The sequence below is a fragment of the Ovis aries genome, chromosome 9 (assembly GCF_016772045.2).
Source record: "Ovis aries strain OAR_USU_Benz2616 breed Rambouillet chromosome 9, ARS-UI_Ramb_v3.0, whole genome shotgun sequence".
Lineage (NCBI taxonomy): Eukaryota > Metazoa > Chordata > Mammalia > Artiodactyla > Bovidae > Ovis > Ovis aries.
In genome coordinates, this window is record NC_056062.1 from 29,436,059 (window position 1) to 29,550,031 (window position 113,973).

Consider the following 113,973-nt stretch of genomic DNA (forward strand, 5'->3'; position numbering starts at 1 on the left):
AGATAAAGAGTAAAAACACTACCAGTCAGCCTAAGAAACATAAGCTTCATTTGTTTTCATAGCTTCATGATGTTTTCTTCCATGTTGTTGTTCAGTCACTAAGTCGTGTCCGACTCTTCGTGACTCCAAGAACAGCAGCACGCCAGGCTTCCCTGTCCTTCACTATTTCCTGGAGTTTGTTCAAACTAAAGTCCATTGAGTCAGTGATGCCATCCAACCATTTCATCCTCTGTCACCCTCTTTTCCTGCCCTCAATCTTTCCCAGCATCAGGGTCTTTTCCAGTGAATCAGCTCTTCACATCAGGTGACCAAAGTATTGGAGCTTCAGCTTCAGTCCTTCCAATGAATATTCAGGGACTGACTGATTTGATCTCCTTAGTGTCCAAGGGACTCTCAAGAGTCTTCTCCAACACCACAGTTCAAAAGCATCAATGCTTTGTTGCTCAGCTTTCTCTACAGTCCAACTCTCACATCTGTACACGGCTAATGGAAAAATCTTTGACTATATAGACTTTTGTTGGCAAAATGATGTCTCTGCTTTTTAATATGCTGTCTAGGTTGGTCATAGCTTTTCTTCCAAGGAACAAGTATCTTTTAATTTCATGGCTACACTCACTATATGCAGTGATTTGGGATTGCCTTCCACAGAGTGTGAAACAAATTGATTTTTTTATTTTTGAAAATTTCCAAGATGCCTAGAAGTGTAATAGCTGGCAACATCATTTAAGTTACAGAGCTAAGAGGTTGGCAAAATGAAAGGATCATCACTTTAAAGTGACATTTTTAAAGGATGAGCTAAATATCATTTTTTGTTTCACCCTGAGGTAATCATGTAAAGCAACTCGGCTTTTCCTTCAATACTTGCTAAAGGGTCCAGGTACATACTTTATTCTGGCATAATTCCTGTAAGGGTTGATGTTATTCAGAACTGACCAAAATAATTATTTCCTGTAATGAGGTAATTATGTAATCAAGTTCAGCAACACTTCTTTGTAATTCTGTTTACTTAAAAATGACTAATGCTTTAGGTATTTAAGAAGTGAATCTTGTGCTCCAGGTTTTGAAATAAAAGTCCTTATGACATGTAAGTTCTCCTGACATTTAATAGCATCAGGAATAAGCAGGTTGACTATTAACTGAATTGTTTATCTGGAAATATAACCACTGTCAGATTATAGGGAACTATGAAATGGATGTCACAGTGTCTAGAATTTGGCACTGGAGATTCCTGTAAATAAGTACAGTGAGTTAAAGTGATTTACTCCAAAATTATAAAGCAATTATCCTCCAATTAAAAATAAATTTAAGAAAAACAATGAAGTGACTTACTTAAAGCCAACATTACTTATATATTTAAATATATTTATTTAAATATATAAGTAGTATATATAGATATATATTTAAATATATATTTAAATATATTTATTTACTTATTGACTTATTTGGGCTTCCCTGGTGGCTCAGTGGTAAAGAATCTGCCTGCCAATGTAGAAAACGCAGGACCCCTGGGTCAGGAAGATCCTCTGGGGAAGGAAATGGCAACCCACTCAGTATTCTGGCCTGGAGAATTCCACGGACAGAGGGGCCTGGCATGCTGCAGTCCATGGGGCTGCAGAGAGTCAGACATGACTGAGCAACTGAACAGCAAGAGCAGCATTTATTTATTTATCTATTTGGCCGCCTTGGGTTTAGTCGCAGTGCACAGGATCTTCACTGCGGCGAGCGGGTCTTCCCGTGCAGGGCATGGGCTCTCTAGCTGTGGCTTGTGGGCTTAGTTGCCTCATGTCACATGGGCTCTTAGTTCCCCAACCAGGGATCAAACCCACATCCCTTGCATTGCAAAGTGGATTCTTAACCACTGGACCACCAGGGAAGTCCCAAAGCCAACATTGCTTCTGATCACGACTCCACCTACAGCAAAAGGAGTACGTCAATGAGTTGGCGCCCTAGGATTCTCTGGTTTTACCATGCTCCTCATAACCCAGAAGTAGCTGATCTTCTGGAAGGTAGAATAAATGGCCTGTTGAAGGCAGGCACAGCACCAGCTGAGAGACACCACCTGGTGATGCTGCCCTCCTGTCCTAAAGAATGCTGTAAGCCATGACGGTGCTGCCAGAATTCCCGGATCTAGGCACCAAAGGATACGTGTGAAGCACGTTATCACCCTGGTCGCTACACCCAATGGTCCCCTCTCCAAATGTTTGCCTCCCTTCTCTGTGATTTGAATCAAACCCTTTTTGGCTTCAAGCAGCAAGTATGATTTCTGTTATCTGCAACTGAAGCCTGACTGGTATGCTTACTGAATCAACACCTCTCAGAGAGGGCTCTGAACATCAGCCTTTTGTGTGTGTGTGCATTTGGGATCTTCCCAGACTAAGGATTGAACTGTTGTCCCTTGCATTGGCAGACAGATATTTAACCACTGAACCACCAGGGAAGAACAAAATAACTCTTTCTTAAGTGAAGCAATGAAAGTCCAGAGAGGTTAAGTGAATTCCTCAAGGTCACACAGCAAGTGACTAACAAAAGCACAATTATAATGGGGACTAAAGACTCAAACCTGATTTTTCCTGTATTCTGAGTGCAGGCAGAATCTAGGTCTCCTCTGTACCTGGCCCCAAGGAGGTCACACGCAGCTCTGTACCCCATGGGCCTTGAGTGGAAATGACTCATATATCACCCATGTTTCTAGAAATGGTGTCTGTCAGAACAGTGTGACTTTATTAACATTTTTACCGTCAATTTCTTTCCAACGTTCTTCCCAGAAATTGCTCTAAAACTCCAGGTCCCCATGGAAACCATTGGAAAGACTGCCTATTGACTCTACGTGTGATGCTGCTATGACTGCTCCCTTGATAACAAACGGATGCTATTAAAAGCCTGGCTCAAATGGAAGCCTGCTATAGCTCATGGCGGGAGCCACATTATCTTTGGACTGACAGAGTGAAAAGAAATAACCCTCTGATGCTAGGCTACGTGGTCAAGGGTAGAGGAGAGAAGGAAAAAGTAATGCCTTCCCCAACTGTCACGAGCAGATACACAGGACGAGGTGCTTTCAATATATGCTTACAAGAGGAGGCTAGAGTGAAGAACCCACCAAGGTGTGAGAGTGACGCCGATTAAGTCAACTCACAATAATCTTTGCTATCTGCCATTTGTAATGTCCTTTCTAGACCGAAAAGTGAAAGAGTAGTGGAGTGGAGGCTTGAGAGACTGAAAAAGAAAAAAGGACAATACCATCTAAATAAGAATTATATACCTTCCCTAAACGGTACAGTACTGTTTATAAAAGGACAGTACAATCTGAAAATGGAACAGAACCTGGTCAAAAGGAAGAATGCAAAGAGCAAGAATTTAGCAGCAATTTTCTGGCATTACCCTTACCCAGAGATGGGGGGAGGGGGAACGTGACCTTCCAGACCCCTGAGGTAGCAGGGATTGCTCCTTCATTAAATGTTCCAGGCATGTTTGTTGGGCACCTACACAGTGGCAGACAACATGCTAGGCAAAGCAGAGAGAGCTCACAGTCTAGTGACGGGAGATAAAAACAGACTTTACACAAAATAAATGCAGCAAATCACTTCAGTTAAGTGATAACTGCTGAGAAGGGAGAAGTGGCGAAGCAGTCTGATACTGACTGGGGCAGGCAGCTTCTGACACGTGACCAGGAAAGGATTAGCTGAACTGTCAGGGAGCCGACAGCCAAGGGAAAATATGAAGGGGCAGAAGAGGGGTCAAATTAGAGCAAACAGCATGTGAGGTCCCTAAGGAAGGAATGAGTTCCTCCTTCTTAGGCACAGGAAACTCACCAGTGAGGCACGACAGGAAACGGCCAGGAGCACGGGTGCTGGAATCACAGAGGCAGCCATGTCCAGACCCTGCAGGGCACTGTGGGCCAGAGTAAGAACACTGGATTTTATCTTTTCCCCTTTTTGTAAGCACTGATTGTTTTTTTAAGCATGCTCACCTATTTATTTCTGCTTGGCTCTGCTGGTCTTCATTGCTGTGAACAGGCTTTCTCTAGTTGCACCAGCGGAAGCTACTCTCTAGTTGCTGCGTGGGGGCTTCTCTTGTTGTGGAGCACAGGCTCTAGAGAGCAAGACTTCAGTAGTTGTGACGAACGGGTTTAGCTGCTCCGTGGCATGTGGGATCTTCCAAGACCAGGGATCAAGCCTGTGTCCCCTGCATTGGCAGGCGGATTCTTAACAACTGGGCCACCAGGGAAGTCCTGGATTTTATCTTAAGTAGTGTTGAATCTAGTGTGAAGTTTTGGTAGTGGCAGCTGTTTTGAAACAAGGAAGTGAGATCATCTGTTTATATGTTTAAAAGATCACTCTGGCTGCTTTGTGGAGAAAACACTGAAAGGTGGGAAGGGGACAAAGGGAAAAAGCAGGGAGTCTATTAGGGGTGGTGCCTAGACTTCTCTATGACCTGGATGAAAAACAGCTAGCACTCTACCCTTGGGTTCCCCATCTATGGATTTCAATCTGCGTTTTCCATCGGTGGTTGGTTGAGTCCATTGATGTGAAACCCAGAGTTACCGAGGGCCAGCTGTATTGCACCATTTTATATAAGGAATTTGAATATCTGTGGGGCTTGGTATTCATGGGAGTCCTGGAACCAATCCCCCATGGGTATCAAAGGATGACTATCCCTCTGGGGTATCCAGCTTTCTTTCCTCCAGTCGATGCTGAGGAAGGCGGTATGAACTGATGGATGGATCTAGTCAAGAACACAGACGTGTTCGCCCTGAGTGAGGCCGGTGGGCCTGGAGGACAGGTCTCTGATGTCCCTAGAGGTCTCTCTGGAGGGCTAGAAGTGGTCAATTTGTTCATCATGAAGGAAGACTTGGATGACGGCCATGATCAGGGCAGATGGCCACATGCCCCTTGACCCACGTCCTCCTTCAGGACAGCCCCTCTTCTCTATTCCTTTCATCAGGCCACTCTGCGTCCTGCCTCCCTTTCTCTCCTAAGCCCGTTTCAAGGAGGATTTCATCCCCACTGCTCCTCTGAACTTGCTCTGAAGACATTTGCCAAGGCCAGTGGTCATCTCAGTCCTCAGCTTGCTCAATTGATCTAATTACTCAATTATTCTCCTCTGAGCTTTCCTATCTTCTCCCTCTCCCTACCCCGACCAGCCCCTCCTTCCATCCTCTTTCTGGAGTCTCTTCATCTCCTGACCTCTAAGTGTAAAAGCTCCCAGGGCTAGGGCCCCCACGTCTTCAGTCTACACTCATTCAGTCAATGATCTCATTGAGTCCTGTGCCTTTAAATACTATTAACTGAGGTCTCCCCAATTTATATTCACAGTCTGAACCTCTCCCCTGAATGCCTTTATCCAACTATTTGACATCTCTTCTTAGACATCTAACCAGCATCTCAAATTTAAGATGCCCAAAATAAAACTCTTAATCCTCTTCAACACTCCTCCTCCCCAAGATTTCTCCACCTACCATCTTCCCCAACTCGGTAAATAGAAGCCATTCTTCCACACACAGTGTGTGTCCACTGTCCGTCTTCTCTACCAGAATGTGGGCTCTGTGAGTGCAGGAGCTTGTTTTCTTCACTGCTCAATCACCAGGACAGGAATGCTGTTCGGCACATAGTAAGAGCTACTTGCTGAATGGATGAAACACTTCCTCAAGGAAGCCTCCCAGTCCCCTTTAACTGCCGGGAGCCAGTGTGAGGAATCCCGCCCATGACAAGGTCATGAGGAAGGAAGCTGACATACGCAAGGCGTGCTCAGACTTCAGGGACCCTCTGGAAATTCCTAAGCATGTACCCCAACAAAAATCTGCCGGCTTTTGTGCTCTGCTTTTCCACTCTTCTGACATTTTCTGGAAAAAGTCAATTCAGGGCTTTAGTCTTCTTTATTTGAAAGAGTGTTTCAATCCAAAAAACCCTCTGATGGCTTTCTAGCCTGCCTGCAGGACTCTTACAGCTGCGCATGTGATTGTTTGAGGCCTCCTGACCGCAGGAGGCACAGGAAGCTTAAAACATCCTAAGAATGTAGGAGCTTCCGAGGAGTCAAAATCTTTAGAATAGGACTGATTAAAAGTTTCATTTGTTGAGTCAATGCTTGCTGCCAAATTTTCATATCCTTTATTTTTAGATACAGTTGGTATATAGAAATGCAAGTAGTAGACCTGGTATTAGCAACATTAGATCTTTAAGTACCTTCTTTGTTATATCCCACTGCACCTTCGTTCTATAGAGATGTAACTTTAATGCTTTAAGGAGATGTAGATTAAAGAAAAACACTTCAGGGGAAACAAAATTAACATTCATTAAGGAAGAGAGCCAAAAAGTGTTAACAAGCCTCTTGGCCAGAAGATAATGTAAATCACCTGAGACCTTTTGTATACAAAATGATGTATAGAAAGAGTCTGAGCTGCGAACGCTACATAATTTTGTGTTACCCATTGATCTCCATGTTTTATCAAAAGTATAAAAGGCCTTCTGAACAATAAAGGAGGGGGCCAGTTTCTCGGACCAGCTTCTTGGACCAGTTTCTGGAACTAGTCTCTCGGCCTGGTTTCTTGGGACTCTGGCTCCCCCCGTGTCTTTTTCTCTCTCTTTTTTCTTCTTTCCCTTTCCCTCTCTCTGCTCTTTACTTTAACTTCAGGCTGAATCTCCACCTGGGGCGCGGAGGCTCGCCAGGTCTACTTACTTGCCCTGGCTGTTAAGACCCGCACGAAAGGGAGCTTAAGGCGAGGCACCCTTAGATATTCAAGCGGGCGCCGGTGGCCCAACGTAGATGGTGCAAATTCCTTGTCTGGAATTTTATTGGTCTTCCGCGTAAACCAAGCTATTCAGCCCTCTTTCTCCACTTAATCTTCCTACTACGCTATAGTTTCTTAATCTAATCTTATATCAATCAATAAACAAGTCTTTCCACGCCAACGCCGTCCACCCTTCGAATTCCCTGGATCCACCGGGGCTGGACCCCGGCATTTAACCAGATAATTTCCCCCATTACACGTTCTCATGGGGCTTCCCAAGTGGCTCGATGGTAAAGAGCCCACCTGCCAAGCAAGAGTTGCAGGGTCAATCCCTGAGTCCTTGGGAAGATCCTCTGGAGGAGGAAATGGCAACCCACTCTTAGTATTTTTGCCTGGGTAATCCCATGACAAAGGAATCTGGCGGGCTACAGTCAATGGGGTCGCAAGGAGCCTGACACGACTGAGCACGCACGCACGCACGCACGCTCACATGTGCTCTCAGAACTGTTACTTCTTGACAGCACTCACAGCTGCAATTGCTCAGTCATTTGATTGCTGCTACTCTCCATCATGAGTCTATAAGCTACAGGAGAGCAAAAGCTACTCTGGTTTCAGTTACCAGCATCTATCCTGGGGCCTGAGGTTATAGAGTAAGCCCTCAATAGGTAAAAACAATAATATTGGTGTTTTTTTAATATTTACTTTACTTGGCTGTGCTGAGCCTTAACTGCAGCACACAGGATCTTCACCCTTTGTGGCAAGATGCAGGATCTTTAGTTGCAGTGTGAGAACTCTTAGTTGCAGCATGTGGGACCTAGTTCCCTGACCAGGGATTGAACCCAAGCCCCCTGCATTGGGAGCTCAGGGTCTTAGCCACTGGACCACCAAGTAAGTCCCTAGAGATTCTTAAATGAATAAACAGATAATATAGGCTAGGAGTTCTCTCTCCAGAAAAATACACTCATATACACACTCAGTGTGTGTTAGGACTCCAGGCTAGGGACCCTTTGCCTTAGTACATTCAGGCTGCTGTAACAAAATGCCACAGACTAGGTAGTTAATAAGCCTCAGTAATCTACTGCTCACGGTTCTAGAGGCTGCAAGTCCAGCGTGGTTGGCTTCTCATTGTATCCTCACATGGCAGAAGGGGCTAGGGCACTTTAGGGGATTTCTTTGATAAGGCCACTAATCCCTTCATGAGGGCCCCACATTCCTAATCTTTTAAAAAAATATTTATTTGGCTGTGCCGGGTCTTAGCTGCAACACAGCCTTTGATCTTCGCCACAGCATATGGAATCTATGGTTGCAGCATGTGGAATCTTTTACTTGAGGCACTCAGGATGTTTCGTTGCGGCATGTGGGATCTAATTCCCCGACGAGAGAGCGAACCCAGGCTCCCTGCTTTGGGAGCACAAAATCTTAGCCACTGCACCACCAGGGAAGTCCTCCCTACCCCCTACTAATCTCTGATCTCCCTCACACACACAGACAACATGCCACCTCCTAATACCATCCCCTCTGGGGGTCAAGATTATACCATATGAATTCAGGGAGTGGGTTGGAGGAGATACAGATATTCAGGCCATAGCATCCTGGCTGAATTCCAACAGGCTAAAGCTACTATGCCATTCACCAGGGTGAAATACAGGGATATTGTTCCTTCTCTACGTCTGTTTGGTCAAGGCACACAGGGAAGTATTGATAGATATTCTGACGAAATATTCTCATTAGTCGGGGTATTTCTGAACACTCTTCTCAGAAATGGCACAAACAATCTCGTCCAAACAGGATCGGGAGGGAAAACAGGGGGACAAAAGGCAAAAGAATAGGCCGAGATAATCCCTCCCGCAGAGCATTCCCGTCATTTCTCTGCCAAGAGAAAAAAACAGTAGCAACAGTTGTCTCACAACCAAATTCAACCTCATCGACCAGCTGCGGCTGCTTTATGTGGACAATTACATACCATTTCATTGATTTTATAACAAGCAGCGCTAGTGGAAAAACACTGAGAGAACCTCATAAATGTATATTCATTCACGCAGCAAATGCTCATGGAGCATCTATTGTGTGCCACACGCTGAAAGACAAACAGTATGGGGGGACTACTTAGCACTTTCTGTCCACACTGAGTATCAGAGGCTGATCTGGAATAGTTATAATACAGCCTCAACACCACACTGCAGTTATAACTAGACAGCTTCTTTCACTCGGTGTCCTATGAAGGCGACAAAAGGATTTGCTTAGAGAAATTGTCATCAGCCTCCAGAATGAGTAGTACAGAATCAGCTCAGTTGGTAAAGAATCTACCTGCAATGCGGGAGACCTGGGTTCGATCCCTGGGTTGGGAAGATCCCCTAGAGAAGGGAAAGGCTACCCACTCCAATATTCTGGCCTGGAGAATTCCAAGGACTTTATACTCCATGGGGTCGCAAAGAGTTGGGTACAACTGAGCAATTTCAAATTTCAAATATTCACTTTCAAATACTGTATACCTGTAACCGAGCCCCACAGAGCAGAGGCAGCAGTGCTAACATGAGTCTCCAGCCCTCGCCCACTGAAGAGCTGACAGTAACCCCCAACCAGGGGAACCAAGTAAATGATTCTGCTCCAGCCTGGATTTGTTTTTCTGGCCCTAGGGATGCTCACATGTTTCCAAATTTTCTGGTTCTGTAACATCTGTACTAGAATAATCACTTCTTCCTTCAAGATCCTATTAAGTAACTACAGAAAAGTTCTTTATTTTGGCTTACACACAATGTTTGTTCGAAGTGAAATCTCTACGTGCCAAGTCTTTACCAAAAGATTGCTATACAACAGGCTCCTCCAAGGTTCGCCCTCTGCTTTACAAGCGAATGCGAGTGAGGTAGTAAGAAACATACTAAAAAAGGACAGAGGTTCTGTCCCTTGAACCTGAGCATTCTCCATATGTCTTCTCTTATAGGGCAGTTCTGTCTTACTCATCATGGTCTAACTTTGCAAACGGTAGGCATGTAATACACCCTGGGTGGGTGGATGGATGGATGGAAGAAGAGGGATGGAACCTGCTACCTCGTAACTTCTAACTCTGTCTCCAAAATGTATTCAAGGCAAATGACTGAGACTTCCTCTTCCCTGAATGGTTAATTATGTCTCAGGCTTCTAACCATCAGTGACTACAAACCTGTCACTTTTTTAGTAATCCCAAATCTTGATGATTTAGGCACATATCCACCATCACTAGGTCCATCTTTTTAATAACCATTCTCCACAGAATTTCTGTGCATTGTCAAGGGTTCTTGCTATTATAAACTGAACGTATGCAAGCCCCTCACTAGCTCATCAATCCTATGTAAGGTCATTTTCTACTTCCAAGTCCTGAAGAGGTGGAGACACCCTTGGCCGCCTCACTCTCACAAGGACCCCCGCTCCCCGCCGGCACCCACTGACCCCACTCCCTTCCACCTGGTTCACTGCAGCTATGCCCCACCTAACACGGCTCCCAAAATCCATCACTGACCTAGAGTCAACCGTTGACTGACCAGCCTGAACCACTGACCAAGGCTTCACTGACGAGGCAGAGACAACCACTGACTCACACATGGAGAACACAGACTTTCCCCTCTGTCTACTGAGGTGGAATTAAACACCCTGAGTTCTGAAGGAGACACTGAGGCCACCGCTGACAATTCTCTTCACACAGAGAACTCTGAAGTAGATTATGACTATGAAGATTATAGTCATAGATTATATCTTCATAGATTATATCTATGAAGTAGATTATGATGTCACTGCTGATTTTTCCAAAGAACCCATGACTGAATCCCAGGAGGAGCCCGACATCTTCATGGGAAGAAACAAGCCCAGCTCAGTGTTTGTTGTGGTTTTTTTTTTTTTTTTCAGAAAATGAAGCAGATTCTCCATTAGCTGTGACCATCACTCTGCTAACCCCAACTTTCTACAGAGATTCTGAGCCTCTAAACAAACCTGCTGTGCTGTGCTTAGTCACTCAGTCGTGTCCGACTCTTTGCAACCCCATGGACTGTAGCCCACCAGGCTTCTCTGTCCCTTGGGGATTCTCCAGATAAGAATATTGGAGTGGGTTGCCATGCCCTCCTCCAGGGGATCTTCCCAATCCAGGAATCGAACCCAGGTCTCCCACACTGCAGGCTGATCCTTTTCCATCTGAGCCACTAGGGAAGCCCAAGAATCCTGGAGTGGGTAACCTATCCTTTCTCCAGGAGGAACTACCCAGCCCAGGAATCGAACTGGGGTCTCCTGCATTGCAGGGGAGTTCTTTACCAGCTGAGCTACCAGGGAAGCCTGTGAACAAGCCTACCACTCCTTAATAGGAGCTTGAATAATCACAAAAACGAGTAGAGAGACATTCAGTATGAGGACAAACAGAAAAGCAGGAATTGTACCCAGACAGAAAAGGGGCCTCTTATGCCCCCTTTAATGTGGGCTCAGTAGATGTCCATTTGAACTGAAGAGCAACTCCCCAAAAAGGCCTGATGAAACGGAGTTTCACAGAAAATAAGAGCTACAGCCTCAGGCTTTATCATCTTCTATTCTGTTGCTCTGAGTCAACCGCTCAAATCCCAGCCTGTCAGGCCACTGGCCCTCCACTGTTCTCCTTTGAAGCCCAAGACCAGCCACTTTCAAGGTTCCCCAGGGCTGAACTGGGCCCCTGGTGACACAGTTCATTCCCTTCACTCCCAGAGGACAGGGCTCTGACGCGGGTGGGAGTGGGCTGAGGGCGCGCTGCATGAAGGGGAGCACACCCGCGCTGCCCGTGCCACCCGTGGTCCCTCTAGCCACCAGGCCTCATTGCCCAGTCCGGTCCACTCAGCCAGCTGTCTTCCTCACTCTAGGTGACCTTCTCTCAGGAACCTGTTTTCCTCTCCTCTAGCTAGGACAGCTCAGAGGCCTCCTAGTCCATCAGACAAGCCTGTACATTCCCTAACTGTAAATAAAGACAAGATTCACTTGGCTTCCTTCCCACAAGGCTCTCGAACCTCATGCAAAACAAAAGGCATGGATGGACAGCAGTGTTCCTGAACATTCTGTGAAGGGCAATAATCCCACAAACACTGTAAGACACTGAAGGGGCAGTTTGTGTGAGAACACCATGGACCTAACTCCACCTGGAATATCAGTCTTATTTCCAACCCCGTAGAAATACCCTGACAAGCCTTGAATGGGCTCTGTATTAATTATCAGGGGTGGTGGCTAAACTGCAGAATCAAGGTGCACCAGTAACTCTGTGACTTAAAAAAATACGTAAGTGTGTCTCTTAAGGAAACGCTCTACAATACACTTTTCAGGCAGGCCTGCAGCTCAGCTCCATGGGGTCATTCAGGAATCCGGCTGATGGTGGTTTTGCCATCTTCAGTGGGTGGCTTCCAAAGTCATTCTAGTCACCATCATATGGAGAGGGTAATAGGCAGGAAGGCCAGGGGTCTCCAAACACAGGAAACAGGCTGCAAGTGTTAGACATTTTTTATCTGAAACAAACAAGTGTTAGATTTTTTTCCCTTTCGCTATACAAACTTAAGAGGTTTCTCTTAAAATTCTGTGTTGCCATAACGATTATCTGGCTCCACCAGAATTTAACTTTTCTCAAACCTTGAGCTAACCAATGCGCTTTTCTTATGGAAATGTTTGTCTTAAGCTATGTTAATGTACTATGTATTTACCCTAGACTGTGTCTTCAAGTCAGTTCTGAATAAGACTCAGAATCAACTTGACAAGCCAGTATTTTTTACTCATACATTGGTCCTAATCTATGTTAATGAAAATACATATTGCTTGGAAATCTGCCATTCTTCAAGATTCATGTCAATCGTTTTATGGCCTGGGATGACTCACCTGGTGCTAATGTTATCTCAGTGCATGTTGTGGGTGAGGGGCCTGGTGCCATTCTCTGAGTTTTGAGACATTTCCTTTCTCTACTTAGCAGACTGCTTAGTAGGTATATAACATCCAGCTAAAGGCTAACAGAGGGGCACTCTTTCTGCCCCCTTGTGATGTCTATGTCAGAAGTTTTCTCTATCTCTTTTATACTTTAATAAAACTTTATTACACAAAAGCTCTGAGCAATCAAGTCTCACTGGCCCTGGACTGAATTCTCCTCTGGGGGCCAAGAATCTTGGCCTCTTTCGTGGTTTAGCAACAACCTTTCAATATCGTGCAGTAGGCAAGGGGGGAGAGATGTGAAGGAGGGGACTGACAATGTTTCACAAGTTATCCCTCTAAGTGGCATGCACCCCCTCCCCTTAGATCCCAACGGTGAGAACCTGGTCACATGGCAACACCTAGCCGCAAAGGGCACTGGGAAATGTAGTCTCTGGCAGAACCACCACAATGCCAGCTACAACTCCATGACTCTAGACCAGGAGACAGCAAACTAGAGCCTAATGGTCAAATCCTCCAGCCCCCAGATTTTACAGTTTTATGGAGCACAGCCACACCCACTCATTTACACACTGTCTACGGCTGCTTGGCTGCTTACCTGCTACGAAGGCCAAGCCTCAGCTGAGCAGTTAGTTATAGATGAGACCTTACAGCCTGCAAAACCTAAAACAGTTACTATTTGGCCCTTTATATTAATAAAAAACATTTGCATCCCCTTTTCTAGAAAAAAAAGAATGGATTCAGTCGGACAATTAGCGGGCTACACTTTCAAAATTTATGTCAAAAACTGCTACAAAGATGCATGGCCAAAAATACTCCTTGAACTTTTTTCTTTGGTTGTACCAAGAGACTAAAACAACTTCAGGACTCTTAAATTATGAACCATGCACACCATAGACTACAACATATCCTTTAAAAAGAATGAGGAAGTTCAATTTGTACTGACTGGAAAATATCCAAATATATTAACTTTTAAAAGTAAGATGTAGAAGGGTACTTTTAGAATGTTACCATTTGTGGAAGAAAACAAAAACCAGAACTAATACATAATAATAGTAATACTTAATAATTAATACATTAAACATATATGCTTACATGGGCACTAAAAAATTCCTGCAAGGATATAAAAGAAACAGAAAACACGTTACTTCTGGGTAGGGAAATTAGAAGGGAAACTTACGGTGAGAATGGAAGGGAAGGGTACTTTCTATCATATACCTTTTCCCTCTCTTTTGGATTTGTACAATGTGCATGTACCAGCTATTTTAAAATAATTATTCGGCAGTGAAAAGAAATGAAGCACTGATACACCCTACAACATGACCAAGTCTTGAAACCATGATGCTCAGTGAAAGAAGCCAGTCCCCAAAGGCCACACAGTATCTTATTTCATGTATGTGAAATATCCAGAATAGGCAAATCCACGAAGACAAAAAAAATAGTAGATTAGTGGCTGCCTGCGGGGGAGGGAGGGGAAATGGAGAGTGACAGCTACAGGGTGTAGGGATCCTTTCAGGAGTAAGGAAAATTTTCTGAAATTGACAGACAACGCTGAATAAATTAAAAGCCATCAGACTGTATACTTGAAAAGCATGAATTGCGTATTATTTGAATTCCATCTCAAAAAAGCTACTGAGGGGCTTCCGGGGTGGCTCAGTGGTAAAGAATCTGCCTGCCAATGCAGGAGACTTGGGTTCGATCCCTGCATCGGGAAGATAACCTGGAGAAGGAAATAGCAACCCACTCTAGTATTCTTGTCTGGAGAATTCCATGGACAGAAGACCCTGGCAGGCTACAGTTCATGGGGTCATAAAAGTCAAATACAACTTAGCAACTAAACAACAATTAAAAATGAAACCGAGAAAAACCAGAGTTCGTCTTTACTTCCACTGCTAATGAGCCCTTTTACTGACAGACACAATCATTTGCAAAAGCCATGGTAATATCCACAATCAGCTATAGTCAGTTCTACTGACCTGGGAGCCATTTTATATCATGTAATTGCTTCCCTGTCAAGATTCTCAGAGATGCCTTATTTCTCTTATTTTCAGAGTCAATTACAAATTCTACTTGAGTCCCCTGCATTTCTTGAAAGCTCCTCTTTCCACACAGCATTTATCAGTAATTTATTCAGTTCTCTCACACGCTAAGGATAAAGAAAAGCGAATCTGACCGCAGAGAAAAGTAAAAGCACAAAGAGACAATGGTAACAGTTTCCTGATAAAATCAACCGTTCTGAAGAAAAATCTTGCAAGGGAAGCTACCAGTCAGTTAGAAGTGACAGCACTCCTACTCACACAGGCTGAAGAGGAAAAGGAACCTTCTGGTCTGTGTACCTGTTAAGTTCAAAGGCTGGGGCTGGCTTGAAGCACAGGAAGATGCAGGGACTGAGAAATGCCCCTGGGGCGCCTGCTCTGCAAGGCAGCAGTGAGCAGGAGGGTCCTTCTTCTACTGCAGTCAGAATGCTCCCAGCAGCCCCAAACTCCCAGGGCCCTGGCCCAATAGTCCTGAAGGAGCAAGAACTTCTCTCTCTGAATGCCAGCACAGCAGTTCCAGAGAACCCTGGGACAGGTCACTCTCAAGACTTGTGCAGGGGTGGGGTCCACGCCTGGTCCAGCTTAGGCAACATGCCTTTATCTATGGCCATGGGGACTCTATGAAATATGCGAAGAAGTTTCTCAAAAGGTACTGAAGGAGTGGTAGGTAGAAAAAAACAAGAGTCCTTACTTCCTCCAGCAAGTCATGACAATGGCCACTGGATATGTTGACAAAACCTTGCTCACCACACTGGTTAGAAGTAGGGGGTTTTCAATTTCAAGGCAAGGTGGCTGGGAAGTTCAAACTTAACACACACAGATAGTCTGACGGGTCTTCACCAGACATAATTTTGAATACCATATTGGAAACCTGCTCACTAATTGGCAAGGGGAAAAAAATCTACAGAGATGCAATTTATAAATCAGATCACAATCCTTTGTTCCCTCTGAATGTTTCTGCTCAAGGCAAGTATTTCTGGGGTCCAATTTGCCAAAACTTATCTCCTTTATTGTAGTCACGTACTTTTTAAATGACCATCTGAAACGCAACAAAGTCATCCAAGTATAGGGTCTATACTGAACTCTAAATTACAAACATAATTTAGGCTGTATTGGTATGCCTCTTACCAGAGCTGATTCACTTTCTCTCAGCATCTTCCAGGTCAGCTGAAGCAGCTGGATACGTGGTATTTCCTGAGACTGATTCTCGAGGAAATGACTGCAAGCATCCCTCCAAAGCACAAGGCAGGGGATGTGAATGGAAGTTTCTTAGTAAGCAGAAAACACACCTAAGAGCGAAAGCTTGCACAGCCCTATTGTAAGAAATGTGCTCCTTTTTACAACAGAACCATGGAGTATGTGAATGAGAACTATCGCTATATGCTGCTTTAACGCCAAACATCTTTTATTTGGAATTAGATGATGAAAGCCAAAGTTCCAGACACATCTTCAAGAAGGAAGACTGATCAATGCACTCTGAAGGACGTTCCTGTCTACAACTTAGACAGTCTTGGGTATCCCAGATTATCAAGAGGGACACAAAATCTTCCAAACAAAATTAATTTAAGTCAATTTTATTTAAAAACATATAAATAGGCCAAAGAACCCTTAAGCCTGAGAGGGCTGCAAACTTTTCTAAGAACATAATGGTCCCAAAAGACTAACATTTATTGCTGATTCAGCTCACAATGGCAGCCCTCTTCAAGCAGCAGCACAGTTACTAGCAAACATTTTACGGGCCTCTTTTATGAGCATCAGAGATACACAAAGCAATGGGCCACGGCCCTGCCCTCAGGGAGCTTACAGTGGAGCTGGAGAGACATGATACATCCAAAAGAGATACAAAGTCCACATATCAATATCATAACAAAAAGCAATTACTGGCCTAAGTCTTCATAGGTTTTAACAAATGAACAGTAGGTATATCTGAGCAACTACATCAAGTTTCAACCTGACATATCAAAAAAATGGTTTCTATTTATTCTTTTCAATTCAACTGAATTAAAAGGGGAAAGCATAATTCCAAGCCAAATGTACCATAATGTTTGCTGTCTCAGATGAAGGGGTAGATTGTTCAGATTCTAGGGTTTCTCTACGGCACCACATCCAGAGATCAAGTTCAGTAGTTCTGGCTGCTAAACCGATGTACAAACTCAGACAGCGAGTAGACGGCTCCCCAACCGACCTCAGGATCCATGCTGATAAAATCATTCAGGTTCATCTTGGAATCTACAAAATATATGAAAGAAATGTCCACTGCAGGCACAATTCCGGTTTAACAGCCCCAAAGACCAACAGTAGGGAAAATTATTCAAAGGTTTCATAAGGGATCAATATCATTCTGTGGTATTCTTATCTCAAATGTATAACCTCAACTGAATCATGAAAAACATCACACAAACCCAAACTGAGGGACACTATACACAGTCACTGATCAGTATCCTTCGAAAGGGTTGTTGTTTAGTTGCTAAGTTGTGTTTGACTCTTTCGTGACCCCATGGACTTTGGCCCACCAGGCTCCTGTGGACATGGGACTTCCCAGGCAAGAATACTGGAGTGGGAAGTTGCCATATCACGAGGGGATCTTTCCAACCCAGAGATCAAACCCACATCTTCTGCACTGGAAGAAAGATTCTTTACCGCTGAGCCACCAGGGAAGCCCCTTCAAAAGGGCAAAAGTATAAAAGTAAAAGAAAAAAGAAATTGTCACAGATGAAGGAATGTGAGGAGACATGACAACTACATGTAATATCCTGGGTTGGATTCTGGACCAGAGAAAAGAAATTGGGGTAAAAGTCACAAGCTATAAATAAGGTCTGTAAGTGAACAGTACTGTGCTGATATTTTTGCACTGATTTATTATTTTCTTGCTTTAGATAATTACGCCACGGTTTTCTCAGATACCCTGGAATTTGAGTAAAAGGTACAAAGGAACTTTCCGCGCTGTTTTACCCAATTCTCTAGCAATCTGAAGTCATGTCCAAATAAAAAGTTAGATGAAACATGCACAGATAAACTGCTGATCTACTGGATAAAACGGCCAATTTACAGAAAAATTCAGAAGACAGAAGAGATACAATCTGCAAAACCAGACCTTTTCTCCCAGATTCATTGCTTCAACAAATAAATTACAAGGAAAAAAAGAGCTGGACTAGGAATCTCCTCATATTAAAAAAAGACTCCACAGAGACGTAACAACCAAGCACAGGGTAGGGGTTTTATTTGGATAATAATTCAAATAAATGTACCATAGGAAAAAGATTACAACTTTATGAGACAACTGTGAATCTAAACACTGACTAGAGAGAGAAATGCTGATTTTAAAGAACTGTTAAATTTTTTAGCTGTAATAAAGACACTGTGGTCATACTTTAAATACACTAATCCTTATATTTTAGAGATTCATACTGAAATATTTAGAGTTGAAAGTACCTAATATCTGGAATTCACTTCAACATAATACAAGAAGGGGGAAAGTGGATAGGCTATCAGCCATGAGCTGATAACTGTTGAAAGTCTCATTTTCTGTCTAGTTTTGTTTACGATTTAAATTTTCCATACCATACATTTTTTAAAAGTATGTACACATTTCTTCTTGTCCTCATTAAAGAATAGTTATAGAACTATACTCCTATCAAAAACCGTCAGGAAAGCGGACAAAGTATATTCAGCAGCTCTTTCCACAAGCCAGACAATGGGCAACACGACCGACTGTCAGAAAGCAGAAACAAGGGAGGGAGCCCTAGGACCCTCCAGTTCACTGCCCAGGGAGAATTTCCAGGTCACAGCACAGAAGGAGCAACACGAACAGCTTGGGGGTTCTGCCCGTGGGAAGACAGAGACCTGAGTCCAGCAGGGCACAGTGGCTATGTGCTGGGGACAGAGTGTGGAAGAGGACGAAACTACGCAGACAGTGCTCTGGACTTCTGCAGAGGCAACTCAGCCTCTACCCCCAAGTCTGCCTAAGGACTGAACTCATGAAGCCAGGAAAGAAGCCCAGAAAGCAGCTGATCTTAAAACTCCCAGAACTTCCATAGTCCCCACCAGCCAAGGGGGAGAGAACCCATAACACATGGGCATTTAGCAGAACCCTCAAAAGGGTTACACCTGAGTAGCGGAGCTAAATGAGGGCAGGGTGAAAGGCTGCTGAGAATCTGCACTGCACGCTCAGTTGCTTCAGTTGTGTCCAACTCTGTGCGACCCCACGGACTGGAGCCCACCAGGCTCCTCTGTCCACGGGATTCTCCAGTCAAGAATACTGGAGTGGGTTGCCATTTCCTCCTCCAGGGGATCTTCTCGACCCTGGGATGGAACCCACGCCTCTTATGTCTCCTGCATTGGCAGGCGGGTTCTTTACTACTAATCCCACCTGGGAAGCCCATACTGAAAGAGCAAGCCTTAACTGTAAGCTAGAACCAAATCCAATATTGTTTTTAAAAGTACCTCAAGATCTAGCAACTAACAATGTAAAAGTCACAAAGTCCAGCACCCGACCAAATAACATGAATCACACAAAGAAACAGGAAAACGCGACTCAACATCAGGAACAAAATCCATCAACGAAAACAGACTGAAATGACAGAGAGAATGCAACCAGCAGACAAGGATCAGCTATTATAAACACACTCTGTATATTCAAAAGGGTAGAGGAGAACGTGGGCACAACAGAGAGAAATGGGAGATATTAAATCAGCCCCAAGTGGAATTTTTAGAGATAAAAAAAATAAAATATGTAAAATGAAAAAAAAATGCACTGGATGGGATTAATAGCAACTTAATGCAGCAGAAAAGATAAATGAATTTATAGACAAAATAATTATTCAAAATGAAACATAGAAAAAGTCTGAAAAAAAGTGATCATTGACTTATGAGAATAAGAACGAGGCATCTAACATATGCGTAGGTGAAAGACAAGAATTTTTTTTAAAGGGGGAGATAGAGGTGGTGGTCAAAGGAAACATTTGAAGAAATAATGGCCAAATGTTTCCAAATTTGATGAAAACTATAAATCTACCAATCTAAGAATCTGAACAAACCTCATGTGGACTAAATCTAAAGAAAACTACAGTCCATCATAATTAAATTGCTGAAAATGGGAAATAAAGAGAAAAAAATCTTAAAAGGCAGCCAGGGAAGGGGGGAAAGATACACTACATTTAGAGAAACAAATATAAGAACAGTTTCCTTGATCAGAAACTAAGCAAGCAGAAAACAAGAGACACCTTTAAAAAACTGAAAGAAAAAACATGTAAAACTAGCGTATATTATCTAATAAATATATCTTTTCAAAAATGAAGACACTTGGGATACAGAACACTAGAAACAGTCTTACAACAAAAAAGCTAGATCATCACCAAAACCAGGACTTCTGTTGATGTGATCAGACAGCCAGGGATGAATAATGACCAAGTAATCCAAAATAAAGGAAAGACAGGCGCCTCCCAGGAAAGAAGGAGTAAAAGTTCTTGCTTACCTGAGGTAGATGTACTTACCTGACTTACTCCATGTAAGTCAGATAAAATCTTTACCAAATGGCTAAAGGAAACCTCAAGTTCTGAAATACAGTGGTATTCATTTTCTAGGACTTTTTAATGCAATTAAATAAAAAATGATTATTATCTGCAGGCATTCAACACCAGCGTTTAAAAATAAAATTAAAAAATTTTTAAAGATCAATATATAACAAATCAGCATTTGCCAGTATCTCCCTAAGAGGCACTGTAACATTTCTATTTACATATAACACTGGTCCTCCAGCTAGGTTCAGAATAGCCAGTGTCACTATAACACACCACATGAGAACAGGAAAATGAAAGGACAGAGAGGCAGCAAAGGGCTTAGAAAGAGAAAGGGACAGTCATGGCGTACCCTATAGTTCAGTCCAAGACTTGGGAAAGGTCCTTAAAAACTGAGCCATTAAAGGCTAGTGCTGAAACTGAGCTTTAGGGCAAGGCTGCAAGACTGTGAATCTTGGTTTCCTTCTTATCGGAGATGGGCAAAAAAAAGGAGAGGGTAGTTTCCTTCATTTAAAATACACTAAACGCTGAATTTAAAAGAGTGGGCCTGCAGACTCATGGCCACCAAAATTATTCAATGTTGGGGCCAAAATATAATGTGCAATGAATGAAATGTGATAAATTTTAAGCCCCTAAGGGCCAATCCCATAACCAAACGCAGTAAGGCTGCTATGAAAGTTACCTAAAACAGGCTTTAATTGCAAGTTTGATGTCTTCTTGAACCTCTTCTTCTTTTTAAACTTTTTTTTTTAAATAAAGCAATATTAATTAGCTAAAAGTAAATCCCCCCTTATCCTAACTTCAAACACATTCCTTTGATAAATGGGGCTTCCCTGGTGGCTCAGCTGGTGAAGAATCCACCTGCATGCAGACCTGGGTTCGATCCCTAGGTCAGGAAGATCCCCTGGAGAGGGGAACGGCTACCCAATCCAATATTCTGGCCTGGAGAATTCCACGGACTGTATAGTCCATTGGGTTGCAAAGAGGCAGACATGACTGAGCTAAAAGTAATTCCCCCTTATCCTAGCTTTAAACACATTCCTTTGATAAATGGGGCTTCCCTGGTAGCTCAGCTGGTAAAGAACCCACCTGCAGTGTAGAAGACCCCAGTTCCATTCCTGGGTCAGTTCAACTGATAAATAGAGGGCTTGAATTAATGGACTGACCACACAAGAGAACATGGCCACATGGTTAAATTACTACATGAGAAACCAGTATGTTTACCCCACACTTCAGAGCAGTTTCCTTTGAGTTCTAACCTCAAGTTCAGGAGGCCCCCAGTGAGCTAGTTACACAGGGACAAAAAAGAGACATCCCCTCCCCTGCTCTTGAGCTCAGGGAGGTAACAGACCTGCCACCCACCAGCTGTGCCTGGGGGCCAGGCAGAGGGTTGGACCTTCATGGACTTGTGTTCATGTCTGCCAAGTGAAGAGGAGATGAACGTGAGATAGGAGGGGGCTGGCACAAAACAGCACCTCCTGGGAAGCAGTCACCAAAACCCAAAGGAACAAGTCAAAGAGGACGGGGGCTGACACGGTTTACTGAAGGCTTACTGAAGGCTCAGCTCCTGCGGCAGTGCTCCTATGTGGAAGAGACACAGGGAGCCACAGAGGCACTGTCCGGACCACACCCAGTAGGGTGTGTGAGATGAAAACAAGACCCACGAAGCCCTCTCTTGACCTAAGCTAGCCCAGTTCTGATGCTGAGCCTGGGAACCAGGTTGGTGGACCCGAAGCAATGCCAATATGAACTTTAAAAATCATGAGAGCTTTCCACAGAGAGCTGCAAAATCAGAGATGGAATCTTCCTTCAGTGTTCACTCCCTTCAAATATACCAAATACACTTTTTTACTTTCTTCCCTGCTGAACTCTGAACTCTAATGTTCTGTTTTTCTGGCCTCCTTTACAGCCTGCAGAGCATCTTGACTCAGACAGCATCATCCTCATCAGAGGATGGTTTTTACCAATTAATGGCAACCTTGTGAATTACTTCCCACCATAAATTCACCCAGGTGAATGCTAGACAACAGTAATATGATGAAGAACCCTTGATCTACTTAAGTCTCGAGAAATTATTAACTGGACTGATGCCTAAAAGCACATAAATGAGATGAGTGGGACAATAAAACTAGCTAGCTCTCACTGCCTTTCTAACGCAGATTTTATTACAGAGATTTCACAGGTCTCAAAGAGGCACCAGGGAATTCCCTTCACCATAACATAAAACCCCACCACGGGGAGGCTCTACAAGTCCCACGGTAAAGTGGCACAAACACACAGTTCTCCCCAAGTCTGGTGGACCAGAGACAGGGACAGCCGATATTCCGGCAACCGGGTTGTGGTTTGGCTCCCTGAAGCCTTTCCTCTCCCAGGAAACCTTCCAATCCTGCTCTCTGAGCCTCCATTTCTGAGTCTGATAAATACACACAACTACACTCCCTCTCACCTCCTAACCACTCTGGGAGTCTTACCCAAAGGACAGTGCACTTCCTGTCCTTGGTTAAGGGAACTCCCTCATCAGCACACTGATGGGAAACCCCTCTGAGAGGGCGTCCCTGGCTCACCTCCAGTCTCGATGCAGGGATACGACGGGGGAGGCTCTCTCCAGTTCCCACTGGAGTCTTTCATGTGAGATCGGTCAGAAGCAAAGTTCTTCAGATATGAGTCTGCACGGATCACTCTAAATTTCCTGCACGTAAACCAACATTCCTTTATGTAACAGTTGACACTCTACCTCAATTCTTACAGAGACTCATTTTCTATGACATGCACAAAACTAGGCACACATTTTTGTACTATTAGTGACAGGCAGATAGTTTAGGCGCTAAGTCGTGTCTGACTCTTGCGACCCCGTGGGCTGTAGCCCAGCAGGTTCCTCTGTCCATGGAATTCTCCAGGCAAGAATGCTGGAGTCAGTTGCCATTTCCTTCTACACTATTAGGGATACACAAACAGATATGTGGCTTTAACACCTGTTAAAGATACCATGAGAAATGATCAGCTGACATTCCAAACTACAAAGGCGTGGAAATCTATCCAGTTGCCTTTCCTTTCTCAATGAATATATCAAGGGCCAAGGGCATAATTTTCAGGTGTTGGTATCATGAAAGTGTTAGTCACTCAGTCGTGCTGGACACTTTGTGACCCCATCGACTGTAGCCCGCCAGGCTCCTTTGTCCATGGGATTCCCCAGATAAGAATACTGGAGTGGGTCGCCACTGCCTTCTCCAGGGGATCGTCCTGACCTGAGGGTTGAACCTGGGTCTCCTGCACTGTGGGAAGATTCTTCACCATCTAAGTACCAGGGAAGCCTATCATACTCCTCTCAATTTTGGCGTCATGTGGCATCCAGCTCCCCCACCCCACCCCACCCCACCATCCACACACCCAAAAATAAGAGTATGAAAGACATTCCAAAACTGACTTGAAGAAAATGTTTTGGATTTCGTCACACAAAGTTTTAAAGACTGCCAGCCTTTCATACGATGGACAACCTTCAAAACTTCAAAATATTTTGAATCTGCTGTGTAGTACATGACTCTCAAATATCAACTCAATGGTAAAGCCAAGACAAGCAACCTTTGCAAAACCAACACAGAAACAAGCACGCAAACAGAGTAACTGTATAATCGTCAAAGTCTAACTTCAGACGAGTAGGTAAACCCACCCTGAGTTTCCTCACCTTCTGAACTGTGGATGGATGTCCTCATCAGACTTAAAGGCATCTTCCACGTATGTGTCAAAGGGGCAGGGGAACGGCAGGACAGTGTCAAGGTCATAAATGAAGCTCTGTCCTCCGCTTGAAACATGAAGCAAGACAACGTGGTAATCCTAGACGTAAAAGTTGCTGTAGTTAACCAGGTTACCTTATGATGGAGTATTCCAAGGTTATAGTTATAATGCCTATCTACCAGCAAAAACATACAAGGCTAATACAGCCCTCCTTAAAATAACAAAGCAAACAGAAAACCCTGAAAACAGACCAGATGTCCAGTGACAGGGAACAGTTACATAAACAGTGGAAATGTTCATGTATATTAACTGTATACCTTCAACCCAGCAATTTTACCATTAGGAATTCATCTTAGAGAAACACTGCCATATGCAGGTAAAGGTATATATTCCAAGAAAATCTCTGCAGTGCTGTTTTTAACTGTGAAGATTCAGAAACAATCAGAAGTCCACCAAGAGGGGAAAGGCTAACAAACCACAAGGCAGCCGTAAGATGGGGTACTGTGCAAAAGACTTAGGTAAACTTTTGTGGAAATTGGATTAACTCCGTGTTACACAGTTGGATGGAAAAAGCAAATTGCAGATTATGTATTATACATTATTATTTAAATTGATGTGTATATAAAGACAGATGTCTGTGTTCAGAAGTACACATGCATGCATATGAGTACAGAGAAAAAGTCTATAAGGTATCCTCCAAACCATTAACAAAGCAGAACAGCCTGCGGTCAGCCTGGAGAGGGAAAGAAGGACTTTAAAATGTTGTTGGGACTTCTCTGGTGGCCCAGTGACTAAGACTCTGAGCTCCCAATGCAGAGGGCCTGGGTTCAATCCCTGGTCAGGGACTGGATCCCACATACCACAACTGAGAGTTCTCATGTTGCAATGAAGATGAAAGATCCCTCATGCTGCAACTAAGACCCAGCGTAGCTAAAGAAATAAATTTTTTTAATGTTGTTGCTACTGATTTTCAATCAGCCATGCCCTTATCCGTAGCCATTAAGGAAAAAGGACACCAAAAGCTTCTCCCGCACAGCTGGGTCCCAGCATGCATGTGAATTCTCACTCTCACCCCCAGACACAGGGTGCTGCTCAAGCCAGCTAAGAGCTAGAATGGATGTCAGGAAAATTTATCAATGGACACGAGGGCAGTCTGATGCTTAGAATGCCTCGGAAGAAAAACGCTCACAGAGAAAACAGCATTGTGAGATTAAAATGTCCAATCACATTAGTACAATGTTAGGAATACCATACATTTCTAGTACTTCGGAGCTTACAAAGCACTTTCTCAAATGATGTTTCATTTGACCCTGTGAGGTAGGGGAAGACAATTAACTGAGACTGGAGACACTGCGCCATCAGAGCCCAAAGTGCTATCTTTGGCTCCAATTCTATCTTAGGAAAGCAGAATCAGCGTCAGAAATGAACGCTTCTCTCCTGTCCTCCCCTTAATGCATCCAGCCCTCTCCTATAACAGTCCGAGACTTTGGCCCCCTGGGCCTCTTCACGTTATTCCACTCCACCTGTGCTGCGTCTCCACCGCTCTCCCCCAGTTCATCACTGCCGCTCCAGCTCAAATGCTTTCCCCACCCAGGAGTCCATCTTCGATCTTCTCCCATCCCTGCCAGCAGCAGTCTCTGCCATATCCCAAATCGGGTTCTCTCCTGACATCTACTTCATGTTATGTTTTTTTTAATACATACTCCCAATTACTTGTGGGAAACTGTGCTATTAAAATACAGATACAGAGATGAGAAAGATAGGTCCAAATATTCAAGAAGTTCCTGGAGAAGCGAGTGGGAAACCCAAGTCAGTGGTGGCAGAAGAGTGAGAGAATGAGGGAAGACAGGAGGCGGGAGAGCCTGCGGGTTAGGGCATATGAGGCGGAATCACCCAGTTCAACTTCAGCCACGCCACCACCGGCCTCTGTTTCCTCTTCTGTATAATGGGGATAACTGTAGTGTTTGAAAGTGAAAGTTGTTCAGTCTTTGTGTCCAACTCTTTGGGACTCCATGGACTGTAGCCCGCCAGGCTCTTCTGTCCATAGGGATTCTCCAGGCCAGAATACTGGAGTGGGTAGCCATTCCCTTTTCCAGGGGATCTTCCCAACCCAGGGATCAAACTGGGGTCTCCTGCATTGCAGGTGGATTCTTTACCAGCTGAGCCACAAGGGAAGCCCAACTGTAGCAGTTTACCTCATAGTATTACTCACACTGTTACTGAGAGAATTAATGAGATTATTATGTAAATACTCAGCCTTCTTAAAAACCAACCAACGTGGCGAGGGGGGCCCCCACAAGGGGGATGGCAACCCAACTAATAAGGGGAGTTTCACTGAGGAAAGGCTGCATCTTGCCTAAAGAGGAGAGCATTCCAGAAAGAGGAATGCTTGTGGAATGGCATAAACAGAGACTTCCTGGGCAGTCCAGTGCTTAGGACTCTGCTCTTCTACTGCAGGGATCACAGGTTTGATCCCTGGTTGGGGAACTAAGATCCTGCAGGTTGCACGGCACAGCCAAAAAAATTAAAAAAAAAAAAAAAAGAAAAGGCATAAACAAGGAATATCCTTCTGGCTAGCTCAGGTCTATGTTCCTACATAGCAGATGGCCAGTGAACTCAAGGGAAAGCAGGCCACCTCCATGAGGAGAGGCAGAGATGGGGACCAAGGAGACTCGAGAAGTAGCTTCCCTCTCTGAGCCAGGTGAAGAGAGCTTGTCCAAAGGCCTGGGAAAGACACCGCAGGCTAGAGGCAGGAGCGCCCACTTAGAAAGTGACCTCTTCCTCGGGGGTTGGTCTCCACCGACTGAGGGAGGCTCACCCACTGCCTACAACAGAACAGCAACGAGGCACAGATCAACTGTATTCCACACACGAAGTCTGTGGGGAGACTCCCTGAAACAGGATTTTCCACCGGGAGCTGCCATGAGCTGCTGTGTAAAGAGGGCACAATCACAGATCCTTTCCCTGAAGACCGGCAGCTGAGCGCTTCAGCAATGGGCATGATGCTAGGGCAGATGGACAGTCCACAGCTGCGGTTCTATCGCTCTGTTAACAAAAATCGCTAACACTTTTAGAGCACTGGTGCAGATACAAGGGTGATGCTTCAAAAATGCATCATCTCCCTGAGGCCCCCGGTGACCAGAGGAGGATACCCAGGAAAGACGGTAACTAAGCCGTCCAGCTCACACAGCCCAGCAGAAGGGGGACTTGGGCTTAACCCCAAAGTGCCTCACTCAGCCTGCGCTCCCAACCCAACGCTGCTGGATTCGGGCTTCAGAGCAGCAAGTCTCCCGCTGGTGAAGGAAGCTAGAGTGTGAGCTCCATGAAGCCAAGCGTTTTAGTCTATTCTGTGCCTCGTATATAACAGGCATTCAATACATATATGTTATATAAATGAATGAAGCCAATTCAAATGATGTCTTATCCTAAATATGCATTGGAAACTTGATGTTTGTTACATTATCATGAATGGAGTTTTTCTTTTATCTCCATGTTTCTTAGCACAAACAGTTCCATTCTTCGGGGCAGCAGGTTAAGGTGACATATGGATGTGTGCTGGAAAGGCCCCCATCTGCCACCTATCAGCCAGGTAACCCTGAGGTAGTCACTTTGCCTTTCTGGGCTTGTTTCTTCACCTGAAAAATGAAGGGGTTGGAATAGATCTGTGTTTTTGAAATGCCAGTCATGCTAAGAATTTTGCTAAGAACACAAATTCCTGAACCTTTAGATCAACTAGATTAGAAACCTTTTTTTTTTTTTTTTTTTTTTGCCACATCAGGCAACAAGCAGGATCTTAATTCCTCAACCAGGGATTGAACCTAGGCTCTTGGCAGTGAAAGCCCTGAGTCCTAAACACTGGAATTCCCACAAACCTGTATTTTTCACACAGTCTCTGGATAACTCTACTGTGCAGATGGACCAGATGCTGCTGAAGTTCCTTCCAGTGCTAAACAGACAAGCGTCTAGACAACAATTGTATCTGCTACATCAGCCATTTAAAATCACTTCTATAATAATTTCAAAATTAAAAGAAAACATGCCTGTCAGTGCTTCTGCCTTAGACCAAATAACATCTGTCATCCAAAGGTCAAATTATTAATAACTATCATAGTCTTTCTCTACTGCCCCATCATTTCTGCTTTACCAAAACACAAAGACCGCTCCTGGATTACAAGTACTGCTGTATCAGAGCCTGTCTGTGCTGACCATCTTACCCAGATGACAGGTCCATCTCCGGGTCTTGCCTGCTGCTTCCAGATAGGTATCTACAAATACAATACACTTCCTGAGTCAAACTTTACAGAGCAAACACCACTCAATTCTTTCAGGCAATACACACATGGAAAATAAAATATTTCAAAACAACAAACAAGTCAGGTGGAAGATGAACAGATAAGAAATTCAAATCTTTCCAAGGGTCCTTAATAATGAAGGAGCAATAATTCATTGTTAAGATGTTCTCTGGAGAGTAGAAAGAGACCCAAACTAGGGATCGGAAGTCCTGGCAGGTTCACCTCTTGCTCTCCCACTTAATTATTCATGGGGCCTTCCCAAGTCTCTATTTCCTCATCTACAAAACGGAAACAGCTGTATGAACCCTGACTACTTCACAAGGTATCCATTGGGATCAAACAACATGATGTTCACAAAAGTGCTTTACAAAATACGAAGAGCTTACTTTTTTTTTTTAATACTTTATAGAAGTTTACTGTAGTTCCATAAAACACAGGAATGAAACTTTTCCTTCAAACCTAAGCATATATGCTTCTAGTCTAAGCATTTAAAAAATCTCTCACTTCATACCTAAAGAAAGTATAAACATACCATCACATATTTATTTCCCTACCTGCAAGTTAGGAACTAAACTCTTAACTACATCCTCATAGGGAAAAAATTTCATTCAAAAACAAACTTTGAACTGTTGCTGTATTTTATAAAGCACATTTTAGAACAAGCTAAACCCATCCTCTATTTAGCTTCGAATGTCATCCTGAATTTGTGTTCTTTCTGCATCACTCCCCAACTTACCATCTTCCTCTCATTAGATATGAAGACAGCATAACACTCTTCTAAAGGATACTGGTCGTGGTTTTTGATGTATTCGCAGAGCTTCCAAATATTTTCTTCACTGGAATAAAATAATTGTTTAAGCAATATAATTAAGCAAGAACATTCAGTTCTTGAGTGAACACTCAGTTCACTCAAATTTGAACAAAAGACCAATTATTACATTAAAAAAAAAAGTTGGTAGAGACCTTAAACACCACCTCCTCCAAAAACTGGCTAACAATTGTGCCTCCTCTGAAACATCCCCAGCAACAGCTGTTACCAACCCGAACTGTGCACGGACCCCTCTGCGGACACAGAGCTCACTACCTCTGTCAGCAGTGTTAACATGAGGCATTCTAACTGCTCAAATGCTCCATCGATATTCTAAAAGTTCTGAGTCCAGGGACTTGAATTCCAGTTTAGCCACTTACAAGGTAATAAGTTTTGGACACCTGACCTCTCTTGAGTGTCTGCTTTTCTCCTCTGTAAAGTGGGCATAATCATATCATCGATACTCAATAAATCCTAACATTGGTTGGCTGCTCCCCTTTGGAAATGGCAGGATGGGTATTGTGTAGGAGGGCTCCTGATTGGAAAAGATCAGGACGGTTATGGGATATGTCCAGGAATTATTCTGGAGGGAGCCTCTGGTGAATGCTATTCCCCAAGCCCCTCTAGTATGAAGGAGGTCCTGACTTTTAGAAAGCTCTTCCTCATGCTAAACTGAAATCCATCTTTCTTATACTGCTGCCCTAGATGAATCTCTCTTTTATGTGAGAGGCCTTCAGCTATTACGCAGCAATGGTAAGAACCACCAAAGTAAAGCAACGCCCAGTGCCTCAAACCAAGCCACACTGGCAGTCACACTCCAGCATGGGCAAGCCCCAGCACTCCTGGCAGTATTCACAGCCCAAGCTTTGGGTTCCTGTCTTCTTCTAATGGGGCACACAGCACCTTTGCTCAAAACGAGCTACGCCAATATTCCGCTCACACAAGTGACTCAAATTTGTCAAAACCTGAATCCCAGCCACCTACACCATGCGACCTGGAAACGGCACTGAGGACAGGCACAATTCTGTGGAGAGACACACGCTTCACTCAGCCTTGCCCTTGTCCACCTATCTCAACACTTCATGCAACCAGACTTAAAGTACCGAAGTTAACTGTTTATATTTTTCTCCCATGATTTTGTTTTCCCCTAGAATATCTAAGAAATCTTATGGGGGGAAAAATGGTGGCAGAGATACCAACAGGAGAATGCTAATAATTCTATGGGATGTGCAGCACAGAGTAATAATATTCGAACTGTTTCAATATAACATATAACATGCAGTAGCTAAAATTTTTTTAACCTGGACGTTCTCAGAGAGTTTTGAGAAGACATTTGTCTTTCTAATCTAGAGACATTCAGGAGCATTGACTATCAACAACAGCCTTTGATATACAAATCACTGTGCTAAGAGCTTGGAGTTCAGAACAATAAATCAGAGTTGCAGACGATGAGACTGAGATGAGCCATACACATCCATAAATAATTGAGTACCGCTGCTGCTGCTGCTGCTGAAGACCATAAAAGATGCATAGAGCAAGCACAGAGGAGGGAGTCATTCACTTTGAGGGATACAGGATGATGGAGGAACTAGGTCAGCAGGTTCTCCTTGTGTGTTTCCCTTTCCCCTCTCAAGAATGGAGAGTTAACCCCAGAAGTTCTCGAATCCATATGTACCATGAGTACTACTGGTTGGCTAAATACCCATGTAGCTTGGACATACTTCGCTTATTACTTTTCAAATATGAGTGAATATTACACAGAGAAAAAAATTAAACCTAAGAGTTACTGAATTTGCAGTCCCTTTTAATCAACAATTTTGTCTTCAAGAGTACAACTAATATGAAGGAGGATTCATGAAATTTTTCATGCTAATTAAAAAAAAAAGAGGGCCTCATCCTTGGAAATGCTGGGAGTCATCACTGGAATAGAAAGTGCCACAGATTAGGTGTGAGTCCTGCAACTCATTTAATTGGTTTAAAAAAATGGGGGGGGGCGGTGATAACAATAATGCCCCAGGCTGTCAGCTGAGTATCTGGGTAGCAGAGATGCTAACAAAGCAGTACGGGGACTGGGATTCTGCAGGGGTGACTGGTGATGAGCTGATAGAGAGGCATGCAGATGGGGAGGATCCCTGGGACACAAGCGCTTAACAATTATTGGAAAAATCCGAAATGATTACAACAGAATCAAAAACGCTTTGCAGGAGACTTCCCTGGTAGTCCAATGGCTAAGACTCTGTGCTTCCAAAGTAAGGGGCCTGGGTTTCAGCCCTGGCCAGGGAACTAAATCACACATGCCGCAACTAAAGATCCCGCATGCTGCAACCAAGACCTGGTGCAGCCAAATAAATAATTAAGAAATGCTTTGCAAACTGCACAAAACACAAATATTGGCTACCACTATTATCATTAAGCTTAAAAGCTAAGTGACATCTGACAGAAGCTAACAGAAGTCAAGAGGAGGCATTTATTCCAAGTTCGAAGAATCCGCAGGAGCAAACATAGAAAGGTGCACCAGCCTGATGCGTTCGGACAGGATAGAGCACTTGTTCTCCATCAGAGGTAATTTTGCCCCCTAAGGAACATTTGGCAATAGCTGGTGACATTTGGGATTCTGACAGATTGGGGGAGGATGGGCATCTAAAGGGTAGAGCCTGCCCTACGAAGAACAGATGCCCAAACAAAGAATCTCCATGCTCAAAATGTCAACAGAGGCAAGGCTGAGAAACCCTTGGGCAGAGCAGAGAAGCCAGGTTCACGAAGAGGTCGCAGGAACAGATGGTGACCAGATCTTTAGAGTGCTTGCTATACACAGGAGATAGACTTTATTGTCTAGGCCTGAGCTCCTGAAATTGGACCAATGGGCCAGACTCAGACTTCTCTACTGTGCAGCTCACACATCCAGGCTCTCTGGGGTTGGACTCTAAGATCTGCATATTCTATAAGCTCCAGGTGGTTCTCTGGTACATTCAAATTTAGACTGGCTTTGAGCAGTATGAAGCCAGCCAAAAATTAAAGGCTTAATGGGCTATGGGAAAGCTAGGCAGAGATGCCTGTTAGGAAGGACCAGAACAGGCCCCACCGGCCAGACCCAAGGAGGGACAGACCTATGTTTGAAGAGACCAGGAGGAGATGATCAACTGAACAGATATTCATCTCCTAGTATTCTTCCACTGAATCACTGCCCTCCTATTATGTCGGCCTCTCTGTCATTCCTCAAATATTCATGCCTGCTTCCTTCTAAGAGTTCTGTACCTGCAGTCCCCCTGCCTGGAGGGATCTCCTGCCAACATCCACAAAGCTCCTGCCCTCTTTCTTCAGCTCTCTGTTCAAATGTCATTTTTTTCTGTTCAAATGTAATTTTATCAACATCTTTAAGTATCCTAATAATATGGTGAGTCACCATCTCTTATCTTGTTCTATTTTTCTCACAGAACTTAACACACCCAAGTGTGGTTAAACTTGCTTTTGTCTGCTTTTCCCCAACAAAAATGTAAGAACTATGAAATCTTATCAGGGAATATGTCTACGTTGTTCACTGCAGTATCCCTAGTGTCTAGGATTCTGCTTCACATCCTCCATAAATATTTACTGAATAAATGAATAAAACAATGAATGGATCTCAGAGACAAGAACTAAGAGGACTGAGGTGAGAGGAGGGGCAGAAATGAAGTGTAGAAGTACCTACCCCAGAGGTTCCAAGTTCAGCACCACCACTTGCCAGATAAAGTCAAAGTCACTCAGTCCTGTCCGACTTTTTACGACCCTACCGTCCATGGGATTCTCCAGGCCAGAATACTGGAGTGGGTAGCCTCTCTCTTCTCCAGGGGATCTTCCCAACTCAGGGATCGAACCCAGGTCTCCTGCATTACAGGTGGATTCTTTGCCACCTGAGCCACAAGGAAAGCCCTTGCTAGATGTGTGACCTTGGGCAAACTAAAGGCCTCCCTGTGGCTTAGTATTTTCATTAATAAAGGAAATGAGAAAAAGGATAATAATAGAACTATCTCCTAAGCCTGAAAGTACTTGGCACTGAGCCTGACATGCAGTCAGAGCTGAACAAACTCCAGCTCTTCCTAGCACTGATTTGGTGACCAGCTGAAGGAGGAAAGGCAGTTTCAGAGGACCCTGATGTTTCTTGTGCAGGACTGGAAGTCTCCATTCAAGCAAAGGAATGGTAGGCGTGGCAGTGATAAGGCCGAAGATTAAGAGTTGTGATTCCACCACAGAAGTGGCCTAGGAAAGGGGCAGTGTGCGGACTCTGTGTTCCCAATCTGCATTCCTTCACTCACAAGCTATGTTGTTGTTGACTCACTAAGTCGCTGACTACAGCCAGGCCTCCCTGTCCTTCACAAGTTATGCGGCCGTAGGCAAATTTCTTGCAACCCTCTGTGCTTCGACGTGCTCACCCTTAAAACGGGAGTTTTAACAGTACCTTCCTCCTAATGTAAATGTGGGGAGAAATGAATTCGTTTACTGAAACGTCTGGGAACAATGCTCGGCATATACTGAGTACCACGTGTAAACGTAATCACTATTATAATAAAGACGTGGTGGTCTTTAAGCTCCTAGTTCCTGGTACAACGGAGCCTGAGTTGGAATCTTGGCTGCCTTTAATGAGTGACCTTGGAAATGTTTTTTGCAAAATCTCTGTGTTTTCATTCTCTTCCAAAATTAAAATGACCTTCACATCAGTGCGAAACCACTTTGGGCTTTAATTTAGTACAATAATTTTCAAAGGCTCTCTACCCTCCACCCTCCGCCTCCAACTCCCCTTTCAGGCGCCCCCAAGCACTGAGATCCCCTGAGAAAGGTCCAGGAGAAAAAGGCCAGGCAGAAGTAAACCACCTGACCCTTCCTGGCGGATACTACCCCCCTCCCCCAACACCCTCCGAATGCCCACACTCCACTCAAGACTCTAGGGCTGCCATTCCGGCTCCCTTCGCCCCTCAAACCGGAAAACCCTCCAGCCAGGCCCAGAGCGCCCCCGGGGAGGGGCTGAGAAGAGGCGGAGCCCGGCTGCGTCTCCACCGCCGAGTGGGCTGGGGAGACGCCGGGGGCTACCCCCGCGCCCCCTCACCAGTAGCAGCTGTTGTAGACACAGGCGTCCCGCGGGGGGCTGGCCGGCTGGTAGTGGGCGGCTGCGGCGACCGGGGCGTCCCCTTCCATGGCTGGCCTGGGTACCGGCCAGAGGCGTACGGTCCGGACCGGCCCCACCGGCGGGCTTCGGAGGAGGAGCCGGAGCACCACACGCAGCGCTGGTTCGCTGGGCGGACAGGGAGGAGCCCGAGGCTGCGGGTGGCGCCCCCGGGTGATGGGGCTTGAGGCAGGGTGGGCGGAGCCCGACCGGCGGAAAGCGCAGATCCCGCGCAGAAGCTCGAGATGCCGGTGGCAGGTTCCTGGAGGGTGGAGCTGGGAATGAAGAGAGTTGTCAGTGGCTTGACTCGGGCGGCCCTGGATTGGCTGGGCAGGTTCTGGTGGACGGGGCGTGGGCGGGGCGAGCGATGCAAAGTCCCGGCGCGGAAAGAGGTGGGCGGAGCTCGAGGCTCTCGGTAGCAGTGCCGTTGAGGGTGGAGTCTGAGAGACAGGGGCGGATCCTGGGTGGGTGAGCGGCTTGAGTCCATAGTGGGCGGAGCCAGGGACGTGGAGGATCTTGTGGTTCCCGGTTTGCGAAACCCCTCCAGGTGGGTGGGGTCGGGGGCCAGGGGCGGGGCCACGAGGCAAGTGGTCCTAGAGCAGCAGTGTGCCAAGAGTGCTGGAGGCTTGGGAACAGCGTGGTTTCGATCAGCGTGGGAAAAAAAAGAGGTCACCGGCTGGCCTCTTGAGAGGGAAGTCAAGGGAGGGCTTGGAGTTGGTAAACGGTGCTTCGTGAGTCTCGGAGGAGTCTGACACCTTCTAACCCCTTGCCAGCTGCGGCCAATGAGATTGGGAAGACTCCACGTGTGCAAGTGAAATAAGAGGATCTTTTGTGTGAAAAAGGTTTATTTTTGAGAGGGGCGATGGGACGCGGGGAGCGAAGAGGATGATGGAATGATGGAGGGAGGTTCATTCCAAATATACTGACTCAAAAAGGTATATTGATTCTTTCATACAGTAAGTAAGAACAGTTTTGAAAGCCCTTTTAGTATTAATCATGTATTTATTTGCCAGCAGTCTGGAAGGAAAGACACCAGATTGTTAAGTGTTTATCACTGGTGAATGAATGGCCTGGAGGACTTTCACTTTAGGTTTGTATCCTTCTGAATGTTTATATTTGCAAGGGACACATACAGCTGATCGGGTATTTTCCATTCTGAAAACCGAAATTGTTAGATTGGATTATAGACCATATACATATATATATATATATATATATATAGACACAGTCTGATTCTCCCAGTCTCATGAGTTCTAAAGCCCAAAAGTCCTCAAGACTTTTAATATAAGCCGTGTCAGTTATCGATGTATTACCTCTCAGGTCCAAATACATACTTCAACATAGACTCTATAATAAATAATGGAATTCCTTAAAGCATTTATCCTTTAAAATGAGCGGTGTTAAACCTTCTCTATTAAGTGCACTGAAAGAAGAAGCTTCCTGTGGTTTCTGGGAACCAACCAGGGTCAGGAGTGTGGTCTCAAAAACATCCTATAGGGTCTACAACAGCCACAGCCCCAAAATTGGTCCTTCTGTGACCTTACAGCTCTAGCCTTGCAATAACCTTTATGCAGCCCTCTTGACACAGAAACTAGAGCCCTGCGAGGACTGCAGGCAACCACCTAGCAAACCTTTCAGGGGGGCAGGGTGACACATTGAGCAGTCCTTCTGCTTCCATCTCTCCAATCCCCCAGCGTCTTAAAGGTCTTCTGTCCCTGCTGGTTCCCAGATTCCCATGGCTCCCCTCAAGGCTGGTTAGTGATCATGTTCCTCCATCCTCTTCTCTGTTGTTTGCCCAGCTACCCTGGACTGCTTCCAACCTGCTAAATGAGCAAATGTCTCTGCTATCTGGTAGCCAACCATCCTTTCTCCAACGTGATCCAGACCCCTCTCAAATTTGAGGATGCTCCCTCAGCCCGATACCATAGTTTTCCTTTTATCTCACATTTCACTTTTATCTTAGTTAATTCTTGACAGTCACAATCCTCTTTAACCTACCATGTGGTTTCTTCTGATTGGACCTAGACTGCTGCAGGATTCTGAAGCCAAACTAGTAGGTTCCATTACTTACTAGTTGTATGACCTTGGGCAAAGTTACTTTACCTCTCCGTGGCTCAGTGTCTTCATCTAAAATGAAGTTAATGACAATAACACCTACCTCAGAGGGTTGTTATGAGGATTGATTGAATTTATGTATATAAAGTAGAATGAACATGTACTGACACATGATGATGTGCTTAGTCGCTCAGTCGTGTCCCACTTTTTGCAATCCCATGAAGTGCAGCCCACCAGGCTTTTCCCGTCCATGGGGATTCTCCAGGCAAGAATACTGGAGTGGGTTGCCATGCCCTCCTCCAGGGATCTTCCCAACCCAGGGATCGAACCCAGGTCTCCCGTGTTGCAGGCTGATTCTTTACCGTCTGAGCCACCAGGGAAGCCCAACACATAATGATAAATGGTAGCAGTCATTTGTGGTATAGTTTCACTCCATTATCTCCAGTATATCCTAATTTCCATCACTGAGTGTCTTATTACTCAGATAAACCTTTGCAGAAGATACATGTTCAGTTCAGTTCAGTTCAGTTGCTCAGCTGTGTCCAACTCTTTGTGACCCATGAACCGCAGCACTCCAGGCCTCCTTGTCCATCACCAATTCCTAGAGTCTACCCAAACCCATGTCCACTGACTCGGTGATGCCATCCAACCATCTCATCCTCTGTCATCCCCTTCTTCTCCTGCCCTCAATCTTTCCCAGCATCAGGGTCTTTTCCAATGAGTCAACCCTTCGCATCAGGTGGCCAAAGTATTGGAGTTTCAGCTTTAGCATCAATCCTTCCAATGAACACCCAGGACTGATCTCCTTCAGGATGGACTGGTTGGATCTCCTTGCAGTCCAAGGGACTCTCAAGAGTCTTCTCCAACACCACAGTTCAAAAGCATCAATTCTTCGACGCTCAACTTTCTTCACAGTCCAAATCTCAAATCCATACGTGACCACAGGAAAAACCATAGCCTTGACTAGACAGACCTTTGTTGGCAAAGTAATGTCTCTGCTTTTGAATATGCTATCTAGGTTGGTCATAACTTTCCTTCCAAGGAGTAAGTGTCTTTTAATTTCATGGATGCAATCACAATCTGCAGTGATTTTGGAGCCCCCAAAAATAAAGTCTGACACTGTTTCCACTGTTTCCCCATCTATTTCCCATGAAGTGATGGGACCATATGCCATGATCTTCATTTTCTGAATGTTGAACTTTAAGCCAACTTTTTCACTCTCCACTTTCACTTTCATCAAGAGGCTTTTTAGTTCCTCTTCACTTTCTGCCATAAGGGTGGTGTCATCTGCATATCTGAAGTTATTGATATTTCTCCCGGCAATCTTGATTCCAGCTTGTGCTTCTTCCAGCCCAGTTTTTCTCATGATGTGCTCTGCATATAAGTTAAATAAGCAGGGTGACAGTATACAGCCTTGACGTACTCCTTTTCCTGTTTGGAACCAGTCTGTTGTTCCATGTCCAGTTCTAACTGTTGCTTCCTGACCTGCATACAGGTTTCTCAGGAGGTAGGTCAGGTGGTCTGGTATTCCCATCTCTTTCAGAATTTTCCACAGTTTATTGTGGTCCACACAGTCAAAGACTTTGGCATAGTCAATAAAGCAGAAGTAGACGTTTTTCTGGAACTCTCTTGCTTTTTTGATGATCCAGCAGATGTTGGCAATTTGATCTCTGGTTCCTCTGCCTTTTCTAAAACCAGCTTGAACATCTGGAAATTCACGGTTCCCGTATTGCTGAAGCCTATCTAACATGCGCTCTCTCACTTTCCTTATTTTCAGCTTTTCCCAAAGAAAGTTCATTGCTGCCTTCCAATTCTGCACAGCTTTTTTTTTTTTTCTGTTTTGCCACATTTTAGTCATATGTCTTTAATACTATTATCATGTGAAGTAACTTGACCTGTCTCAGCCTCTGCCATGAGCAGCACCATGACATGGTCTTATCTTGAGACCTTACAAAATAATAGCTCCAGAGTCAGACAGACCAACTCAAATCCTTTCTCGGCTAACTGTCCTGTACGACCTTGGACAATTCACCAGTCTTCCTGTGTGTCAATTTTTTTTGTAAAATGAGAGTAATACAAGTAGGTGTCTACCTAACAAAGCTGTCATGAGCATTAAGTACACTAATCTGTGCAAAAAGCATAGTGCCTGGCACAACAGAGAAGTCCCCCATGTAGTAAACAACTACCAGGTTTTGCAACTATGATTATCATTATTATACTTCTTTGTGAACAAAGTGTAAGCACTGTGAATGGGATAAATCCCTATAGAATTAACGGCTGTTTTGCTAAGATACAAGTGAGGTTACTGTCACAAACCCAAAAATGTGGTTTAGGGGAGATACAAATGCATTTCTTATATTACACCCTGGATGTTTACATTCCAGAGCTGATAGACTGTCTCCACAGTGTCTGTACCCAGGCGCCTGAGATCTGGATGGAAGGCCATATCTAGAATGTTGCACAGTTGAAAAAAATTGCTTCAGTCGTGCTTGACTCTTAGCGACCCTATAGATTGTAGGGGGTTCTCTGTTCAGGGGGTTCTCCAGGCAAGAATACTGGAGTGGGTTGCCATGCCCGCCTCCAGGGGATCTTCCTAACCCAAGGATCAAACCCACATCACCTTTGTCTCCTGCATTGCAGGCAGATTCTTTACAGCTGAGCCTAGTTGGAGAATGCTCACCACCAACTCTGCTGCAATTGCATTCTGGCCAGCAAAATCAGGAAAAAGGAGTAACAGAAGGTTTAAGAACAAAAATCCACAAAATGGTACATATCACTTCTGCTCACATTCCACTGTCTAAAAGATAATCACAAGGTCACATACACATGCAAGGGAGATTAGGAAATGTAGGGTTGATTCTGGGCAGCACAGGTAATAACAGTATCTCAAGCAAAAGGAAGGATGGATACTGAGAGTGTCAGAAGTCTCTGCTATAATGTGCTTTCTTTAAGCTACTAAACCTTTTCTTAAAAACAGGAATTAATCTTTAAATTGGAAAAAAAATAGATCATGTTTTTAAAACACACACAATTTCATGGTAAAGTCTATTAAAAAGAGTATGGTTTCAGAGGAGTTAGGAAGTACATAGACCAGATTCTGACCTGCAAACCCTAGTGATGTGGATGTGGAAGAAAAGAAAGATGCACTCAGACAAGGCAATACCCAATAAAATCAGGATGTTAAAGGGCAAGGGTTTGGAGGAGGAACTCATAAAAAAGGAAAATACAAAAGAGGGCCACAGATGTGAAAGGGGAGATTCAGGAATGCAGTCAGATTTAAGAACAAAAGGGGCTTTTATTTTTTGTTAGGGGAGGAGGTATGTTAATGCTCAGTATTAAGAGCTAGAAGAAAAAGAAAGAGAATCTCATTGCTTGAGACCAAATGATATGATGTGATCAGACAACTGAAAAATAAACAGAAATACCCAGTGTCTATTTTGCTAGCATTTTCTCTATCAAAAAAAAAAAAAAAAAGAATCCTCAAGCTGTAAAGAATAAAGAAAATAGCTGTAAGAGGAAATTAAAGCCCAGATAACTGTTAATCAGCTCTACCACAATACAAAATAAAAAGTCTGAAAAAAAATTAAAAATAATAAAGCAAGATAGGTGCAGTGGTAGAAATCACCAAGTTGCCTTAAAGGGGTCAAAAAATCTTTAGACTCAGATGAGTTACATTCCAGCATACTTAAAGTGCTTTAGTTTATGACCCCAAAGCCTTTCTTATGGATCTTTGAGAAAGTATGTTGGAAAAGATGACATAAGACTAAATATGAATAGTTGCTGTCTTCAGTTTCATAAAAGGAAAAAATATATATATGTATTCCAGACACTACACCCTGATGAACTTGATGTCTATTCCCAGGATGATTTGTGACCATGAAAAAAACAATGGTTATTATTTAGAGGACTCTACTGATCTGCCAAACCCACTTCATGCCAAATGGACCTCATTTCATGTTGTTGGAAGAATTAATTGATCATTAGAAGAGTATTATAGCACAAACAGAATATAATTTGATTCCAGCACAGCAGCTGTCCTCATTGTATTAGTCATGACTCAGTCAGTTAAAAGTCAAGGCAGGGAGGCTGTTTATTAGTCTGTTGAACAGGAAGGACACCAAAGTGGCTCTCACAGTTGAAAGATGAGCTGCAGAAACCAGGCTGTCAAGGGACCAGAAGTGGCACTCACTTCCCCCAGGCCTTCTTGCTCCCCATCTCTGCTCAGTGCTTGGCTTCATCATGAGGTGACCTCACTTCTTGCTATAGGAGGATGACCACTGCTGCTGCTTCTGCTGCTGCTGCGTCGCTTCAGTGGTGTCTGACTCTGTGCAACCCCACAGATGGCCTCCTACCAGGCTCCTCTGTCCCTGCAATTCTCCAGGCAAGAACACTGGAGTGGGTTGCCATTTCCTTCTCCAATCAGCCCCCTATTCATATTTTCCAAGCTTGGCAACCCTAGCAGAAAGAGAAAACTTCTTTTTCCTTATGGCAATCACACAGAGTGACTTGTATGTTTATTTTTCACATTTCTGTACCGCATGAATTTTTCACATGGGATACTTTCTAATAAACTTTTTAATACTTTTCTAAAAAATCAAAGTTATCAACATCAATAAAAAAAGCTACATGGACAGACTTGTTTACTTAGCTCTTCCCCTTGTTGAGTCGCTCAGTCATGTCTGACTCTGACCCCATGGACTGTGACCCACCAGGCACCTCTGTCCGTTGGATTCTCCGGGCAAGAATACTGGAGTGGGTTGCCATTTCCTTCTTCAGGGGATCTTCCCGACCCAGGAACTGAACCCGCATTTCTGCATCGGCAGGCAGATTCTTTATCACTGAGCCACCTGTGCAGCCCCAACTTTCCCCCTACTGTTGTATATTTATTTTTTTCAGATCTTACTCTTACAAATAAAGCTGCAGTCAACATCTTTGCACGTAAACCTTCGTCCTCACCTCTGATTATTTATGTTTGGAAGGAGTCCTAGAAGTAGAATGCCTGGACTAACAGCTTTAAATATTTTCCAGGTCCCTTAATATACGTGGCTATGTTACTTTTAAGAAACAAGCCTCTAAAAAAAAAGAAAGAAACAAGCCTCTACCTCAATATCACATTGAGTATGTTTATGTTTATTAAAAAAATAAAAATATAGGCAAAAAATGGCATTCCTATTGTCATTTATTTTGCATTTATCTGATTACAACTTTCCCAGGTGGGATAATTTTAACATAAAGCAATAAATGCTAAGGCAGCCATGTGCTATGTGAACTCTGGGTGGGGGTGTAGCACCTCATCATTGAGGGTGGGGAGTTGGGCTGGGTTGGAATGCCATACTATTATTATTACCAATCTTACTTAGAATGGGGTGGGAAAGAGGCAATGTACCAGGACCCATGCTCATGCCTCAGGGCTGTGTACCACACCTTTCATGGGCAAATTGAGAAACAAGTGTGTTCAGGGGAGGCTGATAAAGACAGAATGTCTGAAAACCACATCCTAGAATCATGACGTGTCTTTCTGGCTCACTTCCACATCCTCTCTCCTGGCCCTCCCTCCTCCACATCTGATAGGGGTGTCTGTCTCATGCTGTGCCCCTTACAGGAAACCACTGGTGAAAGTCCCTTTTCTGACCTGAAGCCTCTATACGAGAGTTCTTTTTTAAAAAACAATTTTGGCCACGCCACAAGGCATGTGAGATTTTAGTCCCCCGACCAGGGATTGAACCTGTACCCCTGGCATTGGAAGCACAAGGTCTTAACCACTGGACTACCAGGAAAGTCCCCAGAAACCATCTCTGGCTGACTTAAACAGGAAATCAAATTTACTAGAAGAATGGGGAGGAGAGTGGGGTGGGCTTGGAGAAGCACAGCCAGTTCAAATTGATAAAATGCTCCAAGGATCCAAGAATGGTGGTGATGAAGAATCTCTGTCCCTGCATCTTTGGGTCACTTCTTCAAGATGTGATGAATGTCTCAGGTAGGAGCGGCTTAGTAATGGAGATGAGGTAACATGCCTGAGCCCTGGAGGCCAAGTCAACAGGGAAATGAAGTATCCATCCCTGTGGGATCCCCATCGAAGGTGGTGGGCCCTGCCTTGCCCAAACCCACCCAAAGAGAAAATCTCTCATGTAGGAGAAATGTTTAAATTTGGAGTAGCTGAAAAATGGACAATGTCAACTGCGACCCACCCCCACCTCCACGTGATTAACGATTTTCTCCTCTTTTGTGGGAAATCACTGAAATTAGCTATCAAATTTAAGTAAGGTCAGATTTATAACATTGAGAGAAATCCCTCTTCAAACTGATGTTTACTTTCTGTTACTAAAGAACAGAAAGGGTCCCACCTATGACCTCATCTCAAATGAGATAATGGAATTATGATTAGCTCTGACTTCAGCTCTCTTTTCTGGCTCATGTGAGCTAAGAACACTGACTCTCTTTAGGAAGTCGGGGCAGGGGAGGAGAGGAAAGAACCTGAGTTTCTGCTGCTCCCCTCTTTCCCTAAAGACATTCCTATCAATCATAGCTAAGACTTAGGCAAAAGAAAGAAATATGATTTACTAAACACCAGTTCCAAGGAATCCACCTGCAACGCAAGAGATGCGGTTCTATCCTTGGGTGGGGAAGATCCCCTGGAGTAGGAAGTGGCAACCCACTCCAGTGTTCTTGCCTGGGAAAATTCCATGGACACGAGTCTGGCAGGCTACAGTCTATGGGGTCACAAGAGCTGGACTAGATAGCCACTCAGCAACAACAAAAACCAATTCCAGACCAATTCTGTTTCCCAAGGCTGCTGTAACAAATTACCACAAATCACGCAGCTTACACACACACACACACACACACACACACACACACACACACACACACACACACACACACGGACACATTTATTCTCTCACAGTTCAGGAGCCCAGAAGCCTGAAATCAAGGTGTCAGCACCACTCGTTCTGTCCTCAGGCTCTTAGAGAATGCTCCGTACTTCTCTCTGAGCTTCTGGTGGTTGCTGGCAGTCCTTGGTGTTCCTTGGCTTACAGAGGCATTACTCCAATTTCTGTCTCCATCTTCACATCACCTTCTTCTCTATGAGTCTGTGTGTCAAACCTTCCTTTCCTTTCTATTAGGACACCAGACTTGGATTTAGGGTCCACCATATATCCAGGATGATCTCATTTCAAGATCCTAATTACATCTGCAAAAGCCTTATTTCAAATTAGGTCATGTTTTCAGATCCCAGAGTTTAGGACTTGGATGTATCTTGTTGGGGTACACAGATTACCCACTACATCAACTAAAGGCTGAAGCAAGTGTGATATTTCTTAATGTTGAACAGAGTAAACCATTTGGCTGCCTCTGTCTCTTGGTGTTCTGAAATTTTTATTTCATTGCTTATTTAAAACAAAATTAAAACCTAAAATGACAACTATAACTTCTGTGGAGGTCAATTTGGGAGTATCAGACGAAATCATAAATGTGTATGTTTTTGAGGTGGAAGTTCTTTTTATAAATGCTTATTGAGGTATAAGGGCTTCCCTGGTGACTCAGTGGTAAAGAACCTATCTGCCAATGCAGGAGACACAGGTTAGATCCCTGGTCCAGAAAGATCCCCAAAGAAGGAAATGGCACCCTACTCCAGTATTCTTGCTTGGGAAATCCCTTGGACTAAGGAGCCTGGCAGACTACAGTCCATGGGGTTGCAAGAGTCAGACACGACTTAGCAACTCTTAACAACAATCAAGGTACAGTAATGCATAAAGAAAAGGGAACAGACTAGGCTGATTTAAATATTGTTCTTTTTTGCTTTCATTTATATTGGGTAAACAATCATCTGAAAGCTTTTTTTTTCCTGTTGTAAAAGTAATACATATTTAGTGCAAAAAAAATCAGAAAAATTGATAAAAGTACAAAGAAACTACACAACCACCATAATATTGCCATTCAGAAACTAACCATTAATATTTTGTTGTAGTTTCTTTTTTTTCCAATGCAAATATATGTATATACACATATCCATTTTTTAAAACAAAGATGGAATTGTATGATATGTAAGTCTTTGTACTTTCTTAACAAGTTACAATGCATTATGCACGACTTTCCATGTAATTAACACAGGTGCATCATAATTTTAACAAATGTTTATTTATTTGGCTGTACCAAGTCTTAGTTATGGCATACAGGATCTTTAGCTGTGGCATGTGGGATCTAGTTCCCTAACAAAGGACAGTCTCAGCCATTGGACCACCAGGGCAGTCCTGCATTGTAATTCTTACTGACTGTACAGCAGTCTTCCTAAGGATCCTCTGAGGGACATTCAAGTTGTTCACTGCTTTTTGACATTATAAATTATGCTGTGGTATATATCACAGTGCATACATTTCTAAAAACTCTTAAAAGGTTAAATTTTAAGTGCAGAATAATAATTTCCGTATCTTAGGTGTGAATGGAAAGAAATTTCAGATATTCCCTCCAAACTTGCTTTAGCCATAGCTTTCTCTAAGTACAGCTTCATCTTGCCATTAGTTCAAGCAAACAAGCAACCAAATACAGGGTAATCTTCTACTCCTCTCTTTCCCTCATGCCTAAATCCAATTAATGAGCAAATTCAGTTGGCTCTTTCTTCCAAACATGCCTAGTATTTGACCATGTCTCATTACCTCCGGGGCTCTCATTCTGGTCTGTGTCACTTCATCTGTTGCCTGGATAATCCTGGTGCCCTCCTAACTATAATTGCCAGATTTAGCAAAAAACAAAAACAGGACACCCAGTTAAAACTCAGTTTCATATTAACAATTCTTTTAAACATAAGTTTGTCCCCAGTATTGTATTCTCAAGGCAGCAGGGAAAGGGATTCTAGGTCCGAATAGGTCACTCCTCTGTTCAAACCCTGTGATGTCTTTTCATCTCACTTGTAATAAAAAGCAAAAAACCTTTGAGGCCTTGCAGGATCTGCTTCTAGCAGTATTTTGCTCTTTGATCTCACTGGCCAGCTGTCCCCCGCTCCCTTCTGCTTGCATCTCTCTCCTCCCAGATATACATAACTTCCTTTAGATCTCTGCTTAAACTTCATGAAACCCTCTCTGAAAGTGAAGTCACTCAGTCGTGTCCCACTCTTTGCGACCCCGTGGACTGTAGCCCACCAGGCTCCTCTGTCCACGGGATTCTCCAGGCAATCCAGGCAAGAATACTGGAGTGGGTTGCCATTTCGTTCTCCAGGGGATCGGACCCAGGGATCGGACCCAGGTCTCCTGCATTGCAGGCAGACGCTTTAACCTCTGAGCCACCAGGGAAGCCCTCTCTAGTCGTTATTTAAAATCTTACGCTTCCCTTCACCTTCCCTACTTCACATTTCTCTGTAACACTTACTACCTTGTAACAAACATATCATGTATTTAGTCTTCCTTCTTTCATCAGAATTTAAGTTCCACGAGGGCATTTTTGCTTTTTGTTCACAGCTGCATTCCGAGTGCTTAGAATACTGCCTGGCACGTAATAGATGCTCAATTAATATTTAATACCTGTCGAGTTAAGGAAACGCAGACATCCAAATCAATAAATAGCTTTTGTTTCTGTTTCGCTAGGACTCCGCTCACATTCTGATCATTCGGAACGCTGCTGTTATCAAAGTAGTCGTGTAACTGCTTTATTTTCAGAGAAGTTATTTTCTTCTGGAATAGTAGTAAACATTTATATGTAAGGCATAATAAAATCTTAGAACCTTAGGTGTTAAAAATTAGAGTTAATTTACAGATTAGGAGATTTAAGAGCAGGCAGGGCGAATCTTTTGCTCAAGATCGCGGAAAAGGGTGGCGCTGGGTTATAGAACATGCCTTTAACTATAATACTCTACACCCTCGCTTCTAACTGTCTCCCTCTTAAACTCGTTTGGGTTATCAGTAAGAGTCCTTAAGAAGCAAAGTCAAAACCTGTCAAAAGTCAAGTGCATTCTCCCGCCCCAGTCAAGGACTCCGTATTTTCTATTTGAATCCCGCGTGGCGGGAAGCTGAGGGCTGGTGTCGGGAGGGGGGGGGGAGGGGCCACCAGGCCCCGCCAGCCAATCAGAAAGGTCGGGAGCCTCCCTTCCCGCCCCCACCCCCGCCGGCGTCCACGCGCCAAAATTCCAAACAGGACGTCGCGCCGCTACCCGTAGTGTCCCTCCGCCGAGCTCAGCGAGCCGGAATTAGCTAAGAAAAAGGAGTAAGCAGTCTCCTGTCACTGTCGCCTCGGGTCCCTGATACCGTCGGTGTGGGTTCTGCTCAAATTCGGCCCAAAGCCCTCCGCGCTACGGAGAGGAAAGTTTCGAGCCCGCCGTGGTAGGGTGGCGGCGTGGGAGGGACTGGCGGCGGAGGGATTCCGGGCGCGCGCGCTTCGGCCGGCGGCGCGGCGCTAGTGGCGCCAGAATTCGGAGCGCGGAAGCGCCTGAGCGGCTGTTTCCCAAACTCTGCTGCGTCTCCCGCCGCGGACGGCAGGGCGAGAAGGGAGAGAAGATGGTGGTCCTTCGCAGCAGCCTAGAGCTGCAGAGCCACCCCGCCGCTTCGGCCACGGACTCTCTGGACCTGTCCAGCGAATTCCTGAGTTTGGAGCAGATCGGCCGGAGGCGGCTCCGCTCGGCCGGCGCCACTGAGCAGTCCGCCGTGACGGCGGCCGCCGCGGGCGTGAGTACCGGCCTGGGCGGGCCCCTGGGGCCGGGCTTGGGGGACTGCCCGCTGCCCACTGCCCGGCAGGGCCTTGCGAGATGGGGGCGGACGGTGGGATCCGAGTGACAGTTGGCTGGGGGTGGGGCAGAGGAGAGGGGGTGTAGGTTGGGAGAAGTATTTGTCGAGGACGCGTAAAATGGAAGGCTTCTCAGGATCGGAGCCCGAAGAGGGGTGTGAGTCTGGTGGAGAGAAGAGCTGACTGTTGAGAGGGTGTGTTAACCTGGTTTGACTCAAGAGGAAACCGGAGGTCTCCGCAGCCGAAGTGCAGTTCGGGGCCCCACCTGGGTTAGCGGCTTGCCCCGCCCCCCACCTCGCACACCTCCGGAACCGATGGCCCAGGCTGCCGCCCCGGGTTCGCAGCGATCGCGAGCCACGCGCGTTTACCGAGCGCTTACTTGTGTGCATAACGAGTGTCTTAGGAGCCGCGAGTGGATAGAAAGATTGTGACTCAGGTTCCCTGACCTGGCGTTTACGATCCAGAGAAGTTCGGTAATCCTAACGCCGTGAATAACACCGGGTTGCATAACGTGGAGGGATGGAGGGCGACGTTTCATTTACGTCTTCTTTACTTAAGCCTCATAACAGCACCATGAGAATGGATAGTTACGTATCTTACCGATGAGAAAAAAGGACTCGGGAAGTGGTAGATCGAAAGTTGGAACTTGGATCTTCCGCTTCCACAACCCGTTCCCTTTCCCTTATTTTCATGTTAACAGCTATAAACAAGGTCTGTAGGTTTCCATGGAGGTGGAGCGGTATAGTCGTCTTGAAAGAAGTTCTTCTAGGTCTGATGTACAGATGGGATGTTTGATTGGTAGGTTTAATTAAGTCGGAGGGAGAGAGTCCCTCCACCTTCCCTCCGCCACCCCCAGCTGCTGAGAGAGACAGATGGAGGAGACCGCGTTCACAAAATGTTACAGTAATTGAGGAAGCAACAGTACATAGCAAAGTTAAGGCAGCAGAAAGTAGTCTAGTTCTGTTGAAGCGAAGGGTATGCATGGGGGTGGGAAAAACAGGACGGGAGATAGGGTTAGAACTGGTAAGTCAGACTAAAGCTGAGGGGAGGTGTGTATGGTGGGAGAGAGTGAAAAACATAGGTAAGGGAGAGATCGGGATATGAAATTGTCAGAATCTCTTGTCGAGGCCTCATCAGAATTACTTCTTAACCGAGGGGAATGAAAGAGCCCATTCAGTCTCTTGTGATTCTGAATTGAAAAAACAATTAATTTCCTGACTTTCAGGATCTGTTTCCCAGTCACAGGCTGAAGTTGTTGGAGATCTAGGGAGGCTGGACACTTCTTCAATTAACTCTGTCACTTATTAACCTTTATTCAGAAGAACTAATTAATTTCAGTAAATATTGAGTGTTTATTATCTTCAGGACAGTGCCAGTTCCTGTGACCGTAATGATGTATAGAGTAGACTTCCCCTGGTGGCTCAGACGGTAAAGCGTCTGCCTACAACGTGGAAGACCTGGGTTCGATCCCTGGGTCAGGAAGATCCTCTGGAGGAGGAAATGGAGACCCACTCCAGTATTGCCTGGAAAATCGCATGGACAGAGGAGCCTGGTAGACTACAGTCCATGGGGTTGCAAAGACTTATTAACCTTTGTTCAGAAGAACTAATTAATTTCAGTAAATACTGAGTGTTTATTATCTTCAGGACAGTGCCAGTTCCTGTGACCGAAATGATGTATTGAGTAGTGGTTAAGTAATATTGGCACTTAAAACAACTGTTGGTTCTTCCTGTGATAAACTATAATGGAAAAGAATATAAAAAAGGATGTGTATGTTTATGTGTAACTGAGTCACTTTGCTTTGTAGCAGTAATTAACACAGTGCTGTAAATCAAGTATACTTAAGCAATTAAGAAATTAATTAAAAAAAAAAACTGTTCTGAACATCAGCTTACCAATATCAGCAGGTTTCTGTACTTTTTGAAAGGGGGTGAAACCCACCACATGGATAATGAGAATTAAATGTGATCATGCACGTAAGGCGATTACGTGGACACTTGGCTGGTATATAGGACTCAGTTATTGTCAACTGTTAAGACCTCAGTCAACTTTAATGGGCACTTTTTTTTTCCTTGAAGTTTCTGAGGCTGAAAACCTTAGAGTCATCCTTTACTCTTCTGTCAGTTCCTATTAGCAAATTCTGTTGGCTTCACTTTCAAAATATATTCAGAATCTGACTACTACTCAGCTGCTCCAGTGTTGCCTTGCTGATTCAAGCTGTTATCTCTTGCCTGGATTATTAAAATAGATTTTTTGTTGTTGTCGGTACATTGGCTGGCTTGTGGCGTCTTAGAACCAGGGATTGAAACTAGGCCCTTGGCATGGAGTCCTAACCACTGCACCACCAGTGAATTCCCATGGGCTATTAACATAGGTTCTTGACTAGCCTCCCTATTTGCCACCCTTACATATAATGCCCTCCTCCCTTGAAAGTCTGAGTTCTCAGTATAGCTTACAGAGGGATCTTTTTAAAAGTTGTAACAGTTGATCACTCTGCTCAAAAATCCCTATCTAAATAAAGTAAAAGTTGAGAAACAGCCCTATACATCCTTGCTCCCTTCCCTTTATGATGACATCCTCTTCCATTCTTCCTTTTGAAAAACCCAGTCTATTCCAGCCACTTTGGCCCAGCTGCTCATTGAATCTCAGAGCCTTTGCACTTGCTCTACCTTCAGTTGGGAATACTCTTTCCCTGGATATCTACATCAGATATTCCTTTACCTTTTACATTTTTTAAAATTAAAAGCAACAACAACAACTCAGAACTCATAGTACTTAATGTGTACCAAGAATCTTACAAATATTAACTCACTCCTCATAACTATAAGATAGGCATCCTTGTTTAACAGGTAAGAGGACTGCAGCACAGACTTTAAATAACTTGCTCAGTTCACCTTTATATGAAGAAGTAGCGCTGCAAGTCCCGTGTAGGAGAACCTGGATGAAGTAGCTTGTTTGAAGTGTTTGCTAACTACCTTGTCCTAACAACCCTACTGAAAATTGCAAACTGCTCATTGTCAGGCTGCTCTGCTCTGTTTTATGTTCCCTAGCATTTACCACCTTCTAAATATTGTATAATTTCCTACTTTTAAAATATTCTTCTCTCTCCCCAAATCAGAATGGAACTCCATAGGGATTTGGATTTTGAACTTTTGTTCAGCAGTATATACTCCTAGCACCTAGAACATATTAGCTGCACAGTAAATATTTTGTTGATTGTCTTGCTGTATCAGTGGTTATGTGGTGGTCGAGCAGCTAGCACTCGGCTGGTTGTCGAAGGGTAGAAAAGATATTTTTTTCCCAGCTAGGATTTCCAGTAGGGATTATTACACCGTTTTGAGACATAGTATTCCTCCGTAGGATAGATTGTAACTAGAGGGTTATTTAGTGAGCATGGGATTGGGTCTTGAGGGTAATATATTCATGCTGAGGAAGTTTACCAATACAAAAAAATGAAACATACCGTTGTGATTGGAATATTTTCTAATTACAGGACTTTACATTCAGTGGATTTGATTTGATTATAGCTTGCTTTTTACATCAGTCATGCATTTCAGAAACTTCCTTGATCCACTCATTGTACTTGAATATTTCTTAGTCTCATTCATGCTTTTATTGACAGCATTTCTTGGAGTAGATTTCTTTTTGAAGATGGTTGGATTTATTCATATTCGTTAACTTGTATTTTTCTTCATCTGATCTTGGAGGTTGACCTCCAGTTTCTAAAGATAAAGTTACCTGTTAACCACATTTTGCTTTTACGTTTTAAATATGATCTCACTCAACTGGGCTTAAGGATTTTTTTCCCCCTGACCTGTATGGGTTCCCAGAAAATATTTTGTTGTTGTTTTAAATCTGTTTCTTTGATTTTATTTTCTTAAACTTTGTAAGTTTAGATGCCCCTTTCTTTTGGAGTCAGGCTAGCCATTGTCCTTCTGGGCTTTCACAGAGCTGAGTCTCTTCAATTCATTAAAGTTAGGGTTGTTTTTCATGCTGAAGAGACATTTAAGGATGGGTAGTAGGGTTAGGTTGTGTTTGTGTACATTTTATTCTGTATGTTATTAGGTAAAATAAACACACTGTAGTATGTAGAAGGTACTGGGTTGGTTTTTTTTTTTCATTGTACGTTTATTTAGAAGTCTGGAAAGATAACCCAGACTTGACACTGATACATACAACCCATGGGAGATTTTTTAAAACTTGAAACATATCACAACATAATGAGAAATGCACAGCTCAGTGAAGTATCTCAAAGCATGGATAGATTTTGACATATAGTGGTGAATATTACTCCCTGGAGTTGGCTGTTCTGCATTTGTGAGAGTTTACTTGTTTTGTGACAATAATAGATAGTCCCGTTTTTATCAGTTTGTTTTGGGCTGGCTCTTGATTTTAGGCTTAGAAGTTGCAACTTTTAGATCAGGGATCTGATAAAATAGTGTTTAAGATGGATTATAGACAACAAATCTGGGAGTCTGAAGAACAGTTAAAAGATTATAATATTGGTAGCTGCTAGGTTTATAGCACTTGCTGAGTGCCAGGTTTCCCCTGTAAAGTAACTGTTAGACAGTTTGTTAAATAGATTCATGTAATGGCTGGATTACTATTTATTCATCTAAAAAGATTTTTAGAATAATACTTCATGACTTGGGAAAATGATCGTATCACTAGAAAAAAGTTACAAAGCATAAATAATATTAGCTCAATTTTAAAATTGTATGAATGTGTATGCATAAGAAAAGAATGGTTTGTGTATCCAAAGGTTAACCCATTTCTATCTGTGGATAACTGAAATTGAGGGTGATAGTTTTATAGTTGTACATTTCTTAATTTTTCCATTTGTAATGGGCACACATTACTTTTATTTTTATATTGCTTTTATAAAGAACATTTTTGAAAGTTATATGTTTAAATTCCCTAGTGTATGCCCAGGTACAGGTGATTCTCAAAACACTGGTTTTTTTCTCCATGCTGTTGAGAGCCTTTCTTGATGCTTAGTACTTACTTAGGGACAATGAACTAAGCCAATCTCTGCAAATCACAGATTTACTTAGACTGCTTAAAGGTTAAGTCTTCTGAGTTTCTCAGGGAATCTTTTTTCCCAGTATTGAGCACTCCCCTCCTTTTTTTCTGTAGAAACCTTTTTTTTTTTAATTCCCAGAAATATGGTGACATTTACTTTTTTTTATTGTAATAAAATATAAATAACAAAATTTATCATTTTAGCCATTTTAAATATATAGTTTTGTAACATTACGTACATTAACATTATTCAGTAACCCATCACCACTCTCAATCTCCAGAATTTTTCATCTTCCAAAACAAACTCTGTACTTATTAAATATTAACCCTCTCTGGAATTCCCTGGTGGTCCAGTGGTTTGAACTTAGCGCTTTCACTGCAGTGGCCCAGGTTGAATTCCTGGTTCAGAGAACTGAGATCCTGCCCAAGTGGCCAGAAGATCACACACACATACTCTAACTCTCCATTTTCCATTTGCCCCTGGCAAGGAGCCTCATAAGAGGAAACCTACAATATTTGTTCTTTTGTGACTGGCTTATTTCACTTAGCATAGTATATTCATTCATGTTATTTCATTGTGTTAAAATTTCCTTTATTTTTGACTATATAACATTTCATTGTGTGTACTATATATTGTTTTAATCCATTCATTTGTTGATGAACTCTGCTTTCACCTTTTGGCTATTGTGAATATGCTGCTATGGACCGGAGTGTTCAGATATCTCTTCAGGCCCCTGTTTTCACTTTTTTTGAGTATTATGCCCAAAAGCAGCATTGCTGGATGATGTGGTAATTCTGTGTTTAATTTTTTTTGAAGAATTGCCGTATTAGTTTCCACAGTATACACAGGGGTTCCAGTTTCTTCACTTTCTTGCCAACACTTACTTTCTCTCTCTGTCTCTTTTTTTTTTCTGGTAATAGCCTTCCTACTTAGCAGCAGCAGCAGCAGCCTTCCTAATTGGTGTGATCCCCCATTGGGTTTGATTTCCGTTTCCTTATGACAAGTTACGTTCAGCATCTTTTCATGTGTATATGGGCTATTTGTGTATATTCTTTGAAGAAATGTCCATCCAAGTCCCTTGCCTGTTTTTAACTTTCTATTGTTGTGACAGTATAGAATTTCTTTATATATTGTGGGTATCAGTCCTTTGTCGTCGTCAAATACATGATTTACAGATACATTCTCTAGTTCCAGGGGTTTCCATTTTACTGCATTGATAATGTCCTTTGTACAAAAGTTTTTTTAATTTTGATGAAGTCCAACTTATCTTTTTCTTTTGATATCTGTGCTTTTGATGTCCTAAGAAATTGTTGTCAAATCCAATATCATGAAAGTTTTCCCTATGTTTTCTTCTGAGTTTTTTAATTTTTTTAGCTTTATAATCTCTTACATTTTTAAGCTGCCATCTAAGGTCCTCCCCATCCACTACATCAGTTTAAATAGTTACAAAGGAGATAATTTCTGTCATTTTTTTAAAGTTGACATTAAAAAATAAAACTATTGTATCACACTTTTATAAGTAACCCCTGGAATCTAAAAATCGTAGTTATTTGGTACCTGTCTTGAAACATTAAAAGTTAACACATGAACAAGCTCTTCTGGCAGCCAGAAATTTTACCTTGATTCTTTTCTCTTTTAATTTTTATTTCCCTTCCACTTAACTAACAGCATTTTATCTTGATATATTTTCATGCTTGAAAGTCATTTGTTAATTATCCTTTCATACTTGTAAAACAAAATTTGGATTTTTTCCACTTTTCCGTGACAGAGCTCCAAGAAATAAAATTTTTGTGCATTGAATTATCATAATTATTAGTATTCAAGTTATCAAAACAACCAAAAATATTTTTTATTAAAATGATTAAACATAGGAAGTAATATTTTATGAGGATTTCATGTGGTTGAAGTCTCCCTACCCACCCAGTTAGCTTATGTATCTGTGGATAGATCTTATTTATTGTTGAGGACAGTGTTTTGGCATCTTGTTTCATTGTTTTTGTAAAGGTAAGTGCTGAGAAACATTGTTCATATAAATAAATAGATAGTAATGAAAGGAGTTTTGTTTGCAGTGCTACTCAGTTTTGCTGGCTTATGTGCAGAAAATCACTTGCCAAACATTTTTAATGGTCTCTTAGCTTGATTAGGTCTCCTTTCAATTTTGTTAAAAGCAAAGATTTGGAACCATCTAACAAAGGAAAGGATTTGTTGCCTAGCATAGTCATTCATTTTCTTAACACCTACATTAGTGTTTTTCTGTGTTTGGCTCTTGGAAGATTTTTAATGCCTTTAGTAGTAAGATTCAGAATGAGTGAGAGAGATGACTTTCTTTTGTGAAACTGGGAGAAAGGTAAATTTTAGAGGATGCCTTGTGTTAGGGTGTCTTCTTAGATCCATTTTAAGGAAAAGTACATATGGAAGTTGAGAGACTGAAGATAGATACCCTTAAACAATATTTTTTTGGAGTCTTATGTTACACCACATCCATATAAGATGTAGGTATTCATTTTAAAAATAATGCACTTATCTAAATGCATAGGTGTTCTTTTTTCAGACATCTTGAAATACGGGCACATTGATAAAAGTGTGTAACTCAGACGTATCACTTAATATCTTATAAAGAACTTAATTTTTAACTTGTCCTCTCATGCCTTTAAGAGCATGTCAGTTTCTTACACAGGTCCTTATGATATAAATATTCTTACTTGTGAGCCAATCAAATGTTCTTCCTGAAACAAAATTAAATGACAAAATATCCTAGTAAAACATAATGAAATGACCAAATAAAGCCAGCCTAAGACGCATAGGGGGAATGATGTTTCGTTTAAAAAAATAAATGCCTGTTTTTCTAAAATTATAAATTTTTAGAGTAGTAAAATTTAGGATTATAGAGTTGCTAGGTAAATTTGCTTCTCTTCTAATGTAAAAATATCCTTTATGTGATTTCTAAGAGGCATGTATGAAATCTTGAACACTTTATGACAGAACCTCTGTAGCTTATAAAGCCAACCCACTAACTTAGAGTCTCTCTTGAGCAAAAACAAAGTTACCTGGTGCTCTATGGCTTTTACAAGAAATTAATATATTTAATGGAGAAGGAAATGGCAGCCCACTCCAGTATTCTTGCCTGGAGAACCTCATGGACAGAGGAGCCTGGACGGTCCATGGGGGTCATAAAGAGTCGGACACGACTTAATAACTGAACAACTAACATGTTTAAACAGTCTTTAAATTCATTTTTACGTTATCTGACTAAAACTGTGTGAGATAGTAATGACTCCTTTATGTCATTGAAGCCAAAATTGCTTCTGAAGCCAAAAGTTCTGATTGTCTAGTTATTTTAAAGTTGCCACCAGTGGTTCCATGGTTTGTATGTGTATCTTTCTAATTTCTGTAGTCTTAAAAAAGAGTACTTAATGTTTTGAACTAGTACAACTTTTTATCAGTGGCAGAAAATTTCACTCTAGACTACTTGTTATCAAATAGAACTATAAACCATTAATAAATCTGAAATTAGCCACCTTATAGACATTATTCATACTTGTTTATCATAAAATGATTATTCTAAATATTAACTATTTTAGTTTCTTGTAGAGATGCAAAAATAATACTGTACCAAAAGCAGTTGTTACAAACTTTTTAATCAGAGAGAAGTCTTAGGAGTTTAACTGGAATATTTGATTGAAGGAAAAAACTTACATGGCTTTTTACATTTTTTCTTTTGAAGGATGGGTCTTCAGTTAAGGAAGTTGAAACCTACCACCAGACACGTACTTTAAGGTCCTTGAGGAAAAATGCACAGAATTCTTCAGATTCTAGTTTGGATAAGAATACGGTGATAACAGAGAAACATGCTAATGGCAGACATTTTACAAGGTAATACAAGATGCTTGAATGTTAATTCAAAATAATTTTAAAGTATTAATTTAGGATTTGCATTTAATTTTTAAGTGTGTTCTTAACTGATCAAGAGTTCAAGTTATAAAATGAAATTTATTTGAAATGAAATTGTACTAAATGAATATTATTGAGTTAAAAATTTAATATGTACTAGGTTTGTTACTTTCTTATTCAAAGGCAGTATCTATTATGTGTGTGAGTGCAGCTGACAAGGTTGATTGATACAGAATCAGTTCTGGGTATTAGAGTAATCTAAAGAGACTTTATGACTGTAACTTGCTTATGATATATGCTTCTGATTCAGAGCCTGTGCTTTGCATGCTAAGTTGCTTCAGTCACCTCTGACTCTTTACGATCATTTGGAGCCCACCAGGCTCTTCTGTCCATAAAATTCTCCAGACAAGATCCGAGGGATCTTCCCAACCCAGGGGTTACACCTGGTCTCTCACAACTCCTGCATTGGCAGGCAAGTTCTTTACCGCTAGCACCACCTGGGAAGCATGTGTAAAAAGGTTTTATTCGAGATAGTATTTGTATTTCTGATTGCTTGCTGTCAAGTTTCTCATCATTTCAAAGTCATTTATGAATATCTCTGTTGGTATGCTTCTAAAACTCTTCACAAAGGAGACAGAACATGTTTTTCCTTTATTTTTAGTTTTTGATTTGGTCAGTGGGACTAGGTGGCTTTATACATATTTAAATATTTCTCAGGAACCCTGAGGTAGATAGCATGAATGCCATTTTAATACTCAAGGAATTAGTTTCAGTGAGTTAGGAAGTATATACTTTATGGAGCTTGAGTTTACTTGGCCCAGGCAAAATTTAAATCTAACTTTAATTAGCTCAGAACCTTCACTTTTCTCCCCATTTTGGTGGGCTTAATACAAATGGGGGGGAGGTGCCAATTAGAATAAAATTTGTTTTGATGAAATAATTATTTTTACGTTAATTCTTCTCATAAAAAATGTAAGCCTATTTACTCTCAAGTAGAATTTTTTTATTCTTCTATTGTGTAACAGATTCTCCAGATAAGTGAGGTTGTGCCCTTTTCAGTTTGTTTCTTTGTTACTGTTATTTTTCAATTATTTGCTTGGTCTATTATTATATATATTTAAATCTGCATCTTACTTCATCTACTGTTCATGGAATTGAAGAAGGAAATGATAACCCACTCCAGTATTCTTGCCTGGAAAATTCCATGGACAGAAGTGCCTGGTGGCCTACAGTCCATGGGGTCACAAAGAGTTGGACATGACTGAGCACATTCATGGAATACCTACTACTGTATTTCATGGAATCCAAGGTAGCAACAATTGAAACATACAACATTATTTTATGAGACAGTAAGAAAGGAAAAAACACTGAAAATTAAAACTATGACATACCATCAGTTATAATATACATCCCAATTTGGGGGATGTTAAAATGGGGGGGGGTTACAGTTTTTAGAATCATTGAAACACAATTTAAGTTACCCCACTATTTCTAAAATTTGTCTTCTTAAAGTTGGGAGGAGAGGGTCCATAAATTCTCAATGAGAATTTAAAGATTTCTTTCATGATCTGAAGAAAAAAATAAATGTTCTAAATCATCTAACTTGCTGCCTTATAGAGAATAGCCATACAATTTCAGGCTCTACATTTATGTTTACAATTGGCACCAAGTACATTGGGGATGGGGGAGCCCAGTGGGCTGCCGTCTGCACAGAGTCTGACACGACTGAAGCGACTTAGCAGCAGCAGCAGCAGCAGCAGCAGTAGTAGTACTGCTTTAGTTATCTCAAGGTCATGAGATAAGAACCCAGTCTGATCTTGATACATAAAGATGCATCTGCTTCTAAGAGAAAGCTATGTGATGTGATGTCATACATGCTATTCAGATGAAGGTTTAGAGCCCTTTAGATAAGAGAAGAGGATGAATTGAGTCATCCAGATACACAACAAGCATGATAGGTAACATGCTAAACTCAAGAGAAACCCATAGCAATCTGAATTACATTCACGCAGCAAATAGAATTTGTGTCAGGAAACCTCCAGTGTATTCTGTTAATATTTTTGTTGATGGTTGTTTTCATAGTTTTATTTGTATAAAACTTAAATGAATTTATATCTAGTTTGGGTTGTACATAATCATAAAAAATTTAATATAGGAAATCCTCAAAATCTTTATAAGGCTTTGTATGTTACTCAAGTTTGTGAAACATTGTGCTTGATGTTAAAGGAATGTATTAAAATAAATGCTGTTTTAATCTTGATTTAAAGATGAGTGACTTGGTGTTTTAAATTAGAATCTTCCTAAAATATATTGGATTCCTTTCTTTTTATTATTTTAAAATAACCATTGAAATATAATTTACATACCATAAAATTCATGATTTTTCAGTGTAATTCATTGGTTTTAGAATATTTAGTGGTACTGTGCAAGTGTTGCTGCTATCTAATTTCAAGACATTTTCTTCACCCTAAAAAGAAACCCAATGCCCATTATCCCTCCCTCCCCAGCCCTTTGGGAACTGCAAATCTACTTTCTATCTCTATTTAGATTTCTAAATCTACTTTCTATCTCTATTTAGATTTCTAAATCTACTTTCTATCTCTATTTAGATTTCTAAATCTACTTTCTATCTATTTGCCTATTCTGGACATTTTATACAAGCAGAATCATACAGTGGCCTTTTGTGTCTGGCTTCCTTTACTTGATACAATGTTTTGAAGGTTTATCTATATTGTAGTGTCTATTAGCACTCCATTTTGTTCTCAAATAAGATTTCATTATATGAATATTTCGTTTATCCACTCATTAGTTGATGAACATTTGAATTATTTACCCTTTTGAATTATTTTGAATGATATGAACACTGGTGTACAGATATTTATATAGACATAGAGTTTTGGTTTTTGGGTATATGCCTTGAAGTGAATTATTGGGTTGAATGGTAACTGTTTTAATGTTGAACTGCCAAACTGTTGTCCATAGCAGCTGTACCATTTTATATTCTCACCAGCACTGTATGAGGATCTGACTTTGTCTACATCCTCACTAACACTTGTCATAGTTTGTCTCTTTGATTTTAGCCATTTTAGTGGGTATGAAATATCTCGTGGTTCTGACTTGCCTGCCTTTGATGGTTAATAATGTTGAATAATTTTTCTTGTGCTTGTTGGCTGGCTCTTTATATGTTTCCTGTGGAGGATAATTCCTATCTTTAAAAGAATTCCCTGTATTCAGATCATTATTGGAAAGGCTGTAATTTAGATAGATAACATCAGGATCTGTTTGTACAAGACTTACATAACATGGCCTATAGTATTTTTGAATTCTGCTTTATCTAGTTTTCCTATTTCTTACCAGGATGACTGTTTGCTATTTCCAGTTTGCTGATTATAATAATTTTTTTATGTCTTTCTGTGTGTTTTTACCCGCTAATCCTTTGTTTTCAGTCTATTTGGACTCAAAGACCAGGGAACCAAGGTTGTTAGAATAATACGGAAAGATTTGAGGAACTATGACTTGAGGGAAGACTATATATTTGTTTGGTCCTAAAGTTCTTAACTAGGGTCCACTAATAGTGTTTTTTCAGGTGGCATATGAAAACTCTGAAATGTTTTAAACTTACATGTGTATATGCAGTTTTCTAGGGAGAAAAGACCCATAGCTTTCATCATATTCTCAGGAGTTGACTAAAGTCCAGACACCTGTTCTTGTAAATATTTCCACTGGAACACAGCCATGCCCATTCATTCTGTCTAGGGCTGCATTCCTACTTCAGTGAGTAGTTATGACAGAAACTGTACAGCTGACAAGCCAAAAATATTAATTATCTAGCTGTTTAAGAAAAGGTATAGCAACCCCTGCAAGTAGGAAATTGCTTCCCTTCCTCTACAGACAAAAAAAGAAAAAAGACACTGCTTTAGTCTTTGTATCCCTAGCATCTATTAGGGGGGCCTTGTTTGTAGAAGTGTAGACCTACATGGTATGGAGAGAGGGGCTCTTCCATGAGGAGACTCTATGAACCTGTCAACAAACTAGCCCTTGATCTGTAGATGGATTGCTGAAGAGTGTTTCTTTTTGTTCTTCATTCTTAAAGCATGTTCCAAAAGAGTTAAGGAAGTGTAATGATGACTTACATTGTTATGAAGATATGCGTGAGTTAGCTGGATAGATGGTTTAGAATAAGATGGTTTCATTTTAAAGTGTCGTATTTGAAATTCCAAGGGCATAACCAGCCCACTTGCAAAGAGCTTGATTAATGAAAGTGAAAGTCACACTGTCCCGTTCTGTCCGACTCTTTGAGACCCCATGGACTATACAGTCCATAGAATTCTCCAGGCCAGAATACTAGAGTGGGAAGCCTTTCCCTTCTCCAGGGGATCTTCCCAACCCAGTGATCAAACCCAGGTCTCCCGCATTGCAGGCAGATTCTTTATCAACTGAGCCACAAGGGAAGCCCAAGAATACTGGAATGGGTAGCCTTTCCCTTCTCCAGGGGTTCTTCCTGACCTGGGAAATGAACCAGGGTCTCCTGTATTACAGGTGGATTCTTTACCAACTGAGCTATCAGGGAATATATACCCTATCCCGGTATGGAAAATTGAATCCCTAAAAATAATGAATGAATGAGACATACTTTGTTTGCTTCAATGGGTTTGGGGAAAAATGAGAGGAAGATACTTCTTTTAAAAGCCTTTGGAAGATGTTCTTTCCAATCCAGCAGATTCTGTATGTCAGTTTGTAGATGGGATATCTGATTCACAAATGTGACTGTTCTACCTGTGAATGATAATGCATGTCATGTGAAGATTGTAGCCAGCACATGTTCTTAGAGGAAAATTAACATGTCACTAATTTCTGTGATGTGTTCTTAGGTCCTCAAGGATGTGGGACCACTATATTCTTGTTGTATAAAACACCTTGTCTTCTCTTTGCCCACTACTCAGTTCAGTTATACCTAAATATGTAGGATAAGGATTTCATTTCATGTTTTAAGTAAGATACTGTGGTTTGATTAATTTTGTTTAGCTAAGACTTAATGCATACAGTTGACCCTCTGTATCCACTGATTCTGCGTGTTCAGTTTCAATCAACTGGGTCAAAAATATTTTCCAACCAAAAATTCCAGAAAGTTCCAAAAAGTAAAACTTGAATTTACCACTCACTAACAACAATTTGTTGTGATCCACACAGTCAAAGGCTTTGGTGTGGTCAATAAAGCAGAAGTAGATGTATTTCTGGAACTCTTGTTTTTTCTATGAGCCAGTGGATGTCGGCAATTTAATCTCTGATTCCTCTGCCGTTTCTAAATCTGGCTTGAACATCTGGACGTTCTTGGTTCACAAACTGTTGAAGCCTTGCTTGGAGAATTTTGAGCATTACTTTGCTAGTGTGTGAGATGACTGCAGCTGTGCGGTAGTTTGAATTCTTTGGCACTGCCTTTCTTTGGGATTGGAATGAAAACTGACCTTTTCCAGTCCTGTGGCCACTGCGAGTTTTCCAAATTTGTTGGCATATTGAGTGCAGCACTTTCACAGCATCATCTTTTAGGATTTGAAACAGCTCAACTGGAATTCCATCACCTCCACTAGCTTTGTTCGTCTTGATGCTTTCTAAGGCCCACTTGACTTTGCATTCTAGGATGTCTGGCTCTAGGAGAGTGATCACACTATCATGGTTATCTGGGTCGTTGTAATCTTTTTTGTATAGTTCCTCTATATTCTGCCACCTCTTCTTAGTATCTTCTGCTTCTGTTAGGTCCATGCCATTTCTTTCCTTTATTGTGCCCATCTTTGCATGAAGTGTTCCCTTCATATCTCCAGTCCCTTGGACTGCAAGGAGATCAAACCAGTCAATCCTAAAGGAAATCAGTCCTAAATATTCATTGGAAGGACTGATGCTGAAGCTCCAATACTTTGGCTGCCTAATGGGAAGAACTGACTCCTTGGAAAAGACACTGATGCTGGGAAAGATTGAATGCGGGAGGAGAAGGGGATGACAGAGGATGAGATGGTTGGATGGCATTGCCGACTCAATGGACATGAGTTTGAGCACGCTCCAGAAGTTGGTGATAGACAGGGAAGCCTGGCATGCTGCAGTCCATGGGGTCGCAAAGAGTTGGATACAACTGAGCGACTGAACTGAACTGAACAACTGTTTATGTAGCATTTACATTGTATTAGGTATTACAAGTGATTTGGAGATGACAAGGTATACAAGAGGATGGACATGGGTTATATGCAAATTCTAAGAGACTTAAGCATCCTTGGATTTTGGTATCCACGGGGGACCCTAGAACCAATCCCTTCCTCGCACTGAGGGACAACTGTATATCATTGAATTTCACAACAGGGTTCTTAGCCTTTATTTAGCCATAACTTATATAAACATATTTTTCCATTGTCCTAGTTTATAATATTGTAAAATACAGGATTTAAAATCATTTCAATTATCTTGAGTTATTTAATATATTTTTTAATATAGGCAGTTGGCCAGACAGCAGGCTGATAAAAAAAAAGAAGAGTGCAAAGAAGGTAAGTAATGTTAAAGGCATTTAAAGTTTCTTAAATGTTCAATTTTTGTTTACAAGCATACTGAGGTACATACAATAAACTGTCCATATTTAAAGTATACAGTCTGTTTGGTTTTGATGCAAGTGTGTGCTGTCAAACCATCACCATGAGAAAGTAGTAAAGATAACCACCTCCCAGAATTTCCTCAGGCCCCTTTATAATCAGTGCTGGCTTCGCCAGCTCCTCTCCATGCCCTCCATGCCCCAGGGTTCCTAAGTGGCCACCAATCTGCTTTCTGCCACTGTAGAGTAGTTTTGTATTTTCTACAGCTTTATATCAATGGAATTATACAGTATGTGTTCTTTTTGTCTGGCTTCTTTTAGTCAGCATACTTTCTTTGAGAATCATCCATAGAGTTGTTTTCTGTTGCTCAATAGTAGTATTCCATTATATGGATATACCACAGTCTTTTTCCTTAGCTTTCTTTTAATGTAATTGATATGTAACAGTGTGTTAATTTAAGGAGTACAAGGAACGTTGATTCGATCCTTATATATTACAAAATGACGATTATCATGGTTTTAGCTAACACCTGCATCATATCATGTAATTCCCATTTCTCTTACTGCTGAGAACATTCAAGCCGCACTCTCTTAGCAACATTAAGTATCCAGTAGGACTTCCCTGGTGGCTCAGACGGTAAAGCGGCTGCCCGCAATGCGGGAGACCTGGGTTCAATCCCTGGGTCAGGAGGATCCCCTGGAGAAGAGAATGGCAACCCACTCCAGTACTCTTGCCTGGAAAATTCCATGGACAGAGGAGCCTTGTAAACTAAAGTCCATGGGGTCGCAAAGAGTCGGGCATGACTGAGCGACGTCACTTCACAGTATTATTAGCTATAATCAATCTGCTGTACATTAGAGCTCCAGAACTTACTCATTTTATGGCTGAAAATTTGTATTCTTTGACCAACAATCTTCTCCTTTCTCTTACTCCCCACCCAGTCCTTTGTAACCATTATTGTAGTTTCTGTTCCGGTATCATACATGTAAGTGATGTCATTTGGTATTTGTCTTTCTCTGACTTACTTCATTTAGTATAATGCCTTCAAGGTCCATCCGTGTTACTGCCAATGGCAGGATGTCCTGCTTCTTATGACTGAACACTGTTCTGTTGTGTGCATATTCCACATATTCTGTGGGGGATTTTTGTTTGTTTTTTGGGTTTGTTTTTGTGAGGGTGGTGGCATGCCACACAGCTTGTGAAATCTTAGCTTCCCAACCAGGGCTTGGGGATTGAACCCAGACCCTCACAGTAGAAGTGTGGAGTGATAACCACTGGACCACCAGGAAGTTCCCAGTCCCACATATTCTTTATCCATTCACCTCTTGGTGGACACTTAGGTTGTTTCTTGCAATTGGTCTGTCTGTCTTTTGATGGACATTTGTTTTGGGTTGTTTCCATTTGGGGGGCTGTCACAAAACTGCTTCGAACACTATATACAAGTCTTTGTATTATTTATATATGTATGTTTTTCTCTTGAGAGTGGTATGATTGGACTTATGGTAGGTGTGTGTTGTTTATTTTTACGTAAGATAAGGGTAAGTTCAAGAAACTAAAACTTTGTTACATGAAAGTCTAGCTCTTCAGTTGTTCACTTTAGAATTATTTTATAAATGCTGTTATTTCAAATCTTTCTGTTTACTTTTATGTACACATCTGTGAAGACAAAGCAATTGCAGTTACTCGGTCATTGAGGACTAGAAACATAGTTCAAAAAACAGAACACTTGCATGAAGAGAACGGTGATGTTGAAGTTCGCCGGAGTTGTAGGATCAGAAGCCGCTATGGTAGTGTGAACCAGTCTGTACTGTTTGACAAACTTATAACAAAGTAAGTAAAACTCATTTAGATGAACATGATTTAGCCGACAAAAACTTTTCATTGGGGACTAAATTTTGACTAGCATGAATATTAAATGCATTCCGTTTATGTAAAGTATAAAGTGATCATTAAAGGACTTTGTAATAATTCTGTATGTGCATTTAACTATATTTGTATTGAAATTCTTATAAAGAATAGCTAAAATTTTTATAGTAGTAAATCAGTGCTTCTTATAAAGATATTTAAAATTCCAGCAGTTGAAGAATATAATGGAAGAAAAATTAAGTTTTTAAAAACATACTACTTTTTAAAATATATATATACTACTCTTTCACAATTTTAGCTTATGTTTGTATCATTTTTTTTTAAGCACTGCTGAAGCTGTGCTTCAAAAAATGGATGATATGGAGAAGCAGCGTAGACGGCGAATGAGAAAACTTGAAGACTTGGAAGTATTTAATGAAACAGAAGAAGTAAATATATTCTTCCATTAAGGGGATGATTTCATAATTTCCAGTTTAACCTTTTTTCTGTGGTCCCTATCCTTTCTTTTGGTTAAATTATTCATTTTGTTGAGCATTTATCAGTCACTAGAGTTATTACTTGGAGAAGGCAATGGCACCCCACTCCAGTACTCTCGCCTGGAAAATCCCAGGGATGGAGGAGCCTGGAAGGCTGCAGTCCATGGGGTCGCTAAGAGTCAGACATGACTGAGCAACTTCACTTTCACTTTTCACTTTCATGCATTGGAGAAGGAAATGGCAACCCACTCCAGTGTTCTTGCCCGGAGAATCCCAGGGACGGCAGAGCCTGGTGGGCTGCCATCTATGGGGTCTCACAGAGTCGGATGCAACTGAAGCGACTTAGCAGCAGAGTTATTACTGGAGTTGTAAGAGTTTATAACTAGAAATATCTTCATTATTTAAGTAAGGTTGGAAGGTCCTACTGGATTTATTTTAAATAAACATACTAAACAATAATGGATTTTATTTAAACATTTTTAGGGGAATCTTAACATGTACACAAGAGGAAAACAAAAAGATATTCAAAGAACTGATGAAGAAACAACTGACAATCAAGAAGGCAGTGTGGGTTAGTCTTTTCCTCTTGTTCTGTCTTCTGGGTTTGAATTTCAATGCTTTTTATTTAGTAGGATATAGTCTTTATTCAGAAGCTATAACATGTATGGTAAATTGTGATAAATTAGGGAGTTGGTTATAGTGTCAGAAAAAAAGTGAAAGTAAGGGAGATATAAGGATAATGTGTTTTGCTGGGAATATATTTGAAATAAACAACTCTAAAACAGATGAAACTGGTTTGCTTATGTCATATATCTACAGATAACATATGTCTACCTGTTTTAGTTAAAAGTTGATTAAAGTTAAGTTTTACTATTCTGCCATTAAATGCTCTATTACTGATCTATATCCTCATGCCAGGTTTTACTATTCTCTTTAGAACTTATTGCTGCAATTTCTAAATGTTTGCTGAGGGTATTTTACATTATCTTTAAGTAGACTACATGTCATGTAACTCAGGGACAGAAGTTCACTATATTAATGAATTAGCAGTAATACTTTAACATTTAGTTTGGTACTTAGTGACAGTGGCCTTTAAACTGCTTTTTTCTTTGCTCTAGTTATTTTTAATTCTACAGTTTTTTACTTCATTTTTCAAAATCTTTAGTCTTTAATGTTGCAGAATTAAAGATTCTTTGGACAATCTAGAAGTAAATGAGTTTTAAAAGGAGGGTCTTTAGAAGCCTGAAAGTAAATGTTTCTTAATTTGTAGAGTCATCTGAAGAGGGTGAAGACCAAGAAGATGAAGATGATGATGGTGAAGATGAAGATGATGAAGAAGAGGAAGATGATGATGACGATGAAGATGAAGATGAAGAGGACGTTGAAGAAGATAATCAGAAGCGATACTATCTTAGACAAAGAAAGGCTACTGTTTACTATCAGGCTCCATTGGAAAGTAAGACATGTCTATTAATGTTTTTTCCAGGAGAATATATAGTTAGGTTACCTTTATCTTTACTGCCTTTCCATTGTCATTCTTATTTTTCAAGTTTTCATTTTACGGAATACTCATGGCTGTTGTTTTTCGTAACTTACCCAAAATGTGCAGGAAGTTATTTCTTTTTCTTTTCCTCCTTGGTGTGTGTGTGTATATATATATATTTTAAATTTTATTGGAGTATAGTTACTTTACAATGTTACGTTTCTCCTGTATAGCAGAGTGAATCAGTTGTACATATATCCCTTCTTTTTTAGATCTCCTTCCCATTTAGGTCACCACAGAGCGTTGGGTATAGAGTTCCCTGTGCTATGCGCAGTTTCTCATTAGTCATCTTTTTTATGCACAGTAGTGTATGTATGTCAGTCCCAGTCTCCCAGTTCATCCCACCATCACCTGCTTACTCCCTTGGTATCCATGAGTTCGCTCTCTACATCTGTATCTCTGTTTCTGCTTTGCAAATAAGTTCATCTGTACCATTTTTCTTGATAAGCAATAAGCAATTTTATACAATATTTCTTTTTCTCTTTCCGACTTAAGATGTTACATCTTCTAAAAATTAAATGTTAGCCTTGACCAAAGCAAATAATTGGGTGACTTTGAAATTTCATGTCTGTCTTTAGTTATTTTAGCTTTCACAGTTTTGTACTTAATTTATAAGTTTGTATAAATAGGACCATTTTTGACTTATGTTAAAGTTGTACCTCAACGCTTTAAAGTATATGTATGTATGTCTGTGTGTGTGTGTGTACATATATATGTGTGTCTGTATATATATATGACTGATAATCAGCCATTATGCATCAGTATAATCATAATGGTTGTTTGTGGTCAGTGTGTGTTTTTGTTGGTTGTTGTCTGTCCTGCACACACACATTCAGTAGCAGCCTTGCAGGCGTAAATGATTTAAACCACGAACAGTAAAATATACTCTAGTAGATACATGCTATTAATAGTATTTTCATGAAAGGAAGGGCATGGCCACCCACTCCAGTACTCTTGCCTGGAGAATCCCATGGACAGAGGAGCCTGGTGGGTTACAGTCCATGGGGTTGCAAAGAGTTGGACACAACTGAAGCCACTTAGCGTGTGCACATGCACAGCACCTTTGTAAGTATTTAGATGAAGAGCAAATTGTATTTATACATATTTAAGTGTCATGTACGTATAATTTTTTCCTTAGAACCTCGTCATCAGAGAAAGCCCAAAATATTTTATACTGGCCCAGCTTCTCCTGCGAGACCAAGATATCGATTGTCTTCTGCGGGACCAAGAAGTCCTTATTGTAAACGAATGAACAGGTTTGGTTCTGAAATAGTGATTGATTTATGATATGATTGTGGCTGTATTAGAGTAGAATTCTGGAGCCTTAAGATTGGGTGTATCAGGATGGAATTCTAGAATTGTGTATTTTGGAGAGTTAGCCCTGTGTCTTCAGGGCTTTACCACTTCAGGCTCCACAACTACTGACTGGTTTTCAGTTTGCTTTCGCTGATAGGAATTATTAATAACTGCCATGGTAAGGTAGTTTATTCACCCGTTCCACAGTAATAATAGAGAGCTACTTTCACTTCGGTGTTTACTGCATTCCTGGCTTGATGTAAGCATTTTACATAGACTGTCTCATTTAATTTTCACATTAAGTTAGAGTATAGGTTTAGTCTTGTGATAGTCTTTACATACTATCCCAGACATATTTTCTTAACCATGACAAATTCTAAGTTACATAGCCTTTAGACTTCTTACGACTCTGTCCATCTTTTTTTGGCAAATTTGTTTTTCTTACATAGTAGGAAACATTAATTTTCTTTGACTATTAAGATTATTTGTGGGTTTCTTTTCCTTCTGCGTCCTATCGCTTGTCTGTCTGTCATATTTAAGTCTGACGAGGTAATTCTTATTAATTCTTCATTCTCCCGAGTAACAGAAGATTTTCTGATGCAATAGAATTTTCTGGGTAATATTAGCATTATAGTAGTTCATGAATGAGGAAGCTTATAAGGGAAGCCTAAAAAGGCAGGACACAAGTAGAATTTCATATTTTTCTTAATTTCATTTTTAGAGTTTCAAAATCATAAGTATACATTCTGGATTTCTTGTTTCTTCATCCCTTTTCATACAACCACAGCCCAGAAGGATAGAGGATGAGAAAGACAACGTGTCGGAGCTGCCAGAGATAAATTGAAAGGTGCCCATACTGTTGGTACTTTTCATAGGCCCTGTAGGATATTGTTAAAGACCAGTATTTTGATAGTGAAATTTAATGATCCTCAGAAGAGGAGAGTAAAGTATAGTATGCACTGGAGTCCTCATTAGCATAGTATCCAGGGCGGCTGCCTGACTCACAGAACAGGCCTCTGTTTGAGCCAACAGAAGTGAGAGGGTAGCAGTTACTTTGAAATTTAATTTCTTTTCCCATATTTAATGGGTTTATATTTCTGGGAATAACATGATTGTTGACTGACGAGCTCTGTAGTCACCAGCTTGCAGTGGGTAGCAGGTGGGTCTTTCCTTTTTATTGCTTCTTTGGTGCTGGAGTTCCCTTATTTAGTTCGCAGGGTATACTCTTTCTCTATGCAGAGTGTCTTATGTTACTGTGTAACTCCTCGGGTACAGGATTTCCCCCCCCTCCTATTACGTAACAAATATTGGGGTACTACTATGTGCCAAATACTATGGATATAAAAATGGCTCAGCCAGAATTCCTGCCCTTGGATCTCAGACTAGTGGTGGATTCTGACACATTTGAAGTATGAAGCAAGAGATTTAGCTGTTCCATGAGTTACATTAGTGACCTTTGTATTGGTTTTGATAACTCCCTTTCCACTTTTTCATTTTGATAACAACTTTATTGTGATATAATTCACATACCATATAGCTTACCCGTTTAAAGTGTACAATTCTTGCCTTAAAGAATAACCCTGTAGTCTTCAGTTATCACTCCAATACCTCCAGCTCTAAGCTACCACTAGTCTACTGTCTGTCTCTATAGATTCTGGGTATTTCATATGAGTGGAATATTTTGTGACTGGCTTCTTTTGCTTATTAAAACAGTTTCAAGGTTCATCTACATTGTAGTATATATCAGTACTTCATTCTTTTTTTTTAATAAAATTTTTTAATTAAAAAAATTTTTTCCCCAATTTTTGGCTCTGCTGGGTCTTCATTACTGCCCATGGGCTTTTTCTAGTTGTGGTGCATGGGCTTCTCATTGTGGTGGCTTCTCTTGTGGAGCACAGGCTCTAGGCTCACGGGCTTCAGTAGTTGTAGCACAAGGGCTCAGCAGTTGTGGAGCATGGGCTTTGTTGCTCTGCAGCATGTGGAATCTTCCCAGACCTGGGATGGAACCCATGTCCCCTAAATTGGCAGGTGAATTTTTTTTTCAATTGATCTTGTTTATCTCACAAGACCTCAGAAAATTGAAGCAACACTTATGCTTATCCCCACCTAGGTGAATCTTTGGTCAAAGGCAAAATTCATTTTCAAGAGAAACAAGAATGGCCAGCAAATTCTTAACTATTGGACCACCAGAGAAGTCCCACTACATCCCTTTTTATTGGCAAATAAAGATTCCTTTGTATAAACGTACCATATTTTGTTTATCCCTTTATTAGTTGATGTACATTTGGGTTGCTTCTACTTTCTTGGCTATTATGAGTAATTCTGTTAGGAACATTCACGTGTAACTCTGTGTGGACATGTTTTGGTTTCTCCTGGATATATACCTGGAAATGAAATTGCTGGATCAGATACTAGCTATATTTAATGTTTTGAGGAACTGCCAGATGATGTTTCCAAAATGGTTGCTGCACTTCACATTCCCACAGTGTACTAGAGTTTCAGTTTCTCTACACCTTTACCAGATGTTTTGAATGTAGCCCTTTATAAACCCTTTTTTTCTCTGAATTTTCTATGCCAGGGTGGAGTTAACATCTCATTTCTTCTGACAGCTTTAATGGTAGTCATTTTGCTTAGCTTTTTTACTTTTTCTTGAAGAGATCAGCCTCTGTTTATAGTTCCTATCCTGCTTAGGCACGGAAACAATACACAAATCCGAAGAATCGTTGGAACTTTGCTCTTAGTGAAACTTGCAACCACCATGCAGGATCTTCCAAGGGTCTCTTGGCATACTTACAGTACAGCAGAGCTTCAGAAATGCTGCCTTAAATTAGGATTTTTCTTTCTTGCTTGTGATTGCTAACCTCTCATCATCAAAGGTTTATTCTCTAGCCTCAGTTTGCAGTTTCTGAAACAAACCTACCACCTTTAAACAAGAAGGTAACATAAACAGCACAATTGCTTCACTAGTGTTTCAAAGTATACCTTACTGGTTGTTGAGGAACTAGAACTGACCTCTCTAGAAGTTCTAGTTGGATTCACAGTGCAGGGCCAGTGCTGTCTGTGTCAGATTTTCAAAATTTCTTAGTAAAATGGGAAGAAAGAAAAAGAGTGAACGTGGGTTATATGTGTTTAGAATTTTTTTCAACTGAAATAGACTTTGTGCAGTGTAGTGTAATTTTGAAGAGCTAGGACTGCCTAGATTGTGAATTCACGTCTACCACTTAACTTATTAGTGACCTCTTCCAAGTTACTTAACCTATCCGTGCTTAACTTTGTGATCTGTAGAATGCAGACAATAGCACCTATTTCATAATACTGCAGATTAGATGAGTTAATACATGTAAATCACTTAAAATAGTGCCTGGCATATGTTAAGTACTATATGCATTTGTTACTGCACTTTAATGGTTAAAGGTAATCCCTACTTTGCAAATCAGACATTGGAAACTGTCAATACACAAGAATTTGTGGTTTGCTTATAACTTTTTTGATTTATGAAATAAACAACTGGAGATCATCAGTGTGGTAGTGTACAGTATGTGAACCATTTTTTTAAAAATAGACGAAGGTTTTGAATTCTGACACTGTCACTGACTAATTCTGATATTTTAAGCAGATTAGTTGAACTGTGAGCCATATTGGCCCTGATTATACAATGAGCCTACTAATATGTACTTGTCCAGAGTTGTAATTGTTTAAATGAGATATGTCAACTGCCGGGTACAAGAAACAGTAAATGCTAGTCCTTTTCATTAATTGTTAGTCTTAATTATGTGCATACCTGCTGAATTCACAAACAGTTGTGTGTACTATGTAATTGTGAGGGTCTCTTAATAATATTAATGGTAGTATTAAATAAGTTTTTCATATAAAATTATAGACTTGTACTAGATATTTTTAGTTTCAGGCAGATCACAAAATAGGTCTTGGGCGTGTTTGAGTGGGTAGATGGTGGAGGAGTATCAAAATCCTGGAGCTGTTTATGTTTCAGCATTCAGATTTGTGGCCAGGGGTAGAGTTAAAAGATAATATACAACAGTCATAATGTGCAACATTAACATTTGTGTGTCTGGGCCCCCCATGTATAGTCAAATGTATTAATTTTATAGCAAACCATATGAATAATTATAGTAAGTGGGACAAACAGAGACTGTGAATTGCATTTGTGACATTTCAGGTCATGTTTTGCTGCTCAGTGAATAATGGAAAAACTTGTTTTCAGGGTTTTTCTAGGTACAAGATTCTGGACTTCAATTTTCAGATAATAGATTGTGACCTTCTGTATTTTTGGACATACCTACTTAACCATGATTGTATTCTGACTCAGGAAATGCTGTCCACCCTGAGCCAACAGAATGATTAAAAGTTTTCCCAGCCAGATTTCTTTGCTTTTATTCCGTGAGTCGTTTGCAACTGTCCAAAGGTAGAAGTGATTTAAAAACTTTTTTGAGTTTGTAACACTCGGTGCTTCATCTGATACTACCAAGCAGGCTAAGATTTTGATTATTTTTATCTTTTTTTTTTGTAAGTAGGAAAAAAAAGGCTTATATGGGTTGAGTAACTAATCCACGTTTACACAACCATTAAACGGCAGTTGTGAATTTAGAGTTGAAGATACACTATAGATAAAATACCATCTGTTTTCCCACTGTTTCTTAGCTTTTTTTGATCCCTCTTGATCCCCTTTGGTTTACATTAAAAATTCTAAAGAAAAAAAAATTACCTTGTTCTCCTTTGAATATTGTTTGACATTTCAAAATAGGTGATTCCCTTCCAAATGTAAGTTATATATAGTATAATCTTGAAAATACTTTCTAAAATTACTCTCCCAAAGATTGCAAAACCCTCTTTATCGTACCTTCTCTTTGAGTGTACCGGACTTATATTAAGATAATAAGTCACTCTGCCTGGACCATGTTTTGTCTTAATGATGCCTATAGCCTCCTATCTTTTCCATTCTCAGTTATCCAAGTCTTTTATTTACTTCAAAAGATTGAACCAACAAAGCTCACTTCATTGATTCAGCAAATACATTAATTTTATGATAAACATTTTTGGATCACTAGGTATTTTTAGGTATTTCTGATATTTGTATTGTATGTTTCTCCTGCCTTCTTCCATTATGATTTCAGTTTACCTCTTTAGGCGAAGGCATGCAATCCACAGTAGTGACTCTACTTCATCATCCTCTTCAGAAGATGAACAGCAGTTTGAGAGGAGAAGAAAAAGGAGCCGTAATAGAGCTATCAACAGGTAAGTGCTTATTGATTCCTTTAAAACTGCCAGCTTTTTTAAGTAGAAAGAAAAATGAATAATTTGGAAATATGTACAGCTTGGCACATATTAAAAAATTAGTTAAAAATTATATACCAGTTTAATATATAAGCCTTAATATGTAATAACTCTTGTGTGAAATATCTGCAGTTGAAACTTCACTGTGGTTAGAACCTATTTTTTTTAATTTATATATTTTTGACTGCACTGGATCTTTGTCACGGTATGTGGGCTTTGTCTAGCTGTGGTGAGCAGGGTTTTCTCTTTGTTGCAGTACTTCTCACTGCAGCGGCTTCTCTTGTGGAGCACGGGCTCTAGGCATACAGGCTTCAGTAGTCACAGCACATGGGCTTGGTAGGCCCAGCTGCCCCATGGCATGTGAGATTTTCCCAGACTAGGGACTGAACCCATGTCCTCTGCACTGGCAGGCGAATTTCTAACCATTGGACCTCCAGGGAAGTCCAGAGCATATGTTTTCTTATAAAACCAAAATGCTGCTTGGTAAACACTGACTTGAGGAAATAATTGTTTTTTCACTGAAAATTTTTTTTCTGTTTATAATGATAAAAAAATTCGTATTGTAGAACTCTTCAGGAAAATGTAAAGGTTAACTTATTTCATAACTGCTTGTAGGATAAGTTCAGACATACTAAATCAGCTCATTTGATTTTTCACAATAATCATAGAAACAGGGCAAAAATTACTCCCATTTTACGGATATGGGGGGTAAATGAATAATTCAGTGCTTGGATTCTAACAATGCAATATTTGTAGGGTAGGAAACAATGTTTGATAAAGCGACTAGAACATATTGAAGGGGCATGCAAACCAATCATTTTTTATATCCTAAGTTCTCTGTGTTTTTTAAATCATGTTAGCTCTGTTTTATTCAGTATGCTGGGCTTCCCCTGGTGGCTCAGCAGTTAAGAATCTGCCTGTGATGTAGGAGCGGTGTGTTTGATCCCTGGGTCAGGAAGTGCCCATGAAGGAGGAAATGGCAATCCTCTCTGGTATTCTTGCCTGGAGAATCCTTGAAAAAGGAGCCTGGTAGGCTACAGTCCAAAGGGTCGCAAAGAGTCAGACATGACTGAAGCAGCTTAACACAACATTCAGTATGCTGGCTACTAGCCAGCCACATATGACACTTAAAATGTATCCATAGCTCATCTGAATTGAGATTTACCATCCATTTTGGTAAAAAATACACTCTTGCATTTCAAAGACTGAGTACAAAAAAAGAGAATGTAAATTATGTCAATTTTTAAAATATTCATTTTGTGTGATGAAATATTTGGGATATATTGAGACATTTTTGTCTGAGGAGGCCTTACAAATAGCTATGACTAGAAGAAAAGCGAAAGGCAAAGGAGAAAAGGAAAGATATTTGAATTTAAAGTTCCAAGGAATACAAAGGAGAGATAAGAAAGCCTTCCTCAGTGATCAGTGCAAAGAAATAGAAGAAACAATAGAATGGGAAAGTCTAGAGATCTCTTCAAGAAAGTTAGAGATACCAAGGGAACATTTCATGCAAAGATGGGCACAATAAAGAACAGAAATGGTATGGACCTAACAGAACCAGAAGATATTAAGAAGAGGTGGCAAGAATACACAGAAGAACTGTACAAAAAAGATCACAATGAACCAGATAACCACGATGGTGTGATTACTCACCTAAAGCCAGACATCCTGGAATGCGAAGTCAAGTGGGCCTTAGGAAGCATCACTACGAACAAAGCTAGTGGAGGTAATGGAATTCCAGTTGAGCTATTTCAAATCCTGAAAGATGATGCTGTGATAGTGCTGCATTCAGTATGTCAGCAACTTTGAAAACTCAGCAGTGGCCACAGGACTGGAAAAGGTCAGTTTTCATTCCAATCCCAAAGAAAGGCAATGCCAAAGAATGCTCAAACTACTGCACAATTGCACTCATCTCACACACTAGTAAAGTTAATGCTCAAAATTCTCCAAGCCAGGCTTCAACAGTACATGAACTGTGAACTTTCAGATGTTCAAGCTGGATTTAGAAAAGGCAGAAGAACCAGAGATCAAATAGCCAGCATCTGTTGGATCAGTGAAAAAGCAAGAGTTCGAGAAAAACATCTGCTTTATTGACTATGTCAAAGCCTTTGACTGTGTGGACCACAGCAAACTGGAAAATTCTTAAAAAGATGGGACTATAAGACCACCTGACCTACCTCTTGAGAAGTCTGTATGCAGGTCAGGAAGCAACAGTTAGAACTGAACATGGAACAACAGACTGGTTCCAAATAGGGAAAGGAGTACATCAAGGCTGCATATTGTCACCCTGCTTATTTAACTTACATGCAGAGTACATCATGAGAAACGCTGGGCTGGAAGAAGCACAAGCTGGAATCAAGATTGCCGGGAGAAATATCAATAACCTCAGATATGCAGATGATACCACCCTTATGGCAGAAAGTGAAGAAGATCTAAAGAGCCTCTTGATGAAAGTGAAAGAGGAAAGTGAAAAAGTTGGCTTAAAGCTCAACATTCAGAAAACTAAGATCATGGCATCCAGTCCCATCACTTCATGGGAAATAGATGTGGAAACAGTGACAGACTTTATTTTGGGGGGCTCCAAAATCACTGCAGATGGTGATTGTAGCCATGAAATTAAAAGACACTTGCTCCTTGGAAGAAAAGCTATGACCAACCTAGAAAGCATATTGAAAAGCAGAGACATTCCTTTGCCAACAAAGGTCCATCTAGTGAAAGCTATGGTTTTCCAGTAGTCATGTATGGATGTGAGAATTGGATTATAAAGAAAGCTGAGCGTCAGAGAATTGATGCTATGGAACTGTGGTGTTGGAGAAGACTCTTGAGAGTCCCTTGGACTGCAGAGAGATCCAACCAGTCCATCCTAAAGGAAATTGGTCCTGAATATTCATTAAAAGGACTGATGCTGAAGCTGAAACTCCAATACTTTGGCCACGTGGTGCGAAAAACTAACTCATTGGAAACGACCCTGATGCTGGGAAAGATTGAAGGCAGGAGGAGAAGGGGACGGCAGAGGATGAGATGGCTGGGTGGCATCACCAACTCAATGGATGTGAGTTTGAGTAAACTCCGGGAGTTGGTGATGGACAGGGAGGCCTGGAGTGCTGCAGTCCATGGGGTTGCAAAGAGTTGGACACAACTGAGTGACTGGACTGAACTGAGACATATAAAATACATTATTAAAATTAATAGTATATTCTTTAGTGTGGTTAATACATTTTGGTGTGCATTTCATTTCTATGAAATGAACGACAGTGAGTTAGATCATTCAAAAGTTATGTACTTGCCTTCATTTTATAGAAATGTACGTTAAGTCCTATGACTTTTATATTATGCAGTTCTATTAAGAATTACTTAAGAAATATCTTTTTTAAAGCCACAATTGAAAACTTTTCCGTCTTAGGCTTGGCAGTATAAATTTCTCATGGAATTTGAAACTAGCAAGAATTGTCACTTGGGGAGAAGATGGTGTGCTTTTACTTGTATTTAGTAGTGGCAGAGATTATTTGCTTAGGCGTTCTTGTACAAGTATCTTAACTTTTAACATGAGCGTTTTCATTCTTCCATCTATAAAACAAGAGCTTTTTCTAGGTATATTTTTTTGTAACCTACTGTAAATGTTTTTGAAAGTAGTTAGGAAAGTATTGATTCACTCTTGCTTGGAAAGGTTGACATGGATCCAGGTGCTGGTGGGCTCTGCATATTTTGCTGAGAGGTATAATAGCAGGGTGGTGGCGGATCTGGAGTCAGGCTTGATTCCTAGATCTGCCACTTATACTATCTGTGTGATCCTGGGTGAGACAGTTAACCTTTCTGTGCCTTGGCTTTCTTTTAAAATGGGATTAATAATAATACCTATGTTGTAAGAGTATTGTGAGAATTTAATGACCTTGTACTTGTTTAGCACCTAAACTAAAACCGTGTCCAGCAAATGGTAAAGTGTCTGTAGGTCAGACACTATCATTATAATGTATGTTGATGCTTCCTGAATTCTCAACCATGAATTACTTTATGTTGCTGTAGTATCTTGTGATATTTTCATTAGATTGTGTAAGCCTTCAGATGTAAATATTTCTAACACTGAAGTTCTCAACTAGTAAAGAAAAGGAGGAACTCAAAACACGTAATCTCATGATTACTCCATTTGGAATTTTTTTAATTCTTAAGAAAAATGTCTGTATTCTAACATGGAATTTAGGAGAGGAAAGTGGTGTTTGATGAATGTTTGGGGTTTGTAACCTTAGGTGCCTCCCACTAAATTTTCGAAAAGATGAATTAAAAGGAATTTATAAAGATCGAATGAAAATCGGAGCAAGCCTTGCAGATGTTGATCCAATGCAACTAGATTCTTCAGTGAGTACAGTCTGAGATGTATTATTTTAGTTTAAAATTTAAAAAGCAGTGTTTTATAAGAAATTTTTATCTTTGTAGAACCTTTTTTTTAAATCTTTATGCCACAACTGTTGCTAGTTGTTCCTGTTAAGTTACTGTTACTCAATATATGTGGCTTGGATATAATTTAAGAATGAAATAAGATTTTAGCTTTGACTCCCAAATCTCAGAATGTCAATGTTTCCCTTCTATTAACAGGTACGATTTGATAGTGTTGGTGGCTTGTCTAATCATATTGCAGCTCTAAAAGAAATGGTAGTATTTCCATTACTTTATCCAGAAGTCTTTGAAAAATTCAAAATTCAACCTCCAAGGTAATTTAATTATACATTTTATTTTAGCTAAAATCTTTCCTGTGCTATGTCCAGAAACCGCCTCTCTCTTGGTAATTTCCAGGTCTAGAGTCATTTGTTATACTTGCCCTTACAAGATCCTGGGTGATTTGAGTATTTTTACTTTCTCGATGTTTAAGATGAAAAATGGTTTCAAAATTGATTCTCCATTAAAAAAATCATTTCCCATGACTTTTCATACACTTAGTAAAATTCCTATCTTACATACTCTTTTTTCCTTTCAGCTTTGTGATTTAGTTTTAAATTTATATCAAAGTAATATATGTACAGAGTTTTTTGATATCTTTTTTTAATTTTTTTCACAGTAGTAAAAAATGTTTTTCAGTTTTCACAATCAATAGCCAGATAAAAAATAAAAGATAATTGTAACTACAAGTTATAATGGGAACATGATTAACTTAACAGTATAAATTATTATTTTATAATGGCATAAAATAATTACATACAATTGGGAGATCAAGCAGAGTGATGTAGTAAGTGGAAGTGCATACATGCACATAATTTTTTAATATATGTATTTTTATTTTGTACTGAAGTATATCCATGGACAGAGGATCCTGGAGGGCTACAGTCTGTGGGGTTGCAAAGAATCAGACACAACTGAGCGCCCATGTGCACATAGTTGATTTTATATATACTTAACTTTAAAAGTCAAATAGCACGGTAAGTTTGAGAAAGAAAAATTTACAAAAGTAGGGTAGGCCCTCTTCAACCCTTCTTCATTTTAATTTTTCTGTTTTTTAAATTTGTTTCTGTCTTTTGGCCACACTATGAACCACCAGGGAAGTCCCTCATTTTTCTATTTTAGACACAATTTATAGGCTTCTAAGGATGAAGCTATTTGGCAATAGCAGTGGCTATTTGGCTCCTTTACTTTCCCTACCCTCCATACATAAATATTTACTCCCCTTCCTTAATACTTTCAGTAGTTTATTTGTATACATGTAAACTTAGTGAATCAATTTTCAGTGTTTGCTTTATGCCTATATATATATATATATATTTGCAGTCGAACCATATATAATATAATTGTATTTTCTCTTTTATATCTCTCCTCTCCCCACCAACTTTAATATTTGCTGTTTTGGTGACAGGAGGGTAAGGGTTTTTTGTATCACTATGCTTTTTAAAATTTTAATCACCATCCTTTTTTTATCTTCTTTCTTCTAGTTTTTATACTTTACTTAACCAGTTTTTAAACCCTAGTTCCTGATTTTTTTTTCCTTTTATAATTTTTCTCCCTGAATCACCCTCTATGGAAACATTGATTTAAGTAAACTTTTAAAAGTGTGTAGGCTTTTTAAAGCATAAATCATTTTAGTTAAATTAAAGCATAAATCAATTAAACACTGGTGAATTTTTAAAAAATTAATAAAAAATATAGAATATTAAATAATGATTTAATGATGACAGGACATGTTGAAAGTACCTACTTAAAGTCATTTAGTGAATTTTAGGGAATTCTTGGCAATCCAGTGGTTAGAACTTCATGCTCTCACTGCCAGGGGCCTGGGTTCAATCCCTGGTCAGAGAGCTAAGATCCCACAAACCACGGGTGGTGGCAAAAAAAAAAAAGTGGTTTAGTGAATTAAAGCAACAATGACAAATCAGAACATTCTCTAACATCGTATACAAAAATAAACTCAAAATAGACTAACTTTAAGACCAAAAACCATAAAACTCTTAGTGGAAAACATAGGAAAAGTAGAATTTTTAATGTAAATCATAGCAATATTTTTTTGGATTCATCTCCTAAAATGAAACCAAAATAAATAAATGGGACCTAATTATATTTTACGCTTTTTCACAGCAAAGGAAACCACTAACAAAACAGAAAGGCAACGTATAGAAGAAAATATTTGCAAATGATATAACTGATAAGGGATAAATATCCAACATATATATAAAGTTCATACAACTCAACATCAGTGAAACAACCTGATTAAAAAATCGACAGAAGAATTGAATAGACGTTTGTCCAAGGGGACATGCACGTGGCCTGCAGGCACAGGAAAAGATACTCAGCATCACTAATCATCAGGGAAATGAAAATCAGAACCACAGTGAGGTATTACCTCATACCTGTTAGGATGGCTATCATCAAAAGGACAAATAATAAATGTTGGCAAGGATGTGGAGAAAAGGGAACCCTTATATGTTGTTGGTGGGAATGTAAATTGGTGCTGCCACTGTGAGAAACAGTATGAAGGTTTCTCAAAAAATTATAGAGCTACCGTCATATACCAGTAATTCCACTGTTGGGCGTATGTCCAAAAAAGCACTAATTCCGAAAACACACATGTACCCTAGTGTTCATGGCAGTATTATTGATAACTGCCAAGATACAGATGCAACCTAAGTGTCCACATCAGCAAATGAATGGATAAAGAAACGTGGCATATATTACTGTGTACACAGTGGAGTACTACTAAGCCATAAAAAGAATGAAATACTGCCATTCGCAGCGACACGGATGGATTGCAGGCCATTTTGCTGAGTGAAATATCAGAGGAAGGCCAATACATATATCGCTTTTATGTGAACTCTAAAAATACAGCAAACTAGTGCATATGAGAAAAAAAAAGCAGATTCACAGATACAGAGAACAAACTGATGATTACCAATGGGGAGAGGGAGCTGAGAAGGGGCAGTGTATGGGTAGGGAGTTAAGAGGTATAAACTGTTAGGTATGAAAGAATCTACGAGGATATACTATACAAAATGAGAAATCGAGCAGATATTTTATAAAAGCTGAATGGAATATAACCTTTAAAAATTGTAAATCACTGTATTTTACACCTCTAACTTAGTTAATACTGTTTATCAGCTGTACTTCTATTTTAAAAATTAGACCAGTCCCTTCCATTTTTTCTCTTCATTTTCACTTTCTTACATTTCTGCTCATAAAAAATCAACGTATGATTGTGTTAAACTGTTTTTATATGGTATGTTCTCTTTCCATTTTAATGGCTGAATGATACTCCATTTTGTGGATGTATCATATTTTATTGATTCTGCTATTGCCAACTATTTTGTTTTCTCCTAAGTTTTTGTTATTAACAGATAATCAGTACCATGAACATCTCCTTTGCTTCCTCTTTATGGGAATCCTTACTTTTTTTCTTTAAGATAATCTCACCAAAAAAAGCTATTGGCCCAATAAATATATTTTTAAAAATCTGTTTCTGTCTTGGCTTTTGTCCATTGAAATCACTGATTTATTCCATTTAAATTCTGATTGTCTTCTAAACAATTTTTTTTCCCCATCTGCATTTGATTATGTCCGTTTCCTATTATTTCTGTTTTGACTGTGCTGCAGAGTTTGCAGGATCCTAGTTCCTCAGCCAGGGATTGAACCCAGACTCTTGCAGTGAAAGCGCTGAATCATACCCACTAGACCTCCGGGGAATTCTCTTAATTTTTCTTCTATATTTTATGCTTGACTTTTAATAGATTTATTTCATCCATCACTTTTCTGTTTGTTTGGCCATTCTTATTCTGTCATTTCTGGGTTTTTTTTGAGATCTTTAACTTTTCAACTAAATAACTATTAGATAGTTAAGGAGCAGTTACTTGATCATTTCTACGAAGAGTATGAATATAACCTATTTTCTCAGAATTCTGCCATGAGATCAGTGAATAACTTTGGGAATAGGTGAAAAAACTGCATTACCCCATGACAGTGCAGTGATATCACCAAAAATTATTGTCAGTTGTTTACATTGTCCTGGTCCCTATCACCCAGCCACTACTTCAATTTCTCTCTTTTATCCTACTTTATCTCATGGTCATTCCCACTGTTTTCTTGCAAAACTTTGGGTGTTGTGTTACTGGCACTGAGACCAAGGATGATACTTGAAATCTGTGACTATGGCTCAGATCATGAACTCCTTATTGCCAAATTCAGACTCAAATTGAAGAAAGTAGGGAAAACCGCTAGACCATTCAGGTATGACCTAAATCAAATCCCTTATGATTATACGGTGGAAGTGAGAAATAGATTTAAGGGCCTAGATCTGATAGATAGAGTGCCTGATGAACTATGGAATGAGGTTCGTGACATTGTACAGGAGACAGGGATCAAGACCATACCCATGGAAAAGAAATGCAAAAAAGCAAAAGGGGTGTCTGGGGAGGCCTTACAAATAGCTGTGTAAAGAAGAGAGGCGAAAAGCAAAGGAGAAAAGGAAAGATATAAGCATCTGAATGCAGAGTTCCAAAGAATAGCAAGAAGAGATAAGAAAACCTTTTCAGCGATCAGTGCAAAGAAATAGAGGAAAAGAACAGAATGGGAAAGACTAGAGATCTCTTCAAGAAAATTAGAGATACCACGGGAACATTTCATGCAAAGATGGGCTCAATAAAGGACAGAAATGGTATGGACCTAACAGAAGCAGAAGATATTAAGAGGTGGCAAGAATACACAGAAGAACTGTACAAAAAGATCTTCAAGACCCAGATAATCACGATGGTGTGATCACTCATCTAGAGCCAGATATCCTGGAATGTGAAGTCAAGTGGGCCTTAGGAAGCATCACTACGAACAAAGCTAGTGGAAGTGATGGACTTCCAGTTGAGCTATTTCAAATCCTGAAAGATGATGCTGTGAAAGTGCTGCACTCAATATGCCAGCAAATTTGGAAAACTCAGCAGTGGCCACAGGACTGGAAAAGGTCAGTTTTCATTCCAATCCCAAAGAAAGGCAATGCCAAAGAATGCTCAAACTACCCCACAATTGCACTCATCTCACATGCTAGTAAAGTAATGCTCAAAATTCTCCAAGCCAGGCTTCAGCAATATGTGAGCCGTGAACTTGCTGATGTTCAAGCTGGTTTTAGAAAAGGCAGAGGAACCAGAGATCAAATTGCCAACATCCGCTGGATCATGGAAAAAGCAAGCGTTCCAGAAAAACATCTATTTCTGCTTTATTGACTATGCCAAAGCCTTTGACTGTGTGGATCACAATAAACTGGAAAATTCTTCAAGAGATGGGAATACCAGACCACCTAACCTGCCTCTTGAGAAATCTGTATGCAGGTCAGGAAGCAACAGTTAGAACTGAACATGGAACAACAGACTGGTTCCAAATAGGAAAAGGAGTCCGTCAAGGCTGTATATTGTCACCCTGCTTATTTAACTTCTATGCAGAGTACATCATGAGAAACGCTGGACTGGAAGAAACACAAGCTGGAATCAAGATTGCCGGGAGAAATATCAGTAACTTCAGATATGCAGATGACACCACCCTTATGGCAGAAAGTGAAGAGGAATTAAAAGCCTCTTGATGAAAGAAGAGAGTGAAAAAGTTGGCTTAAAGCTCAACATTCAGAAAACGAAGATCATGGCATCTGGTCCCATCGCTTCATGGTAAATAGATGGGGAAACAGTAGAAACAGTGTCAGACTTTATTTTTCTGGGCTCCAAAATCACTGCAGATGGTGGCTGCAGCCATGAAATTAAAAGATGTTTACTCCTTGGAAGGAAAGTTATGACCAACCTAGATAGCATATTCAAAAGCAGAGACATTACTTTGCCGATCTTGTCAAGGCTATGGTTTTTCCAGTAGTCACGTATGGATGTGAGAGTTGGACTGTGAAGAAGGCTGAGTGCCAAAGAATTGATGCTTTTGAACTGTGGTGTTGGAAAAGACTCTTGAGAGTCCCTTGGACTGCAAGGAGATCCAGCCAGTCCATTCTGCAGGAGATCAGCCCTGGGTATTCTTTGGAAGGAATGATGCTAAAGCTGAAACTCCAGTACTTTGGCCACCTCATGTGAAGAGTTGACTCATTGGAAAAGACTTTGGTGCTGGGAGAGATTGGGGACAGGAGGAGAAGGGGACGGCAGAGGATGAGATGGCTGGATGGCATCACTGACTCGATGGACGTGAATCTGAGTGAACTCCGGGAGTTGGTGAAGGACAGGGAGGCCTGGAGTGCTGCAATTCATGGGGTTGCAAAGAGTCGGACACGACTGAGCGACTGAACTGAACTGATTCTCCCCACTGATACATTATAAAAGTAAACTGTCAATCATACCTTTTTTGCAAGATAAGGTAATATGAACAAATTTGAATGAATAAAAGAAAATGTTTCAAATAAAGGATTTATTTAGTTGCAATATTCATTTTGTAGTATGAATATTAATCCCAGGTTTTAATTCGTGCTTTGTGTATTGAAATGTTTCACTTGTCTTGTTTACTTTATTCTCTAATTATATTCATGAAATTGATCTCTAATTTTGTTTAGCCTATTTTTTAATGTAGTGCTAAAAGAATACTTATTCTTTTGCAGAGGTTGTTTGTTTTATGGTCCACCTGGAACTGGAAAAACTCTGGTTGCTAGAGCACTTGCCAATGAGTGCAGTCAAGGGGATAAAAGAGTAGCATTTTTCATGAGGAAAGGTGCTGATTGTCTGAGTAAGTGGGTAGGAGAATCTGAGAGACAGCTGCGATTGCTATTTGATCAGGTATGATATTAAAATTTGCCTATATAGATCTGTAATCAATGTAGATTAAGTATGTAAGGATTGGATAAAGGTTGCATTTAATCACTTTTCATAGAAATAGAATAGTTATGTCAAATATATAATGTTTCTAGATTATTTTCCTTTGTATGTCTTGATTACACCAACTTATGACGAACAATTTTAGAGAGAAAAGAATAATCGGGTCTAAATTCTTTGGAGTCTTAGGTCTTGTATCTAGAGAAAGTGATATTTTCATAAAGAGATAACACTAGTGAGTTTATGTTTCACTATGCAAGCTGAAGATTTGCTCTGCCTGAGTGGCTTTCAGGTTCATATCTCAGATGTGTTGACAGTTATGAGATAATACATTCTGATCTACTGAGGCATAGTGCTGCAAATGCTTTTATATCTCTTTGTAAAATTCACTGAGGCTTTTTAAATTTTAATTTTACTGAAATTGATTTTAAACTATAGCATCTTGTTAAACGTTTTCTCATCCTGACATGGAGGAAGGCTGTGTCACTGTCTTCTGTTCTTTGTTTTGCTTTGACAGTTGGTCTTCTATAGATGTTTTTTGTGTCCCGATAATTATAGCTATATGAAATCCAAGGGACATAACCAGTGGAGTGTGTATTTTGAATATTTCCAGCTGAATATTCAAATAAACTTAAATCACATGCTGTTAATAATTTAATCTGAATCCTTAAAACAATTCTTGAATTTACAGTTATATTGTTTAAAACTTGTTAAACGCAAGTAGGAATGAATTTAAAGTGGTTTATATTGAGTCTACGTATTTGAAGTCTTTCATGATAGCATGCAATCACTGGACTGCTTTCTAGGCCTATCAGATGCGCCCATCAATTATTTTCTTTGATGAAATCGATGGTCTGGCCCCAGTGCGATCAAGCCGGCAAGATCAAATTCACAGGTAAAACTTGCTTGATGGTACTTCTGCCTTTCTCCCTATATTCTGAGCTGTATTAATGTTGAAAGAGGGATAGAATATTAAACAGTTAGAAACTTTATAAACCAGTTGTTTGGTAGTAGAAACCAATGTATAGTACAAAAAAGAAAAGTGAACCTTTTCTAAATGGTAGGATGTTCTCAAACAATATTGGTTATAGATTTAACTTGTGATACAGACTTAAATGCACACTGGCCCAGTGAGGTAAATAAAGGCAGATAAAATGAGTGAGGCAGGCCAGTGATAAGAGTGGGTCAAGGAAATGTGTCTGAATGTCCAATCATCAGAGCATAGCCAGTTGCTTTTAGCTCCAGCCTATTATTGAAGTGCAAAAGCTGACTCAGATTTGAAAAATAAGTTTTCTCTTTCTTAAATTTTATGTATGTTAACCATCTTTTAGATGTTGCCAACTAGTTCGGATGCTTTAAAGGCACTACCTGAGCCAAGCAAAATATGTCTTGGTGTATGACCACTAGTTTAAGTTTCTAATACTAGCTCAACTTCCTCATTTTCAGAATGAGAAAATTGCATCTCCCCTGTGATAACTGTGTTCCCGAGGGAGCAGTTTTCATTAGTGCCACTGCCTCAACTTGAATCTAAATTACTTTAGTCCTAGTTCATCTTCAGTTCTTCAGACCTTCTTCTTAAATGTAACTACTTAATTAATTTGGGATACCCAAAAGCACATGTTTGCATGCCTTCATAACGCTAGTATTATTTTTACCATAGGTGTTGTAAAAGAGGAACAAGATGTAAAAATGAATGATATGTAGGTTTTGGCTTTTCTAATGCCTAACAACATTTACTGTATTATTATACCCTTCTTCCACTTGATGCTGTAGAATTTTATTTGTTGCTCTGAGTAAATTAAAATGTTTACTCCTGTTTGATAAAAATAGTTGTGTGTGCTCATACCTACCAATAATGATGCACACTTTTTAGATGTGACTCATTTCAGTATCCGGAGAAGGCGATGGCACCCCACTCCAGTACTCTCGCCTGGAAAATCCCATGGATGGAGGAGAGCCTGGTAGGCTGCAGTCCATGGGGTCGCTGAGAGTCAGACACGACTGAGCGACTCCACTTTCACTTTTCACTTTCATGCATTGGAGAAGGAAATGGCAACCCACTCCAGTGTTCTTGCCTAGAGAATCCCAGGACAGGGGAGCCTGATGGGCTGCCATCTCTGGAGTCGCACAGAGTCAGACACGACTGATATGATGCAGCAGCAGCATTTCAGTATCAGCTATACTGTATTCATTGTGTTAATAACACTAGCACCATCACTTTTCAGTCAAGCAGTTGAGTAACTACGGTAGTTTGGAATAATTCTAAAAGGGATTGGAGAAATTTCAGCAACAAATACAGAATAATTTTAGCAAGCACTTGCCGTTTCAAATATGTGTTTTTAAGAGAAATTTTATCGTACAAGTTTTTTGGTTTTTTTCCAAAGACTTAAAAAAATTTAGAGAAAAACTTTTTTGCTAAATTAAGCTTTTTTAAAAGTTAGCACATTGACCATGATTAAACTATATTCTGTATCTTATTGTTTCTGATAATATTGTAAGATAATATAAATAAGTAATTATGTGAATACATTAGAAAATAAGATTTTTAGCCCAAGAGAAAGGGGATGCAAATACAAAATAAATTAAAACCCTTGCATCTTTATTTGAATTGGAATATCAATATGAACTCATGATGAAATTTATTTTTAAAGAAAAAATAATTCCTGTCTCTGGGCACTAAAAAGACCTAGAAGCAATCACAGTCCAGTATATTATGTTTTACTTTGGCATCCTTTGATAATGTGTACACAATTAAGTTTTTGAAGCTTTTTTTTTTTAAGTTTCTGTTTATCTGCCTAATACTTGTATTTTTTTTATTGTATCCTTGTTTGAGAACTCCAGAGCTCTCTATGAAATTGTGCTTTATGAAATGGCTTCCAGGAGCCATTTGTAGCATTCTAGGAAGTGTGTTTTCCATTGAGTTTAAATGTCTGTGTGCCATGTAGTATGTTATTTTACAGATTTTCTCTTTTAAAAGTCTATTGAAAATAGTGGGATGTGCAGAGAAAATTTATTCACACATTTAATGTATTAAATCTTCACAAAGAAATGATCTATTTGACTTCTATATAGTTAATCTTTTCTCTCTTATTTTTAAATTTAGTTCAATTGTTTCCACCTTGCTAGCTCTTATGGATGGATTGGACAGCAGAGGAGAAATTGTGGTCATTGGTGCTACCAACAGACTGGATTCTATTGATCCTGCTTTACGAAGGCCTGGTCGTTTTGACAGAGAATTCCTATTTAGCCTACCTGATAAAGATGTAAGAATTTAACATCACTGAAATTTTGACAAAATTGATTGTGCTTATCTTGAACAAGTCTTAGTATAGTGCAGATTTGAAGACTGAGTTTTGTATGTTCTGAAACAAAGTTGTATGATTAACATTCAAACAGGTATGTATGTATTTTTAGAGAGGGATTATTTAAAGAAAAGAACTCAGATAACTTTTTATCTTATTTATTTATTTATTTATTATTTTGGGGAATGCATACCTTGTGGCATCTTAGTTCTCCAACCAGGATTTTAACCCAGGCTCATGACAGTGAACGTGCTGAGTAACAAACAGGGGACGGGGGAATCCCTAGACGTGCACCTCCGCACCCTCCCCGACACCCCAAGCACGGCCTTTGCTTGTTAATCATATAACTTTATTTTGATTCAGAATACATGGCCTCACAGTCAGTCCTTAGCCAGTTCATTAGACTTGCCTTTTTCATGGATACAACCATGTAATTCTACCCAGTTACTTTAAAGCTGCTGAATATTTTGAGAACCAAGTATGAAAATATGGGTAGAGCTGTCAGTACTTGACAGTTTTTAATATGGACCAGAATAAACAATAATCCAGTAGTTAGTTAATTTTTCTCATTCACATTTGTGATGACTAGAACTTGAGCACTAAAAATGCAATCTTATTTAATATAAATTTCTTAAGCTGATACAAATATATCATTTTTTCCATTTTTACTGTTTCATATTTCTGTTTATATTAGGTATTGACAGCTTTACATTTTTAGATAACCCAATTATCTTAAATTAAAGTTACCCTAATCTGAATAGCACTGTATTATTATAGAAAAATTGTTTTTGTTTGTAGGCTCGAAAAGAAATTCTAAAAATTCACACAAGGGATTGGAATCCTAAACCACTGGACATGTTTCTGGAAGAACTAGCAGAAAACTGTGTTGGTAAACATTGCTTTAAGTATTAAAAGAAATATTACATGCATTTCAGAGATGGAACAAGTTGTAGTTTTGCCAAGGTTAAAGAAACCTTGTTTCTTGTTTAAAGAAATACAAAGTTAGATTTGTTTTTTATTTATAATTTGTGGCATGTTTTCTTATAAAGTCCTAGATACCATATAGAGGTACTTAACATCTTGACTGTCAAAGAATTTGAGAATGAAGTTAGGTCTTTTGTTGTTTACAATTTTCTAATTATCCTGTTAAGTATTCTACATAAACTATTTCAGGTAACTCTTAGATCAATCCTGTGAAGTAGGTAGCTTTATTCCTATTTTACAGATAAAGAAATGGCTGAGAAAGCGTAAATGAGTCTCTGTAAAGATCACACATCTAGTAAATGACAAACTGGAATTTGATCCTGATTTCTGATTTCAAAACTCATGCTCTTGACCCCTGCACTCTGCTTTTGGTGCTTGCGTATTTCACTCTCAAAAGTTGATTGATCAACCGTGTGAGTTCACTGAGGGGATGAAAGACATTTTAGCCTTATTACTCCTAAATATTTTGCTACTATATTGCTAGGCTGATCTTTAACTTTCTTTTAACCATCGTCTTGCTTAATACAGTGGTGATTTACTTTAATTTTTTTTTCTTTTTTGGTTACCTTGGATAGGATACTGTGGTGCAGATATCAAGTCAGTATGCTCTGAAGCTGCTTTATGTGCTCTGCGTCGACGCTACCCACAGATCTATACCACTAGTGAGAAACTGCAATTGGATCTCTCTTCAATTAATATCTCAGCTAAGGACTTTGAGGTAGCTATGCAAAAGATGATACCAGCCTCCCAGAGAGCTGTGACATCACCTGGCCAGGCACTGTCCACCATTGTGAAACCACTACTGCAGAGCACTGTTCGCAAGATCCTAGAAGCCCTGCAGAGAGTATTTCCACATGCGGAAACCGGAACAAACAAAGCATTAGACTCTGGTATGAAACTTGATTGACTGTTAAGTATTCATAGTTAGTAAAACTAAATATTTTGTACATCTCAGTAATGTTTCTTTATGAAAGAGCCTCTTGAAAGGAATTTGGTCATGCTTTTCCTAGATATATGAAGGAAGTTTACTTCACAGATTGCCCTAGACTTCCTTTATTTTAGGTTTGAAGTGCGTTTTAAAATTTTACTTGTTATTTATATGTCCACAAACTTTTTTGAAAAAAATCTCAATGGAGTTGCTAACTGAAGCATTATGTGAAGATGCACTTTGTAATTGAGAAAAGCTACTAATGTACACTTTTTTTGCTTGCTTGACAGATATTTCTTGTCCTCTCTTAGAAAGTGACTTGGCATACAGTGATGATGATGCTCCATCAGTATATGAAAATGGACTTTCTCAAAAATCCTTTAATAAGGCAAAAGAAAATTTTAATTTTCTTCATTTGAATAGGTACATTTCCCTTGAAAATTTATATATATATATATATATATTCATTCTTGTGTGAATTCCCTAAAACTAAATGAAATTATGCTTGAGAAGATAAAGGATGCCAGCTAATTTACTTTTTTTTTAATTAAAATATTAGAAAATATTTTGTTACAGTTGTCATGATCTTAGAAACTATAAAGTATTCCTAAAAATCTGTACAGTTCGATTATTTCCAAAAGCCACATGAATCATGCTGCTATGATTGACTGGCCATATTGTCAAAACTTTTGGCTTAAAGAAGTTCATAATTGATAATTGGGAGAGAAATTTAAGCTTTTTTTCCTAAAACATAGGTTATTACTCATTTCTTTCAGAAATGCCTGTTATCAACCTATGTCTTTTCGACCAAGAATGCTGATAGTGGGCGAACCAGGATTTGGGCAAGGTTCTCATTTAGCACCAGCTGTCATCCATGCTTTGGAAAAATTTGCAGTGTACACTTTAGACATTCCTGTTCTTTTTGGAGTCAGTGCTACATCTCCTGAAGAAACATGTGCCCAGGTAATTCATTGTTGCCCAGACAAATAAGCTGTAAGGTGAAGTAGTCTTCCAGAGACAAAGTCTAGAATTGCTTCATTCTTTTTTGTACTGTGTTTTTTGGTCTTTTTGATTTCTGACTTCAGGTTTTCAAAATAGAACCATGCCTAACTGCTTAGTTATTAAAAAGAATGACTTTAAATCCTTTTCCACCTCTTAATTGCTATGTGACTTAGGAAAGTTTATTAAATCTCTCTGCCCCATTTTCCCCTTTGGCAAAATAGAAAAGTCAATACTTTACTTACATGACTGTTGTGAGAATTAAATGAGTGAAGTACTTAAAACAGTGATGGCTGTGCAAATTTTCTGCTGCTTCTTTTTTGCTATAGTTACAAGTTTATAAATGTGTTTTATGTAATTTTATATTTAACCTTGGTTGCCATAACAGAAAAGTCTTCTAGATTAATTGAGCTGTTTTCTAATTGCTTGAAGCAATTATGTTTTTCTGAAAATGAAACTTTTATAAAACATTTAAAAACAAGATGGTGGGATTGGGGGAAGCATTTTTTAAACTTAAGGGTTTTATATGACAGTTCTGGGAAGTTAAATTGTTCTAGATTTAAAAAGCACACTGCTAATGTGCTGATTATAAGTGTATGTAATTGTTTTCTCTCTCTACTAGGTGATACGTGAAGCTAAGAGAACAGCACCAAGTATAGTGTTTGTTCCTCACATTCACTTGTGGTGGGAAATAGTTGGACCAACACTCAAAGCCACGTTTACCACATTATTACAGAATATTCCTTCTTTTGCCCCAGTTTTACTACTTGCCACTTCTGACAAACCCCATTCCACTCTACCAGAAGAGGTAATTTATGGGAGAAATCATTATGCTTTAGAATGGGATATTCATAATCAATATAATGTAAAAAGAGATATTCAGAAACTATTAGGAATTTATGGGGAAAAAATTCAAGTGCTAAAGAGGTGAATAAAATTATAAGGAAAAGTTCTCCTAATTAAAGATACCATTGCTAGCTATTTGATACATGTTTGTTGGGCAGCACATGTGTCAGCATTTGTTGTGTGTATGCATATATGTATAGTGAGGCCAGAGCTTTCCAGGTGGCGCTAGTGGTAAAGAACCTTCCTGCCAGTGCAGGAGACAGAGAGACGTAGGTTCGATTCCTGGGCCAGGAAGATCCCCTGGAGGAGAGCATGGCAACCCACTCCACTGTTTTTGCCTGGAGAATTCCATGGACACAGGAGCCTGGCGGGCTATAGTCTATAGGGTTGCACAGAGTAGGACATGACTGAAGTGACTTAGCACACATAGTGAAACCACTTTATAAAATTTTTTCTCTAAATGGAATATGATACATTACTATTCCATAACTACTTTATGTGTTTTTTAATATGTAAGTCTTATTTATTTTAAGAGCACCATAGCCTTTGCTGTTGTATTGGTATACCATAATTTTATTTATCCAAATCCTTATTGATAGGATTTCAGCTATTTTCTAATTTTTTTCTGTTGAACTGCTACAGTGAGCATTTGGGGGTTTTAAATCATAGAAACATTACCATGTGGATTTTTTTAACATGCATTCCTAAAAGTGGAATAACTAGCTTAGTTGAAGGGTATGCACACTTGACATTTTTAACAGTACCAAATTACTGTTAATTTGTGCCAATTTCGACAACTACCATTGACCAGCTTTGTTGTGTTTCTGCTTATAATACTGTTCTCTTATTGCAGGAACACCTCTGCCTATCACTGTCTTTTCCCTTACTCTGCTTTTTTTTTCAATTAGTTTATTTATTTTTCAATTGGAGTATAATTGCTTTTCAGTGTTGTGTTAGTTTCTGCTGTATAAAAACATGAATCAGCTATATGTATATGTATATTCTTTCCCTTTTAAGCCTCCCTCCCACCCTCATCCCACCCCTCTGGTTTGTTTTTGTCGCTACTACTTAACGTATTAATTTGTTTGACTCTGTCTCTCCTAGCAGAATGTTAAATATGTGAAGTCAGGGACTTTTTTTCCACTTGTCTACCCCCAGAGTACATAATAACCATATTGTAGGCTTCTGTGTGTGAGAGTGTGTATATGGTTTTTCCATACCTTTAACAGAATTGATGTACAGTTTATAAAACACTAGTAGAAAGATAAATTCAAATATTTAACTTAAAAATACTTTTGAGCACTTATTCTATAACAGACATGGTTATAGACATTGGAAATACAGCACTGAACAATTTAGACAAAAATCTATATCCTCCTAGGGCTTACATTTTAGCCGGGGGAAAGACAAACAAAAATAAAATACAATACTAACCTATGACTATGGAGAAAAATGAAGCTAGCAGTGTCAAAAGAGTGTGGTACAGTCACAGTGTTAAATTTGCTGGGTTGGCCTCACTGAGAAGGTGGCATTTGAGCAAATACCTGGAAAAGGTGAAGTAGTGGCCCATTTGGATATCTGAGGGACAAAGGTTCCTGGCAGAGGAACAAAGGTTTCTTGCCTTTGCAGGTATAAAAGTGTGTCTGATCTGTTAGAAAAATCGCAGAAAGTCTAGAGTGGCTAGGGCAGAGGGAGTGAAAGGCCGGGAAGGGATTGATGCCAGGGAGCTATCAAAGGGCCAGGTTACATTCCCGATGGGAGCTTTAGTAGCTGTGAGTTATTCAACTAAGAACTGAATAAACTGGGAAATGAATATTAAGTGTATGTTAAGTCTAGATTCTTAAGATGGTAAGAGTCCTTAAAAGTTTCTAATTTAATCACCTAGTTCTGGACTCTAAATTCTTTCTTTTGTGTAATAACGCTTTCACAATTCATTTGGTTAGTTCTGACTCCTAAAAAAATCGGCTTATTTTGAGAGGCTTCCATTCTTAATCCCCATTTGTTTCCCAGGTACAATAGAGAACTTGTCTAATCTGCCTTCATCATGGCAAGCGCTTTGTATGTTTGAACATGCTTTAGCATTCATTTCTATTTCCTCACTCTAACCCAGGCTTCTTCACACTAAACAGTTCTTCTATGATAAGATATACTTCTTAGGATTCTTAAATACAATGGAAGTTTATTTCTTGCTCACTTACAATATCAGGTAAGTTATTGGAGTGACGGGTGTACCCTCCCCCATGTAATCGTTCCAGACACTCAGACTGGGAGAGCATGCTCATTTTCATCATGTGGCTCTCCAGATTGTTTTCATTCCACCCAGCTGAAAGGACTGGCCCTTTCTTGTGCCTGGTCTGAAAGTGATACTCATCATTTCCTTTCACATTCCGTTGGCTGAACCTCACATAGCCATACCTAACTGCAAGGGAGACTAGGAAGTGTGATATAGCACTGGGCCCAAAAGAAAGAGAACATGAACTGTGACAATAGCAAGCCCTGCTGCACATCACACATATTTTTAGTTTCTTCAAAATTCTAGTCACTCGCCTGAATGTCTTTCTCTTTATATTCCTTTTGAAAGGCTGTACCCAGAATGAATTAAGTACTCTAGCGGTGTTCTGATTAACAGAGTAAAGGAGAATTGCTATTTAGTGACCACGTTAACCATTTATGTATTGTACTCACTGTCAATTAAAACAACATTATTACAAAGTTTAAAACAAAAATAAGTTTATACTCTTGGTAATAAGTAAGGGAGACTAGCTGAACTTTATATGGATGGAGGGAGGTTGAAGGGAGAAGGCAATGGCACCCCACTCCAGTACTCTCGCCTGGAGAATGCCATGGACAGAGGAGCCTGGTGGGCTGCAGTCCATGGGGTCGCTAAGAGTCAGACATGACTAAGCGACTTCCCTTTCACTTTTTTCTTTCATGCATTGGAGAAGGAAATAGCAACCCACTCCAGTGTTCTTGCCTGGAGAATCCTGGGGACAGAGGAGCTTGGTGGGTTTCCGTCTATGGGGTCACACAAAGTTGGACATGACTGAAGTGGCTTAGCAACAGCAGCAGGGAAGTTGAAAAGCCATAATCAGTTTATTCTGGCATAACTTTATCAAGAATGTGGAAATTCTGTACTTAAAATGTTTTGGCCTTTTTTTTTTTTTTTTTTTTTTTGCTATAGCTACTTCTGTTTTATGATATTATTTCCTAAGTATGTCATTGTAAACTGGGTCGAGTAGCCCAGCATCACCCTGTCTGGGAGGGTGGAATGGGCACTGGACCAGGAATTGCTGGTTTTATAAAATGAACTGTCTATATGGATACAAATAAGCAAGACTCCTTTGAGCCTTATGTAGTCTCTGTTGTCCTTGGTGAGCTAGTGATACTGTGTATGTAGCATTGGACTGTGATATATATGAGAAGTACTATGTATTACATTACAATTTGTCCGTCTCAAAACTGCAGTCAGAGTACCTGTATGCATGAGCACTAGTAGACCCTAACAACTCATGAAAAAATGAGAAAGAATGTCAATAATAGATTAGAAACTTGGGTGAAACACAAGCAGTTAGGATTAGATGGATGTGGGTAACCACATTTCAGAGTATGTGCATCAAAGGGCTGCTCTGAAAAATGGGAGTGATTTCTAGCTCTAGATCAGTGCTAGGAGGAAATTAAGAGTCCTTGAACAACTTTGTGTTTTTTGGCTTTCTTCACTTCTGGCCATGCCAGACAGTAGTTGGCAGAGTTTGTCATTAGCTAGATCAGTGAAGGTGGACCAAGGACTAGTGTGGCAGGGCAGTAACAACCTTTAGGTACTGAATGGGAGGAGTAGGAAGACCCTGTGCCCAGGAAACAAATTACAGGCACATTCTGTTTCTAATATAGTCTACCTTCTTTCATAATCACTGAAAAAGAAACTATAATAAACAGAAAAAGCATCTATGAACCGTCATATTTGAAAGGCAAAGATAAGTTTATAAATAAGCATTTGAGGAAGGACAGTGCCATAGAAAATTATATCCAAGCATCAGCAACAGATTGTTATGGAAAAGAACCATTTGAAGACATTACAAATGAAGTAGCTCCTCCCAAATATAAAACCCTCCAGGGCTAAAAAGACACAGATGAAGAGTGAATTAGCAAGATGAGGGATCAGTGAGAGCAGGAATTCTTATATAATACAATAGGACAGAGATTTGAAAAGTGAGGGAAAAATTAAAGGAAATAGAGGAGATAGATTCAAGTCTAACATCTATTTAATGGGATTTATGGGCAGAGAAAAACAATGTAGAAGAAAAAAACAGTCAAATAATACAACATTTCATAGAATTAGAGAATACCATAATCTTCAGATTTAAAAGGTCCCCTGTTCTAACTGATGTATATAGAAAGACCATGTCTAGATAAAATTTTAGAACATCAAAAATACAGAGAAAAATCTAAAAATCTTCCCAGAGAATAAAACATTACTAGAAAGGACTGAAAATCAACTTGCTTCTACATTTTCATTGGTAACACCAGCTACTAGGGAGGCAACTGAGCAATATTTTCAAAGTTAGAAGGAAAATAATTTTGAATCTGTAATTTCCTTCCCAACAAATTAGCATTTGAGTGAAAGAGCAAAATATATTTTTGACCATACAGTGCCTAAGAAACTATTACCCACAAACCTCTGACTGAAAGAATTATTAAAAGACAATTTCTCCTCTTGGATTTCTTTTTTTTTTTTTTTTCCAGAAGTGGCATATAAGAAGTAGTGCATGAAGAAAACAGTAAAACTTGTCAAAAAATTGTGTTTGTTAACTTTTTTTTTTTTTCTTTGAGGAAGAGGGAAAATATTGCCTCAGGTTCTTTGAACAGAATACTTTTTAAGCCTGATGCAATCAATATGATAGACACTGAAAGTGAAAGTAAAGTCGCTCAGTCGTGTCTGACTCTTTGCGACCCCGTGGACTGTAGTCCACCAGGCTCCTCCATCCATGGGATTCTCCAGGCAAGAATACTGGATGCCAAAATGGTTGCCATTTCCTTCTCCAGGGGATCTTCCCGACCCAGGGATTGAACCCAGGTCTCTTGCATTGCAGGCAGACGCTTTAACCTCTGAGCCACCAGGGAAACCTGATAGACACTAAATACACAAAAACACATCTAAGTTACCTTTAAGATCTTAGGTCACTCAGATATCCAAGGAAGGAAGTTGCCAACAAGTAACAGTTTTTTAAAGTTACGTGAAACTACATTGACCTTGGTTCCGAACTCAGAATGGCAGGCAGGAAGGACATCGTGAAGGAGAAACAGGAAGTAAAAGCACCTTCAGATTTGTATCTGATATGTAGATGTTGATTAACTTTATAGTTTGATAGAAAAAGAAGCTTAAGGATATGTCTGTTAAAACTGTAACAGTGAAAGAATAGAAATACAGCATAGAAATAATACATAAAATATCTGTCCTTTTGTGACTGGCTTATTTCCCCTAGCATAGTGTTTGCAGTGTTCATCTGTGTTGTAGCCTGTGTTCAAATTTCATTCCCTTTTAGGCTGAATAATATTCTGTTGTATGTCTGTATCACGTTTTGTTTATCTGCTCATCTGATGATGAGCGTTTGAGTTGTCTTTACCTCATGTCTAACTCCTGAATAATCCTGCTATGCTTATTGCTATGCAAGTTTATTTTTTTTCTTCCAGTGTTTTTGGATATGTATACTGGGTTATATGGTAATTCTGTGTTTAACTTTTTTGAGGAACCAGCATACTGTTTTCCACAGTGGCTGCACCCTTCTAATTCCTACTGGCTCAGGAGATCTAATTTCTCCCTATTTTTACCAGTACTTACTATTTTCCAGCCTTTATTCTTACTGAACAACCACTCATTCTCATATCTCACTTTGGGTTGTGAAAGTTAATTAATTGATCTCAGTTCAGTCACTCAGTTGCGTCCGACTCTTTGCGACCCCATGGACTGCAGCACTCCAGGCCTCCTTGTCCATCACCAACTCCCAGAGTTCACTCAAACTCATGTCCATTGAGTCGGTGATGCCATCCAGCCATCTCATCCTCTGTCGTCCCCTTCTCCTTCCACCTTCAACCTTTCCCAGCTTCAGGGTCTTTTCTGAGTCAGTTCTTTGCACCAGGTGGCCAAAGTATTGAAGTTTCAGCTTCAGCATCAGTCCTTCCAATGAATACTCAGGACTGATTTCCTTTAGGATGGACTGGTTTGATCTCCTTGCTGTCCAAGAGACTCTCAAATGTCTTCTCCAACACCACAGTTCAAAAGCATTAATTCTTCAGTACTCAGCTTTCTTTATAGTCCAACTGTCCCATCCATACATGACTATAAAACCCTTTAAGTAAAATATCACCGTATCAGTTATTGTATGAATTATAGTTTGGAGTCTTGAGTTCTAAAGAAGACTCCATGGTTTTAGTTCCTTATCCACTGCATATGTGATGTATACATAAGTTAAGTATAAGTAAAAGATTTAAGAAATTACTCATTACACAGCTTAGATTGTCATTACAGTAATATACTGTTGCATTGAATGATTGATACATAGTATGTATGTGTATACAAACATATATATATATATATATATACACATTTACATATAATGCCTCTGTTTTCTTTTTTAAGGTACAGGAATTATTTATCCGTGACTATGGAGAAATTTTTAATGTCCAGTTACCTAGTAAAGAAGAGCGGACACAGTTTTTTGAAGATTTAATTCTGAAGCAAGCTGCTAAGCCTCCTATATCCAAAAAGAAAGCAGGTTAGTTTCTATATCAAAGTTAATATATAATAATTTTGAGAAAGTAGAAATGAAATATCAGTTAATGGCATTGCCATCTTCTAATAGTCTCTCAGTTGTGTCTGACTCTGCGACCCCATGAACTGTAGCCTGCTAGGCTCATTTGTCCATGGAATTCTTTAGACATGGAATTCTGGAGTGGGTAGACATTCTCTTCTGCAGGGGATCTTTCTGACCCAGGAATCAAACCCAGGTCTTCTGCTTTGCAGGAAGATTTTTTACCACCTGAGCCACCAGGGAAGCTTTTAAGGTTGATACCTCTTACCTGTATTTCTTTGTATTTCCCATTAAAATATACTAAAGTTCTTAAGGCATACAAGGCCTCTCATAGTATAGCCCTAATCATTGTGGAATTTGGCCTGGAATTCAGAGTATAGCCCCAGTCTGTCTTTCCAAGCCCATCTTTGATACTTTACTCTCTTCCTTCCTTTTCCTTACAAAGCACTCTATCTTTAAACCATACACAGCATATTTGTGTCTTTTCACAATTTCATTCATGCTTGTTCTCTGTCAGTAATGCATCTGTCCTCAACCTTGTCTCTGTCTATGGAATTGTTTTTCCTTCTAGTATAATTCATGTTTTCCTTCTTAACATCTAGATAGAATTAATTGACTACCTTTATGATGTGCTGTACTTTTTTCATACTACTAATATGACATTGTGGTGATGTCATAATTATCTCTTACTACCTTAATAAATTGCCTTCTTACGGGGGCAGCACTCTCATAATTCCCTTTTTTATCCTGAGTAATTATTAGTCCATTCTGTTTAAACAAACTCAAACTATTGTCATATTTGAAACATACCACAGTTTTTCATTAGCTGAAAAATTAACTAGTTGAGATGACTTCCTCCCATGCACACATGGAAATTCAAATTTTTTTTTTTTTTTAAGTTTTGGAAGTATAACACATTTACAGGAAACTTGGAAAATATAGAACAAGGTTATGTATAGTTACATAGAGTTCCACTATATATACAATTATTTTTTTGAGTAGGTAAATTAAGATTTTTAATTGGAATTTCAGTATCAACTCTCAAAAGCCAATAGAACGAATATACAGAGAAGTAGAAGGATATAGTAGACCTGAAAAGCACTGTCAGCATAATGAAGACTTACACAGTTTTCACACAATGATAAGATACAAATTCTGTTCAGGTTCCCACAGACTGTAAACTGTGAGACACTGGAACATATGCAGGTACATAAAGTGCAAAAATTTCATGGTCTGAAGGTATTGAAATCATACAGAGTCTGTTTTCTTTATCGCTGTGGAATTATGTTAGAGATCAGTTTCAAAAGATATTTGAAAATACTTTTAAGTGTGATGTGACATGTACCAAGAGAGATCTTCAGCTTAGCCATCAAAAGCCTCAATAAAGTTAGGCTGAAAAAAACACAGAGGATGATTGCAGAGAAGAAAGCATTTAAATGAGAAATTAGTATTAAAGATACTTTAAACAAAATCACATGTATTTGGAAATTAAATGTCTACTTTTAAATGATGGGTGTACTAAGAAGGAAAATTACAAAATATTTGTAATAGAATAAAGACAAAAAGAGAATTTAGCAGAATTTGTTGCATGCAGCTGAAGCTGCTCAACGCAGTTAAATACAATGTGGAGTCTTAAGATATGAAAACAAATAATGAACACTAGCATGAAATTTTGTGAAATTTGAACAAAATCTGTACTTTCGTTAGTAATACTGTATCATGTGTTGATTTCCTGTTTTTTGTTTTTTTTACAACATAGCATTTCTTTATATTCTCAGAATTGGATTAGAAGTTTCAAGCCTCATTCAATTTTTTTTTTTAATCACTAAGATAATGAATTTTCTTTAGCAGTAATAGTACATACTAAACTGCATGGAACTGTATCAAAGTTTTGAGTGAATATAAATTAGAAATCTGGCATTCTGTTCATACTAAGTCAAACAAGTGGAATCAAAATGTCATAAACTTTTATCTAGGCAAAAATTCATAAATTCTCTAAACTATATAATATATATATATGTATACAAAAGCTTTTCTACTACACTTGATGAAGGCTTGAGAAAGAATAACAACAACAGAGAAATGGAGAAATTGGAGAACATAACTAAATGAAATGGAACACTGAATATGAGATAGAAGAAGTGAAACTAGGTAAAAATAAAACATCATCATATAGTCCAGTTGTTTTTAAACGCGGCTGCTCATTAGAAACACATCTAGAGCTTCAGAGAAGAATAGCAATAACTGGGCATTTGTATTTTTAAAAAATTCTAAGATAATTCTGTTATGCATCTGGATTTTAAAAAATAGTTACAAGGTTTTCTATTAAAGTAGTCATTTTAGTGATACAGAGTTCTATTATTTTCTGTTGACCAATCATGATACAATAGTGTTAAGGGAATAATAGTACGTAACCATAACAATAAAAGATGTTTATCAGTTTTCACAGTCAGGAGCCAGACAAAAAATAAAAGACAGTTACAGTTGCAAGCCATAAAGGAAACATGATTAACCTAACACTTTAAAATAGTTGCCTACAAAAAAAATAAAAATAAAAAAAATAAAATAAAATAGTTGCCTACAATTTAGGGATTAAGTAGAGTGATGTGGTAAGTGGAAGTGCATATATGCACATGTTCTGATCTGCCCAGCCAGTCTGTGTCTTTTGGTTGGTGCATTTAATCCATTTACAGTTAAGGTAATTATCAACATGTGATCGTATTACCATTTTCTTAATTGTTTGGGGTTTATTTTGTGTAGGTCTTTTCCTTCTCTTGTGTTTCCTGCCTAGAAAAGTTCCTTTAGTATTTGTTGTAAAGCTGGTTTAGTGGTGCTGAGTTCTCTTAACTTTTGCATGTCTGGAAAGCATTTGATTTCTCCATCAAATCTGAATGAGAGTTGCTGTGTAGAGTATCCTTGGTTGTAGGTTCTTCCCTTTCATCAGTTTAAATATATCGTGCCATTCCCTTCTGGGTCGTAGAATTTCTGTTGAGAAATCAGCTGATAGCCTATAGGAGTTCCCTTATATGTTATTTGTCATTTTTCTCTTGTTGCTTTTAATATTTTATCTTTATCTTTAATTTTCATCATTTTGATTACTATGTGTCTTGGTGTGTTCCTCCTTGGGTTTATCCTGCCTGGGACTCTCTGTGCTTCCTGGACTTAGTTGACTATTTCCTTTCCCATGTTAGAGAATTTTTCAGCTGTTATTTTTTCAGATATTTTCTTGGGTCCTTTCTCTCTCTCTTCCTAGGACCTGTATAATGTGAATGTTGGTGTGTTTAATGCTGTCCCAGAGGTCTCTAAGGCTGCCTTCATTTCTTTTCATTCTTTTTTCTATTCTGTTCTGTGACAGTGATTTCCATCATCTGTCCTCCAGGTCTTAACCATTCTTTTGCCTCAGTTATCCTGCTGTTGATTCCTTCTGTAGCAGCAGGAATTGTTCTTCTGTTTGTTCTTTAGTTCTTCTAGGTCTTTGTTGCATCTTCTCAATCTTTGCCTCCATTCTTTTTCCAAGATCTTGGATCATCATCACTGTATTTATTCTGAATTCTTTTTCTGGAAGGTTGCCAATCTCCTCTTTATTTGGGTGTTTTTCTGAGGTCTTATCTTATCCCTTCATCTGGGACAAAACTCTCTGCTTTTTCATCCTGGTTTACTTTCTGTAGTGTGGTTTTGGTTCCAGCCGCTGTGGGATTGTGGTTCTTCTTGCTTCTTCTGTCTTCTGTCTGCCGTCTGGCGGAGGAGGCTGAGTCTTGTATAAGATTCCTGATGGGAGGGAGTGGTGGTGGGGAAAACTGAGTCTTGCTCTAGTGGGCAGAGCCGGGCTCAGTAAAACTAATCCAATTATTCACTGATGAGTGCTCCCTCCTTGTTAGTTGTTTGACCTGAGGTGACCTAGTGCTGGGGTCTATGGGCTCTCTGTTAGGGTTAATGGTGACCTCCAGTAGGACTTAGGCCAAGGGGCCCCTTCTGGGACTGCCATTGCCAGGGACCCCAAGCCATGGCCCACCCATACCACCACAGGAGACACTCTGAACACTAGCAAGTAGGTCTGGTTCAATCTCCTGTGAAGTTACCGCTCCTTTCTCCTGGATCGTGGCATGCACAAGATTTTGTTCATGCCCTCCAAGAGTGGAGTCTGTTTTCCCCAGTCCTGTGGAAGTCCTGTAATCAAATCCCACTGGCCTTCAAAGTCAGATTCCCTTGGGATCCCCCATTCTTTTGCTGGATCCTCAGGTTGGGAGGCCTGCCGTGAGGCTTAGAACCTTCACAACAGTAGGAGAACTTCTTTGGTATTATTGTTCTCCAGATTGTGGGGTGCCCACCTGGAAGGTACGGGATTTGAATTTACCGTGTTTGTGCCCCTTCCTGCCGTCTTGTTTCAACTTCTTTGTGTTTGGACGTGTGGTATGTTTTTCTGGTGGTTCCAGCATTCTCCTGTCAGTGGTTGTTCAACAGCTAGTTGTGATCTTGGTGCTCTTGCAGGAGGAGATGAGTGTACATCCTTCGGCTCCGCCTTCTTGAGGATGACATTTTTCGTAATTAGGATATTCTTGTCCTGAAAATAAGCATTTTCAAGATTTTAATAGCCTCCTAAATGATTTTTAAATGATAATGACTCAGCAATTCACATTCCCAGTTACAAACTGCCAATTACTGCTGAAAGAGATGGAGAGGGTGAAGATTACGGTAGCACTTTAGTATTCTAAATCCCCTGGCTCCTGACAGATAGAAGGAGGATAATTCCTGAAAGCTTGTCTGCTTGGTTTGCTGAATTGTGTCACCCTTGATCTGGTGGGAGAGCAGTAACTAACTTCCATTCACGTAAAGTTTTGCAGGCCCTGGAGGTACTCCCTGTGGCACCACCACCTGAGCCAAGACCACTGACAGCAGAAGAACTGAAGCGACTAGAAGAACAAGAGGAAGATACATTTAGAGAACTGAGGATTTTTTTAAGAAATGTCACACATAGGCTTGCTATTGACAAGCGATTCAGAATATTTACTAAACCTGTTGACCCTGATGAGGTATTAACTTAGTCTTTGGATCAGAGTGTTTCAGACTTAGAGAATATTTGAATAGCTTTATGTGTGTCCCTCTGTACTCTCTGAACTTGCTTTCTTATTTAGAAGCGTCAAGTAGTATTCTCAGCACATAGAGGCTTCAAGAGTTATGTAAGGTGTTTTCCTTTCCTGCAGAGCATAGACAATTAACTTTGCCCAACTCAAATGTTCTAGAAGTAACTTGAGAATGTCTTAATGCTACATGACATTCCTATGACGTTCACAGTCAAGAATGCGGTCCTAAGTTGGCATTGAAAGGTGGGTGGCTTTTGGATGAACAAAGAGGCTTAAGGTGTTACTGGAGATATAGGTGCCCAAGAATGAGAGTGAACACAAAAGCCACCTTAAATACAGAGTTTCACATTAATATATTTTCATTATCTCTTACGTATATATTCTCTCCTGTTTTGCCTGGCAGAAAAACTTGACTCAAATTTTTCAGTGTTCAGAGTTAGTTTGTGATTTGGTCATTTGTTTGAATTTTAGGTTCCTGATTATGTCACTGTAATAAAGCAACCAATGGACCTTTCATCTGTAATCAGTAAAATTGATCTCCACAAGTATCTAACTGTGAAAGACTATTTGAGTGATATTGATCTGATCTGTAGTAATGCTTTAGAATACAATCCAGATAGAGATCCTGGAGGTGAGCATTTAGTGGGTTTTTTCTTATTTTGTTTTGTTCTTTTTAACCTCAAGGAGTGGAATGAGGGCTGCTAACACTTAGTGAAGGGTGATTTTATACTTGGTGCTGTATTAGAAGCGTTTTACAGTCACAGTGCCATTCAGTCCTAATGAAACACAAAATTGCATAACAGTTTAGCTTGTTTTTGTTTGTCAATGTTCTTTCTCAAAGTAGGAAAATAAAAACTCTAATAAATTTGAAAGGATTTTTTTAGCTAAGACCATTACAATTTTTATTACAACAAAGTAATATAATACTCGCTAACAGACTAAGTCCCCCATTTCCTTTCTCCAAAGGTAAGTGTAAGTAAGTGTTTGTTGGTTGCTCAGTCATGCCCAACTCTTTGCGACCCCATGGACTGCAGCCCACTAGGCTCCTGTGTCCATGAGATGTTCCAGGCAATGATACTGGAGTGGGTTGCCAGAGATCGAACCTGGGTCTCCTACACTGTAGGCAGATTCTTTACTGACTGAGCTACAAGGAAAGCCCCATCTCCAAAGGTGGATGCTATTAAATTTAGGGCTATCTTTCCAGACCTTTTCTATGCATAGAATGTATCCACAGTCTACCTCACCTACACAGGCTATTAAATAAAATGTATAAAGTAAGAGATTTTTAGGTGATAGATTTGTTTATATGTCTAATGATATATTCAGGTATCTATATATTTGTTATAAACTTACTGATTTCCAAAAAAATACTCTTTCAGGTTCTTTTTCTTAGCTTCTTGCTGTATGAGTGCCCTATCCTTAACTGTGTTGCTGGATAATTTTTTTTAATAGTTCTATTTCCTGTGTTGACTCTCTTTAGCATTGGCATTCTGTTTTTAAATTTGTCGTGCTTAAAAATTAGATTGATTTCCACCACTGAGACTTTACCCAACGATTTAAAAGCCCACTAGTCTTCCCTCACCAGTCTTCTATCCCACCTTCCCTAGGCTCTGTCCCACAGTTCAGAGTTCTGGAGGTAGCGGTGGGCAACAGGCTGCCAAGTTGGGAGAACCCCTTACTTGTGGAAAGAAGGAAGCTTCTCCTGGAGGAAGTAGGCTGCTTCTGTCTCCTTGCAGTCATACCGCTGCTGCTCCCCGTTCTGACCATTCTGACAAATGTAAAATTGCTTCAGGGCAGTGGTGTTCACACTTGAGATAGCACCAGCACCTCCTTCAGGACATGCTAAGGTGCAGCTGGCCGGGCCCCACCTCCACAGGTTTTGATTCTTTAGATTCAGGACTGGAGAGTGTGCATCCTGACAAATTCCCCCATGGTGCCAAGGCTACTGTACTGAATGAAGTTGGCCCGGGCTTTCTTCAGGTCATGTTAGAAGCCCCCAGCAGCATCCCTTCTGCTGTCACAGCCCTTCCTGTCTACTGTAAACTGAATGTTGTGTGACTGCTGCAGCACCCTCCTGCCCTGCGAGGGGGACTGACCCAGCTGTTCAAGCAAATTCACACTCTCTCACGATCTGCCTTTGTTTACCTTGAGACATATTCCAGTTCATGGCACTTAGACTCAGTTTAGGATTTTTTCCCAGCGCTTCCTGTGTAGTGTTGCTGTGTCATTGTCTTTGTTTAGTTTCTCAGTCAGTGTCGTAACATCCTCTATATCTCTTCCAAAATTGTTTTACATCCCCTGTTCACTCATGACCCTGATAGCCTTCCTTGCTGTTTTTGTGTCATTGTATTGTTGTTTAGTTTTGCTGTTGGCTGATTCTTACATTTTCCTTGGTGTTTCAAAGGGATTTAGCTAGGATAGGACAGTGAAATTGGGTTTAGTCTGCTGTGTGGAATCAAATGTCCAGAACATTAGATGAGCATCAAAACCAGAAATAACACAGTTCCAGTAACTTTTACTATTCACGGTGGAAGTAAAAAACAAATTGTAATGGCTATAATCTTAGCCCAACATGTAAAATTAACTTTTGTTGAATTATTAAAAGGAAACCGTTTTAAAATTCTTTCTTTATTCCATAGATCGTCTTATTAGGCATAGAGCCTGTGCTTTAAGAGATACTGCCTATGCAATAATTAAAGAAGAACTTGATGAAGACTTTGAGCAGCTTTGTGAAGAAATTCAGGAATCTAGAAAGAAGAGAGGTAGGAAAATGATTTGACATCAGAAAGAGATGCTTTAAATGTATTGAGTACTCATAATTCTCCATGTAATTTTTATATCTGAAAATTTTATTTGATATTCCGCATGTCTGTTTATAAGGTTGTAGCTCTTCCAAATATGCCCCATCTTACTACCATGTAATGCCAAAGCAAAATTCCACTCCTGCTGGTGATAAAAAATCAGATCCAGAGCAAAGCGAAAAGCCAAACAGGCCCAGTACTCCTATGGCTTGCAGCACTCCTGGTAAGTGCACCTGGATGATTTTTACTTAGGAGACAGCTAGCCTTTATTTCTCTTCTGATGCTGTGTACTTTTCTCCCTCAGTTTCCTTTGTCTATATTGATGCCACTCGTTACATTGATTTCATTTCTATTAAGGCAACTTTGCATTCTTTAAATAAACCCATGCTTGCAGTGAGGTACCATTTGCAGTCCCAATTCACCTTTCAGTTTACAATCTAATTGTGGGTTGACTTGATTTGAAACTGATTTTTGCTTCCTATAATCCTAATCTATTTCCTGTTCCCTCTTTATTCTTAGGGTATAACTCCACAGAGTACCCACCCAAATTCTGTGGATTTTCCAAAGCCTCTTCCTTGGCAGGCTCCTAATTCCAGTTTTTGCTTTTAAAGCTCTATGAATATCAGACTGTCCTCAGCTTCTTAGCCTCTCAGCTATTCATCTATTTTCCAAGATTTGGGTGCCATAATTCCTCAGTGCTTCTAAACGGAATGTTCATAGAAACTATTCATACTAGCCCAACTAATGCCGATCAACAGTAGAATGGAAAAATATGGATTATTATACAGAAGTGAGAATTATTAAACTTCACGTAAATACAACACTATGGATGACTTTCCCAAATATGAGATTGCACGGTCGTTATACTGTGTCTAGGCAGAAGTTTTAATCTCTGTATACCATAGTTTCTTCATCTGTAAAATGATGTTGAGGAATGGTAGCACACCTGATCGGGTTAAAGTGGAATTTCAATGAGTCAGCACATACGAAGGCCTTAGAAGAGTTCCTACTTCATGGTAAGCACTCGATAAGTGTAGGCTGTTTTTAGTCTTGCCCTTTCTTCAGTTCATTCCTCATACTACTGCCAAAATTACCTTTGCAATATGTGCATTAAAAAATTCATACCATTGTTGGAGTTTCCTGAGATGGAAGGGAGGTTCAAGAGGGTGGGGATATATGTATACCTATAGCTGATTTCATGTTTGACAGAAAACAACAAAATTCTGTAAAGCAATTATCCTTCAATTAAAAAATTAAAGAAAAAAATTTATGTCTTTGCCCTCCTTAAAATTATTGAACTTTTAAAAAAATTATTCAGGATGAAATCCAGATTCCTTGGAATAACAGGTCATTGCCCACTTTCTGCCTTCTCACAGTACTACTTTGGTTCATCTATTCCAGCCATACCATACATACTGTGGTGATATCTCAGATTTTCCTCTTAATATCTCAGGAGGTATTTTTTCCTCCACTTAACTTAAACTTTAAAAAGTTGTTGAATGTTCTCTTACTCTTTTTCTTAAATTCTTTGAAGCTCAGCTGAAGAGAAAAATCCGCAAAAAATCAAAGTGGTACTTGGGCACCATAACAAAACGAAGGAAGATCTCACAGGCAAAAGATGACAGCCAAAATGTCACAGGTGACAAAATTGAGAGTGATACAGAGGAAAATCAGGACACAAGCGTAGACCACAACGAGACCGGAAACACAGGGGAGTCTTCCGTGGAAGAGAACGAGAAGCAGCAAAATGCCTCTGAAAGCAAAAGAGAATTAGAAAATAGCAGTTCCAGTACTTGTGTTGAGAATGAACCTGAAGAATCTGGAAAGACTACAGCATGTACAGAATTGAGGAAAGATAAGATTGCTTATAATGGAGATGCTTGTAGCTCTCGAATAATAGACATTTTTGATGAAAATGAAGCAAAAGGTAAGTCTCAGTGAAGCAACTTACTGATTTTAAAGACATTTCATTCAAGGTTCTTTAACAGTTAATTGCATCTCAGTTAACTCTTTTTCCTTGTTTTTCAGAGTACAAGAGTTAATTAGGGAAGATGGCATTATTTTATTTAACAAGATTAAACTATTAGTATTAAATAGTAATAAGATATCATTATTTTATTAAATAACAGTAAATGACTGTGGTTAAAAGCAAACTGTAGTGGGACTTCTGGTGTCCGGTGGCTAAAACTGTGTTCCCAATGCAGGCAACCTCGGTTTGATCTTAGGACAGGAAATTGATCCCACATGCCGCAACTGAGACCTGGTGCAGCCAAATAAATAAACACTTTTTTAAAAGCACAGTACAGCATCAGGCAGACCTGGTTTTGAGCCGCTAGTCCACTGCTCAGTAGCTTGTGACCTTGGTTAAGATTCTTGCCCCATCAGCCTCAGTTTTCTCATTTGCAAGATTGGGGGTAGATAGTGCTGGGAAGTAAGATATTCTGAGGGTTGTATAAAGTACTCCATCTAAAGCATGTAGCAAAGTGCTTGGCTATACAGTTTTTAAAACCTGGCAGGATACCCTCTCATTTTTAAGCAGGATAAGCAGTTTCCTGTGATTTCTTGCTGAGTGATATGAAACAACTGTTACTCACCCGCATCATTCCTCTATCCCTATTGTAGGTGAAATCCCAGATCATTTATTCTGTATTTATTCTAATGGTCCTGCTCCCAAAGATTTTCATTTAGAATTGTCTTCTGTCTGTATCTTCTTGAACCTTTGGCATTAGATTTGTTTGGTTTTTGGAAAAGCCAAACATTTAGTCTTACAAAGCAGAAAGAAGGGTAACGAGGTCAAAAATTTGTTTTCGTCAAAAACAAGTATTGGCTAAGTTAATGAGACTGGTTTCCTTCAGTGGCTTGTAGGGGTAATATTTTTTGAGGACTTCCTTGAATTCTAGTGTGTTTGAGTAATCTTAGAATGGTTTAGGATATATCCTTTTGAATGTGGATACTTAAAATGTTAATCCTCTGACTGTAAAATTTTGTATGTTCTATTTAAGTTCAGCATTTATTTTTGTTTTATCATTATCTTTTCTAAAAGAACACTATTTAGTGAGACCAGGCACCTATTTACACTTGTCAGGAGATTTGGGTTCTTGTCCTGGCCCTTAGAATGGTTAGGTATATTGACCTTAGAAAAACCTCTTCACTTTTCTTTGGCCTTGTTCTTTCGCCTCTTAGTTAAGCAGATTGTTATAAATCAGAGATAGGCAAACTTTATCTAAAGGGCCAGATAGTCACAACTACTCAATCCTGCTGGAAAAGCCATATTGACACACTTAATGTAAAGTGGGTGTGGTTGTGTGCTAATAAAACTTGAATTATGGTAGTAGACCAGATTTAGCTTATGTGTAGTAGTCTGTACTGAAGCCCCTTCCAGCTCTTAAGTATCATTAATTTTTTTTTTTTTTTTACGTGCTGCACAGCATGGGGGAATCTTAGTTCAATCCCAGTGACCAGGGACGGAGAAGGCAATGGCACCCCACTCCAGTACTCTTGCCTGGAAAATCCCATGGACGGAGGAGCCTGGTGGGCTGCAGTCCATGGGGTCGCAAAGAGTTGAACACGACTGAGCGACGTCACTTTCACTTTTCACTTTCATGCATTGGAGAAGGAAATGGCAACCCACTCCAGTGTTCTTGCAACCCACTCCAGTGTTCTTGCCTGGAGAATCCCAGGGACGGGGGAGCCTGGTGGGCTGCTGTCTATGGGGTCGCACAGAGTTGGACACAACTGAAGCGACTTAGCAGCAGCAGCAGCAGTGACCAGGGATTGAACCTGTGTCCCCTGCAAGGGAAGCTCAGAGTCCTAAGCATTGGCTTGCATATATGCATACTCAGTCTTTGTGACCCTATGGACTGTAGCCTGCCAGGCTCCTCTGTCCATGGGATTCTCCAAGCAAGAATACTGGAGTAAGTTGAATTTCCTTCTCCACCTAACCACTGGACTGCCAGGCAATTCCCTGTCCTTAATTTTTGAGTGTGTAAATGGTAGCATCTTAATCTTAGAGTCAATAAATGAGAACAGAGATTTGTGTTTAAGTAAATATGTCCTGCTGCTTAATCAGCCTAATGTTTATTTTAGGCATTATAAAATGTCTGTGAAACAGACAAATAGTAGTTATTTTTTCATTCTAGAAATGTGTGTTCTGCGAATGACTCGAGCTAGACGTTCCCAAGTAGAGCAACAGCAGCTCATCAGTGTTGAAAAGGCTTTGGCAATCCTTTCTCAGCCCACACCCTCACTTGTTGTGGACCATGAGCGACTGAAAGTATGTAAATTAAAATCACAATGCTTTCATTGTATGAATTAGAAACATAACTCGCCAAAAGCGGGATTGTAATAGCACATTATTTCAATTTGGCTTGCAATAAATATATTTTATAGAAGGATAAACTTGGTATAGTTTGATGTTACCAGTGAAACTCAGTAACTTTCATTAAGGCAGTGATTGAAGATGACTAGTGTATTAACATTACTGTTTTTGACATATTAATACTTGTCTATATCACTTATCCCATACATTGTTTGTATGACCATACCTATGACCATTTTAGTTGGTTTTTACTTAACCATGGTTGCATGTTTTTGTTGGACTACAAGGCAATGGAATATCATGATAGGACCAGACTTGAGAAATCACAGAAATTCAGTAGGTCCATTTCAGTCATGACAAAAAACCCTGATCAGATGGAAAACCTTTTTTGAAGAAAAGAACCCTGAAGTGGTGCAGTATTTCATCATTTATGTCCTGTTTCTTTTTGTTTCACATAACAATTAATTCTAGCACATATTAATCATAGTGACATAAAATATTCTACAAAAATGCCTTTTTTCTTGTTAGTCTAGTTTGAGATTATTTTTTAACTTGTCTGAAGAGACTGATGGCTGTAATTGAAATTGGCAACCTCATCAGCTGTAGTTTTTAGGATGAGAGGCCAGAGTCATAGAACGTTGATAAAGGTAGCTTGCACTTGAATGTCAGAACCACTGTTAGAGACTGCAGTGTCTTACCGATGACTTGATCTGCCCTCTCTCTGGCTTATATGCTAAAAATGTCCCCAAATCTTCAAAATTAAAATGTCTCTGGGAATTTCTCTCACATATGTAAACACTTATGTTTTCTTTTAGAATCTTTTGAAGATTGTTGTTAAAAAAAGTCAAGAATACAATATTTTTCAGTTGGAAAATTTATATGCTGTAATCAGCCAGTGTATTTATCAGCATCGCAGGGACTATGACAAAACAGCACTTGTTCAGGTAAACTCATCTATATGAGAAGTTAACTGATGATAAAAATTTCTAAATACCATTTTTAATGTGTGGGATTATGAATTATTTCTAGGTATAACCATGTTTTGTACTGTTTAAAATCTAGCACCTAAATTAGCTTGTGTTTCTTTAATAAGCAGTAGAACACTGAAGTATCTATAAACTATGAAAAATCTTTTCTGTGTGTGTATGAATGAAGATATATAGCTCATTTTTAAGACAGACTTAAGATAGGCCTATTTGTCTTTATTTAATCTGCTTTATAGTGGATGTGTGTGCTTAGTCACTGTAACTCTTGGTGACCCCATGGACTGTAGCCTGCCAGGCTCCTCATCCATGAGATTCTCCAGGCAAGAGTACTGGAGTGGGTTGCCATGCCCTCCTCCAGGGCATCTTCCCAACCCAGGGATTGAACCCAGGTCTCCCGCATTGCAAGGCGGATTCTTTACCATCTGAGCTACCAGGGAAGCCCTATTCGAGTACTAATGTTTAAAAATAGATATTGACTAATACCTATATAGTATTTCATATATATATACACACACACACGCACATATAACTTGCTACCTACTATATACCTACCAGTATGTAATATATACAGTATTTATATCTAATAAAGTATACTGTGGTATCTATATAGTATAAATATATGTAACAGTAGTACCTATAAACTGTTAATATCTGTAAGTACACCAGTGCCTTGGTTAATAACTATATGAATTTAATGTAAGATGAAAGCATCTCAGACTTTAATTCAAAAGAGATTTAAATAATGAAGTCCCATCAGTATTAACAGTCTATGTGGTAGTCATAAATACTGAACAAAATTTGTTTCTCTCTCAGTTATATACATGGGTGATGGTGTCCTTAAGGTTGTTAGGTGCAAAAGAAAACCAGCAATGGAGTAATGTTCTTTAGTGTTTTCTGCATTGAAACTTACTGTTTTTCCCTCCTATCCTTTATCTAGAAAATGGAACAAGAAGTAGAAAACTTCAGTTGTTCCAGATCATGATGTCATGGTACCAAGTATCTTTTATATTCAGTTCCTATTTAATTCACCTTTGTCGTGTTGACGTAACTGATACAAGATGAAATCCTGAATCTCTAAGGAAAAGAGTAAAATAGTAATTAAAAATATTTAAATTCTTCTGGTATTTATATACATGTATAAGATAAATTGCAGAGATAACTGATAAATATTTGATTGAATAAGTCATTGTAGTAATACTATTGCTATTGTTATCAGTAAAGTGTGGCCAACTCCTAATAAAGATTATTTTGATAATTAATGTTTCTGACACTTAGGAGTAATTAGTGACACTGATAGTTTTTGTTTTAAGCACTTTCAATTTTATCCTTCCTAAAAATAGTTTATTGTGTCAGACTAGAAACGACTTAACCATTGTGTCTTTGCCATCATTTCTGCCTTTAGCATCCTCTGCAAATTCACTTAAAAGCTCATGCTTGAGTCATGATTTACAGGAGGTCCCCTGAACAACTTCTAGGTGAACCACAGTTCTGTACTTGAATATCAAAATTAATGCTTTTTAGATAAAACATTTTTTATCATTTAATTTGGATTAATAAAAAATTTAAAATTTTTTGTTTTACTTTTATGATTATACATACAACAAATGTATTAACAACTACTTTGTTAAATATCTTTTTAACAATGCAAAGTTTTTATATATGAAAGCTATTTATATCCTTCTTAGGTTGTATTGTATAGATACCTTTTGTATACAATTATATAAATGTAAATATTATGAATTTTGTATTAATGATACCAAAAATGCATTTCTTAAAGCAATAAAAGCATTCACCACCATGCATTTACTCCCTCCCCCATTTTATTTCTTTTTCTTTGAGACATTCTAATATTACTTTGCAAAACTTCTTTTGAGGGGAATAGGGGATAATGATCTTGTGAGAGATTCTGGATTCCAATACAGTTTCTGAGTTAAAGTGCTTTTTGTTGTTTTATCTGGATATTTTATTTAAAGCCTTCTAAAACTCAATAATTCTGATACCCTAATTAGTAGATACTATCTTATGTAATGCATAATGGAATGCTAGTCACTGAAAATATTTAAGTGTATGTATATTCCTGGATTCACACACACACACACGCATCTTCATTTTTAGTGAAATTTATTGTAACTTATAGTAGATTCATGCTTTTGTAACTAGGATTTTATTTTGTATGTATAGCTTCTATAATAAATTGTAAAGGTAAAAATTGCTTCTCAATTCTGTTTCTTAATTATTTTATAATGTCCTAAAAATAATTCAGTGTGAAACAAGTGCAAAAATCTGTTTTATTACTGTGCATCATTTAAAATGCTATTGGCACTGGAATGTGTATATTCTTTAGTTACAAAGACTAATCTGCTCCTGTCCTTTGCATGACATACTGTGTCTACACGTGGAGAGTAATGTATCTACATTGCTGTGTAGGCTTTCAAAGCCATGCTGAAATTGCCAACCTAGAATGTCTTTCCCTCTCTCTCTCTCTCTTTTTATTGCTTAAAAGTATAATCAGGCTATTATATATATATTAAATATATATAATATGTTATATGAAATCTTTATTTTGTGTATAACCTATATATTATATATTTTATACACTATATTTATATTATAAATTATAATTATATTTTATAATGTATATAAGTTGTGCATGGTTTTATTATATATTATATTTTATAATTTATATTATATAAGTATATTTATACATTATATTTTATATGTTTATACTTTATATTTATAATATAAATTTTATTTTATATATTTATATAATCAGGCTATTATATATATACTTATATATAAAAGTATAATCAGTAAT

General features: G+C 39.7%; 2 protein-coding genes across 6 annotated transcripts; one reads left to right on the forward strand and one right to left on the reverse strand.

Moving 5' to 3' along the window:
* Window positions 1-16,210: 16,210 nt before the first annotated feature.
* Window positions 16,211-38,121, reverse strand: NTAQ1 (N-terminal glutamine amidase 1). Of its 4 annotated transcripts, XM_042254164.2 has the most exons (7): window positions 34,081-34,237; window positions 28,929-29,028; window positions 28,115-28,165; window positions 23,851-23,999; window positions 22,733-22,857; window positions 21,531-21,586; window positions 16,770-16,881 (listed from the first exon to the last, which is right to left on the reverse strand). In XM_042254164.2, exons 1-6 carry the CDS (start codon window positions 34,167-34,169, stop codon window positions 21,567-21,569), a joined length of 534 nt encoding a protein of 177 aa, XP_042110098.1. In that variant the 5' UTR covers window positions 34,170-34,237; the 3' UTR covers window positions 16,770-16,881; window positions 21,531-21,566. The 4 variants fall into 4 exon arrangements, with proteins under 4 accessions (XP_027828723.1, XP_042110097.1, XP_060249668.1 ...); XM_027972922.3 differs by lacking the exon at window positions 21,531-21,586 and having other exon boundaries at window positions 16,211-16,881; XM_042254163.2 differs by lacking the exons at window positions 21,531-21,586; window positions 28,115-28,165 and having other exon boundaries at window positions 16,211-16,881.
* Window positions 38,122-46,586: 8,465 nt separating this feature from the next.
* Window positions 46,587-113,367, forward strand: ATAD2 (ATPase family AAA domain containing 2). 2 transcript variants are annotated; one of them, XM_027972923.3, is made up of 28 exons: window positions 46,587-46,844; window positions 55,650-55,798; window positions 62,297-62,346; window positions 64,053-64,218; window positions 64,580-64,682; window positions 65,214-65,301; window positions 66,001-66,186; window positions 67,412-67,529; window positions 72,715-72,822; window positions 77,106-77,214; window positions 77,452-77,567; window positions 83,897-84,071; window positions 84,914-85,002; window positions 87,211-87,370; window positions 88,208-88,298; window positions 88,969-89,283; window positions 89,612-89,744; window positions 90,098-90,284; window positions 90,943-91,128; window positions 97,801-97,936; window positions 102,806-103,002; window positions 103,525-103,684; window positions 105,693-105,815; window positions 105,934-106,077; window positions 107,389-107,781; window positions 109,994-110,127; window positions 110,988-111,116; window positions 112,096-113,367. In XM_027972923.3, exons 1-28 carry the CDS (start codon window positions 46,677-46,679, stop codon window positions 112,138-112,140), a joined length of 4,158 nt encoding a protein of 1,385 aa, XP_027828724.1. In that variant the 5' UTR covers window positions 46,587-46,676; the 3' UTR covers window positions 112,141-113,367. The 2 variants fall into 2 exon arrangements, with proteins under 2 accessions (XP_027828724.1, XP_027828725.1); XM_027972924.3 differs by having other exon boundaries at window positions 89,633-89,744.
* Window positions 113,368-113,973: the final 606 nt, after the last annotated feature.

Coding starts and splice junctions, on each gene's coding strand:
- NTAQ1 (XM_060393685.1), bottom strand. CDS start 34,624: ATGGACTCAAGCCGCTCACCCACCCAGGATCCGCCCCTGTCTCTCAGA. Junction 16,882..34,080: donor GTCTACAACAGCTGCTACTG/GTGAGGGGGCGC, acceptor TATATTTTGTAG/ATTCCAAGATGAACCTGAAT.
- ATAD2 (XM_027972923.3), top strand. CDS start 46,677: ATGGTGGTCCTTCGCAGCAGCCTAGAGCTGCAGAGCCACCCCGCCGCT. Junction 84,072..84,913: donor TGCGATTGCTATTTGATCAG/GTATGATATTAA, acceptor ACTGCTTTCTAG/GCCTATCAGATGCGCCCATC. Junction 87,371..88,207: donor TTAGCCTACCTGATAAAGAT/GTAAGAATTTAA, acceptor TTTTGTTTGTAG/GCTCGAAAAGAAATTCTAAA.